We start from the raw sequence: 119,771 nt of genomic DNA, 5'->3' as shown, positions 1-119,771 counted from the left end.
GAACATCTGAGCTGTCTTGGATAAATTGGTCTCAAAGTGAGCACAGAAGTCCCCCACCACCATAAGCCTGGAAGACACTAAGACCAAGCCCGAGACCAAGTCCATCAGCTCAGTTAGGGACTCTGTTGGGCAGCAGGGCAACTAGTACACCCACAAAAGTCCCAGTCTATCCCTGGTCCTTAAACGTAAGTACACACATTCAATATGATCCAATATTTCCACAGTGATCCAGGGCCGGACTGGGGGTACTGAGAGGGTGATGGAATGTATGTGGGGAGGGTGCCCGGTTTTGAGCAGAATGGGTAATTAAGGGTGGGAGTCACGGCACAGGGGCACCCTGCGGGCGGGGTGCACTGGGAATATGCCCTGTTGCCCTGTGGGGCAGTCCAAGCCTGCAGGGATCCTGGTAAGGGAGATGTTATTCCTATAGACCACAGCCACTCCACTTCCCCACCTGTCTCTTCTCACCTGCTCCTCAACAGAGTATCCTGGAGGGAGAAGCTGAGAACAGATGGGGCCACCAGCCTCTCCCAACCAAGTCTCTGTGATACAGACCAGGTTGGCCCTTTCATCCAGAATCAGATCATGGAGTAATTTTGGTTTATTCTGGACTGACCTGGCACTGCAAAGGAGCAAGGTGAAGCTCTGTGAGTAGTTGGCACTGCTCCCCAAAGTCAGAACTGGCAGGAAAGCCAGAAGGGGAAACGGCTATTAGGTTTCTGATTTCCCTTCCTCTGTAATAGCCTGCTGACCTGCCAACATTACTTCTAGGGTTTTTAAATCTGTTTTAATATTCTAACCCGATGTTGGGGCTTTTAATCACTGTAATTGTTTAATTGTTGTTTTAAAATGTTTTAAAATTGTTAATTATTATATTGTTTTTAATGTTTTAGCTCTTTACTATTTAAGTGGTTTGTTTTAATTGTAAACGGCCCAGAGCCATTTTGGAAGGGCGGTATACAAATCAAATCAAATCAAATCAAATCAATCAATCAATAAATATTCACCACCACCACCACCACCAGAATAGCCATCCCATAATCAATGGACAGGTCCCCTGTCTCCTCATTTCACGACAAGCCTAGACACATTGTAGACTAATCTCACCCAGGAGTCAGACAACAGAAGCTACATAAACTATAGCTATATAAGTAAGTAACCAACAGCTTCATATTAACAGAATAAGAAATTTTACATCAGACCTGAATTTCTGGAGAGTTTTATTTCAGGACAAGAAGGAAGCAAGGGAGGCTGTTTTGCTTTGTGAGAGAAGAAACTGGAGAGAAATGCAAATTTAAACCAAAACAGTTTAAATGGTGTTCAGAAACCTTTTTCTTTCTGCATCATCTGCAAGATAAATCCCTTTCCCTAATGCAGGGGTTCCCAACCTTGGATTCCAGATGTTGTTGGACTATAACTCCCATCATCCCTTGCCACAATTACTGATCAACTCACATCAGTAATTGTGGCAAGGGATGATGGGAGTTATAGTCCAACAACATCTGGAATCCAAGCCTGGGAAGTCCAACATCTGAGGACCCAAAGTTGGGAACCTCTGAATCAGGCTGTCTTGGGTTCCCCCCACAAGACCCCAGAGCATCAATATTCTGCCTCCCTTCTCCTTGAAACTCAGATCTCGTTTACACCTCCCCGTTTGCCCACTTAGTGTACCTTTAATTAATTCGTTCCATGGTCCTTTCAGGCACATGATCATCAGCCTCCAATCCTCGCAGAGAAAGCTTGTTACGCAGCTGAGTGGAGCAGGAATAAGATTTCACTACCGACATTCCAAATTTTCCAGCCTCTCTAGGAATCAGTCGCTGCTGTTGACTTACTTAACCCTTAGAAGACCAGCATGTATATTACAGGTCAGTGTGTGTGTGTGGATATTCCCCAGACCAGCCTCAGTTTGAACATACATGCTCCAGCATCCGTAGAGCTGGAAAAGGTGCAGAAGAGAGGAACTAAAATGACCAAAGGGCTGGACCATCTTCCTTACAAGGAAAGGTGAAGGTGCTTGCAGATTTTTAGGCTGAGGGAGCGGGGGAGTGAGTAGTGGGGGACATGATAGAGGCTTGTAAAATTATGCATGGTGTGAAGAAAATGGATAGAAATAAACTTCTCTCTCTCTCTCTCTCTCTCACTCACACACACACACACACACAGAATAGCACTTACATTTATATACCGCTCTATAGCCGGAGCTCTCTAAGAATAAAGAAATAAATACATGAATGAATAAATAAATAAAATTTATACAAATATGTATACACAACCTGCCAGCTGAGGAGAACACTTTCTGCCCAAAGACAAGCTTACCCAGGCGTTCTCAGCCTTGGGTCCCCAAATGTTGTTGGAACATTTAAATTATTGTAATATTTTAACCTTTTTATTATTTTGTTGTAAACCGCCCAGAGACTTGCGTTTGGGGCACTATACAAATATGTGAAATGAACACCCGACCAACACAGAAGAACGCTTCCTCCTACTGAGTCAGACCCTTGGGTCATCTTGCTCAGACTCCGCACTGACTGGCAGCCCTTCTTCTGGGTTCCAGAGAGAAGCATTTCCCCAGCCCTGCTTGAAGAAGATGCAAAAGCTCTCGACCACTGAGCTACTGGCATCCCCATGGGGATTAGACCACAACTCCCATCATCCCCCAGCGACAATAGAAGGACCAAGACATTTGAGAATGGGGGTGGGAAAGGGGGAGGGGCCTTTTTTCTTGCCCGCCCTCTCCTGGTGGGACGCTGGTTTTTGAATATCTCCGCCCTTCGAGGAGGGAGGTTGTGGTTGGAAGAACTGCAGGAAATTCTCGGGGCAGGGTTGCGCATGAAAGCTACACGGAAGGAGGAGGAGGAGGAGGAGGAGTGGGTGAGTTTCGGAAGCGGGGGGCAGCGGGGGCGCTCATCATCACCTGGGGGGGTGCGTATTTTTAGAAAGGGCGCGGGAGCGAAACTAATGAATCAACGTGGTTCGTTCGCGTAGGTAGGGCATTAACAAAGAGTTTGGCGGCACCTTCAAGACTGCTGCGTTTATTGCTTGTAAATAAATGTGCGGGCTACAGTTCACTTCATCAGATGTGATGAAACAGGGGCGTAGCAAGGTTGGAGTGGGCCCAGAGACCAGATTTTAAAATGGGGCTCCCTCTCAAACTCCAGGGCCTCCACACACCCCAGGCCCCCAAGGATTTAAGTTTGATATTTCAAAATAACTATGCTGCCTAGGAATACATTTCACTGAATACACACACAGACACATCACAGTGTATAGTGATATACATTGAGTACTATATATCTGTGCTACTTTTAATGCCTAGAACACACTAGAAACACTAATTATTAAAATGGGACCCTCGCTGCAGATTAGCAAAGGAGACTTTCAACCATGCAGTGTGAGCCTATGTATGTTTTCTCAGAATTTTGAACAAATTCAGTCAAGTTTGATTGCAGGAGGTTTTTCACAGGAGGCTTTTAAAGCCCTTTAACACACATCTCCTCTGGAATGGAGGTGCTGCATTCACATGTTGGCCAGATTGACCCTGAAGTCCCTGCGAGTTATTGGGGAGCAGTTCACACACAAGAAAAATAAAATAAAAGCACCACACATGCTTCACAGTTCTCACTCAGACCTTCTGGGTTGCAAAACAACTTGAGCATAAGTGCATTTATAAATAAATGCATGAATAAATAAATATAATATTGTTTGTTTCAGAAGTTTTTATAATTTTCTGTCATGAAACAAGCCACTTATAGGATTTTTTAGATAGTTTTTTTTTAAGCCAGCAAATTTTCCAAGCTGTTTTAAATTAAATATTAAGAGACTTCTCAGTCTCTCCCCAGCTCCATAGCAAAGCCCTATGGCAAGCAGATCACTATATACGGGTGTGTGTGGGGGGGGTGACCACAAAAAGAAGTTCACATTCTACCTGGCAAATGCTGGGCTGGGCAGAGGGTCTGCTGCAGAGAGCTGTGGGGGCCTGCCTGCCTCCTTGCTTGCTTGCTTGCTTGGGGCCTCCCTGCAAGCCTACTCCAGTTCAGGCTTCAGGGAGGCCTACACGGAGGCCTCTCTGGAAGCCCTGCCCACCCGCCTATCAACTGAGAGGCGGGGAGAAATGGAGCTCTTTGCAGGCAGTTTGCCTGCTGCTTAGCTTGCCGCCCAGGAGGACCAGCAGGAGAGAGGGCAAACAAGGCAAGTGGCTGAGGGGCCTTGGGGCTGGGCAGGGGGCAATGGGGAGTCATGTGAGGTGTCTCTGGGGAGGCCCCCAAGGCAGTGGGGCCCCCAGGCAACCGCCTCCCCTTGCCCAATAGTAGTTACGCCCCTGTGATGAAAGTTTCTGCTCCAGTCAGTGTCTTCGGTTTTAAAGTGGCACAAGACCCTTTGTCGTTTTGACTGCAAGAGACTAACGTGGCCATTACTCCCCGGAAAGATGAGAAATTACTGGCCACAGAAAAGGAAGGGGCACAAAAAGGGGTAGGAGGACATCTTGGACCTGGAGAATGCTGGGGCATCACTTGAGATAGGACTTCTAGTGAATGGCTACACACACGCTTACTCAGAAGTAAGTCCCACTGAGTTTAATAGGAATGACTTCCAGGGAAGAACGCATAGGATTGCAGCTTAAGCTCCAGAATGTTCTTTCTCTTCCGCTACCAGTTCTCAGCCTGTTACATGTGCACTAAGGAAGAAAGTGCTCCTGAGCACATGCAGAGTGCAATCACTCCCAACCCATGGCTGGGCTCTGAAACAGGATTGCCAACTTTATTTCTCCTGAGCTGGGACTTTTTGTCAGTGAGGACAGGAGCAGAACCAATAGGTTGAAATGCTAAAGAAGCAGATTTAGGTTAGACATTAGGAAGGCTTTCCTAACTGTAAGGACTCTTTGACTGTGAAATGGTCGGCCTCAGGCAATGTGGGCTCTTCGCCAACAGTTTTCAAACAGAGGCTGGATGGCCCTCTGACGGGGATGCTGTGGCAGTTTCCTGCTCTGAGCAGGGGGTTGGACTAGAAGACCTTCAAAGTCCCTCCTAACTCAAAGATCCTGTAATCCTATGGATTAGCAAGTGATAGAGAGAATGTTATAATGACACTGCTACCCCTACCCTTCCTACAAGGAGCTCAGAGCAGGGTACATGGTTCAAGGACAGGGAGAGCGAGCGTGGTGTAGTGGCTAGAGTGCTGGACTAGGACCGGGTAGACCTGAGTCCAAATCCCCATTCAGCCATGATACTAGCTGGGTGACTCAGGGCCGGTCACTTCGCTCTCAGCCTAACCTACTTCACAGGGTTGTTGTGAGGATAAACATAACCATGCACACTGCTCTGGCATCTTTAGAGGAAGATTAGGATATAAATATAAGCAAATACATTTTATTCTCACAGCAATGCTATGAGGCAGGCTAGACTGAGAAAGAGAGAGTGACTGGCCTAATGCCGCTCGGTGAGCTTCCTGGCTAAGTGGGGGTTAGAACCTGGGTTTCCCTGTTTACTACACCACACACACGCTATCTTTACAGTTCTACTATTCTGTGTAAATCTTTGTCTTCTGATTTCTCAGTATTAAGATGTGCTGTTAAAGGCACAGTACACAGATGGGTAGTTTATCTGCAGGTGTCAGGAAGTGTTGGCTCAGTTCACCTGCCAGATGGTTCCTTGAGCGATGTTGGTACATTAACCATCAGGATTTTTCTCACTCTCAGGCATCATTTTTCATGGATTAGTGCAGGGATTCTCAACATTGGGTCCCCAGATCTTATTAGACTTCAGCTCCCATAATACCCAACCAAAGGCTACTGCGGCTGGAGATCGTGGGAGTTGAAATCCAATAACATCTGGGGACCCAGCATTGAGAATCCTTGGACTAGTGGATCATCCCCTGCTAACTGAGCAAAGAGGCACCTTTTAAAAGTGGTGATTCTCTTTATATAGCGGGGGAGAGCAACTGGCCCTATCCATCCCCAGCACAGCATCCCTCCAGTGGCTGTTGCTGGGTCTATCTTAAGTTTCTTTTTCAGTTCATGAGCCCTTTTGGGATAGGGAGCCTATCTCTCTCTCTCTCTCTGTTAACTGCTTTGGGAACTTTTGTTGAAAAGCGGTATATAAATACTCATATTTCTATTTATATTTCCTGAGCCCTGGTTAGGGATAGGACAACACACAGTAGGTTATCTTTTTCAGTCTCTCTGGTCAGTTGGCTAAGCAATCCTGAATTTGTATTCAGCCCAGAATTTAGCATGTGAAGAGAGGAATTTCTTCCCCCAGGGTTTCGCCTGAGTCAGACAAAGAGATAGCAAAAGACCAGGGAGAAGGACCCCATTGTACATAGGCTATTTCCTGACTGGGGCATCTTCCATTTCAGGCAGAAGCAGGCACTTTTATATGGGGAAGGTGTAAAAGCAGGAACTGGATGGGTAAGAGTGACCCCTTCAGAATCAAGCTGGATTCTCCGAACAGCAGGATGTGTTAGAGTCATTTGAGAACAATGTTTTAGAACTGAAATCTTGCCGATATTATACTTCTGTTAACAAATTCACAGCCAAAAACGGGACAGCCTGGGATGGCCATTTCGTAAACAATGTTTTTGCCGCAAACAGCAGGATGTCTTAAGTACACTGAGTGTTATAGGGCAGCTCTGGGCTGTAGCAGGATGCGAAGGGGTTAATTCAAACATAATATTGGAAATATTTCAGTTCTCAAGTGTCTCTAACACACCCCACTGTTTTGGGAGTCCAGTTTGGTTTTTAAGGGGATGTTCTGGCCTGTTCCACGCCAGCTTTTACTGTGTGTCTCCTTTTAATGTCCCCTCAGGCAGAAGTGGGAACTGCCCATCAATGGAAACAGCCCCCTCCTTATTTTTCAAATATCTGTGACCTGGCCAAACCTCCAGGGGTTAGCCTGGAGTCTCCAGGAAATCCATCTCCAGGTGACTCTTGAAAACAATCCAGGAGACTAGAATGACTTGAGAATGGCAGAGATGGGGATATTTCCAGGAATCCTTTCAGTCTGAGTTGGCAACCTGAATAGATGGGCTGAGCTGAGAGAGAATGATATATAGCAGCCCGGCCATGTAATTCACTGTTAATATGCTGGACAAGGACCGGGGAGACCCGAGTTCAAATCCCCATTCAGCCATGAGACTTGCTGGGTGACTCTGGGCCAGTCACTTCTCTCTCAGCCTAACCTGCTTCACAGGGTGGTTGTGAGGAGAAACTTAAGTATGTAGTATACCGCTCTGGGCTCCTTGGAGGAAGAGCGGGATATAAAATGTAAAATAAATAAATAAAATAAAAATAATATTGCAGGTGGGTGAGGTGGGGGTCAGGCTGAGGCTGAGAGTGGCATAGAATAATCTGGCAATGTAATCCAGTGTAAAAATTGCCGTGAGTGCCTCATACTAAGCAGAAAGACAGGAGGGACATTGTTTAAATACCGTATTTTATGGACTATAAGACTCACTTTTTTCCTGGAAAAATATCCGCCAAAATTCAGGAGCGTCTTATATGTTTTAACAGTTTAATATGTTAAAACTCTGAAAAACTGGATTAAAATTAAGGTGCGTCTTATAGTCCGTAGCGTCTTATAGTCCGTAAAATACGGTAAATAAATAATGCAGGTTAGGTTGAGACAGAGAGAGTGGCACACAACAACCCTGCAAAATAGTCTACTGGTATGTCTTTATTAATATAAAGGTAAAATGTGCCGTGGAGTCAGTGTCGACTCCTGGCGCCCACAGAGCCCTGTGGTTGTCTTTGGTAGAATACAGGAGGGGTTTACCATTGCCATCTCCCACATCTGGGTGAGATGATGCCTTTTAGCACCTTCCTATATCGCTGACGCCTGATATAGGTGTTTCCCATATTCTGGGAAACACACCAGCGGGAATTACCTAGCTAATTTCTGTGGGTGTTATAATTCTAAGCATTTGTTCTGTATTTTAATAATATTTGCATTCATGCATACATGGTGATGTCTCCTGTTAACCACTTTGATTTTTTTTGTTAATAAACGAAGCAAGCATGTTTGAACATAATTTTCATAATCTATCAAAAATCAAGTAAGTGTGTGTGTGTGGGTTCACCATGCTTTTTTGTGAATCCTTCTTTGGATATAGGGGAACAAGCTTAATCCAGGTTATGGTAAATTCTTTGTTTCACACTTCCTGTCTTTCCCCTCCATTTCCTGTGATCCAGGGATGTCCATTCAGGCCTCCCAACTCAAGCTAAAAGAGGAATCTTGTGCCTACCTCAAACCTGAAGAACAACTGTCCATCTGGATCAAGCTAGAAGAGAAACAATTTCAAACTAGAAAACAGTCTATCCCTTCAGATGAAGCAGAAGGCAAGCAATCTGTCCTGGTCATTCTAGAAGAGGAATAAAGCTGGAAGCACCCACTCATCTCAGGCTGGAAGAGATCAGGCTAGAAGATAAGTGATATTATGTCCAGATCATTCTAGAAGGAGCTGGTCACCCAAATCAAGGTAGAAGAACAGCTGACTGTCCAGAACATGTTAGGAAAGGGACATTTGTCCAACTCGAACTAGAAGAGGAGCCATCCACCCAGATCAAGCTAGAAGAGAAACCATCCACCCAGAGCATGCTGGGAGAGGAGCCAGCCACCCAGATCAAGCAAGATGAGGAATCATCCATCTAGAACGTGCTAGAAATGCGGCCGGACACCCATAAAATGCTAGAGGAGCCAGCCACCCAAATCAAGCTAGAACAGGAGTTGTCTGTCCAGAACATACTAGAAGAGAAGCTGTCTACCCAGAACAAGCTAGAAGAGGACCCATCCATCCAGAGCATGCTGGAAGAGGAGCCAGTTATCCAGAGCAAGCAAGAAGAGGAACCACGCATCCAGAAATTGCTAGAAGAGAAGCAGCCCACTCAGATCAAGCTGGAAGAAGAAATGTCATTCCAGAACATATTAGAAGAAGAGCCACCCACCCTGATCAAGCTAGAAGAGGAACCATCCCTCCAGAGCATGCTAGAAGAAAAGCTGCCTGCCCAGATCAAGTTAGAAGAGGAACAATTTGTCCAGAACATGTTAGAAGAGCCAACCACCCAGATCAAGCTAGAGGAGGAACAATTTGTCCACAGCATGCTAGAAGAAGAGCTGTCCTCCCAAATCAAGCTAGAAGAGGAACCATATGTTCTGAATATGCTAGAAGAGGAGCCGGCCACCCAGATCAAGCTAGAAGAGGACTTATCCATCCATATCAAGCTAGAAGATGAGCTGTCCACTCTGTTCAAGCAAGAAGAAGAAACATCCATGCAGATCAAGCTAGAGGATGAGTCATCTGTCCAGAACATGGTAGAAGAGGAATCATTTGTCCAGGTCAAGCTAGAAGAGGAACCATCTGTTCAGGATTTTCAGTACTGTGAGGAAGGTAAGATCGATGGATCCCTTTGTTAAAGTGAGTATGACCAGCTAGATAGCCGTAGTGGCATAGCTGAGTCTATGTTTAGCATGTTAGGTATTTTCAGGGTGCTATCGTATCCCCACACCCAATTGTCTCTCCTGGCTAAACACAACCAACTCCTTCAACCACAGGCCTTGTTTTTCAGATCTCTGCTAACCTTCATTGCCCTTTTCTGAATCATTCCAATTTGTTGACATCCTTTTAAAAGTGCTGCACCCAGAACTGGACACAGTACTCCAGATGAGGTTGGCCTAGTATGGAATAAAGTTGAACTATGGCTGCTTGTGACTTGGAAACAATGTTTCTATTAATTCAGCCTAAAATGGCATTTTCTGTTTTTGCAGCTGCATCACGCGGCTGTTCCGCTTGTGCTCAACTGCAGCCCCAAGATCCTTTTGACATGTGCCACTGCTAAGCCAGGTGTTTCCCACATCCTATAGCCATGCGTTTCATTTCTCCCCTAAATACAGAACTTTCAATATGTCTATTAACTTTGCAATATTCTTGGCTCTAGTATAATAATTCAATTCAGATATGTATATATTTTTTAAAGGGCAAACGCCTAGTGGAAAAGAAGTGTCTTCAACAAGATTTTAAAGGCTGGAAGGACAGAAAGCATGAGTTGTCCCCTTGGGCTAAGCAGCACCTGCCTCGGTTTGCATTTACTGTCTGCTGTAAGATTTTCCCCTTAGATTATGGAGATGTTGCTTAGAGGCAGAGCATCTGCTTTGCATGCAGGAAGTCCCAGGTTCAATTCCTGGCATCTTCAAGTAGGGCCGGGAAAGACTCCTGACTGAAACCTTGGGGAGCTGCTGCCAGTCATTGTAGACAGTACTGAGCTAGATGGTTCGTATTGGTCTGATTTTCTATAAAGCAGCTTCCTATATTTCCACTAGCACATGAAAGTGCTCATTTGTAGTATGCCTCATAATGAGGCACATTTTCAGGGAACCTTTGCACAAAAGGTAGCCACGTCACGGCTGGATTACTATAACGCGCTCTACGTGAGGCTGCCCTTGAAGAATATCCGGAAACTGCAGCTAGTGCAAAATGTGGCAGCTAGGGTTTTATCTGGAGCTGCCTGGTGGGAACATATCATACCCATTTTGAAAGAGCTGCACTGGCTACCAGTTTGTTTCCGGGTCCAATTCAAGGTGCTGTTTTTGACCTTTAAAGCCCTTAACGGTTTGGGCATGGGATACCTGAGGGACCGTCTGCTCCCAAGGGTTGCTGCCTGCTTGAAGAGGTCATCTGAGGGGGCTCTGCTCCGGGTGCCGACAATGAGGGGGGCTCGGTTGTCATGCACGCGGGACAGGGCCTTCTCTGTTACTGCCCCCGGACTCTGGAATGCTCTCCTGGTGGCTATTCGCTCCTCGGTCTCCATCAGAGCTTTTAGAAAGAGTGTAAAATCTTGGCTTTTTGCCCAGGCTTTTATTTGATTGTCTCTGCTGCTGCTCTTTGTACTCTGTTTTGCTTTTATGCTTTTGTTTTAAATTTTTAATCAGATTTGTTTTATATTTTAGCTTAATATTTTAATTGTGTCTTTTTTACAATCTTGTTTTTAAATTTTGCTGTAAACCACCTTGGGATTATTTTGATGAAAGGCAGTATATAAATTTAAAAATCAATCAGTCAATCAATAAAACGGCAATTTCAAGCATCCTCAGAAATTTGCACAGCTACATGATCTTCTTGGTGTTGTGATTAGTTAGTCTGTATGCGGGCTACCATGTTAAGAGAAGTGGAAAGCAGGCTCCATTAGATCTACTTAGAACTACTAGTTCTTTCTTTCTCCTGAACAGGAAATAGAACCTCAGATTCTCTAGTAGCTGAGAATTCTGAAGAGAGTCCTCATGGGTGGGGTGCAGAACAGGTGAGACCTCACAGGATTTTACTGGGTGGACCACAGAGTGATGTGTCCCTGATTCCTGAGATCCGCAAAGGCGAGCATAAATCCATGAAGGAAAAGCAGCTGGCACAGCAAAGTCAAGAATCTAATCAGAGAACCCACTCCAGAGAGAGTCTGCATCAATGCCCAGAGTGTGAAAAGAGCTTTCAACTGAAAGATAAGCTGCTGCAACATCAGAGAATCCATGCAAGAAGAAAACTTTATAAATGCCTAGAGTGTGACATAAGCTACCCACGAGAGAAGTTGCTTATGGTACATCAGAGGAACCATATGAAAGTATTTGGATGCGCTGAGAGTGGAGAATCTTGCTACCAAGAAGGGTCTCTTTCAGCAGATCAGAGGACCCACACCAGGGAGAGAAGTTGCTTGTGTCCAGAGTGTGGAAAAATGTTCTATGACAATAAAACTATGAATAGACATCTGCTTACGCACAAGGAAGAGAAACCCTATACATGCTCCAAATGTGGGAAAAGCTTCCGACGAAAGAGTGGTCTTCTGACACATCAAGCAGTGCACACAAAAGAGAAACCTTATGCATGTCCTGATTGTGGGAAAGGTTTCTGCCATAAGACAACACTTGTATCGCACCAAAGAATTCACACTGGAGAGAAACCCTTTGTGTGTCATGAGTGTGGACAAGCCTTCCATGCAAGTTGGTCACTATCCAGACACCAAAAAGTACACACTGCACAAGTGTTCTATGAGTGCCTGGAGTGTAAGAAAGTCTTTCTTCAAGAGAAATCGTTTTTTATACATCAGAGAATCCACACTGGAGAGAGACCATACGAGTGTCCTGAATGTGGAAAAACGTTCTGTGCCGAATCAGCAATGAGGAGACACCAGACAGTCCACTTAACAGAGAAACTGCATGAATGTTTAGACTGTGGAAAAAGCTTCCGGTGGAAGCAAAATTTTCTCAGACATCAGAACGTCCACACCAGTAACAAACTCTATGAATGTCCTCAGTGCAGAAGAACCTTCAAATCCAGAGACGCATTAAATAAGCACCAAATAATCCACACAGAAGAGAATGCCCAGAGTGTGGAAAAACCGTATCAATGCCCAGACTGTGGGAAAAGCTTTCGATGGAAGGAATATCTGTCATCACATCAGAAAATCCACAAAGAAGACGCGCCCTATGGATGCCTGGAGTGTGGGAAATGCTTTAAACGGAAGTATTATCTTGTCTTGCATCAGAGAACACATACTGGAGAGAAACCTTATGAATGTCCTCATTGTGGAAAAGCTTTCCGAACAAAAGGTGCATTGAATGAGCATCAGAGCATCCACACTGGGGAGAAACCATACCAATGCCTGGAATGTAAGAAAAGCTTCCGAAGTAAGGATCAACTTGGTTCACATCAGATAATCCACAAAAATGAGGCCCTTTATGGATGTCTGGTGTGCGGGAAAGGTTTTCGCCGTGAGAGTCTGCTTGTGTTACACCAGAGAATTCACACCGGAGAAAAACCATTTGAGTGTCCTGAGTGTGGAAAAACCTTCCATGACAGAAACATACTGAAAAGACATCAGAAAATCCACACAGGAGAGAAACCCCATGAATGTCCCGTGTGTGGCAAAAGTTTCCTACGAAGTTACTGTCTCACTGAACACCAGAGAATCCACACTGGAGAGAAACCCTTTAAATGTTTTGAGTGTGGAAAAGCATTTCGGAAAGGGAAGATGTTGACTTCACACCACAGACACCATATAAGAAAAGAAAGTCATGAGGAGACTGAATGTGGAAAAAGCTTTCCAAGTAAGAAAAATCCAAATACACACCAGCAAATACACACAGGAGAAATGTTAAAGAGTTACTCTGATGTAGAACCTTCCATGAATGTTGAGGACTCAGATGGACTGGAGAGTCCACACAGTGAGGACAGTGTGTCTCTTGCGGGACAACATCTGTGAAGAATGAAGAGAGTGTTTAAAAATCAGAGGATGAAGATGGGAATGAAATTGGGTAAAGATGCCATTAATGGTGGGCGGGCGGGGGGACTATTTCTGATTTAAAATCTATCTAAATTGGGCAAATATGAATGTAGTCTCTGTGATGTCCCACCCTGAGGTTTTGAGACGTTAGAATATCAGCCCACTGCCACCGCTTGAGGACAGTTTCAGCCACCACCCTGATACCTCAAGCCTCTCAGAATCGCTCTACTGTCCTGGCCCAACAATTCCTGTCTTCATGTAGATATTGACAATTAAGTTGCCAGTTCAGATGTACTACAGCCAAGGATTTATTCTTGTTTAAAATAAAATACAATTCTCTCTTCTACACAAATCTACAAAAGGCATGCCTACCAACCAGTAGCAGCTACCCTCTAACTCAAGGGTTCTCCAACTTGGGTTCCCAGATGTTGCTGAACAACTCCCATCATCCCCAGCCACAATGTCTTTTGGGGGTGATGGGAGATGTAGTCCAACATTTGAGGACCCAAGTTTGAGAAACCCTGCTCTGACTTTAATGCTCCCAGACTCTCTCACCCCGTCTTCATACGGAATCCCCACTGTCCGATCACAACAGTGCTTTTGCTGCTTGTACTACAATCAGTACAAAACCTCCAGTTTAACTTTATATTTTACACAAAATTTTTGCTAATTGCAATTCTAAAGCAGAACAAACACCATTTTGTCACAGTCTCCAGGTCTGTTTTTAGATGAGTTCTTGTATTTAGTTTTAAGGTTTCCGTGCTTTGTATATTGGCGTGGTTTTTCTCTCTTTTAACACGTGAGCCCTGTGAAATTCCTCACAAGACTATGAGATAAGGGGCTGAAAAACAAAATAAAGAAATAATACAAAAGAATGTGTCCTGTTATGTCACACCAGAAGAACACAAGAACAGTCCTGCTGGATCAGGCCCAAGGCCTATCAACCCCAGCATCTTGTTTCCCACAGTGACCTACCAAATGCCTCTGAGAGGCCCACATGCAAGAGCTGAGGGCATCCCCCTGTCTCCTGCTGTTGTTCCCCTGCAACTGGTATTTAGATGTATTAAGTGACCTATAACCACCAGACTAGTAGCCATTGATAGACTTGTCCTCCATGTGTGTCTAAACCCCCTTTAAAGCCATCCAAGCTAATGGCCATCACCACATCCTGTGGCAGAGAATTCCATAGATGAATTATGCACTGAAAAAGGACTTGCATTTGTTGCTCATCAGTTTCATGGGATGACCCCTGGTTCTAGAGGGATACAAATTTCTCTCTGTCCATACTCTCTACTCCATTTTGCATAATTTTATACACCACTTTCGTGTCTTTTAGTTTGGAAAAGAATAGTCCCAGATGCTGTAGCCTTGCCTCACAAGGAAGGTGCTCCAGCCCCCTGATCATCTTAGTTGCCCTCTTCCGCACCTTTTCCTGGTCTACAATATCTTAAGATATGGTGACCAGAACTGTATGCAGTACTCCAAATATGGCCACACCATAGATTTGTATAAGGGCATTATAATATGAGCACGTTTATTTTCAATCCCCTTCCTAATGATCCCTAGCATGAAATTGGCCTTTTTCACAGCTGCTACACACTTAGCCGACACTTTAAACAAGCTGTCCACCACAACCCCAAGATTTCTCCCCTGGTCAGTCATTGACAACTCAGACCCCATCAGTGTATATGTGAAGTTGGGTCGCTTGTTTTCACTGAACTGCATTTTCCATTTTGTCACCCACTCACCCAGTTTGCAGAGATCCTTTTGGAGTTCCTCAATCTGTTTTGGATTTCACTACCCTAAATAGCGTGGTGTCATCTTCAAATTTGGCCATTTGGTTGTTTCCCCCAACTTCTAGATAATCTATGAATGAGTTAAAGAGCACTGGACCCAATACAGATCTGTGGGGGAACCCCACTTCTTACTTCCCTCCATTGTAAAAACTGTCTATTTATTCCTACCCTCTGTTTCCTATTCTCCAGCCAGTTACCAAACCACACATGACCCTGTCCCATTATCTCATGGTTGTTTACTTAAGCGCCTTTGATGGGGAACTTTGTCAAAAGCTTTTTGGAAGTCCAAGTATACTATGGCAGCCAGATCACCTTTAGCCTCAAGCCTGTTGACACTCTCAAAGAACTCCAAAAGGTTAGTGAGGCAAGACTTGTCCTAGCATAAGCCATGCTGGTTCTCCTTCAGCAAGGCTTGTTCTTCTATATGTTTTAATATATAGAAGTTTGTTAAATATGCTTAACATATGTTTAACATATAAAAGTCCTTAAGTATGGTTTCCATCAATTTACCTTGCACAGTAGTTAAGGTAACCAGCCTGTAGTTTTCCAGATGCTCTCTGGATCCCTTTTGAAAATCAGGGTTACATTTGCTACTTTCTTGTCCTGTGAGTATAGAGCCTGAACATCACCTCAGATTGGCCCAGTTCTTTAGCCTCCAAGCCTGAGAAGCTCAGTTCCAGAGTGAGTATATGATGCCCTCATCATCTAAGATTCATTTGAAACATCAATCTGAGCCTACAAACCGAGACACAGAATGTCAGTGTCCTGAATATGAGGAAGGCATTTGTAATAAGGGGAAATGTTGATTAGACCAGGGGTTGAAAACCTTGGGTTCTCATGTTGGACTACAACTCCCATCATCCCCAGCCACAATGGCCAAAGGCCACTGATGAATCCTTTCAAAGGAATCTTGGATTTTTCAAATGAATCTTAGATGATAAGGGCATTTTTATTTAATTTATATACCATCTGACTCCACAGGCTCTAGTTAGTATGAAAAGGATTATTGAGGTGCATAAAGAGATTGCAGAGAATCTGAATGAGTTTTTTGCATCTGTCTTCATAGTGGAGGATACTAACTATATACCCACTTTGGAACTGAGCTAAAGGCCATTGTGACTAGGGATGATGTGAATTGTAGCTTAACAATATCTGAGGACCTGTGGTTGATGACCCCTGGATTGTGCAGATGTGGTCATACTTTTGATGTGACTGTTATGGTGTCTGGCCATTATTGGATGGTGGAAGAGGTTTCCTAGCAAGGGACAATGTTCTCTCTAAGGCATGCACGTGTCCGCGCATTCCCTTTTTTCATGTCCGCTCAGTTAATCTTGGATACTGCTGAGGTTGAATCAGGAATGCCCCACTCTGAATGCATGTGTGTGCACACACATGACCTGTGCCAGGTGTTTTTGGAGACAAGGGGGAGAATGGGGAAAGAAATATGTGGAATGGGAATATGTTAAGTTGGGTGTGGAAATGTTTCTGCTAATGAACGTTTGCATAAATCAAGCCTTGATTTACCCCTTGATGGGGTTGCACTCCCCTTGAAAGAGCAGGCTCGCGTTTGGAGGGTCATCATCACCTCTCGGTTGGACTATTGCAATGCGCTCTACCTGGGATTGTCTTTGAAGACAACTTGGAAGCTTCAGCTGGCTCAAAGTGCTGCAGCCCGGCTGCTTATGGGCAGCAAAAAAATGATCATGTTTCACCTTTGTTAAGGTCGCTGCATTGACCGCCAGTTCACTTCCGGGTCCAATTCAACTTGCTGGTTATCACATGTAATACCCTTCAGGGCTTGGTGCCTGTGTACCTTCAGGGCCGCCTCTCCCATCCAACTTCAACCCACCCTGTGAGGTCATCTCAGGTGGGCCTTTTCAGAGTTCCAGGCCCAGCGGAGGAGGTATGTGGGGCCTGGGCTCATGGGAGGGTCTTCTCTGTTTCAGCCCCCTCCTTATGGGACACTCTGCCTCCTGAGATTTGTAATGCCCCTTTCCTTCTGTCCTTTAAGAAGATTCTGAAAACTTATTTATTTAGCCAGGCTCTCAGTTGTTAGTGTGTAGGGGCGCTCCCCCACCTTTCTTTTTTCTTTCTTTCTTTCTCTCCCCGCCCCCTTGTTTTAATTTATGTAAACTGCCTCGAGTCTAAGGAAGTCAAGCAGTCAATAATTTTATTTTTTATTCTATACATTTATATCCCACTCTCCCTCCAAGGAGCCCAGAGCGGTGTACTTACTCTTGAGTTTCTCCTCACAACAACCCTGTGAAGTAGGTTAGGCTGAGAGAGAAGTGACTGGCGCACAGTCACCCAGCAAGTCTCATGAATGAATGGGGATTTGGACTCGGATCTCCCTGGTCCTAGTCCAGCACTCTAACCACTACACTCACACTGGCTAAATGTGCTAAAAAAATAAATAAAATAAATACCTGTTTTATATTCTTGTGAGCTCAGTTGCTTTTTGTACCCTCAAGAACCCATGTGTTAAAAATACTGCCTTTGTCATGGTGTGTATGTATGTGTGTAGGGGGATGATGCTTAACTTGCTGGGGGGGCGGGGTTTCCAAAATCCTTTGGGTTCCGCCTCCAAAATCACCTGGGTGTGCCTTTGCTCATCAGCCAAGCAGGCGAAAAATACCTGAACGTTCCATGTCCAGACATCTGGAGTTCGCATATCTGAGTCGCCTCTTAAGCCCCATTCAGACGTTATGCTGTGCAAGTGTAGCGATGTCTGTACACTGGTGCATGCACCAGACGCACAGTTCTCAGCCTCCTTGCTTTTCAAGTGAGGCACTGGAAGGGTTAAGCCGAGGATGCTCTGGTTCCTAGAGAGGCTCAAAAGCGCCCAGGCCTGAGGGGCGGAGAATGTAATTGAAGGCTGGCCTCTTCCTGTCTTCCCTCCCAGATAGGAAAGCGCTAGAACAGCAGGAAGTTAGCCGCCTACCTTTGCTGCGGGCCTGGCAGATTAAGGCGGTGGGGTGCAAGGCGCTGTGAGTTGCATGCAGGCAGGGGGCAGAGGGCTTGAGACAAAAGCGGATGACGGGAGCCGGAGGGAGCGAGCCCTGCTGGAAACGCTTCCAGGTTTCCTCCCCGCCACGTTCCAGTTCTGTTCGCTTTGGACCCAGATGTGTCACAGAGCGGATCGTAGATCGCGTCTGGAATTGCAGGCTCAGTTTCAAAGGGGCACATCATAATGATCGGAAATTGTTTCTATTACAAATGTGAAATCCAGCAGTTGCAGGGAAGTGACAGCAGGCGAGAGTTATTGCCTCCCTGTCCTGCGTCTAAACTTCTCGGGGGGGGGGGGGGTCTCATTGACTACCGTTGGAAGCAGACTACGAGGTTAAATAGGCGTTTGATCTTGCCAGGCTCTTCTTATGTTTTAAATGGAATGCAACTTGTTGGAGAAGAAAGGGGTGGGAGGTGTTTAAGACGGGGGTCTTCTAAAGTTGTAAGACCTACATGTTTGCTTTTCTTAACAAAATGCCCAAGCTGTGCCATTGAACCATCTTCCTGCCACGTTATATTAACTTATTGAGAATATTTATAAACCGCTTTGAAAACAGAAAGAGTTCTCAATGTGGGTAGCACAGAAAAGAGTAAAGAGGGTAAGAGTAAATGTGACAGTTTTGCTTAAATAGGTAACATATGCAGCTATTTATGCATTTTGTGCATTTCTAGTGGTGAAGAAAATATCCTTTTGATATATGTTATCTATAGTTGGTTGCAGCCTACATAATACGTGTGTGTGTGTGTGTGTGTGTGTATATATATATATATTTAAAATGATGATGTTTGTGGCTGGGGGGGTGGGCAAAAACAGAAATGGAAGTGACACATTTTTTTGTATCTGCTACAAGCACCACAGATGAAATTAAGTGGATGTTTAGTGAATGGGTGCTCTGTGCACAGGTGCAAAGATGTTGCTGCTGTTTCATCAAGGCATTCAGATCTCCTGGTTGCTTTCAAGAGTCAACTGGAGATGATGTTGATTCTTGGAGACCCCAGATGGTTAGCAGCTCATCTATAGACTCATATTACCCTAATTATTACACAATGGGATAGCCAAGCTGAAGATCTCCAGATATTGTTAGACTACAACTCTGGACATTCCCAGCTGCAATAAAATGTTTATTGTGTGAACTGCCCTGTTGTTTTGCTTTCAGGGTGCTCTGTCAGTCCATGGAGTCATTTGTTTATTCCGGTTTATTGTCTCTTTCCTTCAGGGAAACCCTCGACTTGCACTCTGAAATCTCACTGATTCCTGCAGCAACCAGTTCTTTGACTGGAGCTCTTCAAAATCTGCAGCATCGCCAACAAATTCAGTTGTGCCACTTGTGAGGAGTCGGGCAATGTGGCTAGACATGGAGATGTGAGATGTGTCTCCCCTCTCAAGGTGTGATTAGTTGCCAGGATAGATGCAGATTCCTCCCAGCACCCCACAGTGTCACAGTCATGGAGATGCAATTGCCCACATCTTGAATAAAAGTGTTACCAAGATCAACCTAGCTACACACTGAGAAGTTGGCTACAAATACTTTATTTTTTTAACTTGAGTGGCTTGCTATAGTAACATTCAAGTATCCTTGTGTTTGTAGCTGTTGTACTTCCAAGCCTTATAGAAACTGTTTCCTTCACCATATGCGAAACCACTTCCTACCAAGTCTGGGCAGACAAAATGGCTGCTGAATTGATCAAAAGAGTTGTAAGTTCCAGACTGCCTCTCCTGCCCAACTTCGACCTGCCCTGTGAGGTCATCTCAGGTGGGCCTTCTCAGAGTTCTGGGCCCAGGGGAGGTACTTGTGGGGTTTGGGCTCGTGGGAAGGCCTTTTCTGTCGCAGCCCCCTCTTTGCCTCCTGAGATTCGTAATGCTCCCTCCCTTCTGTCCTTTAAGAAGCTTTTGAAAACTTATTTATTTTGCCAGGCATTTAGTTTTGTGTGTGTGTGTGTGTGTGTGTTTCTCCTTGTCTTTGTTGTTGTTTTAATTTATGTAAACCGCCTTGAGTCTAAGGAAGGCAGGGGGTCGATAGATAGATAGAATGTTCTTATTCTTGGCTTAGAGTTTGCCATGGTCTTTCTCTTGGCAAAAGTCCTGTGCCTTGATTTGCTGCGTACAAGAAAAAGCGGGGACACGGGCACTAGAACAAACAAATAAAAGGAACCCGTGTAAAATGGGCAAGGTACAAAAAATGCAAAGGCACAGTGGAAAATGAAGAAATACTGTATATAATCTCAAACTAAAGGCATCCAGAAATCAGCAGTGAAAAAAATACAACAATGTAGACTATTACAAACTCCCCAATGGCAAAAAAGCACTCCCAAAGGAACAATGGTACAATAGTGCAAACACTGGTAATGTAAACAAACTAATGTGAAGCTGCTGATGCCAGTTTGCTGAAAGTCCACCCTCCAACATGGATAGGTATTTCCCTCTGCATAGTCCTTGGAAAATCTGAAAACTAAGCACTGGAGTCTTGAAGCTTAAATGAAGACTTGAAAACTTTCTTGTAGCTTGAATGAAGACTGGAAACTGAAGAACTTGACAGACTCTCTAGATGATAGTCTGTTTCACATACATCTTCATCAGCAGTTCCTAATGCCTTATTTGAGGAAAAGCCTTGTCACAAAAGTGCCTGCAAAAACATGCTATAATCCTTGTAATAGTCTACATTGTTGTATTTTTACCCATTTTACCCGGGTTCCTTTTATTTGTTTGATTTGCTGCATGGCATGCCAGAATGTAAGAGGCACAGCTTTCCTCCCTCACTACATCTCATGACAACTTTGTTGCTGTATCAGGCAAGGGTTCATATAGCCCACAGTTTGTTTCCAGCAGTGGAGTTCCAGGTAGATTGCCTCTGAACCTGCAAGTTCCATTTGGCCATCACAACTATTAGCCATAGTAGGCCTCTTCTCCATTCAATAATTCTAATCCCCTTTCAATGCATCTAAAGTAGTGGCCATCACCAAATCCTGTGGCAGTGAATGCTGCAAATTAATATTGTGTTGGGTAATAAATAAGTTTCTTATTTTAAATATAAAATGATTTAACAATTTAATTATTTAAAAATAAATGACTTGTTTAATACAACAACAAATATTTATATATTGCTTTTCAACAAAAGTTCCCAAAACAGTTTACATAGAGAAATAAATAAATAAAATGGACCCCTGTCCCCAAAGGGCTCACAATCTAAAAAGAAACATGATAGACACCAGCAACACACTGGAGGTACTGTGATGGGGGTGGATAGGGCCAGTTACACTCCCCCTGCTAAATAAAAAGAATCAGCATGTTAAAAGGTGCCTCTTTACCCATTTATTTATTTATTTTTATTGTTAGCAGGGGGCGGTTGTTTATTATTTATTTTAAATATTTCTGTTCCTCCCATCCCACCCACTGCTGCTGGGCAAGCAGCAGGATAAAGTAGCAGGCAATATCATAAAGGACTAAAACTTGATTAAATCCAGTTTTAAAGGAGAGTTTTTCAGGAGAGGCAGACAAAAGAATTTCCTTTATTTTGCTTCTCCTGGCACTTCAGGGAAGACATTTCAGATTCTTCCTTTCTCCTTTTTGGAATCTGTCACCCTTTTGTTATGCACAATTCTGGTTAATAGTCCAGATGAAGTTTCTTTCATTGGAAGCTAATGGTTGAGAGAGATCTGGAGATTTCTCTTAAATGTTGGTCATAAGAGCTTGGAAGGACCTCCAGGTCCAGGTGTTAAGTGTGTCTGTAAAGAAAAACCCTACCTGTTTCTATGTGAATCAGGCGTGATGATCCACCACAGGTGGAATCTGTGGCCCATGTGTTATTGTTTTGCTGTTTCTCTTAAAGTATTCACAAGCAATTAGCTACATGATAGGAAGCTGCCTTCTGCTGAGTCAGACCCTTGGTCTGTCTATCTCAGTATTGTCTACTCTGGCTGGCAGCAGCACTCCAGGGCTTCAGACAGGAGTTTTTCCTGGTCATATCTCGAGATGCCAGGGATTGAACCTGGGACCTTCTGCATGTCAAGTATGTTCTTCCACTGAGCTAAGGTCCTTCCCCAAAAGGCTATCAAGACAAGGAGAGGGATACAAACTCTTCAAAGATTCTTCAAAGACCCCAGCAATATCACACAGAGGCTTCTTGATGTAGAAAGGCAATGCGGTCCAATCCAGCTATTACATCAGCTATTTCCTGGCAGAAAAGTCCGCCAAAATTACTTTAGCAATCAGTTGAAATAAGGTCCCAAATGATTAGCCCAGGGGCGGTTAATGAGGATTGAGTAACACATTAAGCTTGGCTGATGAGAACAATTTGTTAGGGAGTGGCTAACCAAGTTTTTGTTGTTGTTGTTGCTGCTGCTGCTGCTTATCTTCTATGTTTTACCATTTAAAAATATTTGCATGTTTTGTACTATTCTGTATTCATCTCTGTAGGTGCATATTGCTGTACTGTACAATATTCCATGGGCCAGCTGGACAGCCAGGAAAATAAACAAATGGATCATTGAACAAATTAATCCAGAATTTTCACTCGAGGCACAAATGACCGGGCTCAAACTATCATATTTCGGACACCTTAAGTGAAAACCCAGCTCCCTTGAGAAGTACACAATGGTGGGAAAAGTTGAAGGCAAGAGAAGAAGAGGACAACCAGCAGCAAGGTGGATGGACTTGATTACGACAGCAATGAATGCACCACTGGGAGACCTTAGAGGCCAAGTTGAAGACAGATCATCCTGGGGAGAATCTATCTATGTGGTCGCTAAGAGTCGACACCGACTTGATGGCACTTAATCAATCAACTATAAATATTTAAATAATAAATTATTAAATACTATTTCCTCTGTTGTTAGTTCTGTGTTTTTAAAATATTGGTTTTATTGCATGTGCAAGAAAAGTGGGATATGTATTTTTAAAATTTGTATTTTAATACATATTTGTAGTGATGGTCAAGTTGACAAACTATATTAAAATGCTGTAAGGCACTAGCAGACAGTGCCGTATATGTATGTGTATACATATACATATACACACACACACACACACACACACACACACACACACACGCATACATACATACACAAAATAAATAAATTCCATACAAATATGTATACACAACTTGCCAGATGAGAAGAACGGTTCATGCCCAAAGACAAGCTTACCCAGGGGTTCTCAGCCTTGGGTCCCCAAATTTATTTATTTATTACATTTGTACACCGCCCCAAACTGTCATGTCTGGGCGGTTTACAATAGTATAAAACAAGTTAAAATATATACACAAAATTAAAAAAATGTAAAAATCAGCCACAAATTAAAACCTTAAAATTTTAATTCCAAATGTTGTTGGAACATTTAAATTATTGTAATATTTTAACCTTTTTATTATTTTGTTGTAAACCGCCCAGAGACTTGCATTTTGGGCACTATACAAATATGTGAAATGAACACCCGACCAACACAGAAGAACGCTTCCTCCTACTGAGTCAGACCCTTGGGTCATCTTGCTCAGACTCCGCACTGACTGGCAGCCCTTCTCCTAGGTTCCAGAGAGAAGCATTTCCCCAGCCCTGCTTGAAGAAGATGCAAAAGCTCTCGACCACTGAGCTACTGGCATCCCCATGGGGATTAGACCACAACTCCCATCATCCCCCAGCGACAATAGAAGGACCAAGACATTTGAGAATGGGGGTGGGAAAGGGGGAGGGGCCTTTTTTCTTGCCCGCCCTCTCCTGGTGGGACGCTGGTTTTTGAATATCTCCGCCCTTCGAGGAGGGAGGTTGTGGTTGGAAGAACTGCAGGAAATTCTCGGGGCAGGGTTGCGCATGAAAGCTACACGGAAGGAGGAGGAGGAGGAGGAGGAGTGGGTGAGTTTCGGAAGCGGGGGGCAGCGGGGGCGCTCATCATCACCTGGGGGGGTGCGTATTTTTAGAAAGGGCGCGGGAGCGAAACTAATGAATCAACGTGGTTCGTTCGCGTAGGTAGGGCATTAACAAAGAGTTTGGCGGCACCTTCAAGACTGCTGCGTTTATTGCTTGTAAATAAATGTGCGGGCTACAGTTCACTTCATCAGATGTGATGAAAGTTTCTGCTCCAGTCAGTGTCTTCGGTTTTAAAGTGGCACAAGACCCTTTGTCGTTTTGACTGCAAGAGACTAACGTGGCCATTACTCCCCGGAAAGATGAGAAATTACTGGCCACAGAAAAGGAAGGGGCACAAAAAGGGGTAGGAGGACATCTTGGACCCGGAGGATGCTGGGGCATCACTTGAGATAGGACTTCTAGTGAATGGCTACACACATGCCTACTTAGAAGTAAGTCCCACTGAATTTAATAGGAATGACTTCCAGGGAAGCACGCATAGGATTGCAGCTTAAGCTCCAGAATGTTCTTTCTCTTCCGCTATCTCAGCCTGTTACATGTGCACTAAGGAAGAAAGTGCTCCTGAGCACATGCAGAGTGCAATCACTCCCAACCCACGGCTGGGCTCTGAAACAGGATTGCCAACTTTATTTCCCCTGAGCTGGGACTTTTTGTCAGTGAGGGCAGGAGCAGAACCAATGGGTTGAAATGCTAAAGAAGCAGATTTAGGTTAGACATTAGGAAGGCTTTCCTAACTGTAAGGACTCTTTGACTGTGAAATGGTCGGCCTCAGGCAATGTGGCCTCTTCACCAACAGTTTTCAAACAGAGGCTGGATGGCCCTCTGACGGGGATGCTGTGGCAGTTTCCTGCTCTGAGCAGGGGGTTGGACTAGAAGACCTTCAAAGTCCCTCCTAACTCAAATATCCTGTAATCCTATGGATTAGCAAGTGATAGAGAGAATGTTATAATGACACTGCTACCCCTACCCTTCCTACAAGGAGCTCAGAGCAGGGTACATGGTTCTAGGACCGGGAGAGCGAGCGTGGGGTAGTGGCTAGAGTGCTGGACTAGGACTGGGGAGACCTAAGTTCAAATCCCCATTCAGCCATTATACTAGCTGGGTGACTCTGGGCCAGTCACTTCTCTTTCAGCCTAACCTACTTCACAGGGTTGTTGTGAGGAGAAACGTAAGTATGTAGTACTCTGAGCTCCTTGGAAGAAGAGAGGGATATAAATGTAAAAATAAAATTAAAAGAAATAAAAATAAAAGTTCTGAGTTCAAATCCCTATTCCGTGGGTGACTCTGGGTCAGTTACTTATCTCTCAGCCCAGCCTACCGCACAGGGTTGTTCTGAGGATAAACATAACCATGCACACTGCTCTGGCATCTTTAGAGGAAGATTAGGATATAAATATAAGCAAATACATTTTATTCTCACAACAACGCTATGAGGCAGGCTAGACTGAGAAAGAGAGAGTGACTGGCCTAATGCCGCTCGGTGAGCTTCCTGGCTAAGTGGGGGTTAGAACCTGGGTTTCCCTGTTTACTACACCACACACACGCTATCTTTACAGTTCTACTATTCTGTGTAAATCTTTGTCTTCTGATTTCTCAGTATTAAGATGTGCTGTTAAAGGCACAGTACACAGATGGGTAGTTTATCTGCAGGTGTCAGGAAGTGTTGGCTCAGTTCACCTGCCAGATGGTTCCTTGAGCGATGTTGGTACATTAACCATCAGGATTTTTCTCACTCTCAGGCATCATTTTTCATGGACTAGTGCAGGGATTCTCAACGTTAGGTCCCCAGATCTTATTAGACTTCAACTCCCATAATCCCCAACCAAAGGCCACTGGGGCTAGAGATCGTGGGAGTTGAAGTCCAATAACATCTGGGGACCCAGCGTTGAGAATCCTTGGACTAGTGGATCATCCCCTGCTAACTGAGCAAAGAGGCACCTTTTAAAAGTGGTGATTCTCTTTATTTAGCGGGGGAGAGCAACTGGCCCTATCCATCCCCAGCACAGCATCCCTCCAGTGGCTGTTGCTGGGTCTATCTTACGTTTCTTTTTCAGTTCATGAGCCCTTTTGGGATAGGGAGCCTATCTCTCTCTCTCTCTCTGTTAACTGCTTTGGGAACTTTTGTTGAAAAGCGGTATATAAATACTCATATTTCTATTTATATTTCCTGAGCCCTGGTTAGGGATAGGACAACACACAGTAGGTTATCTTTTTCAGTCTCTCTGGTCAGTTGGCTAAGCAATCCTGAATTTGTATTCAGCCCAGAATTTAGCATGTGAAGAGAGGAATTTCTTCCCCCAGGGTTTAGCCTGAGTCAGACAAAGAGATAGCAAAAGACCAGGGAGAAGGACCCCATTGTACATAGGCTATTTCCTGACTGAGGCACTTTCATAGGCCATTTCCTGACTGGAGCATCTTCCATTTCAGGCAGAAGCAGGCACTTTTATATGGGGAAGGTGTAAAAGCAGGAACTGGATGGGTAAGAGTGACCCCTTCAGAATCAAGCTGGATTCTCCGAACAGCAGGATGTGTTAGAGTCATTTGAGAACAATGTTTTAGAACTGAAATCTTGCCGATATTATACTTCTGTTAACAAATTCACAGCCAAAAACGGGACAGCCTGGGATGGCCATTTCGTAAACAATGTTTTTGCCGCAAACAGCAGGATGTCTTAAGTACACTGAGTGTTATAGGGCAGCTCTGGGCTGTAGCAGGATGCGAAGGGGTTAATTCAAACATAATATTGGAAATATTTCAGTTCTCAAGTGTCTCTAACACACCCCACTGTTTTGGGAGTCCAGTTTGGTTTTTAAGGGGATGTTCTGGCCTGTTCCACGCCAGCTTTTACTGTGTGTCACCTTTTAATGTCCCCTCAGGCAGAAGTGGGAACTGCCCATCAATGGAAACAGCCCCCTCCTTATTTTTCAAATATCTGTGACCTGGCCAAACCTCCAGGGGTTAGCCTGGAGTCTCCAGGAAATCCATCTCCAGGTGACTCTTGAAAACAATCCAGGAGACTAGAATGACTTGAGAATGGTGGAGATGGGGATATTCCCAGGAATCGTTTCAGTCTGAGTTGGCAACCTGAATAGATGGGCTGAGCTGAGAGAGAATGATATAGCAGCCCGGCCGTGTAATTCACTGTTAATATGCTGGACAAGGACCGGGGAGACCCGAGTTCAAATCCCCATTCAGCCATGAGACTTGCTGGGTGACTCTGGGCCAGTCACTTCTCTCTCAGCCTAACCTGCTTCACAGGGTGGTTGTGAGGAGAAACTTAAGTATGTAGTATACCGCTCTGGGCTCCTTGGAGGAAGAGCGGGATATAAAATGTAAAATAAATAAAATAAAAATAATATTGCAGGTGGGTGAGGTGGGGGTCAGGCTGAGGCTGAGAGTGGCATAGAATAATCTGGCAATGTAATCCAGTGTAAAAATTGCCGTGAGTGCCTCATACTAAGCAGAAAGACAGGAGGGACATTGTTTAAATAAATAAATAATGCAGGTTAGGTTGAGACAGAGAGAGTGGCACACAACAACCCTGCAATATAGTCTACTGGTATGTCTTTATTAATATAAAGGTAAAATGTGCCGTGGAGTCAGTGTCGACTCCTGGCGCCCACAGAGCCCTGTGGTTGTCTTTGGTAGAATACAGGAGGGGTTTACCATTGCCATCTCCCACATCTGGGTGAGATGATGCCTTTTAGCACCTTCCTATATCGCTGATGCCTGATATAGGTGTTTCCCATATTCTGGGAAACACACCAGCGGGAATTACCTAGCTAATTTCTGTGGGTGTTATAATTCTAAGCATTTGTTCTGTATTTTAATAATATTTGCATTCATGCATACATGGTGATGTCTCCTGTTAACCACTTTGATTTTTTTGTTAATAAACGAAGCAAGCATGTTTGAACATAATTTTCATAATCTATCAAAAATCAAATGTGTGTGTGTGTGTTTTCACCATGCTTATATTCTTTGAATATAGGGGAACAAGCTTAATCCAGGTTATGGTAAATTCTTTGTTTCACACTTCCTGTCTTTCCCCTCCATTTCCTGTGATCCAGGGATGTCCATTCAGGCCTCCCAACTCAAGCTAAAAGAGGAATCTTGTGCCTACCTCAAACCTGAAGAACAACTGTCCATCTGGATCAAGCTAGAAGAGAAACAATTTCAAACTAGAAAACAGTCTATCCCTTCAGATGAAGCAGAAGGCAAGCAATCTGTCCTGGTCATTCTAGAAGAGGAATAAAGCTGGAAGCACCCACTCATCTCAGGCTGGAAGAGATCAGGCTAGAAGATAAGTGATATTATGTCCAGATCATTCTAGAAGGAGCTGGTCACCCAAATCAAGGTAGAAGAACAGCTGACTGTCCAGAACATGTTAGGAAAGGGGCATTTGTCCAACTCGAACTAGAAGAGGAGCCAGCCACCCAGATCAAGCTAGAAGAGAAACCATCCACCCAGAGCATGCTGGGAGAGGAGCCAGCCACCCAGATCAAGCAAGATGAGGAATCATCCATCTAGAACGTGCTAGAAATGCGGCCGGACACCCATAAAATGCTAGAGGAGCCAGCCACCCAGATCAAGCTAGAACAGGAGTTGTCTGTCCAGAACATACTAGAAGAGAAGCTGTCTACCCAGAACAAGCTAGAAGAGGACCCATCCATCCAGAGCATGCTGGAAGAGGAGCCAGTCATCCAGAGCAAGCAAGAAGAGGAACCACGCATCCAGAACATGCTAGAAGAGAAGCAGCCCACTCAGATCAAGCTGGAAGAAGAAATGTCATTCCAGAACATATTAGAAGAAGAGCCACCCACCCTGATCAAGCTAGAAGAGGAACCATCCCTCCAGAGCATGCTAGAAGAGGAGCCAGCCACCCAGATCAAGCAAGAAGAGGAATCATCAGTCCAGAACATGCTAGAACAAAAGCTGCCTGCCCAGATCAAGTTAGAAGAGGAACAATTTGTCCAGAACATGTTAGAAGAGCCAACCACCCAGATCAAGCTAGAGGAGGAACAATTTGTCCACAGCATGCTAGAAGAAGAGCTGTCCTCCCAAATCAAGCTAGAAGAGGAACCATATGTTCTGAATATGCTAGAAGAGGAGCCGGCCACCCAGATCAAGCTAGAAGAGGACTTATCCATCCATATCAAGCTAGAAGATGAGCTGTCCACTCTGTTCAAGCAAGAAGAGGAAACATCCATGCAGATCAAGCTAGAGGATGAGTCATCTGTCCAGAACATGGTAGAAGAGGAATCATTTGTCCAGGTCAAGCTAGAAGAGGAACCATCTGTTCAGGATTTTCAGTACTGTGAGGAAGGTAAGATCGATGGATCCCTTTGTTAAAGTGAGTATGACCAGCTAGATAGCCGTAGTGGCATAGCTGAGTCTATGTTTAGCATGTTAGGTATTTTCAGGGTGCTATCGTATCCCCACACCCAATTGTCTCTCCTGGCTAAACACAACCAACTCCTTCAACCACAGGCCTTGTTTTTCAGATCTCTGCTAACCTTCATTGCCCTTTTCTGAATCATTCCAATTTGTTGACATCCTTTTAAAAGTGCTGCACCCAGAACTGCACACAGTACTCCAGATGAGGTTGGCCTAGTGTGGAATAAAGTTGAACTATAGCTGCTTGTGACTTGGAAACAATGTTTCTATTAATTCAGCCTAAAATGGCATTTTCTGTTTTTGCAGCTGCATCACGCGGCTGTTCCGCTTGTGCTCAACTGCAGCCCCAAGATCCTTTTGACATGTGCCACTGCTAAGCCAGGTGTTTCCCACATCCTATAGCCATGCATTTCATTTCTCCCCTAAATACAGAACTTTCAATATGTCTATTAACTTTGCAATAGTCTTGGCTCTAGTATAATAATTCAGTTCAGCCATGTAATTATAGCCTTCCTTGCCTTACCCAAATATGCATGGAATTTTGTTTATTATGGTCAAATTGCATAATTTTATAAACCAGGAGTTCCCAACTGTGATATTCCAGATGTTGCTGAACTACAACTCCCACTATCCCCAACTACAATTTATTGTGGCTTGGAATGATGGGAGTTGTAGTTCATCAACATCTGGAGTACCACTATAAACCATATAAATGCTATAAACCATTCTCTGAGCTGAAGTATATTTTGGGCATTTCCATCCAACACTCTTGCCACCACAATATAATGGAATACCATTTCCTCATCTCTAGGAATTATCCCTTGCAAAAGTGTCAGCAATCAACCCTTTGGGTCTGAATAGAACTTAGCTTACAGAACCTGATTTGATATCTTCATAATTTGTGGCCAATAGGTTCTTGCCTTCCTATATGTTGTCCTACCTGTTTCTTATGTTTCCATTGTTTTTAGCCTACTTTTGAAAGGGCAGAAAGCTTATAGGATCACTGCATCTGCATCTTGTCTGTGTGTCCCTCTCTAATAGCGTTTGCATTTGCAGTCTGATACAGAACAGATTCACAGCACATGGGAGGAGGTCTTAGCAGACTCTGGTTTTGGTTTTTGCTGATCTGTCATGTTGTCTCAGGATGGTGGCCACTCGAAATATAGACAAAACCCCTTTGTAAGCCATGTGCTGACTGTCAGATAAAACTAAATTCATAGCACATAGAGCAGAGCCTAGATAAGAGTCACTACCTGACATCCAGAGTAACAAGATGCTGGTGCAAATATGTTGTGCCAGTGCAGGGGGTCCCAACCAGGGGTGATTGAAAGGTTTGTAAGGGGTGCTCAGAGCCCTCATTCCTCCCTGACTCACTGTGATTGGAACACAACTCCGTTGCCTCCCAAGCAAAGAGCTTGGCTATTACAGTAACTGGCTTTCATCTAGATTAAGTTACTCATGAGTAGTACTACTGAAATTAGTGGGACAAGTTTCTTTGTCCTAATACTTCCAGTGGGTGTTCTTGTGAGTAACTTTGTCTGGATGTAAGCCAGTCTCACAAGATTAGTTACATTTAACTTTAAATGACTGTTGTGCTAGCTTGCCAGAACAAGTCTGGAGCTTTTGTTCTAGACTAGTATGGCACTAATGCAAACAATTTAGGGGAAGAGACCTGCTTTTGTGCTAGCAAGTATGAATTGTCCCCTGGGCTAAGCAGCATCTTCCTTGGTTTGCATTTGAATGGGTAACTACATGTGAGCACTGCCTGCTGTAAGATACAGTTGTCCCCCACCAGCCACGGATTTATGTAACGCACTTTTAAGTATACAGGGATGGAATTTTGTCAGTGGTCTTTCTTCCCACAACTTGAATATGTGTGAGTTATAACCCAGTTTGAAGTGCGAGAAACGCAAAAGAGACTGAGGAGAGAAGCAGAGGAGAGAGAGAGAGAAGCAGAGGAGAGAGAGAGAGAAGCAGAGGAGAGAGAGAGAGAAGCAGAGGAGAGAGAGAGGGAGAGAAGCAGAGGGAGGAGAGAGGGAGAGATGGAAGAGAGAGGGGGGGAGAGAAGTGGAAGAAAGAGATGGAGGAGAGAGAGAGGGAGGGAGGGAGAGAAGTGGAGGAGACAGAGGGAGAGAATTGTGTGTCTGTTTGTGTGTGTATGTGTGCGTGCACCTGCATGGACACGCATATGTATCTTTGTGGGGGGAACTGAGGAGAGAAAGGTTGTGTTTTATAAGCTTAAGGGTGTTTTTTTTTTCCTTTTTTAGGGAGAGGGAGAGAAGAGGAGGTGAGACAGAGAGAGTTGGAGGAGAGAAAGAGAGAGGGAGAGAAGCGGAGGAAAGAGAGAGAGAGAGAGGGGAGCAGAAGTGAGAGAGAAAGAGTTAAAAAAATGGCTCCAAAACGTGTCAGAAAGGGAGAGGAAGGTGCTGTGGCTAAGCGGCCAAGGCATGTCATGTCCCTGGGTGACAAAATCAAAGTCCTGGACTGCCTGAGAGAAGGCCAAAGCAGCAGTATGGTTGGAAGATTGTTTGGGGTCAGCGAATCGACTATCCGCAACATTAAAAAAACTGAGGCTGCCATCAGAGTCAGTGTTGCCAATGGGACCCCGTCCTCTCGAAAAGTTTCCTACATGCCACGAGACCCCAACATCGAAAAGACGGAGAAGGCCCTGAACATCTGGATGGAGGACCAGACCCAGAAAAAGTTTCCTCTCAGTGCCCGCATGATCTGCAACAAGGCAAGGAAAATCTACAGGCATTTGGTAGAGAGCTCCGGAGAGGGAGACCCAGAGAAGTTTCAAGCCAGTAAGGGCTGGTTTGAGAACTTTAAGAAGCGGTTCAGCCTGCACAATGTGAAGCTTAGTGGGGAGATTGCCTCTGCAGACCAGCAGGCCGCAGCCACTTTTCCTGCGGAGCTGAAGAGACTAATCCAGGAAAGGGGCTATGTGCCCGACCAGGTGTTCAATGCAGATGAGACGACACTCTTTTGGAAGAGGATGCCTGACCGCACCTTCATTGCCAAGGAGGAGAGAAGGGCTCCAGGATTCAAAGCTGCCAAGGACAGGCTGACCCTTCTGTTCTGCTCAAATACCTCCGGTGGCCTGATGGTGAAGCCCATGCTCGTCTACAGGTCCCTGAATCCACGGGCACTGAAGGGGAAAAACAAGAACCACCTCCCTGTCTTCTGGAGGGCGAATGTGAAGGCCTGGGTCACACGCACCATCTTCATGTCCTGGTTCAACGATTGCTTTGTCCATGAGGTGGAGCGCTACCTGAGGGAGAAGAACCTGGTTTTCAAGGCGCTGCTGCTCTTGGACAATGCCCCAGGGCATCCTCCAGACCTGCTGCTTGCCCACCCCAATGTGGAAGTGGTTTTCCTGCCTCCAAACACCGCGTCACTCATCCAGCCTCTGGAACAAGGCATCATCCAGGCCTTCAAGCGTTACTACTCCAGGCGCAACTTCGAGCACATTGCCGACCTGATGGACAGCAACCCTGACCTGACCTTGAAGGAAGCGTGGAAGGGCTACAACATCACCCACGCTTTGACCATCATCAAGGAGGCGATGGACGAGATCAAGGCCAGCACCCTGAATGCCTGCTGGAGGAAGCTGTGGAAGGAGGCTGTGAAGGATCCCAGTGCTGTGCCTGCTGTGGAGGAAGAGGTCGGGAGGATTGTGACTTCTGCCCGACGACTTGGTGGCGAAGGATTTGAAGACATCCAGCCGACTGAAGTTGCAGAGCTCCTGGAGTCACACTCTGAAGAGCTCACGGAACAAGACCTGGAGGCCCTGATCAAATCATCCAGTGATCAGGAAGAAGAGGAAGACTGCAGGGCCACAGCGAAGTTGATCCTGGGAAAGGTGAACAGGTTCCTCAAGCATGCCTCTAAGCTGGCAGACGAGGCAGTGGACATGGACCCCTTCATACAGGGCAGCCTGACATTCAGGCAAGGACTGAACGAACTTATCTGCCCTTATGCAGAAGTCCAAAAAGACCTGAGGAAGATGATGGCACAGCCAACCCTCCTAAACTTCTTCAAAGGAGTGCATAGAGAGCAATCCGGCACTTCAGAGCAGCCTGGTACTTCAGGGAGCAGCTGTCGACTGCTTGCAACTGTGGACACGGAAGAGGAGGAGGAGGAGAAGGAGGAGGGTGTTGGTGAACCCTCTTCTCTATAAAATCCTCCCTGAGCCCCACCCCACCCACCCCGATTACACCTCACTTCACCCCACAAAATCCCTCCTACCCCCCCCACTCCTCCTCATGACCATCTGCATAGCTGTCAGGTAGGAGAAGCTTTTCATTCAGATTTCTTGTGTTTGGGTGATTTAAAGTGAATTCAAGTAATTTTTGTGTGTTTTCAATTTTTTCCTTCCTATTTCCTGATGTTCAGTCTGCTCATTCTTCATGGTGACTCTTGGTGATCTTAAGTGAATTTAAGTGATTTTTGGTGCTTCCAAATTTTTCCTGAGGTTCAAGCTACCCATTCTTCTTAATGATTCCTGGTGATTTTTGGTGCTTTCCCAACTTTTCCTGCCTTATTTTTGAGGTGCATTTGTGACTGCGGTTCCCCTAACCCTCTGATTCCCATAGACTTCTTAGTCTTGCCAACTGTGATTTTGCCAACCGTGGGGTTTTGCGAGAATGGAACCCTTGTGGTTGATACTGGGCTGACCCTTGTAGTTGACAAGGGACAAATGTATATTTTGGGCATTTCCATCCAACACTCTTGCCACCACAATATAATGGAATACGATTTCCTCATCTCTAGGAATTATCCCTTGCAAAAGTGTCAGCAATCAACCCTTTGGGTCTGAATAGAACTTCACTTACAAAACCTGATTTGATATCTTCATAATTTGTGGCCAATAGGTTCTTGCCTTCCTATATGTTGTCCTACCTGTTTCTTATGTTTCCATTGTTTTTAGCCTACTTTTGAAAGGGCAGAAAGCTTATAGGATCACTGCATCTGCATCTTGTCTGTGTGTCCCTCTCTAATAGAGTTTGCATTTGCAGTCTGATAAAGAACAGATTCACAGCACATGGGAGGAGGTCTTAGCAGACTCTGGTTTTGGTTTTTGCTGATCTGTCATGTTGTCTCAGGATGGTGGCCACTCGAAACATAGACAAAACCCCTTTGTAAGCCATGTGCTGACAGTCAGATAAAACTAAATTCATAGCACATAGAGCAGAGCCTAGATAAGAGTCACTACCTGACATCCAGAGTAACAAGATGCTTGTGCAAATATGTTGTGCCAGTGCAGGGGGTCCCAACCAGGGGTGATTGAAAGGTTTGTAAGGGGTGCTCAGAGCCCTCATTCCTCCCTGACTCACTGTGATTGGAACACAGTGCAGACAATGAGGGGGGCGCGGTTGTCGTGCACGCGGGACAGGGCCTTCTCTGTTACTGCCCCCCGGACTCTGGAATGCTCACGGTGGCTATTCGATCCTCGGTCTCCAACAGAGCTTTTAGAAAGAGTGTAAAATCTTGGCTTTTTGCCCAGGCTTTTATTTGATTGTCTCTGCTGCTGCTCTTTGTACTCTGTATTCCTCTTATGCTTTTGTTTTACATTTTTAATCAGATTTGTTTTATATTTTAGCTTAATGTTTTAATTGTGTCTTTTTTACAATCTTGTTTTTAAATTTTGCTGTAAACCACCTTGGGATTGTTTTGATGAAAGGCAGTATATAAATTTAACAATCAATCAATCAATCAATCAATCAATCAATAAAACAAACAAACTGCAATTTCAAGCATCCTCAGAAATTTGCACAGCTACATGATCTTCTTGCACTGGTAGAACTAATGGTGTTGTGATTAGTTAGTCTGTATGCGGGCCACCATGTTAAAAGAAGTGGAAAGCAGACTCCATTAGATCTACTTAGAACTACTAGTTCTTTCTTTCTTTTGAACAGGAAATAGAACCTCAGTGGATTCTCTAGTAGCTGAGAATTCTGAAGAGAGTCCTTGCTGGTGGGGTGCAGAACAGGTGAGACCTCAAAGGATGTTGCTGGGTGGACCACAGAGTGATGTGTCCCTGATTCCTGAGATCCGCAAAGGTGAGCATAAATCCATGAAGGAAAAGCAGCTGGCACAGCAAAGTCAAGAATCTAATCAGTGCCTGGAATGTGGATTGATATTTAACAAAGCCACACCATCCTCTACAAAAAAAGGCCTCGTGTGTATCGATTGTGGGGAAAGTTTCCAACAAAAGTCTGAATTCATTAGACACCAGCAAGTCCATAAGGCTAAAAAGCCATATGAGTGCTCAGAGTGTAGGAAAAGCATCCCGCAGAAGGGTCGCCTTCTGAAACATCAGAGAACCCACTCCAAAGAGAGTCTGCATCAATGCTCAGAGTGTGAAAAGAGCTTTCAACAGAAAGATAAGCTGCTGCAACATCAGAGAATCCATGCAAGAAGAAAACTTTATAAATGCCTAGAGTGTGACGCAAGCTACCCACGAGAGAAATTGCTTATGGTACATCAGAGGAGCCATATGAAAGTATTTGGCTGCGCTGATAGTGGAGACTCTTGCTACCAAGAAGGGTCTCTTTCAGCAGATCAGAGGACGCACACCAGGGAACAAACTTGTTTGTGTCCCGAGTGTGGAAAAATGTTCTATGATAATAAAACTATGAAAAGACATCTGCTTACACACAGGGAAGAGAAACCCTATACATGCTCCAAATGTGGGAAAAGCTTCCGACGGAAAGATAACCTGCTGCAACATCAGAGAATCCATGCAAGAAGAAAACTTTATAAATGCCTAGAGTGTGACGCAAGCTACCAACGGGAGAAGTTGCTTATGGTACATCAGAGGAGCCATATGAAAGTATTTGGCTGCACTGAGAGTGGAGAACCTTGCTACCAAGAAGGGTCTCTTTCAGCAGATCAGAGGACCCACACCAGGGAGAGAAGTTGCTTGTGTCCTGAGTGTGGAAAAATGTTCTATGACAATAAAACTATGAATAGACATCTGCTTACACACAAGGAAGAGAAACCCTATACATGCTCCAAATGTGGGAAAAACTTCCGACGAAAGAGTGGTCTTCTGACACATCAAGCAGTGCACACAAAAGAGAAACCTTATGCATGTCCTGATTGTGGGAAAGGTTTCCGCCATAAGGCAACACTTGTATCGCACCAAAGAATTCACACTGGAGAGAAACCCTTTGTGTGTCATGAGTGTGGACAAGCCTTCCGTGAACGTAGGTCACTCTACAGACACCAAAAAGTACACACTGCACAAGTGTTCTATGAGTGCCTGGAGTGTAAGAAAGTCTTTCTTCAAGAGAAATCGTTTTTTATACATCAGAGAATCCACACTGGAGAGAGACCATACGAGTGTCCTGAATGTGGAAAAATGTTCTGTGCCAAATCAACAATGAGGAGACACCAGATAGTCCACTTAACAGAGAAACCGCATGAATGTTTAAACTGTGGAAAAAGCTTCCGGAGGAAGCAAAGTCTTCTCAAACATCAGAATGTCCACACCAGTAACAAACTCTATGAGTGTCCTCAGTGCAGAAGAACCTTCAAATCCAGAGACACATTAAATAAGCACCAAATAATCCACACAGAAGAGAATGCCCAGAGTGTGGAAAAACCCTATCAATGCCCAGATTGTGGGAAAAGCTTTCGATGGAAGGAACATCTGTCATCACATCAGAAAATCCACAAAGAAGACACGCCCTATGGATGCCTGGAGTGTGGAAAATGCTTTAAACGGAAGTATTATCTTGTCTTGCATCAGAGAACACATACTGGAGAGAAACCTTATGAATGTCCTGATTGTGAAAAAGCCTTCCGAACAAAAGGTGCATTGAATGAGCATCAGAGCATCCACACTGGGGAGAAACCATACCAATGCCTGGAATGTGAGAAAAGCTTCCGAAGTAAGGCTCAACTTGGTTCACATCAGATAATCCACAAAAATGAGGCCCTTTATGGATGTCTGGTGTGTGGGAAAGGTTTTCACCGTAGGTGTCTGCTTGTGTCACACCAGAGAATTCACACCGGAGAAAAACCATTTGAGTGTCCTGAGTGTGGAAAAACCTTCCATGACAGAAACATACTGAAAAGACATCAGAAAATCCACACAGGAGAGAAACCCCATGAATGTCCCGTGTGTGGCAAAAGTTTCCTACGAAGTTACTGTCTCACTGAACACCAGAGAATCCACACTGGAGAGAAACCCTTTAAATGTTTTGAGTGTGGAAAAGCATTTCGGAAAGGGAAGATGTTGACTTCACACCACAGACACCACATAAAAGAAGAAAGTCATGAGGACTCTGAATGTGGAAAAAGCTTTCCAAGTAAGAAAAATCCAAATACACACCAGCAAATACACACAGGAGAAATGCTAAAGAGTGACTCTGATGTAGAACCTTCCATGAATGTTGAGGACTCAGATGGACTGGAGAGTCCACACAGTGAGGACAGTTTGTCTCTTGCGGGACAACATCTGTGAAGAATGAAGAGAGTGTTTAAAAATCAGAGGATGAAGATGGGAATGAAATTGGGTAAAGATGCCATTAATGGTGGGCAGGCGGGGGGACTATTTCTGATTTAAAATCTATCTAAATTGGGCAAATATGAATGTAGTCTCTGTGATGTCCCACCCTGAGGTTTTGAGACGTTAGAATATCAGCCCACTGCCACCGCTTGAGGACACTTTCAGCCACCACCCTGATACCTCAAGCCTCTCAGAATCGCTCTACTGTCCTGGCCTAACAATTCCTGTCTTCATGAAGATATTATTGACAATGAAATTGCCAGTTCAGATGTACTACAGCCAAGGATTTATTCTTGTTTAAAATAAAATACAATTCTCTCTTCTACACAAATCTACAAAAGGCATGCCTACCAACCAGTAGCAGCTACCCTCTAACTCAAGGGTTCTCCAGCTTGGGTTCCCAGATGTTGCTGAACAACTCCCACCATCCCCAGCCACATTGGCTTTTGGGGGTGATGGGAGATGTAGTCCAACATTTGAGGACCCAAGTTTGAGAAACCCTGCTCTGACTTTAATGCTCCCAGACTCTCTCACCCCATCTTCATACGGAATCCCCACTGTCCAATCACAACAGTCCTTTTGCTGCTTGTACTACAATCAGTACAAAACCTGCAGTTTAACTTCATATCTTACACAAAATATTTTGCTAATTGCAATTCTAAAACACCATTTTGTCACAGTCTCCAGGTCTGTTTTTAGATGAGTTCTTGTATTTAGTTTTAAGGTTTCTGTGCTTTGTATATTGGCGTGGTTTTTCTCTCTTTTAACACGTGAGCCCTGTGAAATTCCTCACAAGACTATGAGATAAGGGGCTGAAAAACAAAATAAAGAAATAATAAAAAAGAATGTGTCCTGTTATGTCACACCAGAAGAACACAAGAACAGTCCTGCTGGATCAGGCCCAAGGCCTATCAACCCCAGCATCTTGTTTCCCACAGTGACCTACCAAATGCCTCTGAGAAGCCCACATGCAAGAGCTGAGGGCATCCCCCTGTCTCCTGCTGTTGTTCCCCTGCAACTGGTATTTAGATGTATTAAGTGACCTATAACCACCAGACTAGTAGCCATTGATAGACTTGTCCTCCATGTGTGTCTAAACCCCCTTTAAAGCCATCCAAGCTAATGGCCATCACCACATCCTGTGGCAGAGAATTCCATAGCAATAGCAATAGCACTTACATTTATATACCACTCTATAGCCGGAGCTCTCTAAGCAGTTTACAATGATTTAGCATATTGCCGCCAACATTCTGGGTACTCATTTTACCGACCTCGGAAGGATGGAAGGCTGAGTCAACCTTGAGCCCCTGGTCAGGCTCGAACTTGTAACCTTCTGGTTACAGGGCGGCAGTTTTACAACTGCACCACCAGGGGCTCTTAGATGAATGATGCACTGAAAAAGGACTTGCATTTGTTGCTCATCAGTTTCATGGGATGACCCCTGGTTCTAGAGGGATACAAATTTCTCTCTGTCCAAACTCTCTACTCCATTTTGCATAATTTTATACACCGCTTTCGTTTCTTTTAGTTTGGAAAAGAATAGTCCCAGATGCTGTAGCCTTGCCTCACAAGGAAGGTGCTCCAGCCCCCTGATCATCTTAGTTGCCCTCTTCCGCACCTTTTCCTGGTCTACAATATCTTAAGATATGGTGACCAGAACTGTATGCAGTACTCCAAATATGGCCACACCATAGATTTGTATAAGGGCATTATAATATGAGCACGTTTATTTTCAATCCCCTTCCTAATTATCCCTAGCATGAAATTGGCCTTTTTCACAGCTGCTACACACTTAGCTGACACTTTAAACAGGCTGTCCACCAAAACCCCAAGATTTCTCCCCTGGTCAGTCATTGACAACTCAGACCCCATCAGTGTATATGTGAAGTTGGGTCGCTTGTTTACACTGAACTGCATTTTCCATTTTGTCACCCACTCACCCAGTTTGCAGAGATCCTTTTGGAATTCCTCAATCTGTTTTGGATTTCACTACCCTAAGTGGTTGTTTCCCCCAACTTCTAGATCATTTATGAATGAGTTAAAGAGCACTGGACCAATACAGATCTGTGGGGGACCCCACTTCTTACTTCCCTCCATTGTGAAAACAGTCTATTTATTCCTACCCTCTGTTTCCTATTCTCCAGCCAGTTACCAAACCACACATGACCCTGTCCCATTATCTCATGGTTGTTTACTTAAGCGCCTTTGATGGGGAACTTTGTCAAAAGCTTTTTGGAAGTCCAAGTATACTATGGCAGCCAGATCACCTTTAGCCTCAAGCCTGTTGACACTCTCAAAGAACTCCAAAAGGTTAGTGAGGCAAGACTTGTCCTAGCATAAGCCATGCTGGTTCTCCTTCAGCAAGGCTTGTTCTTCTATATGTTTTAATATATAGAAGTTTGTTAAATATGCTTAACATATGTTTAACATATAAAAGTCCTTAAGTATGATTTCCATCAATTTACCTTGCACAGTAGTTAAGGTAACCAGCCTGTAGTTTTCCAGATGCTCTCTGGATCCCTTTTGAAAATCAGGGTTACATTTGCTACTTTCTTGTCCTGTGAGTATAGAGCCTGAACATCACCTCAGATTGGCCCAGTTCTTTAGCCTCCAAGCCTGAGAAGCTCAGTTCCAGAGTGAGTATATGATGCCCTCATCATCTAAGATTCATTTGAAACATCAATCTGAGCCTACAAATTAGACCAGGGGTTGAAAACCTTGGGTTCTCATGTTGGACTACAACTCCCATCATCCCCAGCCACAATGGCCAAAGGCCACTGATGAATCCTTTCAAAGGAATCTTGGATTTTTCAAATGAATCTTAGATGATAAGGACATTTTTATTTAATTTATATACCGTCTGACTCCACAGGCTCTAGTTAGTATGAAAAGGATTATTGAGGAGCATAAAGAGATTGCAGAGGAGCTGAATGAGTTTTTTGCATCTGTCTTCATGGTGGAGGATACTGACTATATACCCACTTTGGAACTGAGCTAAAGGCCATTGTGACTAGGGATGATGTGAATTGTAGTTTAACAATATCTGAGGACCTGTGGTTGATGACCCCTGGATTGTGCAGATGTGGTCATACTTTTGATGTGACTGTTATGGTGTCTGGCCATTATTGGATGGAGGAAGAGGTTTCCTAGCAAGGGGCAATGTTCTCTCTAAGGCATGCACATGTTCACGCATTCCCTTTTTTCATGTCCGCTCAGTTAATCTTGGATACTGCTGAGGTTGAATCAGGAATGCCCCACTCTGAATGCATGTGTGTGCACACTTGATACACACTGGGTGGCCAAGTGTGATTATGACCTGTGCCAGGTGTTTTTGGAGACAAGGGGGAGAATGGGGAAAGAAATATGTGGAATGGGAATATGTTAAGTTGGGTGTGGAAATGTTTCTGCTAATGCACGTTTGCATAAATCAAGCCTTGATTTACCCCTTGATGGGGTTGCACTCCCCTTGAAAGAGCAGGCTCGCGTTTGGGGGGTCATCATCACCTCTCGGTTGGACTATTGCAGTGCGCTCTACCTGGGATTGCCTTTGAAGACAACTTGGAAGCTTCCGCTGGCTCAAAGTGCTGCAGCCCGGCTGCTTATGGGCAGCAAAAAAATGATCATGTTTCACCTTTGAGGTCGCTGCATTGACCGCCAGTTCACTTCCGGGTCCAATTCAACTTGCTGGTTATCACATGTAATACCCTTCAGTGCTTGGTGCCTGTGTACCTTCAGGACCGCCTCTCCCATCCAACTTCGACCCACCCTGTGAGGTCATCTCAGGTGGGCCTTCTCAGAGTTCCAAGCCCAGCGGAGGAGGTATGTGGGGCCTGGGCTCATGGGAGGGTCTTCTCTGTTTCAGCCCCCTCCTTATGGGACACTCTGCCTTTTGAGATTCGTAATGCCCCTTTCCTTCTGTCCTTTAAGAAGATTCTGAAAACTTATTTATTTAGCCAGGCTCTCAGTTGTTAGTGTGTAGGGGCCCTCCCCCACCTTTCTTTTTCTTTCTTTCTTTCTCTCCCCGCCCCCCTTGTTTTAATTTCTGTAAACTGCCTCGAGTCTAAGGAAGTCAAGCAGTCAATACTTTTATTTTATTTTTTATTCTTTACATTTATATCCCACTCTCCCTCCAAGGAGCCCAGAGCGGTGTACTTACTCTTGATTTTCTCTTCACAACAACCCTGTGAAGTAGGTTAGGCTGAGAGAGAAGTGACTGGCCCAGAGTCACCCAGCAATTCTCATGAATGAATGGGGGTTTGAACTCTGGTCTTCCTGGTCCTCGTCCAGCACTCTAACCACTACACTCACGCTGGCTAAATGTGCTAAAAAAATAAATAAAATAAATACCTGTTTTATATTCTTGTGAGCTCAGTTGCTTTTTGTACCCTCAAGAACCCATGTGTTAAAAATACTGCCTTTGTCATGGTGTGTATGTATGTGTGTAGGGGGATGATGCTTAACTTGCTGGGGGGGGCGGGGTTTCCAAAATCCTTTGGGTTCCGCCTCCAAAATCACCTGGGTGTGCCTTTGCTCATCAGCCAAGCAGGAGAAAAATACCTGAACGTTCCATGTCCAGACATCTGCAGTTCGCATATCTGAGTCGCCTCTTAAGCCCCATTCAGACGTTATGCTGTGCAAGTGTAGCGATGTCTGTACACTGGTGCATGCACCAGACGCACAGTTCTCAGCCTCCTTGCTTTTCAAGTGAGGCACTGGAAGGGTTAAGCCGAGGATGCTCTGGTTCCTAGAGAGGCTGAAAAGCGCCCAGGCCTGAGGGGCGGAGAATGTAATTGAAGGCTGGCCTCTTCCTGTCTTCCCTCCCAGATAGGAAAGCGCTAGAACAGCAGGAAGTTAGCCGCCTACCTTTGCTGCGGGCCTGGCAGATTAAGGCGGTGGGGTGCAAGGCGCTGTGAGTTGCATGCAGGCAGGGGGCTTGAGACAAAAGCGGATGACGGGAGCCGGAGGGAGCGAGCCCTGCTGGAAACGCTTCCAGGTTTCCTCCCCGCCACGTTCCAGTTCTGTTCGCTTTGGACCCAGATGTGTCACAGAGTGGATCGTAGATCGCGTCTGGAATTGCAGGCTCAGTTTCAAAGGGGCACATCATAATGATCGGAAATTGTTTCTATTACAAATGTGAAATCCAGCAGTTGCAGGGAAGTGACAGCAGGCAAGAGTTATTGCCTCCCTGTCCTGCGTCTCAACTTCTCGGGGGGGTCTGATTGACCACCGTTGGAAGCAGACTACGAGGTTAAATAGGCGTTTGATCCTGCCAGGCTCTTCTTATGTTTTAAATGGAATGCAACTTGTCGGAGAAGAAAGGGGTGGGAGGTGTTTAAGACGGGGGTCTTCTAAAGTTGTAAGACCTACATGTTTGCTTTTCTTAACAAAATGCCCAAGCTGTGCCATTGCACCATCTTCCTGCCACGTTATATTAACTTATTGAGAATATTTATAAACCACTTTGAAAACGAGAAAGAATTCTCAATGTGGGTAGCACAGAAAAGAGTAAAGAGGGTAAGAGTAAATGTGACAGTTTTGCTTAAATAGGTAAAGTATGGAGCTATTTGTGCATTTCTAGTGGTGGGGGAAATATCCTTTTGATAGGTAGGCTGCAACGGACTATATATAACATATAGTACATGTATATATATATTTTAAGATGATGTTGTTTGGGGGTAGAGGGGTGGGCAAAAACAGAAATGGAAGTAACACATTTTTTGTATCTGCTACAAGCACCACAAATAAGATTAAGTGGATGTTTAGTGAATGGGTGCTCTGTGCACAGGTGCAAAAATGTTGCTGCTGTTTGTTTTGGCTAGTGCAGTGTGTACTGGACTGGGTGTCTGACTTGAACCTAGGAAACCCGGGTTCAAATCTCCACTCAGTCCCAAAATCTACTGGGTGACCTTGTGCTTGTCAAAGTCTCACAGTGCATCCTACCTTGCAGGGTTGTGGTTAGGACAAAATGAGTTAAGAGGTGACCATGAGCACTACATTGAATACTAGTCTTGGGGAGCAGAGAATGTTATTAGGGGAGCGAGGATTTTGTTATATACCAAATACTTAGAGATAAGGAAATTAACGAGTCTCCTCATTAATTGGCTGTATTGATTTCTGCAGCTTGTTCTGGGGCAGAGGAGTGAATGAATAAGGCTTCGTGAAACAACTGAGGCTTTAAAAATAATTCAAGGTATAGGGCCATAATCTACAATGACTGTATAGTCAGAAACTTTGATGTAAAGTTACAGAATGGCGGATGGGGGGATGAGGAATATTTGTGTGGGGGGGGTAGCTCTTTGGTGGGAAGGGCAGGATAAAAATGGAGCGAAACAAAACTATTAAGTGTCTAAAATACTCATAAGGACTTTGTATGAAAAGTAAAAGGGGCCCCCTCCAAGGCAGGCCTACATTCTAATTGGACATTATGTATAAGAGGGAGGAAGGGAGGAGGAAAATAGGCAGATTTAAGTGCTGATTAGTGTTATCAACTCTAACTGAAGCTATTTCTGGAGACACTGCCCTCCCCCCGTATTTTTCACAGCATCAAGGCATTCAAATCTCCAGATTGCTTTCAAGAGTCAACTGTAGATGATATTTTATAGATTTTAAATTAGATTTGTGTTATATTTTTAGCTTAATTAAAAATATTGTCATTTTTATTGTATGTTTTTTAACTTTTGTAAACCGCCTTGTGATTGTTTTTAATGAAAGTTGGTATATAAATTTAACAATAAAATAAAAATGTTGATTCCTGGAGACCCCAGATGGTTAGCAGCTCATCTATAGACTCATTTTACCCTAATTATTACACAATGGGATGGCCCAAGCTGAAGATCTCCAGATATTGTTAGACTACAACTCTGGACATTCCCAGCTGATTGTGTGAACTGCCCTGTTGTTTTGCTTTCAGGGTGCTCTGTCAGTCCATGGGGTCATTTGTTTATTCCGGTTTATTGTCTCTTTCCTTCAGGGAAACCCTCGACTTGCACTCTGAAATCTCACTGATTCCTGCAGCAACCAGTTCTTTGACTGGAGCTCTTCAAAATCTGCAGCATCGCCAACAAATTCAGTTGTGCCACTTGTGAGGAGTCGGGCAATGTGGCTAGACATGGAGATGTGAGATGTGTCTCCCCTCTCAAGGTGTGATTAGTTGCCAGGATAGATGCAGATTCCTCCCAGCACCCCGCAGTGTCACAGTCATGGAGATGCAATTGCCCACATCTTGAATAAAAGTGTTACCAAGATCGACCTAGCTACACACTGAGAAGTTGGCTACAAATACTTTATTTTTTTTAACTTGAGTGGCTTGCTATAGTAACATTCAAGTATCCTTGTGTTTGTAGCTGTTGTACTTCCAAGCCTTATAGAAACTGTTTCCTTCACCATATGCGAAACCACTTCCTACCAAGTCTAGGCAGACAAAATGGCTGCTGAATTGATCAAAGGATTTGTGAGTGTTCCGTTCCAGAATGTTCTAGAAGAGGGCGTGGCCCCCATCATGAAACCAGAGGAGCATGCCCAGGCACGGCTTCTAGAACCGGAAGGGGAAAGTACGGCCCCTCGTGTCATCCAGGTTGGGACCATTGGGGAATTTCTAGGTTGGGTGGCCCCCCAAGAGTTGACTCCGGGACCAGAGGAGGGATTGGCCCAGCGCTGGGAAACCCAGTGGCAGGAAGTCTTGAGGGCGGTGCAACCCCTTCACTCTGAATGGGGAAGTTCACAGCAGTCAAAACTTTTGACAGGGGGCAATATTAAGATCTCTTCTGGGACAATTATTGATACCAGCCAGTGGTCCAGAGGAGAGGAGGTTACCCACATCCTGGTGGACAACAACAGAGACATTCTACAGGCCTTTAACTATCCAGGTGTTCGAGAAAATGGAACAGAGAAGGAAGAGATCATGAGAGCAGAGAATGCCATCACGACAGAGATGCAGCGTCAGCATTTCAGGCAGTTCTGTTATCAGGAGGCCAAAGGACCCCGAGAGGCTTGCGACAACCTTCGGGAACTTTGTCAACAGTGGCTGAAGCCAGAGAGATGCACAAAAGAGCAGATCCTGGAAATGTTAATACTGGAGCAGTTCCTGGCAGTCCTGCCTCAGGAAATGCAGAGTTGGGTCAGACAACGTTATCCTCAGGCCTGCTGCCAGGCAGTGGTTCTGGCAGAAGATTTTGTCAGGGGGCAGCAACAAGGAGCCAAGGTGAGATAGAGTTTGGATTGTGATTGTCTCCTTCCACCCTGAATTTGCATTGATTCACATCATTGTTTTGGATGGAAATTGTATAAAGCTGCCGCCTGCTGAGTCTGTCTAGCCTAGTATTTCCAACACTGACTGGCAGCGGATCTCCAGGTTTTTTTTAGGCAGGAGTCTTTCCCAACCCCACTTGGAGATGTCGCTGCCACCTGTTGAGTCAGACCCTTGGTCTATCTAGGTCATTACTGTCCACACTGACTAGAAGCAGCTCTCCAAGATTTTAGACAGGGTTCTTTCCCACCTCCACCTGAAGATGCTCCCAGCGATTAAACCTGGAACCTTCTGCATATCAAGTGGGTGCTCTACCACTCATCTGTAGGCCCATGTGTTGAGCTCTGTTCCTCAATATTAATGTGGTGAGAGAGTTCTATGGAAACACCCACCTTTTTAATAAGAATGTAAGCTTTGCCACACTGTGGAAAAAGAGGGCCAAAGGAGATGCATACCTCAAGCATGCACTTAGGAACATAGGAAGCTGCCATATACCGAGTCAGACCATTGGTCCATCTAGCTCAGTATTGTCTACCCAGACTGGCAGCGGCTTCTCCAAGGTTGCAGGCAGGAATCTCTCTCAGCCCTATCTTGGAGAAGCCGGGGAGGGAACTTGGAACCTTCTGCATGAAAGCAGGCAGATGCTCTTCCCATCCCCTAAGGGGAGTATCTTCCAGGGGACTTGGAACCTTATGTGTGCAAGCAGGCAGGTGCTCTTCCCAGAGCGGCTCCATCCCCTGAGGGGAATCTCTTACAGTGCTCACACATGGAGTCTCCCATTCAAATGCAAACCAGGGTGGACCCTGCTTAGCAAAGGGGACAATTCATGCTTGCCACCTCAAGGCCAGCTCTCCTCCTCCCTGGCTTAGAGGCACTGACTTGACTGGATTTCTTCCTGCTCTTTTAGGTGTTGAGGCCATGCGAGGATTTAGTGGTGGTAGTCTCCCCCGAGGCAGAATGGTCTCCACTGGGCTCCCAACCAAAAGAGACCCGGTTGGAGGATGATCCGGCTTCCAGCTCATCAGGTAGGCCCTCTCTCTGTTAATGGGGAGGGGTGTGTCACCATCCCCACCAACCCTGAGTGGTGTGACTTGGAACCTCTATTGCACTGGTGAAGCTGAGGTACTGTCCAGCACGGCAAGGGAAACTAATGAAGCTGCTTTGTGCTGAGAGCAGCCCTTGTTCCAGGGATCCTAAAATTTAGACTTGGTTCACTAAGTAAAGTAAAGTTGTGCTGTCGAGTCGGTGTCGACTCCCGATGACCACAGAGCCCTGTGGTTGTCTTTGGTAGAATACAGGAGGGGTTTACCATTGCCCTCTCCCACGCAGTATGAGATGATGCCTTTCAGCATCTTCCTTTTATTGCTGCTGCCCGATCTGGGTGTTCCTCCATAGTCTGGGAAGCATACCAGCGAGGATTTGAACCGGCAACCTCTTGCACGCTAGGCAAGTCATTTCCCCGCTGTGCCATTAGCCAGCCATTATTTATGGTCACCCTTAATCCCCTCTCTACCCGCAGATCCTTTGCTGGCACCCAAGTAGAGGCCTTAGGAAAGAAGTGGGTCTTCTCTCATTTTCGCTGGGATATGGTGATGGTAAGAGAATGGGAGCCCTCTCCTACGGCTCGGGAAGGATTCCTGCTGTCTCTTTATTTCTCTCCCAGTGTAGCAGGTTTCCCCCTGAAGTGGGTTGGCACAGGATCTTGTGACACTTTCAGGCTCCCATGGTGCCTCTGGGCTAGGACTGCCCAGTTCTGATCCTGTCTCGCTCCTTGAACAGGTCTCCACAGAGCTCCAGCACTTCTTAGCGTGTTTTCTCTTTTTCCTTCTCAAATCCTCCTAGTTTTGTCCCCCCCTCTCACTCTTCCATCTCCTCTTGCTTCCCTGTTTTTGTTTTTGTTTTTTTAAAAAACCATTACCGTTTGTTCCTACATTCGTTTCCCCCCACTTTCCTTTCCCTTGAGTCTATGCAGTGGGCAGCGCCTACATTCTTCCTCTCTGAGGCCTCGGCACCGGTGCCTCCCGGGAGACACCCTGGCGCGTGTTTGGAGGCATTTGGATCCCTCCCACACAGACTCTTCATCCAGGAGGGTGCGGCTCACTGCGGCACAAGCTGCACAAAGTTCCCGAGAAGAAGACTCCTCGCCGCCTCGAAGAACCTCCCTGGTCACCATTCAGGTGCTGGTACACTGGGAGTTAGAGCGCAAAGAACCGCTCAGTGTGGACCGGGCCTCACCTGCTACCCACAAGCCCCGGGTACCCGATTGAGCCGGAGATACAGCTGGAGCCTAGTGAGGGCGGCCTGCAGCCCCAACCCCACAGGGTACAAACTCCGCCGCTCCTGCTGCCTCCAGAGGACATCAGCGTGATGAGAACGCCGGTGATGCTGTGCTCCCCTCTGCCTGCAGTCCTCCCGCCACAGAACCTAGATCAAGGCGTGGCCCCATTTTGGACTTTTCCTGACCACCATCCCTACATGGAGAGAATTCCCTCCCCCCCCCCGCCCGGAGCTCTTTCTGGATTAGAGAGCTGGTTGCGGCCGAGGTCCGGAGGGCGGGCATGGCGCCTTCACTTCCACCCGCTGCACCTCCGTTAACAAGCCACAGCCGCCTCCCTCTGTCCTTCCGGTTGCACCAGCGGCGCCTGGTGTAAATCCTCCTCAGCCAGTGCAGCCTGCCATTCCTGCCTCGGAAGCGCTCCCGCTTCAGCCTCAGCCCGGAGCTTGGTGAGAGGTTGCAGAGAGCTCACCATCATCGGTGCTCTCCAGCCCGGCCCACCGCCCAATCCCAGCCTGTGAGCATGCCCATTTCCTACCACATGCACTAACCAGAAGGGTGGAGGTGCCGATCACCCAGGTAATTGGAGAGTGCAATGCAGGTACTCCCCTGATGGAGAGGAGAGCTGGTCTGGTGGTAGCCAGCATGACTTGTCCCCTTAGCTAAGCAGGGTCTGCCCTGGTTGCATATGAATGGGAGACTTGATGTGTGATCACTGTAAGAGATTCCCCTCAGGGGATGGAGCCGCTCTGGGAAGAGCAGAAGGTTCCAAGTTCCCTCCCTGGCAGCATCTCCAAGATAGGGCTGAGAGAGATTCCTGCCTGCAACCTTGGAGAAGCCGCTGCCAGTCTGTGAAGACAATACTGAGCTAGATGGACCAATGGTCTGACTCCGTATATGGCAGCTTCCTATGTTCCTATGACCTCCATGATCACTCTAGGGGTCTAAGGGGGCGCAGCAGGAGTCTCCACCATGGTGCAGAAGGCGCATTAATTCCCTCCCAGCATACATGCCACCTACCAAGGTGAACTAGACAGCTTTACAGCTGCGACGTGAGTACCCTCCAACACGCTCACCCCCTACATGTCCACTCAGCACCATTTTGGTACATTCATTATCTGTTTCTCCACTGGGGGGGGGGCAACACAGGGCCCACTGACCGTGATATACTGGCTGGTGCCCTGCTTACCACAGTCCAACGGGCAGTGCCAGCAGCCCCTCTGGCCAATCCCCCTAGTCAGCACAGCTTTTCCCACTCTTGTGCCCTGAGCCAGGTCACACTCTGAGACTTCTACCTCAGGATCCCAGGATTCCACACTTAATGGTCATCAGACGCTAACCAGGAGTCAGCAAACTCCCCCCCCCAAAACTATTCAAACATGAGGACTTTTAAATTTTGTTGGCAAAAACATGTAAGACTCTGCAAACTAACCCAGAGGCGGTGGGATCTAACATCACTGAAACATTGGCCTCCGAGGTTTTCCCAGCCACTTCACCACATGCTAAAACTGTTGTTCCTTCCCCCACCTCTTCAGAGACATTATCAAGGAAGGGTGGGAAGCCCCCACATCTTCTGAGGGTCTTGGCACTCTACCTAAATGATTCTACAACTTACCTGATGACATCAACGCTAAGTTGGTCATAACACTGGCTGGTGCACCCATGGCAACCCTCATTTCTGGGGTGGTTTTGGCAAAGGAAGGTGAGGAGAAGCTCAAGGCACCTGAAGACAAGGGGAGTGATGATCTGCTACACAGATCTTGTGACGCTTCCACGTCTGCACTCAAGGTGTCTGCCACAATGTCAATATTTGCCAGAGCATCCTTCTTATGGGCCAAAGAGCTTGTTAACCAGCTTACCCCTGGCCAGGTCAAGCAAAGCCTCTCTAAAATCGCTAAGGCTGCGGCCTTTATGGAAGATGCTAGCCAGACAGTATGCAGTTCTCTGCATGCGCCATTGTGTCAGACGTCTCGGTCCACAGAGGCCTCTGGCTTGAACCATGGGGTGTGGATTCTCAATCAAAGATAAACCTGGCATCTTCCCCTTTCCAGGGGTCCAAGCTATTTGGGGCAGCCCTCAACTCAGTCCTGGTCAAGACAAAAGGCAAGAAGAAAGTGATGCTATCCTCCAAAACTGAATATAGGTGCCCCTTCAGACAGAACACCTTTTTTTATCCTAACAGAGGCTTCTACAACTATAGAACAGAACATCCCGTGCCAACTGGCGCCAGTCTTGGAACCCAAGGACTTGCCAACCAAACAGGCAGAGTCAGACTAACCGCAGTTCACCAGACCCTTCAATAAGCGACAACAGCAACCAACACCACCATGATGCCACCTCTCCTCTGGTGGGGGGCAGACTCACAGACTTGCCCTTCCAGAGAAACCAAGACATCATACTCCCATCCTTCTGCCCCTCACCCGTTCACCCGAAAGAGGTTCTATGGCACAAACTGGATAGGAGGAGAGCTCTGAAAATCTACACAGAAGGATGAAGGACATACGCAGACTGGATGCTCTGTTCGTCTCATTCCAACCAGCATCAGTCATATCCAAGGCAACATTGGCCAGATCAAGGCCTGCACAACGTTAGTGTAGGAAGCACTGCATCTTCCTTCACCGCCCACTGCACCAGGAGTGCAGCCACGTCAGCTGTATTCTCTGCCAACACTCTCATTGAAGACCTCTGCAAAGCAGCCACCTGGACATCGTCGTCCCCATTCGTGTGACTCTAAAAACCATCATTCTACCAATCCTCTCAAGCTGTGCTTGGGCGTACAGTGCTCCAGCAGGTGGTCTCTTCCTAACATCTTTCTCAATCTGTACTACCTAACAACACTGCCCACACCCCCTGAGATTACCGCTTTGGTATGTCCCACTTAAAGGGATACCCTCCTACACTGGGGGAGAAAGTAACATTGGTAGTCTTACCGTGAAGGTCCTTTCTTCCCAGTGTTCAGAGGGTATCTGGCCCACCTTGCATCGTGGGTGATTGGCCTTCATCTCTTTTTCTGTAATTTGGTTTCATCGGCATGTTGTAACCTACCTTCCATGTCATTTCCTATGCAGTATTAACAGGTCTTTCCCTTCTCAGTTCTCTCATGTGTGTTCTTTCTGACCATTGCTGGTCATATTGTCTTATTATTGCACACAGCTGATGTTCTATATTAATGTTTTTTCTCCTACGTTACATTGTCCTGCCACGTTCGCTGTATGTTTTTGCTGGAGTCTCTTCTTTCTGTTAGCATCGTCGCAAAACATTCACGAAATGGGAGCCTGAAAGAGCCACAAGATCCTGTCTGGGAGCAAGTGGGCATGACAACCCACTTAAAGGGATATCCTCCAAACACTGGGACCTTCACGGTAAGACTGCCAATGTTTCTTTCTTAAAGATGGCAGTGGAAATGAGACCTATGAGGTGCTGGGTGTCCTGGTTAGGACTGAAGCTTAATTTTAGTTTTCAGTTCATAATTCAGGCGTGAGGGGCAGGCAGGGGCAAGCTACTTGTGGGGGAGGATTTGCCCTCCTCATCCCCCTCTGACACTGCCTAAGAACAAGGGTTCCTTCTGGTTCTTGTCCAGCAAAGCTCCTTGCATATTATTATTTTTATTAGTTCCTTTGTAATGTACCATTTAAAAGTCTCAGTTCCAACACAATGTATGTTACCTCTTTCTTTCATTAGGTGTTTACATATCCACACACGCACACCCCATGAAAACAAATCCTTTTTCGATTATTATTCTCTCCCATCTCTCATTATATTTGTGTTACTCAGAGTTGGTTCAGACATCCATCTGTACACATGTATGAAGTATGGACCTGCAACAAAATGTTGCAGTATATCCCCAGTGTGTGTGTGTTTAAAAAAAATGAATGTTGTGAATTTATTGTGTCTGTAATGATCAGCAGGTTAACAGATTTAGTGTACAGGAGAACCTTGGTATTCGCAGAGGTTCCATTCTCCGTGATTACCACGGATATGGAAACCGCAAATATGGAGTCATTGGGGCAACGGGATCGTGGGGGTTCGGTTTCCAGAGGCCAGAAAATTGCCCATAACCCTCCCCCAAAGGTTTGAAAGGGGCAAAATAAAGTGCCCTACCATGCTCTTCGGGCCTCCAGCAACTCCCCCCCTGAAGTTGGAAACCATCAGTTTTTAAAGCTTATTTTCCATGATTTTCTGCGGGGGGTTTCAAATAAAAAAGCCACAAAACTGCTCCGTTTTACGAAATGGTGGCTGGAAATGACCTCCGCAGTCATTTCCGGCTGCCTCCGACTCGCGGATATGTGGAATTAACCCCCTTTGCTGATTATTTCCTCCACGGAGGGAGCGGTGGTTCTCCTGTACAACTGCCCCCTCTGTTCCTCAGGAAAGTTCACATACATACAGTTCTTTGCGGTGAGGTTAAACCCCCCTACCAAGAGCTTAGATGTGTCAAAACCCTTCCCCCTCAGAAACACAAAATTGTGAAATGGCTGGTGAGAATACCAAAAAGTTTTAGACCCCTTTGCCCCTCAGAAGCAGAAGGGTTGTGACGGCCTTGAGCGGGTATTCTTCAACTGATTTATCTGTGAGTCACCCCAAGTCTGTCAGTAACTCTCTCTCATCTGCAGGCACTCCAGTTATGTGTTCCTAAGGATCATAACATTCCCAGCTCTTTCTTAAATAGAAAGTATCTTCTATTTGCGGCAGCCAGATTGGTCTCTGGGGTAACCTGGAGAGCCAATATTATGCCTGTTTTGAAACGGTTACACTGGCTTCCGATATGTTTTCGGGCAAAATACAAAGTGCTGGTTATTACCTTTAAAGCCCTGAGTGGCTTAGGTCCGAGTTATCTTGGAGAACGCCTTCTTCTGCATGATTCCCACCGCACGTTAAGGTCATCTGAGGAAGTCCATCTCCAGTTACCACCGGTTCATCTGGTGGCAACTCAGAGGCGGGCCTTCTCTGTAGCTGCTCCTGGACTGTGGAATGCACTCCCGGCAGAAATCCGTAATTTGAGATCATTACTGTGAGAGGAGAGCCCTTAAAACCTCTCTGTTTGGCCTGGCCTTCCAGGGTTGTTAAATGATTGAAAAACTGTTTTACATTGTTTTCAATTGCTGCCCTGATTTTTTCAAGGGTTTTTTAGCTGTTTGAATTGTTTAATTGGTTTTATTCTGTATTTATAGTTTGATTTTAACTGTTAACGTTTGAATTGTTTTTTTTAATTGTTGTAAACCACCCTGAGCCATTTTGGAAGGGCGGTATATAAATATAAATAAATAAATAAATAAATAAATTTCATACTCTTATTGTGGTCCCCAAACCTGACTCTCTCTTTCTTCTGCCACAGGGAAAGATAGATGTCTGACTGTTTACCCAGTTTCACCCAGCAAGGAGACTGTGAGTGGGAGTAAGTCTCGAAATTCTCAGCAAGGAGGCTCTGAGTCTCCAGTACATCTGGGGATGCCATTGGGACAGCCTGAAAGCAGTTACAGGCTGGAGCAAGAGCATGAAATGGAGCTGACCAGGTGCTGGGACGAAGACACTCGCTGCAGCGATGGTGTCTACGAAACTGTTGTTCGCCTTGAAGAACATGGGCATTGGTGCCTCCGATGTGGCGAAAGCTTCCAGGATGCATTGGAGCTGATTAGACACGGGAGGATCCATACGGATGACAAGTGTCCCGAGTGCCCAGAATGTGGGAAGAGTTTCAGGGATGTTTCCCACGTCCTTCGGCACCAGACGGTCCACACGGGGGAGAGACCTTACACGTGCTCAGAATGTGGGCAGGGCTTCACTCAAAAACCCGCCCTCAAGCGACATCTGAGAAAACATCTGGAAGGCAAAGGCTTCACAGGTTTGGGATGCTAAATACATCACAACTTTGTGGTCTTCATGATCTGCTGTTGATTAGTTGTTGTTTTTTAATATAAGCCAGCCTAGGAGCAGAGTAAAAATATCTGGTTTTATTGACTAATTCACAAGATAAATTGTTAATCGCCTTGCTATAGCTGCTAAATTTATCAGTACTAACTGGAAGAAATCTGGTCACTTTCCGACCAAACTTCGTCTAATAAATTAATGGAGCATGATGGTAATGGTGGACAGAATATCCGGTCATCTTAAGGCAAGCCAAACGATGACAGTGTTTTTATTCTGAGATGGCAACCTTTTCCTAGCTTACCTGGAGAACAATAAGCACATTTTGAATGCTTCTAGCATAGTGCCGCCTTATCCTTAATAGAGCTGCCTCTAGGCTGCTTCATTTATAATTTAGGCAGAAAGGGGCCTTCTAACAGCATTCCCTGTAAAAGAAATTCACAGATGGTTTTTGTCTACAACTGCCAGGATCCCCAGCTGTAATGGCCTTTGGCTGGGGATTATGGGAGTTCTAGTCAGCATCCGGGAATCCCTGTTACACGGAACACTGCCTTCTGGCTAGGTCTGCCTGTATTTGCTTTAGCACTTTCTTTAGGTGCATTGATATAGTTGGGAATAGACTATATTCCCACAGCGGGCACGCACGCGTCGGATACTTCCGATTAGTTCCAGTAAAGGGGGCAAACAGGGTGGCAGGTTGGTCCCTAAAAATGGAGCACTGGCGGGGGAAGAGCGGCGGGCGGGGTAAGTGCACCCTCCCCGCCCTTAAAGCAGCAGACACACCCCGCCTTCGAGCCTCCCCTGCACATCCCTAGTGTGTAGTGGTTTGCATATCGGGCCAGTTTGGATGAGACTCTGACTGCCTCTTTTGAACGTGTGAGGGAGGAGCAGATGTTCCACTCAGCACCAGCACCTAATCGCATGGTTTATCCAAACCACTTCTGAATGCACAATTTTAATGTGAGACTAACGTCTTATTTAAAAGAGCATGTTCGAGAGTTCAGATGAAGCCCGTTGAGATGAACTGCCCTACCCCAGGGATTGGGTGATAGTGGGTCAGAACATCGGATAGGGGACAGGGAGGACACATCTGCCCTGATTAAGTCTTATATGGCTCCCTTCTTCCAGGAATTAATCATTGCATGGGCTGTGTCTGCTCATTTCATTTTCTCCTCTGGCCAAAACAGATTTTGTGAACTTTGAGCACCAGAAGATTCCTACGAGTACCCGGAAGATTCACGCCAGTGCTCGCAAGCGTCCCGAGTGCCTGGAATGTGGGAAGAGTTTCCGGGACGTTTCCCAAGTTCAGCGGCACCAGACAGTCCACACGGGAGAGAAACCTTTCAGCTGCCTTGAGTGTGGGCAGGGCTTCACTCAGAAGCCGGCCCTCAACAGACACCTGAGAAAACATCTGGAAGGCAAGCATTACACAGGTAGGAGCCGAGTGGGTGTCATGGATGGGGCTGTAGCTCAATGGTAGAGCAATTGTTTGGCATGCAGAAGGTTCCGGGTTCAGTCCCGGATGTATCCAGGTGCGGCTGGGGAAGGCCCCTGCCTAGAGAGCTGCTGCCAGTCCGTGTAGACATGATTGACCAAGGATCTGATTTGGTAGAGGGGAGCTTCCAATGTTCTGTGCAGAAAAGAAAAAGCACAATAAAGTCAAACTCACAGCAAATGAGAGTACCAAGTATACCCAGGGTGCAGGGCTGGCCCCAGGAATTTTTTTTCTGTGTGACCTAGACAAAGTTTGATGATACTGCCCCCGCCCCAGCCAAGAAGTGCAAAGCCCCAGCTTTAACTTCAGCTGTTAGGAACATAAGAAGCTGCCATATACTGAATCAGACCATTGGTCTATCTAGCTCAGTATTGTCCTCACAGACTGGCAGTGGCTTCTCCAAGGTTTCAGGCAGGAATCTGTCAGCCCTATCTTGGAGAAGCCAGGGAGGGAACGTGAAACCTTCTGCTCTTCCCAGAGCAGCTCCATCCCCTGAGGGGAATATCTTGCAGTGCTCACACTTCTAGTCTCCAAATCATATGCAAACAGGGCAGATCCCACTTAGCTAAGGGGACAAGTCATGCTTGCTACCACAAGACCAGCTGAGGTTGGGCCAACTTTTGTTTTTATCTTGTGTGGTAGAGGGTCATTGAGGGAAAAGAGTTGAGGAGCTTGGAACTGGTCTGATGCCCCCCTTCCTCTATTCCAGGCCTGCTCAACTTGGGCCACACAGCTGTTTTTGGACTAAAAGTAAAGTGTCCTGTCAAGTCTATTTCAACTCCTGACGCCCATGGAGCCCTGTGGTTTTCTTTGGTATACAGGAGGGGTTGACCATTGCCTCCTCCCATGCAGTATGAGATGATGCCTTTCAGGATCTTCCTATATCACTACTGCCCAATATAGTACCAGCGGGGATTCGAACCACCAACCTTCTGCTTGCTAGTCAAACATTTCCCTGCTGTGCCACTTGGCTTGCAGCCAAGCCAACGGTCGTGTGCACCACTTACTTCCTGTTTGGGGTCCGGGCAGTTGAGAAACCGGGATGGAGACTTCTGCGTGAGCAGCCTCAGCAGTCACAGAGCAGAGGGAGGGGGTGGGCAGAGAGGGCACTGAAAGGAGAGGAAAGCACGCGAGAGATCAGCCAGATGGAGGGAACTCTGCCATTCGACTTCCACACAGGGAGGGAGCTCTGGTGCTGGTAATGAAACAGCAAAACTTCTCTCTCTCTTCCGTGGGAGGGTGGGCGGGCAGGTAGGCGGCAAAACTGGGCTGCTGGTATACAGTGGCATGGGGTGGCGCCTGCTACTTAATTCATATACTAGGGTAGTTGGGCAGCCACTTGTGCCCACCCAAGGATTCGTGCTCCAGGTTTGCGTACTTGACAGGCTGGCCCTGCCAAGGTGTAAATTGTAGGGGGAGAGAAACTGGCCTATAATACCTAAAGGGATGCCTGCTCCTATCTGCGTATTTATTTATATTTATTTATTTATTTATTTACATTTATATCCCGCTCTTCCTCCAAGGAGCCCAGAGCGGTGTACTACATACTTGAGTTTCTCTTTCACAACAACCCTGTGAAGTAGGTTAGGCTGAGAGAGAAGTGACTGGCCCAGAGTCACCCAGCTATTATCATGGCTGAATGGGGATTTGAACTTGGGTCTCCCCAGTCCTAGTCCAGCACTCTAACCACTATACCACGCTGGCTCTCTGGTATGTGACTAGATCAGCTAAGAGAGCACAGCTCCACATGTCACCAACATCTGCTGAAGCACAGTGGTCAAGCATGTAGGACAGGGCCTTCCTAGTGGCTGCCCCAGCTCGCTGTCAGATGAGATCCACATATCACTCTCCCAGTATTTCAAAGGAGACTGAGGACTGTTGTTTTTACTCAGACTTTTGTTTAAGGGGTATTCCCCCACCCCCACCCCATTTCTCTGATTTCTGAGGCTGTGTGTCAGTTTTTAATGTACCTCCAGTGACTGTTGCTGGTGTCTATCTTATGGTTTTTTTTAGATTGTGAGCCCTTTGGGGACAGGAGCCATCTTATTTCTTTATTATTTCTTTGTGTAAACCACCCTGAAGCATTTTTGGAAGGGGGGCAGTATAGAAATTGAATAAATAATAATAATGTGCCTTTAAAATGAAATTTTATGATTTACAGTTCACTGCCATGGGGTTCTAGGATGAATGGCAGTATATAAAGGTAAATAAATATACTGTGATTCTCTTCTGGCTTTTTTTCTCTTTCAGTAATCAACGGGGAAGTTCAAGAGGATGAAACAAATGTGTCCTTTGCACCTGCAGCATTGCAGCACAGATTGTCAGAGACGTCCAACATAGATGTCTCTGAAACCTTTCTGACTGGGTACATTGCAGAGGATTGGTCAGTGAGGGCTCATCACGTCAAACATACGCCAAGGGTGGATGGAGGCCCCCAATCCGTGAAAAGAAACCTGAGTCGCAGGGGGCAAAAGAACTACTGGTGTTTTCTCTGCTATAAAGGCTTCCGGGACAAAGCAGACCTGGTTAGACATGAGAGAATCCACACAGGAGAGAGACCATATGCATGTGCGGACTGTGGAAGACTATTCAGTTACACATCCAGTTTGTACAAGCACCAGTTAATCCACAAGCGGAACAATCCACAGGAGACCAGTTGATCCACAGGCAAAATGCTTTTCGAACTCTGCAACGAGCTGGGAAGATGTGGGGCTTCAGAGAAAGAGTGGGCAAGGGCCAAGGAGATGGGGAGGAAGATGTGGAGAAACTCTCTCTAATATTATAGGGAGGTGAGGAAATTGACCCTCTTTAAATATAGGCCAGGCAGTATTGATAGCACTGGACCGCCAGGCTACGTGCCCGGAATAATTTCTTCAGTACCCCGAATGTACTCTGTGCTGCCTGACAAGCCTGTCGTACTTACATTAAGAGACTGGGTGTCTCACTGTTAACACTCCCCTCTTAACACTGCCCAATCTCTGCATTCTCTGCAGGCCTCCCCCCGCCCCACAGTGTGATGGCAGCCGGCAGCACCCTCTGTACTGTCCAGACTTGTGCTGCTAGCTGAAGCAAGAAGTCCTTGTCGTGGCCGCGTGTGAAGCTGAGCGGCAGGCTGTGGTCCTCTCCTCTTCTGTCCTCTCCCACCACCGAAGAGCAAGCGTTAGCTTAAGGGAAGCATGCTGAGCTTGCCGCTGCTTACAGGCAGAGGAGCAAAGATGAGGGAGAGCAAAGGCCACCTTTGCGGGGAAGACTATGGAGCGAGGCCCTGTGGCTGCTTTGAAAGACCAGTGGGCAGCAAGCAGACTAGTCAGTCATGGCCAAGCTCCATTTGCATTAATGAGACAAGTTAGTAGGGATGTGCGAACCAGTTTGAATTCGAACCGGTTTGAATTCGAACCAGGGTGGTTTGAAGGTTTGTATTTGAACTGAACCAGCCATCAGGTTCGAGCTGCAGGATCGAATTTGAACAGAACCAGGGGGTGGTTCGATTTGAACCTGTTCAGACATCCAAAAATTGGTAGGATGGTAGCTGGCACCCAGGGGTACCTGCCACCCAAACCCCAAAGCAATCGGACACTCGTACGATTTTTTATGAATTTTTGAAAATTATTTTTATTTTTTTCTCATAGGGTATAATGGGACTCGAACCAGGCCATTATTCCTTATTGTGGAGCACCCATGGGTGCCAACAACCACCCAAACCCTGAAGCAATCGGACAGTACTACAATTTTTTATGAATATTTGAAATATTTTCAATTATTTTTCTCATAGATTATAATGGGACCAGAACCAGTCCATATCCCCTATTGTGGAGCACCCAGGGGCACAAAAGCGGGGTGGGTGGTAGACAGACAGGGGTGCGTACCACCCACAAAACCCCAAGGCAATTGGACACTCCTCTGATTATTGGTGAATTGTTAAAGTATTTTTGAATTCCTCAAAGGGAATAATTAGGATTGCAGCAAATGTATAGCTTCACGTCAGGGGGAAAGGGGTGGCCTAGAGTGGGTGGTAGGTGGGTGGTAGTGCCCGGGGGGGCCAGGAAGCTATCAGAATTATTTGAAAGGAATTGGGCAAAGGGCTGATTTTTAAGAGATTTTTGAAGTTTATGTGTCTTTAAGGTTAGCAATGAGAGTGGATTCATGGTTTGTCATTGAAAATCTTATATGCTACCAAAGAATCTACACTCAGAACACTTCAGAAACAACAAAACCCATTACCCCATGGGTTAGCAACCCATGGAGGTGGTTGGCACCCTCTTTGCACTAGACCACCACTCACTCTGGGCCACCCCAGCACCCCATAAGTGGCTTTAAGGTTTTTCTCCATAGGGAAGAATGGAGGTTTCAGCAGCCCCATAAGTGCACTTGGGGGGGGGGTGCTGGGGTGGCCCAGAGCGAGGGTGCCAACCACCTCCATGGGTTGCTAAGCCATGGGGTACTGGGTTTTGTTGTTTCTGAAGTGTTCTGAGTGTAGATTCTTTGGTAGCATATAAGATTTTCAATGACAAACCATGAATCCACTCTCATTGCTAACCTTAAAGACACATAAACTTCAAAAATCACTTAAAAATCAGCCCTTTGCCCAATTCCTTTCAAATAATTCTGATAGCTATCTGGCCCCCCTTGGGCACTACCTCCCACCACACTCTGCTCTTGGACACCCCTTTCCCCCTGACGTGAAGCTATACATTTGCTGACACCTCCATGCTTCTTTATGGAGAAAAACCTTAAAGTCACGTAAACTTCAAAAATCACTTAAAAATCAGCCTTTTGCCCAATTCCTTTCAAACAATTCTGATAGCTTCCTTGCCCACCTTGGGAACTACCACCCACCACACTCCACTCTAGGACACCCCTTTCTCCCCAACCTGAAGCTATACATTTGCTACAATCCTCATTATCTCTATGAGGAATTCCAAAATAATTTTAAAATTCACCAATAATCAGAGGAGTGTCCGATTGCCTTGGAACTTTGTGGATAGTAGGAACCCCTGGTTGTCTACCACCTACCCCACTTGTGTGCCCCTTGGTGCTCCACAATAGGGGATATGGGCTGGTTTGGATCCTATTATACCCTATGAGAAAAATAATTAAAAATATTTCAAATATTCATAAAAAATCATAGGGGTGTCTGATTGCTTCGGGGCTTGCATGGTTGTTGGCACCCATGGGTGCTCCACAATAAGGAATAATGGGCTGGTTGGAGTCCCATTATATCCTATGAGAAAAAAATAGAAATAATTTTCAAAAATTCATAAAAAATTGTATGAGTGTCCAATTGCTTTGGGGTTTGGGTGGCAGGTACTCCTGGGTGCCAGCTACCATCCTACCAATTTTTGGGTGTCTGAACCGGTTTGAATTCGAACCAAACCAGGGGGAGGTTCAAGCAAAATCAAAACTGAACCACCCCCTCCTGGTTCGAACCTGGTTTGAATTCAAACCGAACCGGGCAAACCAGTTTTGTGCACATCCCTACAAGTTAGTAGTGGCCACCTGAAGTTCCGTTGATTTCTGTAGGACCAGATGATGACCACTATAGAAGTTTTCTAAACGGCAGTAAAAGAGGCAATAAAAACAGCTCATGAATAAATATAAGCGTACGGAGAATCCAGACCCTCTTGCAGATTCCTTTGGTCTTTTCTAATGGGAGCAGGCAGGGAGGTCATATGGGAAGAAGGTTCCTGGTGTTATTTATACTGCATCCCCTTCTGGCTGGGATTTGCTTTTTGTGGTTGACTCAATTTGTCAGAAAGGTTTGAAAAGGGGTAGGTTCACTGTGGGTTAATCATGATAAATTGTGATCATCTTCCATCAGATCCTGGAAGAAAAGGCAAGAGGAATCTTCAGGAGGGTTTGGGTTCTCTGCTTTATATGTTTGCAAGTTCAGTTTATAATGTCTCCTTATTGCCATGTAGAAAAAAATCAGTCTGGATGATGCTACCCAGTGTAAGTATCTTCAGTTGCTCCCTCTGAAAATATTTCCTTTAGTGGTGGATTTCTTTGGCGGCAGGAGGTCTTCATTTTTCTTTATATACCGGATTTTATATATGTTTTTTAAAACAGTAGCAGTGCAAGCCTAAAGAGGTATATGCAGAAATTAGATGAGACCTACTCCTAGGTAAGTATGTATAGGATTACAGCCTACTCTCCCTGGAAATCTTTCATTTAGTCCAGGGTTCCCAATCTTGTGTCTCCAGATGATGTTAGACTACAACTCCCATCATCCCCAGCCACAATGGCCTTTGACCATTGATGGAAGTTTATGGTCAGCACCATCTGGGGGCATAAGGTTGGGAACTCCTGCTTTAGTGATTGGTTTCTTTAGGGGATGGGGTAGTTTGCTTTTCTTTACATACCAATTTCTCATTTGGGGGTCTGAGCCAGGCCTGGGCCCCAGATCTTCTAAGTACTTAGCAATGTCCCTGATCGTGTGATTCATCCCAACCAGCCAACTTGTCATCTCCAGTTTGCCCCCTGTAGTTGTGTAAATATATGTAAAGCAGCTTTTGTAGGACTGACAATTAAGATATTAGTGACAACAGCACTACACATCGGAGACACTTGCAAATAGAATTGCCTTGCTCCGTTTAAATAAAGACTTGGTTGGTTCTACTTGCGAGTGTGCTTTTTGTATAACTAGGCCTTGGGTACCTTAGGGACTGCTTGCTCCTAGCTGACTCAGGCCCCCATAACACAGTCAGTGGGGAGGCCTCTGCTCTGCGTGAAGCCTGTTTGCAGAATCCTGTCTAGAGACTGCACAGGACAGGGCCTTCTCTTTGATTGCCCCCAGACTGTGGAGCTCGCTGTCAGATAAGATCTGCAGGGTTCCCTTATTTGTGAACCAGGAATCAAACCATTCAGTGTTTGGGCTTGGTTTCACTTAAGGATCATCCACACTCTTCAACTCTCTGGTTCAGACACTAGCTTTAAAAAGTGGTCCAGTATCTAGTTCAGGCATTTTGAACTAGTTTTGAACTGAGAAACAGTGCATGCAGATTAATGTTAAACTGGTGAATTAATTGCTGTTTGTAGAATCAGCAAGGGCTTCTGAATTCCAGTTGTTTAACAGCAACAACAAAACCCTCTTTCCCCCCACTTCCTAAATTAGGTTGTCAGAATCCTCAATCTGTAATAACTCAAACCCTGTCCAGACATTTGTGTTGAACATGTACAATGTACACAGGTACAATGTACACAGGTACAGTTATTGCTGAACACAGGAACAGCAGTACACTTCCTATCTGAACCATGCATTGGAGGGAACTGTACCCAGGTTCACTTTGAAAATGAAGGTATGTATAGTAAGAACATAACATAAGGACAGCCCTGCTGGATCAAGCCCAAAGCCCATCTAGTCCAGCATCCTGTTTCACACAGTGGCCCACCAGATGCCTCTGGGAAGCCCACAGGCAAGAAGTGAGGGCATGCCCTCTCACCTGCTGTTACTCTCCTGCAACTGGTATTTGAGAGGCATCCTGCCTCTGAGGCTGGAGGTGGCCTATAGTCACCAGACTAGTAGCAATTAATAGACTTTTCCTTCATGAGTCTGTCCAAGTCCCTTTTAAAGTTGTTCAAGCTAATGACCCTGGCAGATAATTCCATAGATTAATTATGCCCTGTGTGAAAAAGGACTTCCTTTTGTCGGTCCTAAATTTCCTGACCAACAGTTTCATGGGATGATCCCATGAAATATCCTATGCACTGTTTGAAAAAAATAATTCCTTCTGACATTTCCTGACAATCAGTTTCATCTCCCTCAGGGCTCCATATTGTCTCCACTGCCTTTTGACAGCTAGAGGAAACCACTGGGAGAGATCATCAAGAGATTTGGTGCATGGTGTTATCTCTATGATGACACCCAAATCTATTTCTCCATGTCAGCATCATCAGGAGAAGGCCTAACCTCCCTCAGGGCCTGCCTGGAGATGGTGATGGACTGGATGAGGATAAGACAGAGGTACTTCTTGTGTGGGGTCGGAACTTGGGAGACAATTTTGATCTGGATGGGGTCACACTTCCCCAGAAGGAACAGGTACTCGGTCTGGAAGTGCTTCTGGATCCAAACCTCTCCCTAGTGTTGCAGGTTGAGGCAGTGGCCAGAGGTTCGGCCGATATGCCAGCTGCGTTCATTTCTTGAGATGCATGACCTCAGAACAGTGATGCATATGCTGGTAACCTCCAGACTTGACTACTGCAATGCACTCTATGTGGGGCTGCCTTTATACATAGTCTGGAAACTGCAGTTGATATAGAATGCAACAGCCAGGTTGGTCTCTGGGTCATCTTGGAGAGACCATATTATTACTATACTAAAAGAGGTACATTTAGCTAATGGTGAGTTTCTGGGCAAAATACAAGGTGCTGGTTATAACCTAGAACGCCCTAAACAGCTTAGCCCCTGGGTATTTAAAAGTACGTCTTATTTGCCATGATCCCCACCACCCATTGAGATAATCTGGAAAGCTTCGTCTGCAGTTGTCACCAATTCATCTGGTAAGCTACTCACCTTCTCAGTTGCTGCTCTGAGGCTTTGGAATGCACTCCCTGCTGAAATAAGAGCCTCCCCATCTCTGATAACTTTTAAGAAGGCAATTAGGACACATTTGTTCACCCAGGCTTTTAATTAGACTTAGTTTTTAACATTGTGGTAAATTTTATTATTTTCATGTTTTAATTTGAACTGTTTTATTGTAAACTGCCCAGAGGCATACGTTTTGGGTGGGGTATAAATACGCTAAAAAAAATATGGGATGACCCCTGGTTCTAGTGTTGTGAGAGAGGGAGAAGAACTTCTCCCTATTCACTCTCTCTCCACCATGCATCTTTTTATAAACATAAGAACAGCCCTGCTGGATTAGGCCAATGCCTATCTAATCCAGCATCCTGTTTCACACAGTGGCTCACCAGATGCTGCTAATTAAACATGTTTAATTAGATTGGGGAAAGTCTTGGATATAAGAGTGTGGATTTTAAATGGTGGGATATAGAACACTGAAGCTGACGTCTATACGTCGAAATGTCTGTTCTTTGTTGCAATTCCTTCTCTTTATGTGTTAATTTACACAATAAAAAAGGTCTGGAGAGTTTTGTAGCAGATCCATCATTATAGATCCATCAGTCGCCATTATATCAACTATTTATAGAGATATTCAAAAACCATCAATTCTCCAAAGCACTTCCATCTTAAAATCACTGAAGCCCCGAGGTTAAAAACCCAGCTTTGGCATCTAGCCGTACATTTTGATAACCCAGTTTCTCTCCCTGCTCCTCTCCTGTTAGAAAATTTACAATTTTTGTAACAAGCAGGGCCATTCTTCAGTAACCTTTCCTTTGGATGGCTGGATGTTTTATAAACATTTTAGCTGAGTGTTATCTCAGTCACATTCTTTCTTGGCAGGCACAATTTCTTGTGTCTTCAAGTAACTAGGAGAAAGATCACATTCCTTAGAAGAGTTTCTAGGGCACCAACAAAGAGCTAGGGAAAACAACTATGCTTTCAGCTATACAGTGTCAGAAAAACACATACCATATTACTGTATACTGCATACAAGAATAGAAATTGGGCAGCTCAGGTTCATTAAAACAAAAGATGAACTTGTCACAATACCAGCCCCAAAGCCCACAATATGTGACATAACCAACTCTCTGCATTATGTGAGAGAGGGGCAGCCACCTTCAGAAATCATAGGAACATAGGAAGCTGCCTTATACCAAATCAGACCCCTAAGGTCACAAGAACAGCCCTGTTGGATCAGGCCCAAGGCCCATCTAGTCCAGCATCATGTTTCACATAGTAGCCCACCAGATGCCACTGGTCTAATAGGCTCAATATTGTCTATGCAGATTGGCAGCAGTTTCTCCAAGGTTGCAGGCAGGAGTCTCTCTCAGCCCTGTCTTGGAGGTGCCAGGGAGGGAACTTGGGATCTTCTGCATGCAAGCAAGCAGATGCTCTTTCCAGAGCAGCCCTGTCCCCTAGAGGGAATTTCTTACAGTGCGCACACATGTCTCCCATACAAATGTAAACCAGGGCAGACTCTGTTTAGCAAAGGGGACCATTCATACTTGCTACCACAAGACTAGCTCTCCTCCAAATCTGTGCTTGGGCCGGCATTTCATCTACTGCAGCAGGAATGGTCAAGCTGAGGCTTCCTAGCTGATCGTCTCTGGTGAGGAGGGTATCCCATAAATGGTAGACTACTAGGGGTGTGCACGGAACCGCCAACTGCGCTCCGGCACTGGGGTGGGGGGGTACCTTTAAGAGCGGCGGGAGGGTTTACTTACCCCTCCCGCCGCTTTCCCGCTTGGCGCCGTAATCTGCAAAGTAATTGGGGCGGCAGGACAACTCCCTGCCGCCCCTTCCCCGACGTTGCTTGCAAAAAAACCCAGCAGTCCTTTGCGCGTGCGCAATGTCGGGGCAACGCCGCGCAAGCAACGTTGGGGAAGGGGCGGCAGGGAGTTGTCCTGCCGCCCCAATTACTTTGAAGATTACGGCGCCAAGCGGGAAAGTGGCAGGAGGGGTAAGTAAATCCTCCCGCCGCTCTTAAAGGTACCCCCCACCACCGGACTGGACCACCCAGTTCTGGACCGGTCCAGAGGCTTTTTTAATGGCCTCCGGACCGGTCCAGGCCCATCCCCATAGACTACCACTAGAAAGGACCCATCCCTCCTTGCCACACTGGTGAATGCATCATCATCATCAGCCCGTGAAAACAGAATCAAACCCAACAAAAAAATTCAACAGGACAATTAAAGGATGATTAAAACAGCAAAGAAGAAATATCAAGGATCCAGAAGAGCTGGCAAAAGAAAAAAAGAATTGAAAAATGATTAAAAGAATTGCATCTGAAGCTGTACAGTCTTCAACTCTCGGCTCTCTCTGGGGAAACAGTTCTAAAGCTCTGAGCCACCAGATACATCCCTACTCTTCACATTGCTGCAAGTAAGGATTGGGTGGGCCAAAGCTCAATAGCAGAGCCACTGCTCTGCAAGCAGTAGGTCCCAAGTTCAATCCCCAGCCTCTCCAGGAAGGGCTGGGGAAAGCCCCCACTTAAAACCCTAGAGAACTGCTGCCAGTCCGTGTAGACCAAGCCTGCACAACGTAGCCCCCCCAGCTGTTTTTGGACTACAACTCCCATAATCCCCAGCCACAGTGGCCAATAGGAGTTTCAATAGCTGTAGCAGTTTCCTGTACTGAGCAGGGGGTTGGACTAGAAGACCTGCCAACTCTAACATTTTGTGATGTTAAGCAGTTCTCAAGTGCAGCCTGACCCACACTAGGTACACCCAGCCCGGGTTAGGCTGTGCGTGAGAATCTACTGAATCAGGCCTGATCCTGGTGGGCCAGCCAGCACCGCCTAGCCTGGCTTTTAAGCTCGGCTGTTAACTGAGGTTAAGGGAGCAAACGCTCCCTTACCCCTGGCTACCTAAGGGAGCAAACGCTCCCTTACCCCTGGCTACCTGCTCATGTGTGAGCACGGGCTGCTCCATATAGAGATGGGTGTCTAGAGTGTCCATCGCTTTGGTGAATCTCCCAATGCAGCGTGTGTGTTGCACACTGCATTGTGGGCTTCACAGAGGCCAGAACAAGAGGTCAGTCATCCCTGCTCTGTGCTGCATGGAACAGGACTGATCCTTCCAAGGATCATTGGGTGGGTGGGTGGAGGCAAGGTTTGGGAAGACCACTCAGCCGCTGCTGCAATATGGGGACAATAATTGCTCATTTTACAGAAAAGCAGCAAAGAGTCTTGTAGCACCTTAAAGATGAATGTTGTATAAAAATATACATATTTGATAATTATTTTAATTATAGGTTTATACTATTGTATTATATAGTATTCTATTTATTATATAATTATTTTGTATGGTTTTCTTGCGTCTATCCAATAGTTCATGGGAGGCTGCCTTGTACTGAATCAGAGCCTCTCAAGCTGACAAAGGTGATTTGCCTATTGGCAGCTAGTCCTCAGTGAGGAAAAAAATGAGTTGGCTGAAGGGAGGACGAAGAAGAGACGGGGAAGACAGTTGGTATGGGAGTAATTAATCTGATGAAACAAAATGGTGGTGGTGGGGGAATCCCACCACATGCCTTCGACCAGTGCACCAATGCACTGGCAGAGCCACCATAGTGCGAAGGGATCCGAATAACATGGGCCGCCGCACTTCAGAGACCGCGCCTCGTGCCCCAGCCACACCCCCAACGTCAGCTGTCGGGCGTGGCTGGCGCTCTTACCCCCCTGAACTTCCCGGCCAAAGTCCAGGGCCTTCACACCTCCTGGCGGCCTCCAACTCCTCCTTTAGCTGGATAGCTGAGCATTTCCTCTGCTTTATATATTTGTTATTTATTTATTCGATTTCTATTCCACCCTTCCAAAATGGCTGAGAGCGGTTTACAGGAGAAATAACAAATAAATAAGATGCCCCGCTGTTCCCAAAGAGCTCACAGTCTAAAAAGAAACATAAGATAGACACCAGGAACAGTCACTGGAGGGACGCTGTGCTGGGGATGGAGAGGGCCAGTTACTCTCCCCCTGCTAAATAAAGAGACAGAGAGGGGAGTAGGGAAAGAAATGTGTGGGGATGGGAATATGTTAAGTTGCCTGTTGAAATGTTTGTGCTAATGTATATTTGCATCAATATACCTGTTTTATATTCTTACATTCTTGTGAATTCAGTTGTTTAAGAATCCACGTGTTTAAATACTCTATGTGTGTGTGTTGTGTGTGTGTAGGGCGGCCTCCAAAGCAAGGGGGGGCGGGGCTCCAAAAGCCTTAGGTCCAGGTTGCAAAATTACCAAGGTGCACTGATCTGCAGCCGCAAAATCTTAAACATGCTGACCACCGCCAAAGCTGAGGAGCGGATTGTTCTCCAGGGCCGGGTGTTTGTATGGGTTAAATGCGCGGAGAGGCTCTTCCTAGAGAGGACGTGGGCGAAGCTCTTCTGAGCTCTATGGTGCACAGCGGATAGAAACGGGGGCGGGACGTTTCCTTCCTGGGCGATGCTTTCTCGTGGCTTGGCTTTTTCTAGCTGCCCCTCGGATTGCCCGGATGAATGCTGCTGGTAAGGAGTACAGTTTGATGTTTTGCATGGCATGATGGCGTGGCTGGCCATTGCACGGCACGGCCAAGCGCCTTTGCCATTCTTATCCCTGCATTGGCGCTGCAGCCAGCTGTAGTGGCCGTTTTTGTGCACCTTGTTCTGTCTGCCTGCAGATGTAGGATGCTGTTGGTGAATAGGCGGGGTTGTAGTTGGCCATTGGAAGGGAGACCCCGCTTGTAGGCAGAGCATGCAGAAGACGGTCCCAGGTTCAATCCCTGGCATCGCTACGCAGCACTGAGAAAGAGTCCGGCTGTCTGAAACCCCGGAGAGAGCTGCTGCTAGTCAGATTAAACGGTACTGAGCTAGACCGCCCAAAGTCTGACTCAGTATGTGGCAGCTACCTATAAAATAAACCATTAAGGAAATGATTGTGGGAAGGCTAAAAAATTTGAGGCTTTTCATTTCGGAAAGAAGATGATTGGGACACACACACGCACAGTCATTCTCACTATGGACGTTGCCAAGATGATGCATGGTGTGGAGAAGGTGGAAAGAAATAAGTTCTTCTCCTTCTCTTTTAGCACTAGAGACTGGGCTCACCAAATAGTTTGCAGATTCGGGACAGGCAGTACTTCCTTGTACCATGCAGAATTACAAGACTCAGTGCCACAAGTGATAGCCACTTGTGGTGATCACATGGTGGCGATAGCCACTGGGTGGCTTAGGTGGCTTTAAAAGGGGATTAGACAAATTCTTGAAGAAGTTTGCCAATGGTTACTAGCCATGGTATTAAAAAGAAACCTTCTAATTCAGGGGCAGTCTACCACTGCATGTCACCTTAAGTGACACGCAGTGTCACTTAAGGTGACACTTAAGTATCACTTAAGGTGACACTTAAGTGTCACTATCAAACAGAAGGTTGCTCGTTCGAATCCCCACTTGTACTATATTGGGCAGCAGTGATATAGGAAGATGCTGATTATTTATTTATTTATTTATTGCATTTATATCCCGCTCTTCCTCCAAGGAGCCCAGAGCGGTGTACTACATACTTAAGTTTCTCCTCACAACAACCCTATGAAGTAGGTTAGCCTGAGAAAGAAGTGACTGGCCCAGAGTCACCCAGCAAGTCTTGTGGCTGAATGGGGGTTTGAACTTGGGTCTCCCCAGTCCTAGTCCAGCACTCTAACCACTACACTACACTGGCATCAGCATGATGCTGATGGTATCATCTCACACTGCGTGGGAGGAGGCAATGGAAAACCCCTCCTGTATTCTACAAAAAGAAAACCACAGGTCTCTGTGGGCGCCAGAAGTTGAAATCGACTTGACGGCACACTTTACCTTTACCTACCACTGCATACCAGTTACTAGGGCCAAACAATGAAGAGATTCAGTGTTGGCTCTGCTGGCGATCCTGTTGATGTCCTAGTGGAGAATTGGAACAGCAAACTCAACGGGGCAGTAGACATGATCGCTTCTAAGCGTCTTCTCCGACCCGCTTCAGAACTGGCCCCTTGGTATACAGAAGAACTACGGGGGCTGAAGCGGCAAGGTAGACGACTGGAGCGCAGGTGGAGAAAGACTCTGCTTGAATCCGACAGATTGCAACATAGAGCTCATTTGAAGAACTATGCTCAGGCGATACGTGCGGCAAAGAAGCGATTCTTTTCTGCCCGTATTACATCCGCAAGTTCACGTCCGGCGGAATTGTTCAGGGTTGTGAGAGGGATAGTGAGTGCCCCTCCTCCCTTGAATCAGAATCTGGAAACATCTACCACCCGCTGTGGTATTTGTGGGATAATTCTTTGTGGGGGAAATCTCTCGTATTAGGGCCGACTTGGATTTCGTCTCCACATTTACTTCAGTATCTGATGTGGAGGTATCCAGTGACTCTTCTTATGTGGTTAGGTTGGATCAGTTCTAGTTTGTGACTCCTGAGGATGTGGACAAGCTGATTGGAACGGTGTGGCCCACCACCTGTCCTCTTGACCCTTGCCCGACATGGCTTATACTATCTGGCAGGGAGGTTGTTGTAGAAGGCCTGGTAGAGATCATAAAAGCATCTCTGAGGGAAGGTAGGATGCCTCCTAGTCTTAAGGAGGCAATTATTAGACCACTTCTAGAGAAGCCTACCTTGGATCCCTCAGAGCTGAGTAACTACAGGCCTGTCTCCAACCTTCCGTGGCTGGGCAAGGTAATTGAGAGGGTGGTGGCCTCTCAGCTCCAGACAGTCTTGGAGGAAACGGTTTATCTCGACCCATTTCAGACTGGCTTCCGGGCTGGCTATGGGGTGGAGACTGTCTTGGTCGGCCTGATGGATGATCTCCAACTGGGAATTGACAGAGGAAGTGTGACTCTGTTGGTCATTTTGGACCTCTCGGCGGCTTTCAATACTATCGACCGTAATATCCTTCTGGAACGTCTGAGGGGGTTGGGGGTGGGAGGCATTGCTTTGCAGTGTTTCCACTCCTACCTCTCGGGCAGATTCTAGATGGTGTCCTTTGGAGACTATTGTTCTTCAAAATCTGAACTTTTGTATGGTGTCCCTCAGGTCTCCGTATTGTCTCCGTTGTTGTTTAACATCTACATGAAACCGCTGGGGGAGATCATCAGGAGATTTGGTGCAGGATGCTATCAGTATGCTGATGACACCAAATTTCTCCGTGTCAGCATTATCAGGAGAGGGCATAACCTCCTTAAAGGCCTGCCTGGAGGTGGCAATGGGCTGGATGAGGTATAACAAACTGAGACTGAATCCAGATAAGACAGAGGTACTCATTGTGCTGGGTCGGAACTTGAGAGACAATTTTCATCTGACTGTTCTGGATGGGTTCACACTTCCCCAGAAGGAATATGCAGTCTAGGGGTGCTTCTGGATCCAAGTCTCTCTTTGGTGTCCCAGGTGGAGGCAGTGGCCAGAAGTGCCATCTATCAGCTTTGGCTGATACGCCAGCTGCGTCCGTTTCTTGAGATAGACGACCTCAAAACAGTGGTACATCTGCTGGTAACCTCCAGACTGGATTGCTGCAATGCGCTCTATGTGATGCTGCCCTTGTACGTAGTCCGGAAACTACAGTTGGTTCAGAATGCGGCTGCCAGGCTGGTCTCTGGGTCATCTAGGAGACACCATATTACTCGCGTACTGAAGGAGTTGCACTGGCTGCCGATATGTTTCTGGGCAAAATACAAGGTATTGGTCATAACCTATAAACCCCAAACAGCTTGGGCCCTGGGTATTTAAGAGAACGTCTTCTCCGTTATGAACCCCACCGCCCACTGAGATCAACGGGAGAGGTCCGCCTGCGTTTGCCACCGGCTCATCTGATGGCTACTCAAGGACGGGCCTTCTCTGTTGCTGCCCCGAGGCTTTGGAATGCGCTCCCTAGTGAAATAAGAGCATCCCCATCTCTGACAACTTTTAAAAAGTCTTTGAAGACACATCTGTTCACCCAGGCTTTTAACTGATATTGTTTTGATTGTTTTAATGTTGTTTTTAGAATCTATATATATATTTCTCCTGGGTGTGCCAGGGAAAATGCGTCCCGGCAGCCCAGCTGATTGGCTTGGCTGCAGAGGCACCTGATTGGCTGGCACACCCAGGAGGAGGAGAATTGGCCGGCTGCGAGCCAGGGCCACTGGCAGGCCCGGCCTGGCAACGGGTGGTGGCTGCGGGTCCGGCCACAGCGAAGCGGTGGCGGGCCCAGCCGAGGGCCGAGGTGGTGAGGCGGGCGGCCGGCCGGCAGCCGGCCCCGATACCGGGGCAGAAGGTGGGGGTGGGGGGAGAGGTGGCTGGCCTGCTGCTGGCCGCAAAGACTGGCAAGCGGCGGTAGCGGGCATGGCAGGCCGCAGAGGCGGCACTGGGTGTGGTGGGCCTGCCGGCGGGACAGGCCATGGAGGCGGCTCTCGGCCAGGCGGCTCCAGGACTGGCCGCCGAGGCCAGGAGGAGCCCATGGGAGACTGGGGTGGGAGGGAACTGCGCGCCGCCCGGGAGGAGGAGCGGTGGCGGCAGCCCAGTAAGTAGAACTTTTAAAAATGCAGGGGGAGGGGGAAGGGCAAGAGGGAGGGGGCAGGGGGAGGGGGAGGGCAAGAGGGAGTGGGGCAGGGGGAGGGCAAGAGGGAGTGGGGTGGGGGGAGGGGGGCAAGAGGGAGTGGGGTGGGGGGAGGGGGCAAGAGGGAGTGGGGCAGGGTGAAGGGAGGGCAAGAGGGAGTGGGGCAGGGAGAGGGGAGGGCAAGAGGGAGTGGGGCAGGGGGAGGGCAAGAGGGAGTGGGGCAGGGGGAGGGGGAGGGAGGGGAAGAGAGAGTTGGGTGGGAGGGAGGGGAAGAGAGGCAAGAGTGTGGGGCAGAAGGGAGGGAGGGAGAGTGGGGCAGGAGGGAGACGGGAACAGCCTGCCCCCAAAGAGCGCACAGATGCTCTGTGCGGGTTGGCTAGAAGTGTTTTGAAATTCTAAATTTGTGTTTTAAATTTCTTGCTTTTAAATTTTTTGTTTTTGTTTTTAATGTTTTACTTTTAATCTTGCTGTAAACCACCCAGAGACGTGAGTTTTGGGAGGTATGAAAATATGTTAAATAAATAAATAGATAGATAGATAGATAAAAATATTCAGCCCAGCATAGCATCTCTTATTTGTGCCTTCTTTGTGTTTCTTCTTAGGTTGCAAGGGCCTTTCGGACAGGGAGCCATCTGCATGCTCTTAAGTATTTCTGTCTGTCTTGCCTAGTCCCTCGCCCAGCAGGCAACCAACAGACATCTTCTCGTTCCTATGAAACATTCCCCTGGCAAATATTCCCTTTAGTAGAACCATTGAACAATCTCCATAGGACCATGGGGTCAGCCTATCTGTGGAAGTATAGCTGGCTCCTGGGCAATTCTCCAGCATTTCCAATGAAAATGCAGGGCTTGAAGAGTGAGAGATAAATACAGTTGCCTGCAATAAGGTTATTGTCTCTCAGGAAGACAATATGGCTGCCAGTGAGGAGGCCAAAGGAGCTCTGTGTTTGCAGTTCAAGGCTGGACTAGAAAAGAATGTACAGACCAGGGTCAAAATGGAGGCACAGGATCTGTCAGGACTTGAACACAGGACTGGATCCAAGAGGGAAGGAAGACGTCAAGGTGATGTCAAGGTTGCGAGCAACCAGGCTTTCTTGAAATGGGAGGCACCACCTCAGCTGAAGGAGGAACTGGGTGATGAAAAGCATCTGCCTTGTTTAAAATCGCAGGAGTTCCTCAAGGTTATGCACTCCGTTCCCTCACCATGGCGCAACCCCCACGCACTTGGGCCCACACTGTGGCGTACCATGAAGGCTTTTTCATCCTCCTTGGATGAAGTGGCTGATGCTTACCAGTGGCCCCAAGGTGCGCAGGACCTCAGTAGAAATGTCTTGCAAGAATATGGAAGGTTGGAGGCCAGAAACAGAGATGATTGGAAGGCAAGGGAAGAGGCTCTGGGAGGTGACTCTACTGCCATTACAGATGTGCAGCGCAAGCTCTTCAGGGAATTCCGCTACCAGGAAGCCAAGGGGCCCCGTGAGGCCTGCAGCCACCTCTGGCATCTTTGCCATCAGTGGCTGAAGCCGGAGAGGCACACGAAGGAGCAGATCCTGGAACTGGTGATCCTGGAGCAGTTCCTGACTGTCCTGCCCCAGGAGATGCAGAGCTGGGTTGTCCAAGATGGCTGCCCAGAGACTTGCATGCAAGCGGTGGACTTAGCAGAGGGTTTCCTGCTGAGGCAGCAAGAAGCCAAGAGACCAAAGCAGCAGGTAAGGGTCTTCCATCAAAGGCCCAGTGACCATGGGGGTTATAGATTCAGACATTCTGTGCAATCACATGTACAATCCTTATGCAGTGCATACACTATGCAAGGTATGCCTGTGCTGCATACACTTTATACAGATTGCATGTGCATTGAACATAATGCGCTGTTGAGGAGGCTGTTGAGGTTCATTTGTAAAATCAACACAGGTACCGCCATTCACCCCAAAGCATGTATGATGGTACAGACATTGCATGCACATATAAGATAATGTCTGAACAAGGCTTTGGTATTGAGGAGGTAGTGAAACTTTCACAGATTGAGTCTAGAATCACAGAATGTTGGCATTGGAAGGGATCTTGGTCTTCTAGTCCAATGCCCTGAGAGCAGGGAACTGCTACAGCATCTCTGGCAGGTGGCTGTCCAGTCTCTGCTTGAAAACCTCCTGCGAGGTTTTCTCCTCCTCCTCCTCCTACACCACCACTCAGTGTTCTCTCTAAATTTTTTTCCCATCTGTGTGCACAGTGAGTTTTGTTCTGCGCGGCAGTCTCAAGGCAGTGTGTGCGCACATTAGGGATGTGCACGGAACCAGTTCGGAGGCTCTTTATGGGCCTCCGAACCGGTTTTAAGAATCGCCTGTTCCGCCGGTTCGAAGGCGGTGGGGGTGCCGCTTTAAGAGTGGGGGAGGGTACGTCATACGTCACGGCGCACGCGTGGCAGCGTCAGAGACGAGCGCGCAGGGCGCATGCGCGCCACTAGCGCTCGTCTGTGGGCTTTAGGAACGACGAGGGCAGCATTGGAGGCATTTTAAGACAACGACAGGGGCAGGCAGGGGCGGCAGAGAGGAACTCTGCCGCCCCAAGAAGATTCCTTGATCGGAACAGCGCCGGAGGGGGAAGAGCGGCGGGGGGGGGTAAGTACTACCCCCCCGCTTAAAGCGACAGGCCCCCCCTGTGCCGGACCTCCGGATCGGTCCGGCGTTCTATGGAATGTTGCCGGACCGAACCGTGCACACTCCTAGCCCTGTTGGCCGATTATGGCCGGAAGTCCCCAACGCACCTGCGTGCGCCAGCTCCTCCACCACCATTCAGTGTTCTCTCTAGTTTCTTTCGTCTGTGTGTTGAATGAGTTCTGTTCTGGGTTGCGGTATCAGGGCAGTGTGTGTGCACCTGCATTCAGAGGGGGGCCTTCCCAATTAAGCTTGAGCGGGATCTAAAATTAACTGAGCAGATATTAAAAAAAACTTGTGAGTGCATATATGTGCACACACCTTAGTAGGGACACTGCCACCACTGCATGGGGCAGATTGTTCCACTGTCATGCCGCTCTTACTGTTAGGGAATTCCCCCTGAATCGGCTTCCTTGTCATTCCCACCCATTGCTTCTAGTCCTGCCCTCAGCAGCAACAGAGAACAAGTTCCCTCCTCCTCCAAACTGAAAGCCCTTCAAATATTTGAAGACTGCTACTGTCTGTTGCGATGCGGGTGGCAGTGACCTGTCTTGATCATATCTGTCATCTCCTTTCCCAGCCCATATTTTGAAGGCTTTCTGGGGAGAGATTGACTACTCTGGTGTGTGTCCAAGCATTGCATAACACACCAGCCTTTCTGCTTCAGGCCCAAGATCTGTCTAACCTGTTTTCTGTCTCAAAACAGAAGGGGTTAAATACATTTTCTTGAGGGCTTTTCCGGCCGCCTTGGAGGGGGTGGCTGATGTGTTACCCACAGGCCTGAGGTCCGCAGACTCCACTGGAGAAGCCTCCCAGGAATTCCAAAGCTTGGAGGCCAGAGATGAGCCTCTGTAAACAAACTAGATAGGGACACAAAAGAAGCAACAGAGAAAGGGGAGGGAAATCAGGCCGGGGATGAATCGAAGGTTGTTTCAGTGAGGCGTACTTACATTTAGTTCTAGTCAGGAAACTATAGGAAATGAAAGCAACAGAAAAGTTCTTCCCTCAGACAAAAGTTGCAAGGGGACAGGCAGAGCCAGGAGCCACATTTCCCCCCGCTGGTGCTCGGTTTTGTTAAGCGTATCTTCCTGCCGCCCTGTCGCCGCATTTCCCAGAGGTGACCAGAAGTAACAGACGCGCCTGCGCGCGCCGGGCACATGTGCGCGCCCACCTGCAATGTGCGCGCACCCGTTCCCTCTGTGCACTGTTACTTCCAGTCACTTCCGGGAGACGAGGCGGCAGGGAGGCATGCTGCAGCCCCGAGGGGCTTTAACAAAATGGAACGCCGGCGGGGGAAATGTGGGAGGGGTAAGTGCACCCTCCCCTGCCCTTAAAGATGCACCCCCTGCCGATCGAACTGGTTCGGAGGCCCGTAAAGGTTCTCCGGACCGGTTCCGTGCACATCCCTACTTGCTGTACCCCTGCTAGGCATCATTTGTAAACCTTGCCAGAAAATGGTGCACAAGAATATGCCAAATAAGAACAGAGTGATTTATTGTTATTAGCATCACATATAATTCATGTAATAGTAAAGATTATGGGGAACATGGGTTGGCATTTTGATATATACATAAATTTAATTTTATGTACGCGGGGCGGGCAAGCCACCTAATGGCGCAGCGGGGAAATGACTTGACTAGCAAGCCAGAGGTTGCCAGTTCGAATCCCCACTGGTGTGTTACCCAGAAAATGGGAAACTCCTATATCAGGCAACAACGATATAGGAAGGTGCTGAAAGGCATCATCTCATACTGTGCGGGAGATGGCAATGGTAAACCCCTCCTGTATTCTACCAAAGAAAACCACAGGGCTCTATGGTCGAGTCAACACTGACTTGACAGCACACTTGACCTTTACGGGGGGTGGAGGAAAAGGTTTGGGTCCTTAGTCTTCTGAAATATGAATATATTTCCATCCCACTCTTGCATGGGGCTCCCAATAGTCTCCCATCCAGGGTGCTGGTCAGATCCATGTGCTAAAGCTTCGCTTTAGCACTGCTGCAGCTTTGGGGTGTTTCAGCCACTGAGCTCTACTTCTTTATCGTTTCATTTTTCTTTGGTTGGTAATACTTATGAAGGGCCTTTCATTTCATGTAGAAGTTGATGTGTGCCTGATTGAAGTTGTTCTAAACATCTTGGTTCACTGTGGGTTGGACTAGAAGAACTCCAAGGTCCATCCCAACTCTTAAGTTCTAGGGGTCATAAGAACAGCCCTGCTGGATCAGGCCCAAGGCCCATCTCATCCAGCATCCTGTTTCACACAGTGGCCCACCAGATGCCTCTGGGGAGCCTACAGGCAAGGGGTATGTGCATGCCCTCTCTCCTGCGGTTGCTCCCCTGCAACTGGTGGCAATTGCACAATGTTGAAAGATTCTGCACAAGTTGAAAGCCCAATTCTACTGATGGTGCACATGCTTCCATAGGCTTCCTTTCTATTGGGATTTTATTCTCTAGCCACATGCTGATTAGAAACCTCACACCATGTTTGCAGCATCAGCTGCCGGCCAGCACTTACATGCTGAAAAGAACCAGCAGTCGCCACTAAAAGAAAGGAAAGATTGTGCCGTTGAATTAGTGTCAATCCCTAGCGACCACAGAGCCATGTGGTTTTCTTGGTAGAATACAGGAGTGGTTTACCATTCCTTCTCCCATGCAATATGAGATTATGCCTTTTAGCACCTTCCTACATCGCTGCTGCCTGATATAGGAGTTTCCCATATTCTGGGAAACATTCCAGCGAGGATTCGAACTGACAGCCTCTTGCTCCCTAGGTAAATTACTTCCCCACTGTGCCATTAGGTGGCAGTTGCCACTAAAGTAGTATTGAAAAGGGAACAGGAATGCTAATACTGGCCAGTAGGTGGCACTGTGAAAATTGTGCAAGATCTTCAATCAGCTTGTGACCAGAGAATAAGATCCCAATAGGAAGGAGCACAGAAGCCAATGGGAGCATGTGTACTGTCAGTAAGACTGCACTTTCAATATGCACAATTTATTGCCATCTGCAAGGACTCTAGGTTAGGTCATTAATTTTAACATTAATTAATTAAACATATTTATATGCCGCCCAAAACCTGCGTCTCTGGGCTGTGTACAGTAAAAACAATATAGATTAAACTAAAAATGATTAAAACATTAAAATCATTTAAAACCAAACACTAAAAGTATTAAAACTATAAATCTAATTAAAAACCTGGGTGAACAAATATGTCTTTGGTGCCTAATATCTGCTTACAGAAAATAAAGATAAGAGGGTTTTTTTGAAATTAAAAATCTGTAAAGAACAGAAACATAAAATAGCTGAACAGAGAGGTTTTGCCCTTGCAGGATGCTGTGGGCAGGGATTCACTGTCACACCTGTGTTCTGTGAGCACCCAGCAGCTGCTGGCAGTGCTGAACAATCACTTAGCAATAGTGAATGTGATCCTCTTCCATTTCAGGTGCTGACGCTGCTCCAGAAGACGGCTTTGAATTTTCCTCCAGCAGCAGGTGCTTCTGGACAGAGGCGGCTGTGTACAGAAGCTAAACAGGAGGAGGGTGCATCAGCCTGCAGTCCAGGTGAGATTTAGGCACACCAGCATTTTCAGATCTGGCTTCAGTTCTGCTGCCATCTTTTCTCGCTGCTTTGAGATACAAGGACTGCCCCTGTCCTCTGCAGTCTTTCAACCTAGGAGTAAGATGCACTTGTACTGAGTTAAAAACAACCCCGCTTTTCCATCAGATTTGTCATTTAAGGTAGCTTTAGATGCTTAAGCTACCTTATATAAATGTATATATAAATATGAAACGTAAAATAAATAAAAAATAAATTAAAAACCAATCTGAAGCCAAGAACAGAAACAAATTAAAATAAAGTCCAGGGGTGGTTTTTTTTTTTAGAACAGTAGCAACACCAAACGTAGGTCCACTTGTCGGGAGTTCTCCCCGCCCCGCCCCCCCCCCCGCGAGACAGGGTTGTGTACCCAGCCAAACGGCAGGGTGCCAAGGGAAGCCAGGGGCTCCAAACGCCAAGGCGACCCCAGGAATGGCCTCTCAGGAGCCAGGGAGGGCGCGGAGAGACATGCAGCAGCTGCTGGGGGATGGGCAGGGACAGCCCAGGCGACGGCAGCTTGGTGGCAAGGGAATGGCCACGATCTTAACTCCACAGCTTTAAATGGGTGCAGGGATATTAAGGAAGTGGGTGGAGTTAGAGACAAGTCCCTTTGGGGAGCCAGGGGTTGGCTGGCCACTGCATTTGCCCAGCCAGGGAAGGCAGAGCAGGTTGGAAGTGGGGAGGAGTGTCTCAAATGCAGGGCTCTATTTAAGGCAGACAAGATCAGTCGGGACGGGCGTGTGGGTCTGACCGTCTCCTGGAGAGGAGCTGACCACGGTCAAAACCAGCTTTAGTAAATGTAATAATAGAAACCTAGGCAGCTGCCTTATACCAAGTCAGACCATTGGTCCATCTAGCTCAGTATCATTTACTCCAACAGTGGCTCTCCAGGGTTTTAGAGAGGAATGTTTCTCCACCCTACTTGGGGATGCCAGATGTTGAACCTGGGGCTTTCTGCATGCATGCAGAACAGGTGCTCTCCCACTGAGCTACGGCCCCATCCCCTAAATGGCTTGTGCTAAGAAATAAATCTTCTTTTAATTCCTACCTATCAGTTTCGTTGGATGATCCTGGGTTTCAGTATTATTTGAGAAGGAGATAAACATCTCTCTATGCACTTTTTCTACACCATGCATAATTTTATAAACTTCTGTCTGGTGTTCCTTATAACAGGGATTCCCAGATATTGTTGACTACAACTCCCATCATCCTCAGCTGCAGTGGCCTCTGACTGAGGCTTATGGGAGTTGTAGTCAACAACATCTGGAAATGCGTTACAGGGAACACTGCTTCTGTCGTATCCCTGCAGCTGTCCTCCCCCCCCCATACCTGCCAAACCAAAAAGCCCCAAACACTTCAGCCCAAGAGTACGCAACCTGAGGTTCTCCAGCTGTTGTTGGACTACAACTCCCATCACCTCCTGCTGCAATTTGTTTTGTGAGGAGAGGAGAGCTGGTCTTGTGGTAGCAAGCATGACTTGTCCCCTTAGCTAAGCAGCGTCCGCCCTGGTTGCATATGAAAGGGAGATTAGAAGTGTGAGCACTGCAAGATATTCCACTCAGGGGATGGAGCCGCTCTGGGAGTTGCAGTTCAACAACAGCTGGATAGCTTCAGGTTGACCACCCCTGATTTAGCCCTTTCCTTGTATGGAAGATGCCCCAACTCCTTAATTATTTTTGTTGCCTTTCTCTGCAAGCGTTCCTGCTCTCCAGTACCCTTTTTTAGATGAGACAAACCAGAGCAGCACACAGTATTGCAAATGTGGCTGCACCTTTAAAAAGAAAAGTCTCCATGTTTGTTCCAGCAGGTGACAGGTGGGCAAATGAGAATAAAGAAGTGAATCCTCTACTGGAAAATCCCGACCAGTTGAAACTTCCATGCCAGGAAGATGGTGCACCACCTGAGCGTCTGAATGGATCAGAGAAGGGAAATGAAAGCCACCTGGAAAGGAGTGTGGTCAAGTCTGTTCTTTACACCAAAGGGAAGGAGGACCTAAAAAAAAGCATCACCCAGCAGAGACTCCTCAAAGACGATAAGCGGCATAAGTGTGTAGTGTGTGGGCGAGGTTTTAGTCGGCCCACAGGCCTCACTGCACATCAGCGCATCCACACAGGCGAGAAACCCTATAAATGCTTGGAGTGTGGGAAAAGCTTCAGCCTGAAGTCCACCCTTGTGGCACATGCGAGAACCCACACCGGAGAGAAACCGTACACTTGCACACACTGTGGAAGAAGCTTCACCGTGAGCTCGGACCTTACCAGGCACTACAGAACCCACACAGGAGAGAAGCCCTACAAATGTTCAGAATGTGGGAAATGTTTTCGGCAGAGCTCCTCTTTCACCAGTCACCTGAGAATCCACACGGGAGAGAGACCGTTTGAATGTTCGTGCTGTGGGAAAGCCTTCACGATGTGTTCAGACCTTACGAAACACTATCGAACCCACACAGGAGAAAAGCCCTACAAATGTTCGGACTGCGGGAGAAGGTTCCGGCAACATTCCTCTTTCACCAACCATCTGAAGAGCCACCGAGGAGAGCTTCCGTTCAAATGTTCGTACTGTGGCAAATCTTTCAGTGTGAGCACGTTCCTCATTCGACACGAGCGAATCCACACAGGTGAAAAACCGTATCAGTGCTCGGATTGTGGGAAAAGTTTCGGACACAATTCGCAACTGATCTCACACAGGAGAGTTCACACAGGGGAAAAACCCTACAAATGTCTTGAGTGTGGGAAGATGTTCACTGCTAGCTCTCTCCTCAGGGGGCACCAGAGAATCCACACAGGTGAAAAACCATATAGCTGCTCAGTCTGTGAGAAGACATTCAGCCTGAGGTCAAACTTTCGTAGACATCAGAGCACCCATACAGGGGAGAAGCCATATAAGTGCTTGGCCTGTGCAAAAGCCTTCATTACAAGCTCAGACCTCCTTGCACATGAAAGAACCCATGTGGGAAAATAATTGTAGAGATGCACAGGTTATGGGATTTTTATTTTTTAATGTATTAAGTCATTTGAGTATCCATTTAACCACAGAAATAACCAGTGGCTGACATAGAGCAAGGATTCACTGATGCAGCCAAAGCACAGCCTAGCACAACTTCCCAGCTAACTGCACCGGTACAGCGGGGAAGTGGCCTTTTGGATGCCCTTCTGTTCCCCAGAAAGCCCTCTGTGCCAGGGTGGATTTGATTTAAATCAAACTGATTTAAATCACGATTTAAATCACTAGCAGGGTGGATAAAAATAAAAAAAATCTGATTTAAATAAAACAAATTGGATTTTTTTATTTAAATCAGATTTTTTTGATTTAAATCGGATTTTTTATATTTTTATCCACCCTGCTAGTGATTTAAATCGTGATTTAAATCGTGATTTAAATCAGTTTGATTTAAATCAAATCCACCCTGCTCTGTGCCACCCGAAGAGATGTCCCTGAGGGTTGCACAGCCACTTCTGGGGAAGGGGAGGGCATCAGAAATCACTGTTTCCTTTAGCACTGGTGCAGTTAGTTGGGAAGTTCCATTCAGCTGCTTTCTCGCTGCACCATTGTATCCTTGCTCAGCTGTTGTGAGGGATACCTGTAGCAAGAAATTTGGATAGTTCTTTCCCTTTTTGTAAAGGGATTGTTGCTTGGTTGGGGCTCAAAAATCACATTGTTAGTAGCAGCATTCCCCCCCCTACCCCCAAGCATAGCTGGTTCATGGGACTGGATGTTTGCAACAAGACAATCAGTGAGTTACTCATCTTATATTGGCACTTTCTTGAATGCTTGTCTTCTTGATTGGACTGAACACATCCTGTCTAGTTTGCACCATGCAGGGTCATTTGGTGATGAGACTTAGGTTTGCATCCTGCTAAGCCACGGTTCTTGGTTTGCATTATCCAACTGTGTCCCTGGCTTGAGCACAGTTTCAGCAAAGAGTGAGTGAGTGGATACCTGATCACAGGTTTAAAGTGTTCTCAGCCAAGCTTCATGTGTTTCTGGGCATCACTGATGACCCCTGGCTCTGACTGTGTTTTGTCTTCCTCGTTTCTGAAGTAGGGTGCACATTAGAAGAATAGCCATGGTGAGATGAGCCAAAACTTAAGGGGCGAGGAGAAATAAACTACAACCTTGGCTGCAGAAAACACGTGAACCTGCCTTACACGAAGAGGCTGTTCATACCCGCAGCCAAGCCTGCTCTTGGCTGTGCATGTGAACGGCCGGAATTGCAGCCGATCCCAGCGGTGCTTCAGCGGCAAACCCGCCCGCATAATCCGCCTCCTAAACGAGGTTAAGAGAGTGAGTACTCCCTCAGCCCTGTTTCCCCAGTCATCTGTAGTGCTTGCTCCTTTTAGCCGGTGCTGCTGGGATCCGCACACTGCACCGCACACTTGCGCGGTGCATTATGGGATTTCCGGGGCCAGAACGACACGTCCCGGCCCCTGACTCTCTGTGTTGCCTGGGCCAGCGGAGGGTCATCTGAGCATGCGGGGAGTGCAACCAGCAACAGAGGAGCCGTTGTCCTAAGGGAAGGCAAGTTCAAGCATACTTCCCTGCCGCCCGCCCACTGATCGTGAGAAAGGGCTCTTAAGTCAGACCATTGGTCAAATACTGTCATTCATTCATTCATTCATTCATTCATTCTGTCTCCTCTGATTGGCAAAGACTGTCAGAGGTTTCAAGCAGAGGGAGGCCTTTCCCAGCCCTCTGTCCTGAGACCCTTTAACTGGATATCCTGGGAGACCTTCTGCATGGAAAGCTTGAGCTTTGCCACTGAGCTATAGCCCTTAGTGATTAAAAGGGTCTATACAACTAAAGAGAAACTCCTGCTCTCTCCCCAGTGGCGTTGGTTTGATATGCTAAGTTAACCAACCAAGCCGAGACCAAGGGATTAGTCCTCTTGAAGGCTGAAAGTTGCCAGCCGCTGGGACTTAAGGCAAGTAAGAGCCCTGATGGCCACAGAATGAAAGGCAGAGAAGAAGATGATCCATGGGTGCAAAAATAAATATTTTATTCAGAGATCTCAGTGCATTTTGAGCTATAGTCCTTTATCAGGGGATTGTAAAGAAAGCAAAGAGAAACACAAATATGGAAATGTAAACACAAAGGAAAAACTATTTGAAAAAAATAAGCAACAAAGCTACAGCATCCAAATAGGAAATAACAAACAATTGCAAATAGTAAAAACAATCTTTAAAACATGCCCCAAACATGAAAAATATAAAACAAACATTATAGAAAAATGAATATGTCCCTGACGGTTGTGCAGCCCTCAGGGACATATTTTCGGGTGGCACGGAGGGCTTCCTTGAGAAGGGGGTCAAATATTGCCACTGCATCGGTACAGTTATTTAAGAAGTTCTGTTAGGCTGCTCTCTTGTGTTTAAATATTCATGTTCCTCCCTGCTTGCTTTATGTAGTCCCCTGATGAAGAGCTGTAACATGTTGGGATCTTTAAGTAAAATACTTATTTTTGCATCAATGGATCACTTTTTCTATGTCCAAAATGCACGGATCAGAGGTTGAGACATGAAGCCGGGTCCCTAGGCTTACCCTTACTAAATTATGACTTGCCTCATGGAATTTTCATAAGGAGAAAGAACATTAAAAATGATTCATTAAAAGGGTTGTAATTGAACGCTAAGGTGGTGTTCAAAGTATTTTATCCTATGCAACCTTAACAAGGTGACCTGCACAAGAACTGTGAGTTTAATCATATTTCCCACTTACAAATTCCAGCTGTTGCTTGTGTGTTCCTTGGCATGCCCATAAATAGGGCACCGTTTTCTGTGAATGAATGGATATAAATCTATATATCTCATATAGAATATCCAATGCCACATTTCCCTCTCCGAAATAGAGGCACCTAGAGTGCCACGAGGTAAGAATATCAAATTAATACAAACCAAAATATTGACAGTAACCACAACAAAAAATTAAAGGAGAATTTTAAAAAAATCTTAAATTTTTAAGAGGAGGAAAGTGTAAAAGACAAAAATAATGAAATTTAAACCTTGCTAAAATGACGTTTTCAGAGGTTGATAGAACACTGGCAAGAAAGAGAGTGTCCTAACCTCCTGTGGTGGCTTTATAGCAGAACCTTGCCTAACCTCTTTTGACAGCTTTAGGGCAGATCAAAAATTATGATGAAAAGAGGATCTGTAAGTACCTCCCGCATTGCTGAAGAATCACTGAAGACAGAAGCCCTATTCACAGATTATGTCCAATGCATGTACAATCTGTGTACACTATGCACATGTACAGATCTGTATGAACATACAGCTATCCACGTGTTGTGTTGGATGAGGTATGGCAGTACACTCCCAATCTGTGACCTGCATTTCATTAGTCCAGTACCATAGTTCACTTTCAAAATGAACGCAGGTACTGTCATTCACATGACTGCCAGCAGGGTAGGTGAAGCATCCAACCTGGGTAGGAGAGCTGGGCACACTCCCGATTTTCGGTCACAATTTTTTTTTTAGTGCAAATATTAAGGTAGGAGGCAGCGAGAATGATCATGTGCGAGGCAGCAGATGGGTAGGACAAGCACACCCTAGAACATAAAGAACAGCCCTGCTGGATCAGGCCCAAGGCCCATCCAGTCCAGCATCCTGTTTCACACAGTGCCCCACCAGATGCCACTGGGAGCCTACATGCAGGAGTTGAGGGCATGCCCTCCTGCCGTTACTCCCCCGCAACTGGTACTCAGAGGCATCCTGCCTTTGAGGCTGGAGGTGGCCCACAGCCCTCCGACTAGTAGCCCATGATAGACCTCTCCTCCATGAAGTTATCCAAACCCCTCTTAAAGCCATTCAGGTTGTTGGCTGCTACTCAGATTTCTTCCCCAGCATTTTATTGAAGTGGGAGGAAAAGCCATTTGACCCAGCTGCCACCTCACACATGATCACCCCACACACACCTTAAGGATTGCAAGCATGTGACTGAAAATCAGGAGTGCACCCAGTCAGGTGCGGAGGGAGGCCAGTGGTGGCCTGCCTGCTGTTGCAGGCCCTGATGTCAGACACAGGGAGCAGTTAGCCACAACCCCTGTGTCTGATGTCAGGCCTGGGGACGTGGTTTCGCTCCCAAACGGGGCCGCACAGTGAGCTAAGCCACGCCCTCATCATATGGGGGGCATGTCTGGGGCACAAGGCGCGGCCCCTGAAGGGTGGCGGCCCGGGTTCTTTGAACCCGTTTGCTCAATAGTGGCTCCGCCCCTGCACTCAGTTCTCTTACGCTGGGCACTTCTCCTACTCTGCCAGCAGTTGTGTGAACAAGCCTGTTGTCTGAGCAGGGCTACAAAGAAATACATATGACAGCAGATGGGCAGGGAGGCAGTTGTGACTGACACAGCCTGGAATCCTCTGCTAACTAGGGCAAGAGGCTCTTTTTCAAGTGTCCGCTCCGCTGTTCAGCCCAGCATAGTGCCTCTGCAGTGGATATTCCTGGTATCTTTTTTAAAAAGGATTATAAAATATATGTAAATTAAAAATTATATATATAAGTGCGTTTGGGGCAGGGAACCATTTTATTGTTCCTTTTGCTTTGTAAACCGGCACAGCATCCCTCCAGTGGCTGTTGCTGGTGTCTATCTTATGTTTCTTTTTTAGATTGTGAGTCCTTTGGGGACAGGGAGCCTGTTTGTTTGTTTGTTATGTAAACCGCTTTGGGAGCTTCTGTTGAAAAGCGGCATATAAATATTTGTTGTATTTGTAAACTTCTTTGAGCCCTCTTTGTGGTGGTGGTGGTGGTGGGGAATGATTTATAAACATCCATAATAGTAAAATAATAACTGGGAGATCCATGAAATACTTCCAGAGAAGCAATGGCTTGCTTGCTGCTTAGCACTCCGCTGATCCAAGAGCGGGGGGGGGGGGGCACATGCTGGTTCCATGCAAGTCCAAAGCCTGTCCATGCTGGAAGCAAGCTCAGAGAGGCTCCATGGCTCCTGAGAATTGCATAATCGCTGATGCAACTATTTCCCCATCATTCCTACTGGAAGAACCTTTGCTTCAGCGCTGATGCTATACTTAGGAGCCATGGAGCCTCTCCGAGCTTGCTTCCAGCATGGACGGGCTTCCAACTCTCATGGGACCAGCATGCAGACCTCGCTCTTGAATTGATGGAGCGCTGGGTAATATGTCAGCCAACATCCTGTATTGCCTCCAAAGGATCACAAGGCCTCATTTAAAATTATGTTTCATCTACACGGTTATTGCCAAAATTCCAGGAAAAATACAGGAGCAACAAAATCTTAATATATGTGGTTATCTGACAATCCACCAAGTGGACTTCCACCAAATTCTCATTGGAGTTTCCTGTGAGCCACAGCAGATGGTGCCAACTAAAATAAGCTGGCTGTATAATTTTAGATATGTCAGAAAGAATCCAGAGACTGGCTAAGTGACATGGAGACTGTTTCTGATTACTGTCCATATCCCTAAATATATACTTATTTTAGAGAGACGTTGTCGGGTTTGTGGCTCTGAAGGGATTTCTTAGTCTGTCTGTGTCCCGTGGTGTCCTATTCTGAGCTCTACGCTGCAAATTAAAATAGGCCCCATGTCTATTTATGCAGGCTCCAAGTAAATAGACTGAATATATTCAAGATGGGGGATTTCCCCCATCTGTTGTTGACGTTACCAGCTTGCTAAAAACGCTGCCCCAAATGCATTTTAATTTTTTCATGTTGCTGCATACAAAGAAATCCATTTCCTACTGCATGGAGCAGAAGTAAGAAAACCTCACCTCACTTGCTACTAGAAGCAGTGGCTGGCTACCAAGTCCAGTCGAAATGGGCTGGCCCCCTGGCAGGGGCATTGCTAAGCACTTGAAAGATCTGGGCCCACAGTCCCTCTTCCCATTTTGATAATTAAACATTTCCATGCTTTCTGGGTCAGGGACAGGCAAAGGAGGTTTAGAAGCTCCTGGTGGCTCCTGGGCTTATCTGAAGTAGCACTCCAGGCCTCTGGGCTTGCTTCTGCTTCCCTTCCCTTCCCGCCAATATGGAAAACCTGCTTGGCTGGCTGAGTGAAGGCATGGCTGCACCATTTTAAAATCTCTCTTCAAGTGCTCAGGATCGCTTTTACTTTTTCTCTTATTTCTTCCCCCACAAAGCAGCCTCTCTTGCTCCCCTCCACTCCTGCAGCAGAATTCTCCTGACATTCAGGGGTTTTGATGTTAAAATCCCTTTTTCTCTTGATGTACATTCTTGTACAGGCCGCCATTTTGTGACTGGCTCCACTGCCCCAAGCAGCCATATTATGAGCTCTACTTTCTCAAGCTGCTATTGTGTTCTGGTTAACTCCCAAGGTTATCCACACACACACCCGCCCTGCCACCCCACCCCCAAAGCTCCTGAAAGCCTTAAACCTGCCCACTTCTGCCCCAGGGGAATCCATTGCTTTCTTCCATAGATGACCAGGCGATTTGGTCTTTTGCTCTGATCAGGGTGGCGTTCCATGGGTGGGGACTCCTGTCGTTGTTGTTGTTGTTATTTTACATTTATATCCTGCTCTTCCTCCAAAGAGCCCAGAGCGGTGTACTGCATACTTGAGTTTCTCTTTCACAACAATCCTGTGAAGTAGGTTAAATCTTCCCATTGTCATGGATGGATCACCATTTGGTTCAGATAGAACTACAGCCTTGGCCCACCTCTGCAGGGGTGAAGGACCTATTAGGTTGGTCCGACCAAGGAGGTTATTGGATCCAACAGAATTCCAAGAAGCCTTGGAAGGGTTTAGGGTTGGCTCTGCTAGTGATTCTGTCAATGCTCTGGTGCAAACATGGAATAATGAACTCACTAGAGCAGTTGACACAATCGCTCCTAAGTGTCCTCTCTGACTTTCTTTAAAGAGAGCCTCGTGGTATTCGGATGAACTGCGGGTGCTGAAGCGCTGAGGTAGATGACTAGAGTGCAAGTGGAGGAAGACTCGCATGAGTCTTATAGGGTACAACACAGAGCACATTTGAAGATCTATGCTCTGGCAGTGCAGGTGGCAAAGAAGCAGTTCTTTTCTGTCTGCATTGCTTCTGCAAACTCATGTCCAGCTGAATTGACTAGGGTTGTGAGGGGGCTAGTATGTGCCCTCTCCCCTTTGAATTTAAACTTGGAACAATCAGTCACTCGCTGTGACATTTTAAATGATTTTTTGTGGATAAAATTTCTTGCATTCGGGCCAAGTTGGATTCCACGGTTACCACAGAGTCTGCTGTGGAGGTGTCCAGCAACTCCTCTTATGGAATTAGATTGGATCATTTTCAGTTTGTGACTCCTGAGGAAGTGGACAAACTGTTTCAGAATGTGCGTCCTACAACCTGTTCTCTTGACCCTTGCCCAACTTGTCTTATCTCATCTGATAATTATATTGTCAGAGAGGGACTGGTAAATTTTATAAATGCTTCTCTGAGGGAGGGCAGGATGCCTCCTTGTCTTAAGGAGGCTATTATCCGACCACTTTTGAAGAAAGCTGCATTGGATCCCTTGGAGTTAGCTAATTACAGACCTGTTTCTAACCTTCCATGGTTGGGCAAGGTGATTGAGCGAGTGGTGGACTCTCAGCTTCAGGCAGTTTTGGAAGATGCAGATCTAGACCCATTTCAAACTGGCTTTTGTGTGGGCTATGGGGTTGAGACTGACTTGGTCAGCCTGATGGATGATCTCCAACTGGCTATCGACACAGGGAGTGCAACTTTGCTGATCCTCTTGGATTTCTCTGTGGCTTTAAATACCATCAACCATGATATCCTCCTGGACCACCTGAGGGAGGTGGGATTGGGTGGCACTGTCTTACAGTGGTTCCACTCCTACCTCTCTGGTAGATTCCAGATGGTGTCACTTGGAGACTGTTGGGGTGTGTCCGAATCAAAATGGCCTCCAAATGACGTTTAAATTGCCCAAATCAATTTGGGTCGAATTCTGGGTGATTCTCCTCAACCCCAAATCGGGCCCTCTATTTTGAGGGAGATTCTATATGAGGTCAAATGTGCATATCACTCCTGATTTGACCTGAATCAATCCAATGGCGAATTGAATGGCACGCTATTAGGAGCAAATCCTGCCTTCACCACGTCAGTCACCCGCTTGCCTTGCTGCTCATGGTTGCAGCAGGGCTTGTCTGAAGAGGGAAGAGCCCTCCCTGTGATGGCGGATTCACTCTCGCAGTCAACAGATGTGCCTGCCAACACGGGGAAAGCTCTTCCCTCTTCAGACAAGCCCCGTCGTAACCGTGAGTGGCAGGGCGTGTAGATGGGTGATATAGAGGGGGCGGGACTTCCTCCCCCTTCACCCTGCTGTTCATGGCTACAGCGGGGCTTTTTAATAACATCTGAAGGGAGACTAAATTTAATCCAGGATCAGTTTGATTCTGGGATCCCGTGATCTCAAGATCAGTTTTGATCTGATCTTGGTCTTTTGATGCATTTTTCTTACAGAATCCAGTGATGCTCTGGGGCCTTTTAAATTGGACATGGTTTAGGGCTTCATAATCCAGCCCTGGCTCTGTGTATTTAGCAACCCTGCTTCTCAAGTGGTCCAAGGTATTGTGGCACCTGAGGTGAATCACCAAATGCTGCCCTGCCTCACATCCCTGGTAGGCTCTTGAGTTTGGGGAAATTTCAGTTCATTGCTGAATTTTACCATTTGTTAAACCCGGGACCACCATGTGCTGAAGGTTTGTGAGGTATGAATGAAATAAAATAAATGCATGTATGCATGCAGGTGGGTGCACTAGTGGTATTCTCTCCTTCCCTTGAGTTCATATTTTTTGGTGGGTCGGGGGAGATGGACACCACCGCAAATTGCTTGCTTTTGCTCTCAGGTGCATATTTCCCAGAATAGGGCATTTGAAGGCTGAAATTCTAGGCATGCTACCTGTGAGTACACCCCATTGAATTAAGTGGTGCTTACTCTGGAATAAACAGGTATAGGTGGGCTGCAGGGCAGGCATCTGCAAGGGAGGGGGTGCAACCCATGGACAGGCCCTGTCATGTTATTTTAAATACGCATTGCCTGAGCATCTAACCACAGGTGTTGTATTCTGAAAACAGCTGATGCAGCCACTTTGTGGAAGCTCACGCAAATCTAGGTGGCATTAACAGAGGCCTAGTGTCCAGATCACAAGGAGGAATTGTTCCACTCTATTCTGTGCTGGCCAGGCCTCACTTGGAATATTGTGCCCAATTCTGGGCCCCACATTTAAGAAAGATGTTGATAAACTGTAATGGGTTCAGAGGAGGGCAACCGAGATGGTGTGGGGTCTGGGAAACTAAGTTCTATATGAGGAATGGTTGAAGGGGCTGGGCACACAGCTCAGAGAACACAAGATTAAGGTGATCGATGCCCGTTCTCTTCAAATATTTGAAGGACTGTCGCATAGAAGAAGGAACAGGCTTGTTCTCGCTTGCTTCTGAGGGCAGGGCTAGAGCCAATGGGTTGGAATGTATTTATTACATTTAATCCTGCTCTTCCTCCAAGGAACCCAGCATTTTGTACATGGTCATATTTATCCTCACAACAACCCTGTGAGGTAGGTTAGGCTAAGAAATAAGTGACTGGCTCAGTCAACCAGTGAGTTTCAAGGCTGAATGGGGATTTGAACTCAGGTCTCGCCAGTCCTAGTCCAACACTGTAACCATTGCACCATGTGACAAGGAAGCAGATAGCGGCTAGGCGTAGGAGGGATTTCCTAACTGTAAGAGCTGTTCGGCAGTGCAACAGTTTGCCTTGTGCAGTAGTGGGCTTCCCTTTGCTTGATGCTGGACAGAAGCTGGATAGTCATCTGTCATGGACTGACTGAGCAGGGGGTTACTCTAGACTCTAGAAGACCTCCAAGATCCCTTCCAACTCTCAGAATAATCGAATTTGATTTGAGACTGGTCAGTGCCTGAATAGGAAATTGCTGGCAAAGCTTGTGTTTACTCCCTTGAATTCCACCTAGGAGGGGCAAGTGGAATATAAAAGCAATAAATATTCCACAGATTTGGAAACACTTGTTTTGCAACTGATGGATTTTTCTATGCAACATTTTTAATCAGACGGGCAGAAATTCAGTAGGTGCCACTTCCCCTTTCCACCGCAGCATGGAGAGGCACGGAGGTGGAAAACTCTGCTTTTGGATTTCTGCTTTGACTAGCCTCTGTTTTGCAATCCTGACCTGACCATTAAGGTGCGGTTCTTTTGCCTCCTGTCCCTGCTTCTTTTGTTCTCAAAATCCTGCAGATTTCTTCAAGCTGATGCTAGTCAGAGTCTGTGGCAACGTCTTTTAAAACTGTATATTTTAATTCTTCCTCTGAGCAACTATGCTGGAGAGAAAGTATCATTTTGAAAGAATGCTGCATTTACTTTGTTTCCAATGAAAGGTATTGTCTAGCTGTTAAATCCCTCCCTTAAAACCCTCGCCTTCCGCCTAGACTAGGCTTTCCCCCCCATTTCTGCCCTGCCCACTGTCTATTAACCCTTTCCTATCCTCTATCTTTCTGGTTCTTTAATCCAGAGAAGAGAAAACAATGAAAACACCAGAGAATCCACTTTCTTTGATGCACTTGTGCTCTGGGTCGAAATTAAAGGGCTACAGTCAAACAAAAGGAAAACAGTTCTAGTCCAGACATTTAAAAATATTTCTTTCTTGTTCCTTCACATGAGGTGCTGGACGGGTTAAACCGATAGAGGACTGTGTTTCCCAGAGAGGACAAGAAACTTGAGCTCTAAGAGCCTCTTAATACTCAAGGCCCTTTGCTGATGGGAGGAGAGAGAGACTGTCGGTCTGGATCTGGAGTTCAGTTTTTTTTTCTCAATAGAAGCAGCACCGAAAGAAGAAAGAAATGCAAAGGAGGCTACACGGAGGGTAAGCGATGGGGGTGCAAGCCAAGGGAGGTGCATCTCCCCAGCAGATAAAAGTAAGAGGAGAGGCAGGAAACTGCCAGGAGAGGCATTCTGACCTCCCCCCTCGCATCAGGGTGAAAAGGAGAGGTTTTGTGTGGCTGATCCCTGCTAAGCATGGCCTCTCTCTCTCCGCCTGGACAATGGCAGAAGCTGTGGCTGATCCCAGATCAAGTACCAGGCACAGGAATTATTTCTTTTCTCTTCTCTCTCTTTTTGCCCCTTTTCAAAACTAGGGAGATTCTGGCTTTTCTGTTGCCCTCATCTAGAATAACTGGACCTTTTATACCGTAGGCATACGAAGAGAAGGCACCTGAACTCCTGAATGGATTGGATCCTGAACTGCCACCACATTTTCTGGCTCTGTACGTTCCCACATTCTTTGCAAGGGATGTGTAAACACACTCTCTGGTGTGAAACACTCCCTGCTATTAGAAAAGCAGCACATCAGCAGAGCAAGGTTCAAGCCTAGAACCGTAGCAAAATCCTCTCTTTCTCCCTGTTGTGCTTCTTTTCCCAACATCTGGACCAAGAGGGCACTTGTACAACAAGCAAAGTTGTGCACCCACAAAAAATGGCATAGTTGCACAAAATCCCATCATTGTGCCCTTGCGTATATGATCCCTGCAATGGATAGAAGAAGAGGCTTCCCAGCAGGAGGTGCACCACAGGTTGTGCACTTTGCTGCACATGTACATGGATGTTTGTGTGAGGGCAACATTAGTATAGAATGCAGGCTCCTGCCTTAGCAAAACTAGCTTGCACAACAGCCTTATGCTAGTGCAACACATTTGCACAAGCCCTTCAATAGGCTGGATGCGAGCCCTTTTTCATTACTAGGGCTATAATACGTCATAAACCATTGTGATTTTGTTATTAAAAACAATTTGGCTTGACTAAAAAGGTACTCAGATTAATGAACAGCAAAGTCTTAAAAATTGTACTTTAAAAAAAAAAAGACAAAAGATTGCTGTCAATTAATTCAAGTGGTAAAAAGGTACTTGGGTTAATGGACAGCAAAGTCTTAAAAATTGTACGTATTTCTAATATGTGCTCCTAAAAACCACAGAGGGTTATTATCATCTTAAGACACATTCTTCCCTGTGTGTAGGGAAACAGGAAATGCCTCTTTTTAAAAAATCTTGGCAAATATGACACCATCTTCCAAAGAGTTTGTGTGTTGCTTTACCCCCCACCGCGTGCAGAGTTAGGCAGATTTAATCAATAAACTATCAACAATCAACTAAAATAATCAACTATTGGATGGTTTAATCAATTGAAATTTCTTTTCATCAGGTGGCAGGTGTATGTGTGTGTGTGTGTGCGCGCGCGAGGGATTTGCACAAAACCAGTTTGCCCAGTTTGATTTGAATACAAACCAGATTTGAACCGGACAGGGCATGTTCAGGCTTGGCAGCTCTTGAGCTGGACCTGGCCCGGTTCAAATTAGAACTCATTTAGGCCCGGTTCGAGGATGGCGGGGTGTGTGTGTTAAAATTGGGGTTTTAAAATAATGACTTACCGCCCTCACAGCACTTTGGCCACGGTGGGGGGGGGTGGCGTTCCTGGCAGCTCTCCTTCCCCACACTGGCCTCCCTAGGCTGTTTTGGCCCATTTGGGGGATGTTCCTGCCCTCTGTGTGCATGTGGTTGCCATTTGGGGGGTTGCCGCCCATGCATGTGGGCCAAAACCTGGCTGCCATATGTGCAGAGGGCCAAAATGGCCCTCAAATGGGCCAAACTAGCCCAGGGAGACTCAGGGGGAGGCCAGCAGGTGGAGGGGGAACTGCTGGAGACCCCCCTGCCCCGGCCACTGCTGCATCCTTGAGGCCACCATAGCCCTTGGCAGCAGTAAGTCATTACTTTTAAAAACCAATTTTAACGCCCTCCTCACCCCCCTGGAACTGGGCCAAAACCGGCCTGTGGGTTTGGTTCGACCTCGGACCAAACCGGACCCAGTTCAGTCCGAGGTTGAGCATCTGGACCACCGGTTCAAATTTGAACCCGTTTGCACACCCCTAGTGTGTGTGTGTAAACAAAACACATACACACCCACACACCCTTAAGAGCCACCACCAAAACACCAGGCAAATATGGAGTTTTGTAACTGATTTACAAAGCTGGATTACTGTAACGCACTCTAAGTGGGGCTGCCCTTGAATAATATTTGGAAACTGCTGCTAGTGCAAAATGCAGCTACTAGGATTTTACCTGGAGCTGCTCACTGGGTCACGCCATCACGCCAATTTCGAAAGAGCTACACTGGCTGCCAATTTGTTTCTGGGTCCAATTCAAGGTGCTGGTTCTGACCTTTAAAGACCTTATTGGTTTAAAGCCCTTAACAGTTTGAGCCCTGGGTACCTGAGGGACCATCTGATCCCAAAGGTTGCTGCCCTCTTGAAGAGGTCGTCTGCAGGGGCTCTGCTCCAGGTGCCGACAATGGGGGAGTCTCAGCTGTCGTGCACACGGGCAGGGCCTTCTCAGTTGTTGCCCCCAGACTCTGGAATCTGCCCGCTCCTTAATCTCCCTCACTGTTTTTAGAAAGCATGTGAAATCCTGAGGTTATTCTCACGATGGGGGAAAACCAGGCTCCTTTCGTGGGTGGACCCAGTGTTTCTCCGGCAGCTAGCCCACCAAAGTAGCCCTCCCCTTAACCCAGGTTAGCGCAGCGTACCGCTAACCCGGGTTTTCTGATCATGTGCCACCACAGCTCGGCTCCACGCTGCAGCGACACACGAGGAGACCTCTGCCGGGAGGCTCAAACAAGCCTCCCGGTCCCAGGGGTCTCCCCAGAATGCCCTGCACACTTGCACGGGGCATCCTGTGTCTTCTGGGAGCCGGGAGGCCCCTGATCCCCCACCTCCCCAACTGGCTCTGTGACAGAACTGGTAATCATGTGGGTGGCCAATTGGCTGCCCAGGGAGGGCTCGGCGATTGTCTGTGGGGTGGGGTAAGTTAACCCACTCTCCCCGCAGACCCTCTGGAAGGTCTTCTCACCGATCGTGAGAAAAGCTTCCTTGGCTTTTTACCCAGGCTTGTATTTGATGGTTTCTGTTGCTGTGGCTTTGTATCTTTTGTAATCATAATGTGCTTGTTTTTTTAATCTTTTCATCAAATTTATAGTTTTATATTTTAGCTACTATTTTAATTGTGTAATTTTTGTAGTCTTGTTTTAACCTTTGTGTGAACCTGCCTTGAGATTGTTTTAATGAAGAGCAGTATAGAAATTTGTTTATAAATAAATACATAAATAAATAAATAAAATTAAAGTATTTGTACCCTGCCCCTCAAGTTCAATACTAGGAAGATAGGAAGCTGCCGTATACTGAGTCAGACCATTGGTCCATCTAGCTCGGTATTGTCTGCACAGACTGGCAGCAGCTTCTCTTGGGGCAGCTCACAAAGAGTAATTCTATTACCAACAATTTTAAAGCCTTCTGATCAACTAAAAAGATGACATCTTGTTTTAAAAGAAAATAATAAAATCACTTACAAGATTAACCCATTAAATGCTGCTGCCCTAGTATACCTATTGGGGTGGCACAAGGTATTGTGAACCGCCCCAAGACTTTGGTTTGGGGCGGTATATAAAGGTGTTATATAAAAAGATAAAATAAATAAAGACTATTGTGATGCCTGAGGCACGGCACAAAATGCTGCCTTTCCCCATGACCTTGGCAGGGGCCAACCCCTTTCAAAACCACCCCTTGCCAACTTTGAAAGTGCTTGGAGGTGCGGAGAACAGGAAGGTTGCCGGCAGCCTCCTCTTCCCTCCTCGTGCTTCTTGCAGTCTTTGCAAGGAGGGTGAGGAAAGGCACTTGCAAAGTTTGAAAGGGTGACATTTGTCCCTAGCCATCTGCTGCCTGAGGGGTTTGCCTCACCTTGCCCATGAAACATAGAGTAAACGGACCTTGCATTCTGCAAGCAGAGAGAGGCCTTCCTAGCTGCTACTTGAGCAAAGCAGCACTTTTTAGAAGTGACGATTCTCTTTATTGAGCAGGGGGAGAGCAACTGGCCCTTTCCAGCCCCAGCACAGCATCCCTCCAGTGGCTGTTGCTGGGGTCTGTTTCTTGTTTAGATTGTGAGCCCTTTGGGGACAGGGAGACATCCTCTCTCTCTCTCTCCCTATGTAAACTGCTTTGGGAACTGTTTTGAAAAGTGGTATATAAATATTCGTTGTATCTATTTTTGTATGCCTTTCCTGTCACGGATCTCCTGGTGCCCGACACTCCACTCTATGCACAGTTTAGCTTACTGGAGACAGCTCCATCTAACTCAGTATTGTCTACACTGACTGGCTGTGGCTTTCCAAGGTTTCAGGCAAGAGTCTTTCCCAGTCCTACCCAAGGGTGCACCTAGATAATTTGGGCGCCCGGACCACCCAGCCGAGGCCCCCCCACACACAGAATGACCCCCCCAACACAAGGCCCCCCCCAAACCTCCTCTAGGGGGCCCATCGCCAAACCGCCATTTGTTTTGTTTTGTTTTAATCATTACCACAGCCAAGGGGTGACTGTGGGGGTGTGTGTGGAGCAGTCCTTTTCCTCTCTTCCCCCCTCCCCTGGTGGGGGTGGGGGCCGGAGCGATGCTGGGTGTGTCTGTTCAGGCCAGTGTCTTCTTCCAACTGCAAAGTGCGCCTGCACCGTTGACGTCATGGGCTTGTGATGATCTCAACTGTGCAGGCGTGCCTTGCAGTTGGAAGATGATGCTGGCCCAAAAGGACAGGCCCAGTGTTGCTCCAGCCCCTGCTGGGGGAGGGGGGGAAAGACTGCACCGCTCCGCCCCCCCCATGGCCACCCCTCGGCCCGGTAATGATTAAACAAACAAAAACAAAGGGAGGCTTGGCGGGGAAGGCGTCAGGTGGCCTCTGGAGGCCCCCGGCCATTTAGAGGCCCCCTCGGACCTTGGAGGACCAGACCAGGTCCCCAAGGTCCAGTGGTTAGAGTGCCTCTTGTCCTACCTGGAGATGCTGCCAGGGATTGAATCCGGGACCTACTGCATGCAAAGCAGATACTCTGCCACTGAGCTGCGACTCCTGCTCTGGCTTGAAATACTGGCCTCTTTTATGAAGTAGATTTCATACTCCTGATGTTTGCAGCAAGGATCCGTTTTTTACATACTCTACAAATCAGGGCTTCTTTAATAAGGAAGATAGATAGATAAACTTTATTGTGGTCTTTGACCAGTACATTGATAAGGAAGGGAAATGTCAGCATTCCAGGGGGGCTGGGAAAGCTAAGTATTGGCAAGTACATATCCCAGGACTCACTGAAGGGATTTTAACTATTTGCAAGATACACTTTGAGTCTTCTCTCTTGAATGAGAGAGGGAGAAAGAGATACAGAAAGAAGGCCAGTGTCCAGGTAATACTTCCCCCTCCCCAACTAGCCCATGTGATTAAGAAATGGGGTGTATCTTTCCCAGACACTCTGACATCCTCCTGACACATTCCTTTATTGCGTGGTGGGCAGTTTGTCCTAACCTACATGCTTCCCTTAAGCAAGAGGGGGACCTTTTGGATGCTTTAACTGAGGAGGATTGCTAAGATGGATTCCTGTTTTCATTCCCATTCTCCAGGTAGACGGCCCTGTCAGCAGCCATCGAGCACTTCGCCGTGGAGAATTTCTGTGTGCGCTCCTGAGACAAAGATACCCCTCATCACTGCCTTTGCTACCAACTTTAAGCACAGAGAAAGCCAAGGCCAGGCACTCCCCAAAGCCTCTGTATTTGCAGAGAAAAGAGTGTGAGAGAAGGCCTTGTGGTGAGGCTGTCCCAAGATGGCCGCAAAGCGCAGAGCGACCCCTAGCCTTCAGTTCCAGGGCCCCTTGGAGCAGATGGCTCGGCGGGGGATGAAAATGGAGGATGAAGAGGAGGAAGCTGAGAATGCTGAATTGGAGGAAGGGTGGAGAAGAAAAGGAGAAGCCTCTCGCAGCTCCCGCGAAAAAGATGGAGGGCTCCCCAGAGGCAGAGCAGCACAACAGAAGGAGCACCATAACACAGGGCGCTCCCCTCGCTCTGGGTGGAGGAACCCTCGGCTGTCACGGACTGCCGAATGGGAAGACAGACAAGGGTTATCGCCCTCTCTGGAGGGGCCAGCGGTTGCCCGCCAGTGGCCCAGAAGTGGACGGGCCAACCGGCACCCTCCAAGCCTCAGTGGGGATGCCCCAGAGACCCACAATAGTTTGGACTCTGGGGAAATTGGTGAATCTGGTATGGTGAAAGTGAAGGAAGAAGTCCTAGGAGACGACTCCATAAGCATGGAGATGAAGCGCCAGCGTTTCCGGCAGTTCCGCTACCAGGAGGCTGAGGGCCCCCGCGAAGTCTGCAGCCAGCTCTGGTATCTTTGCCACCGGTGGCTGAAGCCAGAGAGGCACACCAAGGAGCAGATTCTGGAGCTGCTCATCTTGGAGCAATTCCTGGCCATCCTGCCACCGGAAATCCAGAGCTGGGTCCGGGAACATGAACCGGAGACTTGTTCCCAGGCGGCAGCCTTGGCAGAGGATTTTCTGCAGATGAAGCGTGATGCTGAGAGGAGGGAACAGCAGGTGAGGGAATAGTTCATCCTTCGAATCAGGGGAGAGCAGGGAACATAGACATTTACTGTCTGAACAGATTATGCCATTCAGTCTAATTATCAACATCAATTCTCTGTGGAACAAAAACACATAAAAGTTGGTTTTGTTTCAAGCATCTTGTTGTTGTTGTTGTTGTTTATTATAGCTCAGTAGTAGAGCATCCATTTTGCTTGCAGAAGATCCAAGAGTCAATCCCTGACAACTCCAGGTAAGGTTGGGAAAGACTCTTGCCTGAAACCCCGGAGGCGACCTGTTGCCAGTCAGCATAGACAATTCTGAGCTAGATGGACCAATGGTCTGACACAGCATAAGGCAGCCTCCTGTGTTTCTAATGACCTATCATGAGTGCCACCTCAAGCAATTTGGAAAGGCAGGATACCAATTAATAAAATATTGTTCCTTCTAGCTCAAAGTGCCTTCTGGAAGGTTGGAATCATACATAGTGTGAGGACGTGGCATCTTGAGATGGGGCTGAAGCTCACTGGTACAGCATAGGCCAGGGTTTCTTAACCTTGGGCCCCCAGATGTTGTTGGACTACAACTCCCAGAATCCCCAGTCACAAAGGCCATGTCTGGGGATTCTTGGAGTTGTAGTCCAACAACATCTGGGGGCCCAAGGTTAAGAAACCTTGGCATAGGCTATGCATCCAGGAGCAGTCAGGTTCAATCCCCAGCATTTCCAGATAGGGCCAGGAAAGACCCCTGACTGAAATCCTGGAGAGCTGCTACCAGTCAGAGTAGATAGTTTAAAGCTAGACGAACCAAGGGTCTGACTCAGTAGAAGGCAGCATCACAGATTCATCAGCAGCATCCATAGCTCAGCCATAGAGCACCTGCTTTGCACGCAGAAGGTTGGGCTCAATCTTTAGCAGCATCTCCAGGTATGGCTGGAAAAGACCCCTGCCTGAAACCCTGGAAAGTTGCTGCCTTTCAGTGTAGACAAGATTGAGCAAGATGAACCAAAGTTTGGATTCAGTAGAAGGCAGTTTCCCATGTAACCCGTGGGAACAGTCTGTAGCTCAGTAGAGCACCTGCTTTGCTTGCAGAAAGTCCTAGGTTCAATCCCTGCTGTCTCCAGACAGGACTAGGAAGTTCCCATCTGCAACCCTGGACAGCTGCTGTGGGTTACTGTAGACCATCCTGAGGTAGATGGACCAAGGGTCTAACTCACCATAAAGCAGTGTGCTATGTCCAACTTGGCCTTTGCTTCTGAGTTTTAGACTAAACCGGATCCTTGGTGCTGTTTTCAGGTGCTAGGACTGTTTGAAATGGACAATGCGGATTCTCCTGAGGCTGAGCAGCCTTCATCAGACACTGGGCCAAAGCCCCTATTCAGAGAAGCCAAGCAAGAGGCTGATGAAGAAGAGGCCAGCTCTCTGGGTAAGCATTTGGCCGTTACTTATTTGTTTTGCTTATTGATTCAAGGTATCTGGTTCTGGTTCTTGGACTGAACTTCAACCATGACACTTTTCCTCCTGGCTGCCTGTGAACCAGGTTGCTGCTCTGCAAACAGCAAACCACTAAGTCTCTAACAGCCAACACTTGCACAAACAGGGAGTTTGGGGCCTCTCTCATGGGCCAAGATGATGGTGTTTGGTTCCATTGCCCAGATTTCTCTTGAAATGACATCCTCTAAAGTGTTTGCAGACCCTCTCTGTTTTGTGTCATCCGTTAATAAGATACATCTACAGTCCATTCCTTCACCCACACATATTGAACAGCGGACTTGAGAATGGGCATAGCTACCATTGGGGGGGGGGAGGGATGGGTGTCCAGGGGCCACAATATCTACGGGCCACCTGCCATCTCCCCTGCCCTCCCTTCTAGCACCCCTGCTTTGTGTGCTCAACCCCGCCTCGCAATGGCCGCTCTTCAGTCATGATGCCTTATCACTGTGCCGGCTCAGTGAGACACCGATGCCAATGTGAACAAGCATGCATTGAAGAGGCTGCCTTTTGTTGCTGGGACGAGGGCAGCCCTGCCTCACCAAGCTGGCATGACTGGCACAAAGTTGGGACTGAGCGTAGCCATCAAGTTGGCCAGATATGCTCACAACCCAACAGGTAGGCACACCCACCACCACTGCCCAATGAAGGTGGGGGCAGCATCTCCTAATCTTGCTCCAGACCTTGCTAACCCCTTGGCCCTAGGTGATCCTCTGCTAGAAAAGTCTGAATGCTTTTTTTTTGCCTAGGTGAAATGATCTTTCATAAACACTTCTGGTAGCATACCTTCAAGGCTGATGAATGCCAGCAGCTTTTCAGTATCTTAAAACCCACAGTTCCTTCCCACTCAAAGCAATGGAGATGGCCTACCATCATTTCAAGGCATGTTAACTGTTTAGGGAAGCAGGGACAACATGCTTCCTTTTGAGATCTTTCAGAACAAGGGCCATAGAGGGTGGGAAAGTTTGCTGCAGTTTTATCAAATAGCAAAAGCCAACTCAGCTGATGAGTTGTGTTATGAGTGCAATGGCCCTATATAGAAGGGCATCTCTCTTTAAAAAAAGAAAGAAAGAAAAACACAGAAGAGGTCCTAAACAGGTCCTTAGTTCTGAGTGTAATCAGAATATCTCCCCCTCCCCCTCCTTGATCCTACAGGGACGCTTGGGCAGGTGGAACCGCGGGCAGGTGGCCCCCTTCCCCTCTACCCAGAGGAGGGTAGCTCTGATGATGAGGGCCTATTGGACCTTGTCTATGCAGCCAACCTTGAGATCCACAGCAGGCGGCCACCCCGACGGACCCGCCTCATCCGGATGCGCACCCACGAGCTCCAAGTGTCCGATGAGGAATGCCTGACCCGCTTCCGACTGGACCGCCAGGCCATCCAGGACCTGTGCACCCTGCTCGCACCCTACTTGGACGGGGCCTCTGCAAGCCGCAGACACATCCCCACCCTACAGAAGGTCTTGATAGCCCTCCAAGTTCTGGGGACTGGCTCCTTCCAGCGGATGACGGGCGACAACCTCCGGGTGTCCCAGTCTTCTGTTAGCCGCTGTCTGGATGCCTTCCTGGAAGCCATGCTCCGCCATGTGCATGAGCACATCACCTTTCCTACCACCGACTCGGAACTTCGCCGCACCCGGGAAGCATTCTTCGACATTGCGGGCTTCCCGAACGTCATCGGGATTGTAGACTGTACTCACGTGCCCATCATAGCGCCAGCGGACATGCCGGCACTCTACCGCAATTGCCACAATTTCCACAGCCTGAATGTGCAGGCCACCTGTGATGCGTCAGGGTGCTTTACCCATGTATTGGCGAAGTTCCCCGGGAGTGTCCACGATGCCCGGATATTCCAGCTGTCCCAACTGCAGAGGCTACTGGAGTCGTGGCCTGAAGGGAAGGGATGGCTCTTGGGTGAGTGTTTGGGGGTAGTGTGGGGAATGCTGTTCTGAGGGGAGGGCCACAGTGAAGATTGCACCCCATGAGATGGCCGCACCAGGGTGCTTTGTTTTGCTCACAATGTGTCCTTTTCTCCACAGGCGACTGTGGCTACCCCTTGCGTCCTTTCCTCATGACACCTCACCCCGATGAAGGCCCAGAACCTGTAGCACGATACAACGCTACCCACGAAACGACACGGATGGTGGTGGAGAGGGCCTTTGGGCAGCTCAAGATGAGATTCCGCTGCCTCCACTCCACTGGGGGCCGGCTGATGCTACGCCCCGAGAAGGTGGCCAAGGTGTTTGTGGTGTGTGCCATGCTGCATAACATGGCCCTGCGGCGCCAGCTGCCCATCATCAATGGTGGACAAGGGGTGGACACCGAGGTCCCTGTGCCTCCATATCTGGAAACTGATGGTGTTGTAGAGCAGGATCCACGGGGGGCAGATGTGCGGGAGCAAATAATCAGCACTTATTTCTCACAATAAATCCAACTTTCAATAGATAGCTTTTGGCTGGTTGTGTGTGTATGTCCTTCGGGGTAAAGGATGCTGGGAGGAAACCTAAACCTATTGTGTTGTATTAAGCTCTCCACTCCCACCCTGTGGTTGAAGCTTGGTCTTGTGGGGTTTCCCCCCAAATGAATGTCCTTGGGCTGATGGAGGGCCTGATAGACCACAACACTTGGAGAGGTGGGGTTGGATCATATTGGCTAGTGACTCTGGCTTTGGGAGTTTCATATCTTACCTTGTGGCTAGGCTCACTTGAATGAGTTACCCTAATCTCGTGCCATATTTGGGCATTACTAAACTTTGCTCTAAGTTGTCTTTTTGAACATACTGATTGAGGGGTGAGGAATGTGAGGAGTGAGGAAAATAAACCAAAGCTACCACTCATTGTTATAAGGAGAGTCTCTTTCCTAATAATCTTTCTTCATCAATTTCGAAATCTGAAAAAGCAGCATCCAAAGTAAGCTAGTCAGGGTTAAATCCAACGGCAATTAATGGGACTTAAGTTAATCATGACTAACTCGTTTCATTGATTTCAACAGTGGTTATAATCATGACTATAGGCTGGATACTGCCCAGTATTTTCACTATCAACAAGAACAAACCAAAACCAAAATGGTATCAACAAATATGCCATTTCAAAACACATTGATATGATCAGAGATCCAGTCTGAAAAATTTAATTTCAACTCAGCCCAGTCAGACTCAGTTATCTATGGTTCTTATTGTTAGAAAGCAAACCAGAGTAGGTTTTGCTTGGCAGAGGGGGAAGGATTAAGGTGGTTTCCAGCTGGCAATAAAGTGCGGGATCTGTAAACTTTTCCCAAGCATGGTCTTACTTGCTACGCAGAAGCTCTTTCAAGCTTCTGTGCTCCCTTCCAGCTTGATCTTTCCCTCTGTGCACATGCCAAGAAGGGACCTTGTGCCATTTTTACAGCTTCACCTGCTGGCCATCTTGCATTCTGAGAAGAACCTATCCATTTTCCTCAGTCGCTAGAAAAATAGTAATTAGAAAGGGCTGGGTCTTCTTGGAATGCAAGAGCTGACCAGCAGGTGGCACTGTGAAAAACACACAAGATCCCTGCTTGGCATGGGTAAAGAGAGTAAGAACATACTAGGAAGGACTGCAGAAGTCTGCAGGGGCATCTGTACAATGAGCAAGATCGCTCCTGGAATCTGTGCAAAAGCCTATTACCATCTGGAAACTCTCTAAATTCCCATCCCAAGTGAATATAGAGAGGTCAGTCACACAGTCAAAAACTGTATTCTACCAGGTTTGGGAGCTGTGTGTGCTCCTAATTTTTGGTTGTGTGGAAGCAAGTTAGGAGGAAAACCTGGGTAGAAGTGATTGTGTGGAAGCAAGATAGGAGGAAAAGCTACTCAGGGTTTCTTCCTACCTTGCTTCCACACAATCACTTCTACCCAGGTTTTATTTTTACCTTGCTTCCATATAACTGAAAATTGGGAGAACACACAGCTCCCAAACCTGGGTAGAATACAGTTTTTGATTGTGTGAATGACATGAGTATTGCATTTAATCAAATTAAGCACAAAGAAGAGGGTGCTGGCGAGTATGTGAAGCATTCAAGACTGTGTGCCTTTACAGCTATTCATCTATTAAACCAAGGGCTCTCAAACTTGGGTCCTCCCCAGCAGTTTTTGGACGACAACTCCCGTCATTCCCAAAGGCCATTGTGGGAGTTGTAGTCCAATGGCATCTGGGGACCCAAATGTGAGAATCCCTATAGTAAACATTTGTCCCCCATGTGGAAAAGGTAAAGTTGTGCCGTCGAGTCGGTGTCGACCCCTGGCGACCACAGAGCCCTGTGGTTGTCTTTGGTAGAACACATGAGGGGTTTACCACTGCCATCTTCCGTGCAGTATGAGATGATGCCTTTCAGCATCTTCCTATATCGCTGCTGCTCGATATAGGTGTTTCCCATAGTCTGGGAAACATACCAGCAGGGATTCAAGAAAGCAACCTCTTGCTCCCTAGGCAAGTTACTTCCCTGCTGTGCCATTAGGTGGATTCCCCCATGTGGTAGGGCACATGCTTTACAGAAGATCCCGGATCCAGTCCTGGCCTCTCAAGCTAAAAGGGTACTGGGGTGGGGAAAACCTCTGCCAATTGCCAGTCAAAACAGACGCTATTGGGCTAGCTAAGGGGTTCCCAACCTTGGCTCCCCAGATGTTGTTGGGGGGCAGCCATTTGCCCCTCTTTCCAGGAGTACTGAAAGTCCTGTCTCCCCTGAGAGGAAGGCAAGAAAGGAGGTGAACATAGGCCTTGTCCTCAGCTCCTGAAAAGACCAACAGCCTGAGGCAACGTTTGGTTAATCTTCTGTCCTTTCCTTGTTTTTAATATTGTAAACTGCTGCAGAAAGGAGGTATAAGAATGCAGCCAACAAATAAATAAATAATAAAGTGCCGCCGTCCCCAGCCACAATGGTTGATGGGGAGATTAGGATCGGCGTCTGCTATCCCACCAGGAGGTACAGCTCTCGAGACTTGGGGGATAAGGAGAAACCAGCTCCCAGCACCATGTGTATGTTGGGGAGAAGCAAAGCCTTTGAGATGGACAGGGATGGAATCTGGAAGCGGCTTCCCAGTGTGCTCTGTGCTCCAGAGAGAAGAGAACAGGAGGGAGGAGAAACTCCACCTGCTTTCCTGCTCTGCGTGCTTCCGTAGCATTGCCCAGCTTGCCCTTTTTATTTCAATGGGACTACCTGGAGTAATTTTACTCATCATGAGGCTTTACAGACAGGTCTGTTACCCCAAATCCCCTCCGGAAGAGAGTTCGGCACACCAGCCAAACTTACCCTGAAGTACATTTGAAATCCTTGGAAGCACTCCACACACAAATCGGGCTTTATCTTGCAAATTCTAGCTTATCTCGATGTATTTCTGGGTTTTAAAAATGCTGATTTTAAGCAGGTTTATCTGAAAACGCCAGAGCAAATAGGGAGAGACACTGATGTAGAATCATTAACATGAGAAGAGGGATACAGTCTTTAGGAACGCAGATACAGGCTTCAGAAATATCTCTCCTCCACCCCCCATTGGCTAGAAGGAAAACATGGAGGCATGCAATGTGGAAAGGTAAAGGTAAAGTGTGTCGTCGAGTCAGTGTTGACTCCTAGCAACCACAGAGCCCTGTGGTTGTCTTTGGTAGAATACAGGAGGGGTTTACCATTGCCATCTCCCACGCTGTAAGAGATGATGCCTTTCAGCATCTTCCTATATCTCTGCTGCCCAATCTAGGGGTTTCCCATAGTCTGGGAAACATACTAGCGGAGCTTCAAACTGGCAGCCTCTGGTTTGCTAGTCAAGTCATTTCCCCGCTGTGCCATTAAGTGGCTATGCGATGTGAACCTGCACCAAAATAAAATCTGAGAGCAGAGGGGAGGGGTTGCTTCCCTCAATGCCACGAGTGTAATTTGAAGTGGCTTCGCTCAACATTTACCCCGCAGCATGAGGCCATGTGCGAATAACTCCCTGTCATCATGTCAGCGATGGTGTAGTAGTTAGAGTGCTGGACTAGGACCGGGGAGACCCGAGTTCAAATCCCCATTCAGCCATGAGACTAGCTGGGTGACTCTGGGCCAGTCACTTCTCTCTCAGCCTAACCTACTTCACAGGGTTGTTGTGAAGGAGAAACTCAAGTATGTAGTACACCGCTCTGGGCTCCTTGGAGAAAGAGCGGGATATAAATGTAAAAATAAAATAAATAAATAAATAAATAAATAAATAAATATTATTATACTTATAAACCCCTTTTTCACAAAACTATTCTCAAAGCAGATGATGAGAAAAAAGCAGGTTGGCTCCCTGCCCCAAAGGAACTCATAATCTAAAAAGGAGAAACAAGGGAGACACCAGCAACAGCCACTGGGAAGGACGCTATCCTGAGCTGAATAGGGACAGTTGCTCTCCCCTTGCTAAATATAAGAAAGCTGCCATTTGAAAAGCTGCATCACATGTCCCAGTTGGCAGGTGTGATGCCCAAACCATGTGTCACAAGGGGGCCTGACCCCAAAAGGTTCTCTGACCCCAAAGGGCTCACAATTTAAAAAGAAGTACAAGTTAGACACTAGCAGCAGCTACTGGAGGGATGCTGTGCTGAGGCTGGATAAGGCCAGTTGCTCTCCCTGTTATATATAAGAGAGGCAGCACTTGAAAAGCTGCATCCTGGCTCTGTTAGCAGAGTTATAAATATTATTTAGAATATATTTATTCTACAAATACAGAATTTTGTGGAAAGCTCTTTTCCACAAAAAATGTTCTCAAAGCAATTTATGTAGCAAGAGGGATGACAGGATGGTTCTCTCTCCCAGAAGGGCTCACGTCAGGATTAAAGAACACAAGGGAACACTAGGGGACACTAGGAAGAGACACTGGGGGGACATTGTGCTGGACTGAATAGGGACAATTGGTCTCTCCCCATGCTAAATATAAGAGAGCAGAGCTGCCATTCCAAAAGTTGCCTCTTGGCCCAGTCAGCAGGGGTGATTTCAAAACTGTGTGCCACAAGAATATGAACATGACGAATATTTACGTACCACTTTTCCACAAAAGGTCCCCAAAGTGGTTTACAAATAGATAGATAGATAGATAGATAGATAGATAGATAGATAGATAGATAGATAAAAACTAGCTTAACCCATGCAGAGCATCTGTGTGCTAGTACTTGATTGCTTCTCTCACCGCCTGCCACAGCCCCCTCATCTCAGAGATCTCCCCACCCTCACGTGAGCTGCACTCCTGCTCCTCCTCCTCCATCCCTTTACTCCATCCCCCTCACCCCAATTGGTCACAGTTGCAGCGTTGCTGGTGTCTATTGGCCAAGCTGCAGCCCCCTATCCCCAGAGACCTCCTCACCCGAGCCCCACTCCTGCTACTCACCACAGGAGCAGCAGCAGTGGTTGACTGGGCCCTTCCTTGCTGCTGCCACCACCACCACAGCCGCCCATTCCCCTCAGGCCGCTGACAGGCTTGGGGCCGGGCCCATCCCTCACCCTTCCTTCTTTCTCTCTTTCCCTCCCTTCTTTTTCTCTCTCCTACACTCGCTCTTCCCTTCTGTCTTTCTTCCCCCTCCCTTCTCTCTCTCTCTCTTTCTCTCCCACTTTCCCTTCCTGAGTTAACAGATCTTGTTCCCTCATCTAATTCACACAATGGCAGCCTCCTCCTGAAGGGTCTCTTTCCTCCCTCACGACCCCTCTCTTCGCAGACCTCTGCCTAATAATAATAATAATATTTCTATACCGCCCTTCCAAAAATGGCTCAGGGCGGTTTACACAGAGAAATAATACATAAATAAGATGGATCCCTGTCCCCAAAGGGCTCACAATCTAAAAAGAAACATAAGACAGACACCAGCAACAGTCACTGGAGGTACTGTGCTGGGGGTGGATAGGGTCAGTTGCTCTCCCCCTGCTAAATAAAGAGAATCATCACAGTAAAAGGTGCCTCTTTGCCAAGTTAGCAGGGGTTGGCAATTATCCTTTTATATAGATAGATTCCTCTCCTCTACAATCAAGAACATCTTCCGACCAGTAACAGTTGCATTCCAACTGACCTTAACCATCACAGGCTCCTCCTCCCTATTTGTGTATGGAATCCCCAGTGCCCAATCATCATGGTGCTTCTGCTCTCACAGGCTCCTCCACTCTATCTGCATATGGAATCCCACTGCCCAAACAGATGCTTCTGCTCGCGAACTCTCACGGGAGCTGCCATGCATGGGATTAGCCAGGGTTACGCCTTAGAGAATTAGAGAGAGAGAGAGAGAGAGAGAGAGAGAGAGAGAGAGAGAGAGAGAGAGAGAGAGAGATGGCTCTCTGTCCCAAAGAGCTCACAATCTTTAAAAAAACCCATAAGATAGAAATCAGCAACAGCCACTGGCAGGGCCACTGAGAGTGGGTTTGGGTACCGGTTAAATAAAAATTTTCGGGCCAATGGCACCCAAACCTTTTTCTCCATGTCAACATCATCAAGAGAAGGTATAACCTCCCTCAGGGCCTGCCTGGAGGTGGTAATGGCGGGATCAAGGATAACAAACTTAGACTGAATCCAAATAAGACGGAGGTACTTATTGTGCGGGGTCAGAACTCGGGAGACAACTTTGATCTGCTGTCTCTGGATGGGGTCACCCTTCCCCAGAAGGAACAGGCACACCATCTGGGAGTGCTTCTGGATCCAAACCTCTCCCTGGTGTCTCAGGTTGAGGCAGTGGCCGGAGGTGCTTTCTATCGGCTTCAGCTGATATGCCAGCAGCATCTGTTTCTTGAGATAAACTACCATAGAACAGTGGTACATACAGTGGCCTCCAAGGGTCCAGTGGGGCCTCCAGGGTGGGCTCAGGTCGTCACCCTGTGCCCGCCATGCTGCTTCCGCACCGAACTGCCAACATCTACCTTAATTTTAGCCACCAATGTGCGCGGCTGGGGGGCAGGGGGTGAGCCGAGCAGGCCTACCCCCGCCCCATGGCGGAGGGTGGCGTGGCCGCTGGGCCTGCCCGTCTGGCCCAGCAGCCCTTGAAAATTGTGAGGTGCTCCAGCGTGCCAGTGTTCTGCTCACCCCCCGCCCCCCGGTCATGCACATTGGCGGCTAAAATTAAGGTAAATGTAGGTGGTTCAGCACAGCGGGGCAGCAGAGCGGTGAGCACAGGGTGGTAGCAGAAGGCCGCGCCAAAATGCAAGGGGGCCTCATTGTGGGAGGGGCCTCATGGCGGGGATGGGATGGGCACCAAAATTACTTAGCTAAGGGTAAGGGGACAAGTCATGCTTGCTACCACAAGACCAGCTCTCTTCTCTCAGAGAGATTCTCTGTGTGAAAGGCCAAAAAGATGCATTTGCACTACACAACATACACTACTTCATATATGCTTTTTGCTACACAGAGAAAATTTATCTGTAACAAGATGCTGCTTTTGTTGTCCTCAGAGGCATATCTAGGGGAAATGGTGCCTAGGGCAAGCCCTGAAATTGCACCCCCTGTCCAAACAAATGACACCCATCTTTCAGATAACTTTACCATAATATCCGCTGAAAAATACAAGTCAAGCTCGTTAATCTTTTAATATTTCAAAAACTATTTAGCAGTGGACGTAACCAGACAAAAAAATGCTGGAAAACTACAAATTTCAGTATGCTGGGGCTCATGAAATACCCTATGTGGACGTGTACTTGGGAAACTAAACAGAAGTTCCTGTCTAATTCTCTACTATGCATTGTAGCATCACTATTACATAAGTTTTTAAAATAAATGGAGAATTTGACTTTTCCCAGATACTCTGAAAATAATTAAAGGATATGCAGAGTAAACTGTGTCACTGCTTGGAACATATTCTAGTATTTCAGAAAGACAGTTAAAATGAGAGAAAGAGAGTAAGAAACTCCCAGTGGGCCTTAATACTAAGGATTTCACACAGATTCAAAGACAAGCTCACCATTAATAGCCATATTATTAAGATATCACATTTAACTCACTTATCACAAGAAGCAAAGTAAGAGCAAATGAATACAATGGTAGCTCATAAGCTTCAGCTCAGTATTCACAAGCCCTGATTCTCTGTACATAGTGCCAAACTGAATATGTGTACAGTGACATATTATTTTAATTAATTTTTTTAACCTGTAGCCCATTTGGGGAGCTTCCTAAAGGCCGTGGGGGGGGGTGTCTGCAAAAGTTCCCCCTCCCCCCACCAACCTCTTAATTCACTGCCACAGCCCATCCCGGGCTGATTTTCAGGCCTGTTTGGGCCTGCAAAGATCAGCATGATGGCCATTTTGGAGATCGCCATGCATGTTCAAATGGCCTCTGCGAGGCCTGGCAAGGCCTAGGGCCTCGCAGGGACCATTTGAGCATGTGCGGTGGCCATAAAATACATTTTTTTAAAAAGGCAGCTGAAAACAAAATGGCCACCGTGCATGCTCAAATGGCCTCTGAACGGCCTAGCACCTCGCAGAGGCCATTTGAGCATGTGTGGTAGCCATTTTGTTTTCAGTGGCCATTTTTTAAAAATTCATTTTTTAAAATGGCGCCCCCCTTCAAGTGGTGCCTGGGGCATGTGCCCTGCCTGCCCCATACTAGATACGCCCCTGTCCACAGAACATTCCAAGTGGCAATTTTTGAGATTGCACAGACCCCGGGGACATATTTTAGGGATATACAGAGGACTTCCTGGGGAAGGGGAGAGCATAAAAAATGGTCTTGTCCCTGCTGCACTGGTGCAGTTAGTTAGGAAGTTCTGTTATGCTGCTCTCTTGCTGTACCGGTGCACCCTTGCTGAATTCATCAGCCAATGTTTCTAAGAAGCTATCTTCAATTATATCTTTAATTTCCCACAAACCTGCCCTGGACCTACACCATGGACCCCCCGGTTAAGAACTCACAGTCTACAGTAATTGAAGCCAGTGTTCATCACCATCTCTTGTGTCAGTGAATTCCAAAAACTAATTGTGGAATACTTTTGTGGAGAAATACTTGTTTCTTTCCATCCCAGGCTAGATCACACCCCAGTCTTATCTAGCCCAGCATCCTCTTTCCTCTCTTTCAACTCTCCCAACAACCTTTCTATCAAAATCCCTTGCAGGAATCAATGGGCAACATCCAGACCAAAGGAATCATGACCAAGTCCCATTGAAATCAACAGGACTTCAGTTAGTCTGGATTGACTTCTCTCATTAATGCAGATGGTGCTTTGTCATGTCTATTTCCTAACTTGCCTACATTTCCTAACTCTAAGAACTGTTCAACAGTGGAACTGTCTGCCTCATGCAGTAGTGGGCCCTCTGTCACTGGGTGCTTTCAAAAAGAGGCTGGAGGGTCATCTGTCAGGGATGCTGCAGCAGTTTCCTGCACTGACTAGAAGACTAGGGGTGGACTAGAAGACCTCTAACGTCCCTTCCAGCTCTAATATTCTATGGGCAAGTTTTACATCTGCTTCTCTAGTAAACACAAATAAATCTTATGTTTGTTTGACTAAGAACAAGAAACAACTCCCTTTCCTCTTTCTCCTTTCCCTCTATTTTCTTTCTCACTCTACCCCCACACTCTCTCTATAGGATCCTCACTGGGATGAACTTCTAAATAACATAACATAACAGATTATTAGATAGAACAGAACAGTGAGCTCACACACAGCACCAACGCGGAGGTTCAGCCAAGTGGTCAGAGTGCCAGGAGTGTGCGCATGGCCTACCTCCAGTCTCGGGAAGAATATGCCAAGATTGACAGGTTCGTACAATATGCCAAGACTCGGCATATTCTGCCCTGCTTGCAGAATGGAACTGTAATTAAGATTTGAAGAGGTCAGGTTCCATACTGCAGGCAGAGAAGAACTGGCTGAGATAGCTGGGCTCATACGACATGCCCATCTTGGGATATCCTTCCTTGTACATGAGCCAGGTCAGTACCATCTGGCAGAATGAATGCTCATTATGATTTTTGACAAGGTCTTCATCCTTAGAGATGGAAAATAGGTGATAACCACAGAAATCACCATCAGCCAATTACAAAAAGCAGCTTTACTGGGAACAGCCTATATTCTGTGACGATATCTATAACAACTGACAATAAAATTCAGCCATCCCAGGTCTTTGGGAAGGACTCAATGTCTGGATAAAACAAACCAGTCAATAACACCTGTCTGACTGTGTAAACAAGAAATAATAATAATAATAATAATAATAATAATTATTATTATTATTATTATTATTATTATTATTATTATTATTATTTGATTTCTATACCGCCCTTCCAAAAATGGCTCAGGGCGGTTTACACAGAGAAATAACAAACAAATAAGGTTTACACAGAGAAATAACAAACAAATAAGGTGGATCCCTGTCCCCAAAGGGCTCATAATCTAAAAAGAAACATAAGATAGACACCAGCAACAGTCACTGGAAGTACTGTGCTGGGGGTGGATAGAGCCAGTTACTCTCCCCCTGCTAAATAAAGAGAATCACCACGGTAAAAGGTGCCTCTTTGCCCAGTTAGCAGGGGTATAGCATTGCAATACTTTAAACTTTTAGTGTGTGAGCATGCTTCTGTTGTCCTGATGACCATTGGACCTGCGGGGGCCAAGTGTGAAATGGTGTTTTAAAAGCTTTTAAAACGGTGACCCTCACTATTTTTCAAGTGGCGGCCACTTCAGCAAAACACTGCAGTGTGATACTGTGCTGACCACTGTGCCATACTTCTTTTCTCAGTGCTAGGAGGGCCCTTTAAGAGAGACAGAGTCCTCTCTTAAGAGCTCTAGAAATAAAGCACTGGGAAGGCTATACTTCCCAGTATACTGTGCATGCCTTCCAAGGTGGTGCAGGATAGGGGTGTGTGAACTGGTCCGGTTTGAACCCCAGTTTGTTTGTTTAAAATATTTATACCCCACCCCTCCAGTACATTACTGCATGGGGCGACTCACAACATTTATAAAATAATTACAATATAAAATCAGACTAATAAAATTAACCAAATTAAACAAATTAAAAATCCAAGCTAAAACCGCAATCAGAATAAGCTTTTAACATTTCAAATTAAATTATTTTGAAAGCTAAAAGTTAAGAATTATAAAAGCAAAAAACTAAGAATTATAAGAGTTTGACAAACCAGGGCAGTTCAAGTAGACCGGACCTACTCGAAGGCCCAAACCAGGCCGACCCGGGCTACTCTGGAGGAGGTCGGAAGGGGTGGGGGGGTGGGAGCTGCCCCCACCCCTGCTGCTGCTGATTAAAGTAAGTAGCCCTGATTACCCTCCTGTACCCTCTAGCTCTAGGAAGCCCCCCTGCCCCTTTACTCTTAAAGGAGAATTCTCACTGGATTCCTCTTTACAAATAGATGCCTGAATCGGTCCATGAATTGGTCCAAACCAGTCTGGCGGTTGAACCGGACCAGGCCGGTTAGAATCCGAACTGAACCAGCCTGGCCGATTCCATGCACATCCCCAGCACAGGGGCTCAAGAGGGTTCTGTTTCTCTAATAAGAGCCCTCTGATGGTAGGCAAAGTGCAGTATGCATGGTCACTTCTGCATAGTTCCAGGGAGACGGTGCAGAGTATTCAGCTTTGGCTGAAGCTTCACAAAGGCCCACTAAATAATTACTTGGGGATCTTAGGGCTGATGGGGGCTGCCACTAGCCCCTGGGCCTTACCATGAAGAACACTGTTTTAAAAGTTTAAAAAACACAAAAACTGACAATCAATGTTGCCAGGGGAATGGAAATGAAAATCGGCAAGAATGTTTTCCAAAGATTACCCCATGGAGAGAATACAACCATTTGTTCATTGTTAAAGGTAAAGTGTGCCATAGAGTTGGTGTCCTGGCAACCACAGAGCCCTGTAGTTTTCTTTGGTAGAATACAGGAGGGATTTACCATTGCCTCCTCCCGCGCATGAGATGATGCCTTTCAGCATCTTATTTATTTTATTTTATTTTATTTTATTTAACATACAGTATTTTTATAAAGCCTAAAACGCAAGTTCTCTGGGCGGTTTACAACAAAACAATAAAAACAACCAATAAAAAGATTAAAACATTTCAACAATTAAAATGTAAAACATTAAAACTATTGCTGCTGCCTAATATAGGTGTTTCCCATACCAGTGGGGATTCGAACCGGCAACCTCTGGTTTGCTAGTCAAGCCATTTCTCCACTGCGCCTAACTCTTTCCTCTGTGCAAAAATGACTGTAACTTTACCTTAATCGTATGGGGGTAGGGATAAAGAAGGAGTGATAACACATAGAAAGCGGTAAGTGCAACAATGGTATCACCTAAATCGTTGCCAAACATCACTAGGAACCTTCATCCCCTGAGATGGTACTGTACTGATGGCCAAAATGTGTGGGTGTGGCTCATGGACTATCCTGAGGCCAGAAGTAGGGCACACGTGTATTCCTCGGCTTTGGCTGCTCAGCAAAATTCCAGGCTATGCCTCAGCGCTATGCGTGAACCTGATGTTATGAACTAGTCTGGGTTTTGCCCAGTTCTTGTTTTATACACTCTATTTATTGATCTTTCCTAACTGCCCCAAAACGTGAGAACCGATTTCTCTCCAATGTTTGTTTGATTCCTTCTTTGACTGTTGCGTGTCATGATTCCTTCTTTTTTCTTTTTCACAGCAAATGATGTGTGGTTGAGTGAGAAAGAGGAGGAGGAGGAGAAGCATCAGCCCCTAAGGCTGGAGGAAATGGGGCCACATGGGATGCTATGTGGAAGAGATACACAGGATGCTTCCCAGGCTTATGAACATGGAGAGGCCTCTGAAATGCAGGAAAAAAGACAATCTGTCCCTGCTTTGGACATCTGCAAGGTTACAATGCCAAAGAGTAAAAATAAGAAAAACGCAAAATCCAAGGAACCATTTTGTCAGAGCTTAGGCCTTAAAAGGCACCAGAGCACCAACACAGCAGAGAACCCAGATACCCGTTTGGACTGTGGCGAAACCTTCCATGAAAGGTCCAGTCTTCTTATACACTCTAAAACTCACACGCAGGAGAAACTGTACAGGTGCTTTGACTGTGGGAAGAATTTTAGTAAGAAGTCACGCCTTAATAACCACCGGAGAATCCACACGGGAGACAAACCATTTAAGTGCTCTGAGTGTGGGAAGACATTCCGGGTGAGCTCATTCCTGACCCTTCATCAGAGGATCCACACTGGTGAGAAGCCATACTCCTGCCTCGATTGTGGGAAAGCGTTCCGTGTCAAATCGTGTCTCAGTGCCCATGAGAGAACCCACACGGGCGAGAAGCCATACAAATGCTCCTATTGTGGGAGAAGCTTCAGTGTGAGAGCAAGCCTGATTGCCCATGAGAGAATCCACACGGGTGAGAAACCCTACAAATGTTTAGAGTGTGGCAAATGTTTCTGTCGGAGTTCAGATCTTTTCATCCATCAGAGCAGGCACACAGGTGAGAAACCATATCAGTGTTCTGTCTGTGGGATAAGGTTTGGTGAAACATCGAAGCTCATTACGCACTACAGGATCCACATGGGAGAAAAATCGTACAAATGTTCAGAATGTGGGAAGAGCTTCAGTCAGAGCTCATACCTCAATAGCCACCAGAGAATCCACACTGGTGAGAGGCCCTACAAGTGCTCCGAATGCGGGAAAACCTTCAGAGTGAGTTCGTGCTTTAGGAAACACCAAAGAATACACACGGGAGAGAAACCTTTCCAGTGTCCTGTATGCGGGGGAAACTTCAGCGTAAGCTCACGTCTCAATGTGCATATGAGAATTCACAGTGGAGAGAAGCCACACAAGTGCTCAGTGTGCGGGAAAGCATTTGGGACAAGGTCAAATCTCAGTAGGCACCAGAGAATCCACACTGGAGAGAAACCTTATGAATGTTCCGTCTGTGGCAAGAGCTTCCGTGGGAGCTCTAGCCTCATGGCGCATCAGAGGACGCACACAGACGAGAAGCCATACAGATGCCTGGACTGTGGGAAGAGCTTTCGCCAGAGCTCCGATCTTACTACTCACCAGAGAGTCCACACTGGAGAAAAGCCATATGAGTGCTCTGTGTGTGGGAAGAATTTCAGCCAGAGCTCCAACCTGAGGAGCCACCAAAAAACCCATGCAGGAGCAAGTAGCTAGGACAACCACACAGCTAAGCATTACTTTTCTACATTAAAAGGGCCATTTAACAGATTGCCTACTCTTTCGCCTGTCCCATAGAGGAGTAAATACTACTACTACAACAAATATTTATATACCTCTCTTCAACCAAAGTTTTCAAAGCGGTTTACATAGAAATATAAATAATACATAAATAAGATGGTCCCCTGTCCCCAAAGGGCTCGCAGTCTACAAAGAAACTTGTTAGACACCAGCAACAGCCACTGGAGGGATGCTGTGCTGGGGTTAGATAGAGCCAGTTGCTCTCCCCCTGCTAAATATAAGAGAATCACCACTTTTAAAAGGTGCCTCTTTGCTCAGTTAGCAGGGATAAATATCTAATCCCACCTTGGCTATTGATTTTTTTTGCAGATTTCCACAAGCCAACAGTACAATTGAAACAAACAGGGAGTTATCACTATAGAAATCCAAGGATCAATGACTTTTATAAAAGTACTATTTCAGTGTTTTAAACAGGTGCAGATACCAAAAGAAAGCTGAACCATAAGCCACTGGCTTATCTCCTCTCCTGCTTCCCAAGTAGATCTGAAGAAAGACCCCCCTGAGTCTGTTTTATCTGAACTGAAATTTAAAGAAAACCAAAGCTCTATCAAATTTAGAGATACATACCATATTATTCAACTGTTCCTATTATTAGAAACAGGCTAGGAATCAGCATTTCAGCTTAAACCTTTTACAGCCAAGTTTCTAGTCCATAAGAGTGAAAGTGTGTGAGCAAGGCCTAGTAACATCTCAAAATCTGTTGTGTGTCTGTGGCATTGGACTGACCAAGAGGTTTAGTCTTCCAAGGAATGAGGGTGAGAGAACTTCCTTCACAGTTGTTTGTTTGTTTGTTTGTTTATTACATTTATATCCTGCTCTTCCTCCAAGGAGCCCAGAGCGGTGTACATGGTTATGTTTGTCCTCACAACAACCCTGTGAGGTAGGTTAGGCTGAGAGATATGCGACTAGCCCAGAGTCACCCAGTGAGTTTCATGGCTGAATGGGGATTTGAACTCGGGTCTTCCCAGTCCAACATTCTAACCACTGCACCATGCTGGCTCTGAACCTTGCAAAAGGTTTGGCTTCTCTGACCCTTGCAAAAGCAGAATAAATTAACCAGAAAGGGCACACAACACACATTTCCTTGATCTGTTATATTTATGCATTCGGAGGGATAGCCATGTTGGTTTGTTGCAGCAAAAACTACTAAGCAGGCAGTATTGTATTCAGGGATGACTCCAAAAGGTAGCCTGGGTTTCCTCCCACAAATATTTCCTGCTCCCCTTTTCATTCCCCCATCCACCAAACTGGAACTTTACAGCAAAATGTCAGATGATACAGTCATAGCATATTGTGGTCCTATAGCCTGGATAAATCATTTTTTAAAGGCCCCTGTTATTTAAAGAAGCCTCGTTCACTCACTCTTCTACCCCAGAACAAGCAGCAGAAGCTGGTGTGGTGCAGCCAGATAGGACATAAGAACCAAACGACAGATCCTGATAATATCCCCCAAAACAACAAAAACCACTAAATATGTGATTCCCACTGAGAAGTATTCATCATCCAACATAAAAGCAATAGAAAGACATTGATTGATTCAGTGCCATCAAGTTGGTGTCGACCCTTAGCTAAATCATCTAAAATCATAAACATACCATGGTTTCAGATCCTGGTTTGCTGATCCCAAACCAAACACAGTGAGCCTCTTCTCACAATTAGTGAGAAGGGTTCCAGAAGCGGGCTGTGGGGAAGGCGGGTTATACTTACCTTCCCCGCAGACGATCCATGGGCTCCCTTAGCCTAGTTTTGCACGCATGTGTGAATAGCCTCAATGTGTGGCAAAACTCGGGTTCAGACATAATGCGTAAACATGGTTTAACGAAACAAAACTGAGCCGGGTCTCAAAATCAGTGAGACCCGGTTTCTGCAGCAGAAGCCTGCTCTCCCCGCTCATGATCAGAGCGGAAGCGGACACGATTGCCAGCTCCATGACAGAGCCGGTGGGGGCTGGGGAGCTTGGGGGCCACGCAGCCCCCGGAAGCTACAGTATACCCTGTGCAAGTATACCCTGTTTTACGCCTCCCCTCGGGTGGGGTGACCATTCATGAGTAGCTGCAGCGCGGAGCCACATCTACTTACGATTGGGAAGCCTGGGTTTGTGGAGTGCTCACCCCAGAAGTGATTTCTGCAAAGGTGGATGGATACTGAGTTAGACTCTTGGTTCCATCTAGCTCAGTCTTGTCTACACTAATTGGGAGCACGTCTCTAGGATTTCAGACTGGTACTTCCCAGCAGATCCAGGATTGAACCTGGGACCCAGAGGCGCTCTTACCCATGGCCTTCGGGGCTGAAGTCCAGGGCCTTCCCAGCCCCTGGGTCCCCCCAAATCCTCTTCAGTCTGCTCCAGGTTGTATGGTCGCCCAGCCAAGCATGATGATGCTTAATTTGCGGGGGGGGGGGGGGGCTCCAAAGGCCTTTTAGGTCCAGGCTCCAAAATTACCTTGGTGCACCTCTGCTGGGACCACCTATTGCATGCAAAGCAGAGATTCTGCCACTGAGCTACTGATCCCCATGCTTCTGAATTTTCTGATCACTCCTGATGTTGTAGAAGGTTGACTGGAGAGAGGCCAGCCCAGACCAGGGAGTCCTCCAGAGATACAACAGGCAGCCTTCTCCAAAGGTGAGCACTCCTGCTGTGTCTCTGCCCCTGGAGCAATCAATCTGATTACCTGATGCTGATGCAGAAAAGTTGGAAGATCAGTCAGCTCT

The 119,771-nt window shown here is 46.7% G+C and overlaps 5 protein-coding genes and 1 long non-coding RNA gene across 12 annotated transcripts; all 6 read left to right on the top strand.

The window, feature by feature from the left end:
* The first annotated feature begins 1,738 nt into the window (after positions 1-1,738).
* Positions 1,739-14,136, top strand: LOC128342584 (zinc finger protein 420-like). Of its 2 annotated transcripts, none has more exons than XM_053290016.1 (3): positions 1,739-1,868; positions 8,189-9,384; positions 11,220-14,136. In XM_053290016.1, the coding sequence occupies exons 2-3, from the start codon at positions 8,661-8,663 to the stop codon at positions 13,238-13,240; spliced, it is 2,745 nt and encodes a 914-aa protein (XP_053145991.1). In that variant the 5' UTR covers positions 1,739-1,868; positions 8,189-8,660; the 3' UTR covers positions 13,241-14,136. The 2 variants fall into 2 exon arrangements, with proteins under 2 accessions (XP_053145991.1, XP_053145990.1); XM_053290015.1 differs by lacking the exon at positions 1,739-1,868 and adding an exon at positions 2,724-2,874.
* A 3,638-nt stretch (positions 14,137-17,774) lies between these two features.
* Positions 17,775-22,895, top strand: LOC128342711 (uncharacterized). 2 transcript variants are annotated; one of them, XR_008315113.1, is made up of 3 exons: positions 17,775-18,662; positions 19,281-19,817; positions 22,478-22,895. It is a non-coding gene; the product is annotated as an uncharacterized LOC128342711 (long non-coding RNA). The 2 variants fall into 2 exon arrangements; XR_008315114.1 differs by having other exon boundaries at positions 17,891-18,044.
* Positions 22,896-23,756: 861 nt separating this feature from the next.
* Positions 23,757-38,674, top strand: LOC128342580 (zinc finger protein 420-like). Of its 2 annotated transcripts, XM_053290003.1 has the most exons (4): positions 23,757-23,907; positions 27,993-29,248; positions 31,587-33,607; positions 35,238-35,369. In XM_053290003.1, exons 2-3 carry the CDS (start codon positions 28,465-28,467, stop codon positions 33,497-33,499), a joined length of 2,697 nt encoding a protein of 898 aa, XP_053145978.1. In that variant the 5' UTR covers positions 23,757-23,907; positions 27,993-28,464; the 3' UTR covers positions 33,500-33,607; positions 35,238-35,369. The 2 variants fall into 2 exon arrangements, with proteins under 2 accessions (XP_053145978.1, XP_053145977.1); XM_053290002.1 differs by lacking the exon at positions 31,587-33,607 and having other exon boundaries at positions 35,238-38,674.
* A 3,925-nt stretch (positions 38,675-42,599) lies between these two features.
* On the top strand, positions 42,600-59,238 carry LOC128342614 (zinc finger and SCAN domain-containing protein 12-like). 4 transcript variants are annotated; one of them, XM_053290130.1, is made up of 6 exons: positions 42,600-42,746; positions 44,808-46,037; positions 46,990-47,107; positions 53,693-54,199; positions 55,410-55,655; positions 57,968-59,238. In XM_053290130.1, exons 2-6 carry the CDS (start codon positions 45,261-45,263, stop codon positions 58,375-58,377), a joined length of 2,058 nt encoding a protein of 685 aa, XP_053146105.1. In that variant the 5' UTR covers positions 42,600-42,746; positions 44,808-45,260; the 3' UTR covers positions 58,378-59,238. The 4 variants fall into 4 exon arrangements, with proteins under 4 accessions (XP_053146105.1, XP_053146108.1, XP_053146107.1 ...); XM_053290133.1 differs by lacking the exon at positions 42,600-42,746 and adding an exon at positions 42,771-42,830; XM_053290132.1 differs by lacking the exon at positions 42,600-42,746 and adding an exon at positions 42,841-43,351.
* A 9,460-nt stretch (positions 59,239-68,698) lies between these two features.
* On the top strand, positions 68,699-82,266 carry LOC128342613 (zinc finger protein ZFP2-like). The gene is made up of 4 exons (XM_053290129.1): positions 68,699-68,776; positions 73,410-74,515; positions 78,897-79,014; positions 80,853-82,266. The coding sequence occupies exons 2-4, from the start codon at positions 73,718-73,720 to the stop codon at positions 82,007-82,009; spliced, it is 2,073 nt and encodes a 690-aa protein (XP_053146104.1). The 5' UTR covers positions 68,699-68,776; positions 73,410-73,717; the 3' UTR covers positions 82,010-82,266.
* Positions 82,267-92,744: 10,478 nt separating this feature from the next.
* On the top strand, positions 92,745-116,978 carry LOC128343924 (uncharacterized). The gene is made up of 7 exons (XM_053293356.1): positions 92,745-92,880; positions 98,492-99,459; positions 100,740-100,869; positions 102,090-102,848; positions 102,974-103,357; positions 115,501-116,077; positions 116,162-116,978. The coding sequence occupies exons 2-7, from the start codon at positions 98,692-98,694 to the stop codon at positions 116,976-116,978; spliced, it is 3,435 nt and encodes a 1,144-aa protein (XP_053149331.1). The 5' UTR covers positions 92,745-92,880; positions 98,492-98,691.
* Positions 116,979-119,771: the final 2,793 nt, after the last annotated feature.

This window comes from Hemicordylus capensis, chromosome 2 (genome assembly GCF_027244095.1).
Source record: "Hemicordylus capensis ecotype Gifberg chromosome 2, rHemCap1.1.pri, whole genome shotgun sequence".
Classification (NCBI taxonomy): Eukaryota; Metazoa; Chordata; class Lepidosauria; order Squamata; family Cordylidae; genus Hemicordylus; species Hemicordylus capensis.
The sequence above is the reverse complement of the archived record's forward strand: the minus strand, read 5'-3'. Positions and strand labels throughout refer to the sequence as shown.

Bases quoted from the DNA above. Each gene is read 5' to 3' on its own strand.
- LOC128342584 (XM_053290016.1), top strand. From the start codon at position 8,661: ATGCGGCCGGACACCCATAAAATGCTAGAGGAGCCAGCCACCCAAATC. The intron at 9,385-11,219 runs GTAAGATCGATG...TCTCCTGAACAG, and splicing joins TTTTCAGTACTGTGAGGAAG to GAAATAGAACCTCAGATTCT.
- LOC128342580 (XM_053290002.1), top strand. From the start codon at position 28,465: ATGCGGCCGGACACCCATAAAATGCTAGAGGAGCCAGCCACCCAGATC. The intron at 29,249-35,237 runs GTAAGATCGATG...TCTTTTGAACAG, and splicing joins TTTTCAGTACTGTGAGGAAG to GAAATAGAACCTCAGTGGAT.
- LOC128342614 (XM_053290130.1), top strand. From the start codon at position 45,261: ATGGCTGCTGAATTGATCAAAGGATTTGTGAGTGTTCCGTTCCAGAAT. The intron at 54,200-55,409 runs GTTTGGGATGCT...TGGCCAAAACAG, and splicing joins GGAAGGCAAAGGCTTCACAG to ATTTTGTGAACTTTGAGCAC. The intron at 55,656-57,967 runs GTAGGAGCCGAG...TTTCTCTTTCAG, and splicing joins GGAAGGCAAGCATTACACAG to TAATCAACGGGGAAGTTCAA.
- LOC128342613 (XM_053290129.1), top strand. From the start codon at position 73,718: ATGGCTGCCAGTGAGGAGGCCAAAGGAGCTCTGTGTTTGCAGTTCAAG. The intron at 74,516-78,896 runs GTAAGGGTCTTC...CTTCCATTTCAG, and splicing joins CCAAGAGACCAAAGCAGCAG to GTGCTGACGCTGCTCCAGAA. The intron at 79,015-80,852 runs GTGAGATTTAGG...TGTTTGTTCCAG, and splicing joins TGCATCAGCCTGCAGTCCAG to CAGGTGACAGGTGGGCAAAT.
- LOC128343924 (XM_053293356.1), top strand. From the start codon at position 98,692: ATGGCCGCAAAGCGCAGAGCGACCCCTAGCCTTCAGTTCCAGGGCCCC. The intron at 99,460-100,739 runs GTGAGGGAATAG...TGCTGTTTTCAG, and splicing joins CTGAGAGGAGGGAACAGCAG to GTGCTAGGACTGTTTGAAAT. The intron at 100,870-102,089 runs GTAAGCATTTGG...TTGATCCTACAG, and splicing joins AGAAGAGGCCAGCTCTCTGG to GGACGCTTGGGCAGGTGGAA.